The sequence below is a fragment of the Mesoplodon mirus genome, assembly GCF_964341445.2.
Source record: "Mesoplodon mirus genome assembly, chromosome: 8".
In the NCBI taxonomy this organism is placed as follows: Eukaryota; Metazoa; Chordata; class Mammalia; order Artiodactyla; family Ziphiidae; genus Mesoplodon; species Mesoplodon mirus.
In genome coordinates this window covers 89,272,481-89,416,659 of record NC_138984.1, presented here as the reverse complement: position 1 = coordinate 89,416,659, position 144,179 = coordinate 89,272,481, and the positions used below count along the sequence as shown (strand labels likewise).

The 144,179-nt window shown below is 37.8% G+C and overlaps 2 protein-coding genes across 5 annotated transcripts; both read left to right on the top strand.

Moving 5' to 3' along the window:
* The first annotated feature begins 38,743 nt into the window (after positions 1 to 38,743).
* On the top strand, positions 38,744 to 42,897 carry ATP5MC3 (ATP synthase membrane subunit c locus 3). The gene is made up of 5 exons (XM_082630003.1): positions 38,744 to 38,850; positions 39,038 to 39,149; positions 40,349 to 40,426; positions 41,532 to 41,725; positions 42,641 to 42,897. Exons 2-5 carry the CDS (start codon positions 39,111 to 39,113, stop codon positions 42,753 to 42,755), a joined length of 426 nt encoding a protein of 141 aa, XP_082486129.1. The 5' UTR covers positions 38,744 to 38,850; positions 39,038 to 39,110; the 3' UTR covers positions 42,756 to 42,897.
* A 13,504-nt stretch (positions 42,898 to 56,401) lies between these two features.
* On the top strand, positions 56,402 to 142,734 carry ATF2 (activating transcription factor 2). 4 transcript variants are annotated; one of them, XM_082630157.1, is made up of 14 exons: positions 56,402 to 56,563; positions 65,019 to 65,119; positions 72,403 to 72,477; positions 79,954 to 80,023; positions 92,618 to 92,714; positions 95,779 to 95,897; positions 96,037 to 96,165; positions 99,489 to 99,667; positions 101,219 to 101,333; positions 103,589 to 103,675; positions 121,772 to 121,921; positions 124,949 to 125,155; positions 135,605 to 135,710; positions 141,208 to 142,734. In XM_082630157.1, the coding sequence occupies exons 3-14, from the start codon at positions 72,446 to 72,448 to the stop codon at positions 141,285 to 141,287; spliced, it is 1,371 nt and encodes a 456-aa protein (XP_082486283.1). In that variant the 5' UTR covers positions 56,402 to 56,563; positions 65,019 to 65,119; positions 72,403 to 72,445; the 3' UTR covers positions 141,288 to 142,734. The 4 variants fall into 4 exon arrangements, with proteins under 4 accessions (XP_082486283.1, XP_082486281.1, XP_082486282.1 ...); XM_082630155.1 differs by lacking the exon at positions 141,208 to 142,734 and adding an exon at positions 140,137 to 140,698 and having other exon boundaries at positions 56,403 to 56,563; XM_082630156.1 differs by lacking the exons at positions 65,019 to 65,119; positions 141,208 to 142,734 and adding an exon at positions 140,137 to 140,698 and having other exon boundaries at positions 56,403 to 56,563.
* Positions 142,735 to 144,179: the final 1,445 nt, after the last annotated feature.

The window sequence follows — 144,179 nt, the reverse complement described above, 5'->3', positions numbered from 1 at the left end:
ATTAATTTCTTCTTATGATTTAGGAATGCTATTTGGTATTGTTGCTGAACATGGCTTAAAATGATGTCGCTTTTAAATAACATTTCAAATGCAGAAGGATTCTAAAATCCTCTACCAAAATGTCTATCTCAATCGTACTAACCACCTTGAAGAGTTAGGAAACTGTAAGTGTTCCACAACTTCTTGGTAATTTGGGAAGCATCCGATGACCACTATGCATTCTATAGCTGGTAGTATTTTAGAATGTGGACAAAAGATATCCCAACTAACTATTAATCAAGGAAAAAGTCAATGTTAATATTTGGCCAGCTTTGTAATTTGAGGCAAGAACCATAATCTCTCTGGACTTCTGGTTTTTTATCCATGAATTGATGCTGCGTGTTAAATCATGTCTAGCATCCCTTTAACACTTCTGTTCTATTGTTCATATTCTCCCCAGAGTGTAAGTGACCTCCTCCTCCCCCAGCCCCCTCCAAAACTAAGTTTCTAGGCTCTCATGGGAACCTAGTTAGTTCCAGTTTTTAAACATCCCCTGCAGGAAGATTTTAATTCTAAGCAACTTTAACCTGAATCTCAGGGGAGTGAAGGAGAAGTGATGCTCTGATATGAAGAGCATTAAGTTACTCTCATGCCAAATATCTTAACTATGAGTATAAAAATGGGAAACTTGGGGACTTCCCTAGCGATCCAGTGGTTAAGACTCTGTGCTTCCACTGCAGGGAGCACGGGTTCGATCCCTGGTAGGGGAACTAAGATCCCACACAGTGTGTGGCCAAAAATAAAAAATAAAAATAGTGGGAAACTTGTACCCTTGTGGACCTGAGGAAGTGTATCCAGGCAGAGGACAAATAAGGCATCAACTTTCCACAAAGATTTTGAATGGAGACTTAAGAAATTTAACTGATGACTTAAAAGATTCTTTTTATGTTAAAACAAGTAAAACCATGTTGTAGAGTAGCATGCAAAAATCAGCAAGAATTTTCAAAGTAAAATACAACCCTTCCAAGATATTTTGCTCATGAGGAAGGAGTTTTAGATTTTACACCCAGAACCCTTCTCTCACCTTGTCCCCTCACACAGAGAGCTTGGTCACTGGGGAACTGCAAAGGAGAAGTTGGAGAGGCATTGTCTTATGGAAAGTAAATGCTCATCTTCCAGTGTGAAGAAGAGTACTCATGCCTTTGAGTCACTGTACCAGAATTTATAATCAGACTGATTACTGGTCTCAAAACTTCTAACTAGCTCCGAGAAGTTTATTCCAACAATAATGTGCGTAAGTGAACATTCAGAGTGGCCCATAATTATAAATTCCCAGGAGTGTGTGTATCTTTTCCTGATGTTTCAATAAATTACTGTGGGCAGAATTCAAGCATCATACATCAACCAAATATCTCTAAGCTCCCTTCCAAGCAAGGGAGGCAGTGGTAGGAGGTGAGGAATGAAGTAGGAATAAACCAGGAGGCTCTGCCACTAACTCACAGTGTAAACTTAGCCAAGTACCATAACTTTGGGCTGTGGTTTCTTTCTCTTTTTTTAATTGAAGTATAGTTGATTTACAATGTTGTGTTTCTGGTGTACAACAAAGTGATTCAAATATACTATATATATTTTTTTTCTTTTTCAAATTCTCCTCCATTATAGGTTATTACAAGATACTGAACAAGATCTTATTACAAGATACTGTACCCTGTGCTATACAGTAAGTCCTTGTTGCTTATCTACTTTATATGTAGTAGTGTGTATCTGTTAAGCCCAAACTTCTAATTTATCCCTCCCCCTCCTTTCCCCTTTGGTAACCATAAGTTTGTTTTCTATGTCTGTAAGTCTGTTTCTGTTTTGTAAATAAATTCATTTGTATCATCTTTAGATTCCACATAAAACTGATATCATGATATTTATCTTTCTCTGTCTGACTTACTTTGTTTAGTATGATAATCTCTAGGTCCATCCATGTTGCTGCAAACAGCATTATTTCATTCCTTTTTATGTGGGCCGTGGTTTCTTTATCTGGGAATGAGAGGTTGGAACTAGAGGCAGGCCCACATGGGCCAGATATGAAATTCTTAGTAAATTATAACTGCTATGAAAATGTTGTTTGTATAATCTTCAATTCACTATCCTCTATCTGGCAGTTACAAAAACTTACAGTATTTTCTTTATTTCCTAAATAGGAGTGAAAATTACTATTATTTTATACTTACTCCTAATCCCTTAATTAATAAATATAGTAATAAACACCATGAGCAATGCAGGTACCAGAAAAATAATTTGGAACTAAGAAGTGAAAAAAAAAAGAGATGATTACACATCTAAAGGAGCTGTCATAATGAAACTCAACAACAAAAAGGCTTAAGAAATAAGGAAGTTGATTTCTCTCTCAGGTAACAGTCACAGGTGGGTGCACGGCTCTGTTTGGAGACTGTGGCTGATGACAGCTCTCCCTCTGCCACATGTGGCTGCCAAGGCCATATTAATTGTTGCCATTCCAGCCACCAGGAAGTCCAGAGCCAGGAATTTGTGAGGGGCAAGTTGCTCACCTCACTTCTGCCCACCTTCCATTGGCAAGAGTTTAGTCCCACACCCAGTGGCTGCAAGAGGGACTGGGAAATGGGAAGTCTCACCCTAGCCACAGCTACATTATTATGGAAGAAGAGGAAGACAGAGAACCCCTTAGGATCATTGGAATGAAAGGAGGCTGGGGCTTCCCTGGTGGCGCAGTGGTTGAGAGTCTGCCTGCCGATGCAGAGGACACGGGTTCGCGCCCTGGTCCGGGAAGATCCCACATCCCACAGAGCGGCTGGGCCCGTGAGCCATGGCTGCTGAGTCTGCGCATCAGAAGCCTGTGCTCCACAACTGGAGAGGCCACAACAGTGAGAGGCCTGCATACCGCAAAAAAAAAAAAAAAAAAAGAATGAAAGGAGGCTGAAGAGGCAGGCTAGTCAGTTACTCAATGTATAAAAGGTATATATTTATAGAATTTTAAAATATTTTAATATTTCATATTTGATATATGAAATACCTAGATGTGGATAAAAATTCTAACAATAAAACATATTAGTGATACTTACCCAAGCTTTAACAGCTCTTAGAATGTGTATAGCGGAAGACCTCCAAGTCTCTCTCCTCTATTACCAGGGGGGACACACTCCTGAATTTAGTGTGAAGTCTTCCCTTCTGTGTTTTTTTAAATTTTACTACATTTTTAAATCAGTAAAGAATATAAAGAATATTTCTGTGTTTCTTTAACTTTACATAGAGTGGTACCACACTGTATCCAACATAATACAGCTTGCTTTTTCCCTCCAAATTGTGTTCTTTAGATTTATCCATGTTGATAGTATAAATTCAATTCCTTCATTCTGACTGCTTTATGGTATTGTTTGTATGACTACAACTTGTTTCTGAATTTCTATTAATGCAAATACTGCTGTAATGTGTATCTTTGTGCACAAAGGCAAGCATTATGCTAGTTTTGCTGTTCAGTAAAGAGCCACTAGCCACTGTGTAATCATATGGATACTTAAATTTAAATTAATTGAATTAATTAGAATTAATCACATACAATTTAATTTTAATTCCACAGTCACACTAGCCACATTTCAAGTGCTGAGTAGCCACACGTGGCTAGTGGCTAGCATATTGGAGGGCACAGCCATCCTCGTAGAAATTTCTACTGGACAATGTTGCTCTAAAGTATATATGCAGCAGTGGAGTTGCTGAGTTGTAGGCTATACATAGCCTCGGTTTTAATAGACATCGCCAAATTGCTTTCCACATCAGTCAAGAGTCTTAGCTATAAGCAACAGAAAGCCATTATGGGTCATTTAAACAAGAAAAATAATTTTTAAAAGAATGTCAGTTAGCTTACAGAACCTCAGGAAGGGCTTGAGAACCAACCTGAAGATAACCTACCTAACATCACACCATGGAATTGATCTAATAAGGACAATGCTACTCTGCTTAAAGGCACAGGTCCTGCCCCTTTTATTTCCAAATGACACCTGCTCGATGCTTGTGCTATTTCTAGGACTGTACTCATTGCCGACTCCAGAAATTGTACAGAGGTGCTGTCTCTGCTGCCACCTTCATGACAGGGGTTCCGCTTGGTCCCTACTTTTTTTTTTTTTTTTGATTTTTTAAAAAAGCTTTATTGAAATATAATTCACCCTTTTTTTTTTTTTTGCGGTACGCGGGTCTCTCACTGTTGTGGCCTCTCCCGTTCCGGAGCACAGGCTCTGGAGGCGCAGGCTCAGCGGCCATGGCTCACGGGCTCAGCCGCTCCGCGGCATGTGGGATCTTCCTGGACCGGGGCACGAACCCACGTCCCCTGCATCGGCAGGCAGACTCTCAACCACTGTGCCACCAGGGAAGCCCACACCCCTTTTTTTTTTTTTTTTTAACATCCTTATTGGAGTATAATTGCTTTACAGTGGTGTGTTAGTTTCTGCTTTATAACAAAGTGAATCTGTTATTCATACACATATATCCCCATATCTCTTCCCTCTTGCGTCTCCCTCCCTCCCACCCTCCCTATCCCACACCTCTAGGGGGTCACAAAGCACTGAGCTGATCTCCCTGTGCTATGCGGCTGCTTCCCACTAGCTATCTATTTTACGTTTGGTAGTGTATATATGTCCATGCCACTCTCTCACTTTGTCCCAGCTTACCCTTCCCCCTCCCTGTATCCTCAAGTCCATTCTCTAGTAGGTCTGCGTCTTTATTCCTGTCTTACCCCTAGGTTCTTCAGAACCTTTTTTTTTTTTTTAGATTCCATATATATGTGTTAGCATACGGTATTTGTTTTCCTCTTTCTGACTTACTTCACTCTGTAGGACAGACTCTAGGCCCATCCACCTCCCTACAAATAACTCAATTTCATTTCTTTTTATGGCTGAGTAATATTCCATTGTATATATGTGCCACATCTTCTTTATCCATTCATCTGTTGATGGACACTTAGGTTGCTTCCATGTCCTGGCTATTGTAAATAGAGCTGCAATGAACATTGTGGTACATGACTCTTTTTTTTTTTTTTTTAAAGAAGATGTTGGAGGTAGGAGTTTATTAATTAATTTATTTATTTTGGCTGTGTTGGGTCTCCGTTTCTGTGCGAGGGCTTTCTCTAGTTGTGGCAAGCGGGGGCCTCTCACTATCGCAGCCTCTTGTTGCAGAGCACAGGCTCCAGACACTCAGGCTCAGTAGTTGTGGCTCACGGGCGTAGTTGCTCTGCAGCATGTGGGATCCTCCCAGACCAGGGCTCGAACCCATGTCCCCTGCTTTAGCAGGCAGATTCTTAACCACTGTGCCCCCAGGGAAGCCCACATGACTCTTTTTGAATTATGTTTTTTTCAGGGTATATGCCCAGTAGTGGGATTGCTGGGTCGTATGGTAGTTCTATTTTTAGTTTTTTAAGGAACCTCCGTACTGTTCTCCATAGCGGCTGTATCAATTTACATTCCCACCAACAGTGCAAGAGGGTTGCTTTTTCTCCACACCCTCTCCAGCATTTATCGTTAGTAGATTTTTTGATGATGGCCATTCTGTTGGTCCTTACTTTTTAACATCATTTTCAGATTCAAAGTTTGGAGCTGATGTATCTGTTTGGCAGACTGGGTCAAACACCTGCATCCCATCTTTACAGAAGGTGAAGAAGGCAAGTGTCTTGTAATTTTTCATTTCTGGGAGATGTGCAGATTTTCAGACTTGCTATTTACCTAGTTGGTCTCCAAAGTGGATATAAAAATTTTAATTCCTACCAAGTCAAGGGACAGTTCCCATTTCTCCACAAAGTTTCTGGCATGTGGTATCATCTAGCATTTTAATGTTTGCCAAACTAATAGTTGTGCAAAGATATCTCAATGTGATTTTAATTTTCATTCTCTTGATTAGTGGTAAAGCTGAGCATCTCTTAATGTGTTTTATAATCATTAGAGTTTGTTCTATAAACTGCCTATTCATATCCTTTGCCCAATTTTTAAGTTGGAATTTTGGCCTTTTTCTTATTGATATTAATAACTTCTTTTTATACATTTGTTTTTTTAAGTTCTAGGCATTAAATATCTCTTCCCAGGTGGTAGATTGTCTTTTCAATTAAAAACAAAGTCTTATTATGGAAATCTTCAAGCATATACAAAGTAGAGAGAATGATATAATGAATCCCAATGTACCCATCACTGAGCTCATCAATTTTGTTTCAGCTACATCACCACCCTGCACTCCCCACAGGTTATTTCGAGGAAAATTCTCAGATATCATATTACTTCCTGCATAGAATCTCTGAAGGAAATAACTCTTTGTAAAACCAGATTCATAATATCCTCATCAACCTAATAATATGTAAAAAACAATGTCCTAGTATCAAAATTCTCCAGTCAGTGTTCAAATTTCCCCAACTGCTTTATAAATGTTTCCAGTTTGTTTGGGTCAATTTCCAAATAACCAATTACAATCAATATCCAATAGTCAGTATTCAATAACTGTTACAATTGGTTGATATGTCTCAAGTACATTTTAATTTGTAGGTTACTCCTCCTTTCCATACTTCTCTCTTTCTCTTTCTCTCTCTCCCTCTCTCTTTCTGTCTCCCTCTCTTTCCCTCTCTCTCCCTCTCTCTTCTCCCCCCCACCTTTTGGAAATGTTTTTGTTGTTGTCGAAGAAGTCAGGTTTTGGTCATATAGGCTTCCTAAGGTTGGATTTTTGCTGTTTGAATGTCTGTGGTACAGTGTAACATATTCCTCTGTCCCTTATATTTTCTATAAATTGGTAGTTATAGTGAGACACTTGAATAGACTCAACTGTTTTGTGGCAAGATTACTTCATTGTTAATGTAGTCTAATTCCATCAAGAAGTACATAACATCTAGCTGTCTCTCTTTTTGAGATGCTAACAGCCATTGATGATCATTGCCCAGGTCCATTAATTCAAAACGGAATGGAAAATAGTGATATTCTAATGATACCAGTCCATCTTCTTTTGTTAGCTGAAATACTTCTATTGAAAAACGAAACACAGAACAGAAAAACTTCCCCTTATGAACTGCTGATATCTTGAGGTACAGTTCAAATGGAAAAGACAATATAAATGCTATTTTCCCTGTAACAGTTTTCAATATCATAAGTTAGTTCCCTAGAATCCTACAAAGGGGAAGAGGTTGTGGACTCCAAATATTGTTTTCCACTGAACAAACCAAAGATCCTTGGAGAAATAGCTGTCTCCTGATTGGAACAGGAAATGTACAGGATGAGTCTACATATCACAACTGAAAGTGAGGAAGCTATAGAGTTAGAGTTGCATCAACAGTTCTCGGGAGCCAACTTGAAAGGTTTCCACTGACCAAAGATAGGGTAATATGAGCATTCAGAAGAATAATCATTAAATGTTTAAAACACAACTTATATGTTAAAATTCACAAGCTCACAATGACACCAAACAAAACCCTCTTTTTATATTTCTAATGGCATTCTTTTTTGACCAGATTTTTTTAACCTGAATCTAGTCAGAATCATTTACATTTTTCTAATTATAACTTCCAGACTCCTGCCTGTTTAACTCCACCACTAGAGATGAATGAGGCTTCTCTTTCTAGATCCTATTTGAAATACCCCAGCCAAAGGCTCTGATTAGCCATGCTGAAGTATTATTCCCACTCTTCAAGCCAATCACAGTAGCCAAAGAGATGAAGAAATTATGATTGGTCAAGTTTTGGCAGGTGGAGTAAGGTAGGGGAAAGGCTGTTACCAGAGGGAAAGTAGAGAACAAAAAATAATAACAGAGGAAGAGGAGGAGGAGAAGAAGAGGAGGTCTGTTCTGAATGCACAGTTTACCTATAGCTCCATCCTTAAATAATGTGTTTAACTCACAGCCAATAATCTTATTCAAAGGTTCCTAACCAAAAACACTTGACCCTGAGTGATGATAGACTAGGCTCTAGTTCACAAGTCAACATACAGGTGCCCATCTTTAAATGAGTCTGGCCAGCTATCTCTTAACACAAACCTATTATAACTCTTGTGTTCCAGTGGGGACTATTCCTGTTGGGTAGTACAAGATACAAAAAGGTTACACAATTGCATGATTTTGTCTGACTTGATCGTGACATTTATGTGATTACTTCTTGACAATGACCAGGGCCAGAGTCCCTCCAATAAATTAATTTCCCTTTATACCATCCTTAATCATTCTCTTCAGAGGCTCATGTACTTCAGAATTTACTTGTATTAATTCACCTCCATAAATTTTTTTTTCTTTAGCTTCACATTCACTGTGCCTCTTAAAGTCAATTTTCTCATCAGAACTTCTGCATTTGCCAAAGTACAGAGATGAATGTCAGAATGTCAAGGGTGTTTTAATGAATTCTGACAAGACAGAAAAGGTCAAAGCAGATTTCTTCAACATGTTCAAATGTGGTCCTGATTATAAAGGTTTTTATGAGTATTTAGGCTATTCCTTAAAATGACTGCAGTGTTCTGCTATACTTGATGGGTTAAATTTTGCCTGGAACGGTCTTCTGTCTATGACCCCCACCTTCTGCCCTGATCACCTCCTCATCCTTCCGCTCTTGGATGAGATATTCTGTTGCAAGAAGTCTTTCCAGGACCCCCAAGATATAGCCAATTGCCACTTCTAATACCCTCTTCATGCTCAGAGTTTACCTCTATTATAGCACTGTACTGTAATTACACTATATTGTAATTACCTGTTAATTTGTACATCTCTGCTCCTCTTCACTGTAAGACCAGCTTCCTGGGGGCAAAGACTGAACCTAAACTGAATCACCCCAGAGACTAGCACAGCTCCTACAAAAAGTATCTGCTATGCATTTGTGAGATTAAGGGACATTCATCAAAACAATTGCCCTGTACTCTGTAAAAGTGTCAAGGTCATGAAAGACTGAGAAACTGTCCCAGATTGGAAGAGATTGAAAAGGCGTGACTCTGATCCTATATTGGATCCTGGACCAGAAAAGGAACATTAATGGGACAATTGGCAAAATTTGAATAAGGCCAGTAGGTTAGTGAATAGTATTTGATAAATATTGATTTCCTGGTTTTGATCACTGTACTGTGGTTTTGTAAGATAACATTTGAGAAGCTGGATGAAGGGCATATGAAAGTTTTTTGATGTTTGCAGTCTTTTTTGTAAGCCTGAAATTATTTCAAAATGGAGAGTTTTTAAAATTTTTAATAGGAAAAAACAAGCATATGTTGACTCAGGGATAAAATGGAAGGCAGGGAGGGAGGGAGGGAAAGAGAGAGTAGGAGAAAAGAAAGAATGAAAGCTTAAAAGCTAGCTGGCTTTTGGAAGTATAGCTAGGATAATAAAAGGATACATTTGAGAGCCTTTATAACCATAGGCACCTCAAACACCAAATTATTACCAAATTCTTAGCAGTTTAATTAGGAAATGCTGTTCATGACCACAACCTTTTGTAACCCTTTCTTTGCTATTTACTCTTGAGCTTTGTTCCATATGCTTTCAGATTATTAAGTTAGATTTAGCAAGCACTCCCTGAGTGCCTGCTATGTGCCAGGCACAGTTATGAGCACTGAGGGTAGATGCAAACGTGGTAAGATATGTTCCTCGTCCTCAGAGAGGAGCACAATCCACAGGCGAAACCAAAGCAAAAGGCAAACAAAGAATGGCGATACAGGGAGAAATGTGCAACTGTTCCCCAAATACCAAATTGAGGCAAGACTTTGAGGGCATCATGCTAAGTAAAATAAGTCAGATAAATACTGTATGAGCTCACTTATATATGGAATTAAAAAAAAACTTATAGATACTACAGAGAATAGATTGGTGGTTGCCAGAGTGCCAGAGGCAGGGGTGGGGGGTGGCGAAATCAGTGCATGGGGTCAAAAGGTACAAACTTCCAGTTATAAGATCAAGTCCTGGGGATGCAACGTACAGCATGGTAACTATAGCTAATAAGACTGTACTGTTTATTTGAAAGTTACTAAGAAAGTAGATGTAAAAAGTTCTCATTTTCTCATCTGTGTGTGGTGACAGATGTAACTAGATGTATTGTGAGCACTTCACAACATATACAAATATCAAAACATGTTGTACACCTGAAACTATTATAAAGTTATATGTCAATTATATCTCAATTAAAAAAAGATGTAGCCTGGAAAAGTGCTTACTTTCCTGGGAGGACTGAGGCTTCCCAGAAGTCCTGGGAGGACTGAGGCTTCCCAGAAGAGGGGATGTGCAAACTGGGTTTTGAGAATAAATCAGGATTTACCGGTAGCAAAACTGGGGAGAACATTCCAGGCACACTATGTATAAGATCTCAGAGGTGGGAAACAGCAACGGGAGTTCAGCACAGCTAAAATAAAAAGCATTCACAGAAGAATGGATTCCTTTTTAGCAGCTTTATTGGGATATAATTCACATCTCATAAAATTCACCCATTTAAAGGGTACACTTCAGTGGTTTTTAGTATAGTCACAAAGTTGTACAACCATCATCACTGTCTAATTTTAGGATATTTCATCAGCCCCCAAATGAAATACCATGTCCATTAGCAGTCACTCCCCATGCCCCACCCGCAGCCCTAAGCAACCACTAATCTATTTTCTGCCTCCACAGATTTGCCTGTTCTGGACATTTCATATTAAGGAATCATACAGTATATGGTCTTTTGTGATTCTTTCATTTAGCATAATGTGTTCAAGGTTCATCCATTTTGTGGCATGGGTCAGTACTTTATTCCTTTTCATTGCCAAATAATATTCCAGTGTGTGGATACATCTCATTTTGTTTATGGACATCTGGGTTGTTCCCACTTTTTGGCGTTATTAAGAACGCCGCTAGGGGCTTCCCTGGTGGCGCAGTAGTTGAGAGTCCGCCTGCCGATGGAGGGCACACGGGTTCGTGCCCCGGTCCGGGAGGAGCCCACATGCCACGGAGCGGCTGGGCCCGTGAGCCATGGCCACTTGGCCTGCGTGTCCGGAGCCTGTGCTCCGCAGCGGGAGAGGCCACAGCAGTGAGAGGCCCGCGTACTGCGCAAAAGAAAAAAAAAAAAAAAAGAATGCCGCTATAAGCACTAATATTTTTATCTGGGCATAAGTTTTCATTTCTCTTGGATATATATTTAGAAGTTGAATTGCTGGGTTTCATGGTAACTCTGTTTACCTTTTGAGGAATTGTCAAACTGACTTCCAAAGTGGCTGCACCATTTTACGTTCCCACCAGCAATATATGAGGGTTCCAATTTCTCCACAATTCCACACTTCTTACTGTCTATCTTTTTTATCATAACCATTCTAGTGGGAGTGAAGTGGTATATTAGCTTATTAGGGCTGCTATAACAAATTAGCACAAACTGGGTTCAGTAAGTCTCCTACGTATGGACGAGTTCCGTTCTGAGAACACATTCGTTAGTCCATTATTTGTTAAGTCCAACAAAGTTAGCTTAGGCGCCCAACAAACACAATCGGCTGTAATAGGTTTATAATACTTTTCATACAAATAATACATAAAAAACAAACACAAAAATAAAGAAAACATTTTTAATCTTACAGTACAGTACCTTGAAAAGTGCAGTAGTACAGTACAATAGCTGGCATACAGGGGCTGGCATCAAGTGAACAGGCAAGAAGACCTACTGACTGGAGGAGGGAGAGGAGGTGGGAGATGGTAGAGCAGAAGGGTCGTCAGCAATAGGAGATGGAGGGCAAGCTGCAATTTCACTCACGCTTGACATTCATGACACAGGTTCTGATTCCTTGCTGGAACCAGATGCACGTTCGCATCTTTGAAAGTTCCCAACGTGAAGGTTCATATGTAGGGCACTTACTATAATTTAAAACAGGAGAAATTTATTCTTTCACAGTTCTGAGGTGATAAGGAAAAGAATGAACAAACCAAAATTATATTCAGGAAGGAGTATCACTAAAGATGAGAATAATTAGCTAGAAGGAGGAAGTCTAAAATGACTCTTGGGATTCTTAGGTCAGTGAAACTGCTCTGTATGATACTATAATGGTGGATACATGCCATTATACATTTGTCCAAACCCATGGAATGTACACCACCAAGAATGAGCCCTGATGTGAACTATGGACTTTAGATGATAATGCAATGTAGTGTCAATGTAAGAAATTTGTACTTCGGTGCAGGATACTGGTAGTGAAGGAGGCTATGAGTGTGGGGGGGGGGAGAAGGGGAATGGGTAATATTGGAACTCTTAATTTTGCTATGAACACAAAACTGCTCCAAAAAATAAAGTTTATTTAAAATGAAGAAGCTGTTTAAATAATAATAATAAAATGACTCGTATTTGAGACTGGAGTGACTAGATACATGCTGTGACCCAATTTGGGCCAATCAGGGTCTTGGCTCCTGGAATTTGAACCTTGAAAAAACAGTGAGCAAAGCAGTGAGGGCTGACCTGCACTTCCACCATGCCTCAAAGAAACTGGCCTCCTACTTAGAACCCAGAGCTACCCCAGTTTTTCATCCAGACAGAGCCTGGGCCAGGATTAGGGTGAGGGGGTGAAGTAAGCGAGGCACTGACCTGGAGCACAAAATTTAAGAGGTGCTCCAAAAAACTCAGTAGTCAATGTAAATGATAATTTAATGCAATATTTTTAAAAAATCAAAATTCATGCAAACTTCCATGATGAACAAAATACCAAAATCTTAAAGATAAGATCAGTGTTACTGATTTTTTCTTTTGCCTCAGGCTCCAATATGGCTTGAAATGGCACTAAAGGGTCCTGGTTGTTCACATTTTCCTTTTTTTCCATAAGCCAATCCCTATCTTTCCAGTAATTCCTCCTTTCTCTAAGTTAACCAGAAAATGTCTCCTTTACTCACAACCCAAAACCCAACTGAGATGGACTCTGACATTATAAGTAAATGTGACTGCCTGCTAATTCCTTGGCTACACGGATTCCAACTTACAATTCCAATTGATTGGCCTTCTATTGGACAGATCCTATGTCATCCTAATGCAAAGCTAAATTTCACTTTACCTAAAGACTATTTGAAATCAGGGATAAAAAGCCACCAACTGAGAAAGAATCTCAAAATAATTATGCTGAGTGAAAGAATTCAGACAAAAATGAGTACACTCTGTTTGGTTCCATTTATATAAAACTCCAGAAAATACAAACTAATCAGTAGTGACAGAAAGCAGATCAGTGGTTGCTTGAGGGGAGGGGGTGAGGGTGGACAGGGAGGGATTACAAAGGACATCAAGGGAACTTTGGAGCATGATGGATGTGTTCACTGTCTTGAAGGTGGTGTTGCATTCAGGTGTATACATATGTCAAAACCTACCAGAGTATACACTTTAAATATCGGCAGTTTATTGTATGTCAATTATACCTCAGTAAAGATGTTTTCAGAAAGCCACCAATTGGCCTTTAGACTTTGCAACTTTACTATAAAATAATTTTTACCTTTTGAAATTTTAAAAGTTTTACTTGAATACTACATAAAATGTTTTAAATTGATGTTTCAGATGTTTGATATATTTGGCTTTTTCCATTTCTTCCTTTCTCTATACAGAAGTGGATTTATTCAGATAATTAGAAATTGTTCCAAGGGAATGTTTCCCTAAGGTTGCAGTGGAATAGTAATTTAGTCTATGAAGTGCATAACATCCCAACTGAGAGTGTGTGAAAAGTATACCGAATGTGCTGATTTCCTATTCAAAAACTCCTGTGTGGGCTTCCCTGGTGGCGCAGTGGTTGAGAGTCTGCCTGCCAATGCAGGGGACACGGGTTCGAGCCCTGGTCTGGGAGGATCCCACATGCCGCGGAGCGGCTAGGCCCGTGAGCCACAGCTGCTGAGCCTACGCGTCTGGAGCCTGTGCTCCGCAACGAGAGGCCATGACAGTGAGAGGCCCGCGCACCGTGATGAAGAGTGGCCCCCGCTTGCCACAGCTAGAGAAGGCCCGTGCACAGAAACGAAGACCCAGCACAGCAAAAATAAATTAATTAATTAATAAAAAAAAAAACTCCTACCCCCAACGTCTTTAAAAAAAAAAAAAGGGGGGGGAAAGAGGAACACACAGCTTTAAAAAAAAAAAAAAAACTCCTGTGTGCAGATGATTCTCAACTTTTGAACAGATTGTCTGCCCAAGATTTTTGCTCATTTCTAAGCTGTGTACTTCTCTCTTGGATCATACTTTCTCAAAGGAAAGATGTTGTACAAGCTAGATGCATCTGTAGGCACATTCCCCAAATCCTATTTGAGTTTAGCCACAAATCCAACCTTGAAAGTATAAAGGAATAAAAATTTTTTCTTGAAAAATAATTACTAGTGAAGAAGACAACATTTAATTATAATAAGGCTTTTTTTCCTTAATTTAACTTCAAAACTTGCCCTTGAAAGAAAGTTACTTGTATACAGAAGTTGGAGGGATGGTCAATGGAGACTTCAGTGGAAATTCTGAAGGAAATGTCTAGACCCTTCCAAGGGCTTTAGAGGCTAATAGGGGGCTATCATTTCTAAGTCCACTTTCCTCATTCAATCAGGTAGGAACAGTTGATAAAAATGATTTTCCAGAGTCACAATTCATTATTCTGTTTTGCTTTAGGTCTCATGGCCAGAGGTTCCTTTCCCTGGAATTTGGAGTACATAATGCTTCAGATTCTGACTGCTCTTTCTAGCCCACTTAATCAAATATAAAATCCAAACCATAGGGCTTCCCTGGTGGCGCAGTGGTTGAGAGTCCGCCTGCAGATGTAGGGGACACGGGTTCGTGCCCCAGTCCGGGAAGATCCCACGTGGCACGGAGCGACTAGACCCGTGAGCCATGGCTGCAGAGCCATGGCTGCAGAGCCTGAGCGTCCGGAGCCTGCGCTCTGCAACGGGAGAGGCCACAACAGTGAGGGACCCGTGTACCGCAAAAAAAAAAAAAAAAAAAAAAAAAAAAAAAAAAAAATCCAAACCATAGTAAAGAAAGAGGGCCGTCTCTTCTCATTTTTCCTTGCCCCTTCATTCTCCCAGCCCTAGTTTCCCTTGTACAATCCCAGCATAATCTGTATGATTTCTTAAAAGATTTTGCAGAAATCAGTGGGTTTCTTTCTTATAAATCAATGAATTTCTTTTTTCATTGTTTCACATTGTATTTATTTTAAAGTGCTCAAGGAATTCTTAATCTGAAAACTAATGTTTTAATCTAAAAATGTTCAAAGATCTCCTCAAAGCCCAGGTTTGATTATGGGACAAATGAAATAATAAATACACTTTGATTTATAATCAATGTAATCGATTTATAATGTAATTGGAATTCTGTAGCAGAAACTCCCCCACTCCCAGTCTAGCTTTTTAATAAGACATTTCCATATTTTAAAAGTCAAATCAGAGACTTCAGAAAACTGGTGATAAAAGGGAAAAAAGTCTAGCTTAGAAACAGAGTGAAAACCTTTATTTAAAAACAAAGAAAAAAGATAAATTTTAAGATAAAGAAAATTTTAAAGAAAGCAAAAAAAAAACCCAATGATGATATTTACAAACAAATACATGCAGTTCATCCAAATCTTGCCGTTTTCAAGCATTACATATGTAAAGTCCTTAGGAATGGCTTCCAGCTCACTGAAGAGAGAGTGCTTCTCTACATGCCAAATTACAATGCTAAGGCAGATTGAGGGAGAAATATAATCAACCATTTGTTGATTATTTTTTAATCATGTCCTCAAGCACCTACAGATGTAAGGAAGCATGTGGCCCCAGACTGGAGCTGTTTGCAAACAGCAGGATTGCCTGGCCCAAGAAACGGCGCTCGCTGTGTGCTGAAAACCATCCCTACACAACTGTGTTTGGTTAGCACCTATGCCCTGCTGAAATTGGCATAGCACATTCTCTGAGGGCATGCTGCCAGCCTAACAGATGGGCATGAATGTAGCCCTGCCAAAGAACCAGTGTGTGCAGTGAGCTCACAACTGTGGTTAGATTCCTTTCCGAGGATGTTGCATCTACTTAAGCTGCCCAGCAAAAAAATTTATGACTTACATGTCTTCAGATGGCATTAATGAATATGTAAATAATTCTCCAAATCAGTGGTTCTCAAAATGTGGTTCCCTGGACCAGCAGCATTGGCACCATTTGGAAGATGGCTAGATCTACAAATTCTCAGGCCCCACGCCAGACCTACTGAATCAGATACTCTGGGGGTGAGAACCAGCGAGCTGTGGTTTAACAAGCTCTCTAGGTGATCCTAATGCAGCTCAAGTTTGAAAACCACTGCTCTAAACAATGTTCTCAAATGTTCAGATTACTTGAGAAATTTTTTAAAAGACTGATGCCCATGTCTCAGGCCCAGAGATTCTGATTTAATTGGTATAGGGTACAGCCTGTGCCGCAAGAGTTTTAAAAATCTCCTCACTTGATTCTAAGGGACAGCAAGTTTGAGAAGCCCTGTTCTAACTACCTGGGATACATGGAGCAGGCTTTGAGGAGAAATACTTCAGACCTTCTCAAATGCAGATAAGTCTTTATTGAAAGAACATTTGTATAGATCTTTGCATAAATAATTCTTTGGTTGATTGCTTTCAGTTCTTGGATAAGGTAAAGTTTATGTAATCTGTGGATTTTTGCAAATTCCTATGTGCTCTGTGAGTCACTTACCTTCAAGATCACCCTCTCGCAGCACCATATTGAAGTTTACTTCCAGTTTCAGTGTGCTTTTTTTTTTTTAACATTTTAACCATTTTTTAAAATTGAAGTATAGTGAAATTACAATGTTGTGTTAGTTTCAGGTGTACAGCAAAGTGATTCAGTTATACATATATTCAGTTATATATTTTCAGATTCTTTTCCATTATAGGTTATTACAAGATGTTGAATATGGTTCTCTGTGCTTCCAGTAGGCCCTTGTTGTTTATCTATTTTACATGTAGTAGTGTGTATATGTTAATCCCAAACTCCTAATTTATCTCTCCCCCCACCTGTGTGCTCTTTTAATCTCAATGAACTCAACACCTTCTAATGTAATATCCCAAAACTCTATTCTACTGGTATCTCACTCCTCTGTGTCTCTTAAATACTGAAACCTTGCCTTCTTCCAAGCCAGGAAAAAATCTAATTTCAGAAAATTAAAACTTCAAATGGTCTAAATTGAGATAATAAAAAGAGGGAAAAAAGCCCCTTTAAGCTGCAAACTTACCCAGCACATTTAGTATTAAAGTATTCAGCCAAGAAGGCAAGAGCAAGAAAACTTGAAATACCCATTAATTTGCTATGCTTTCACTACCAGTGTCACATCAAGGCACCCGTAGGCATGATGATATTTGCACATTCCACTAGAGTGAATGGGAGAGGTTACTGCCAGCTGGCCAGTCTGAGGGCAAGAGATCAGGATCTCACGCAGACCAGCTTCACTGCTGGGAAGCTCTGAATCAATGAAAACTCAGCTTCAAGGATGAAATCAATATAATTCTTTGGAAAATGAGACTTATCCAACAAATATTTGGTTTCCCTTCCGTTTTTCAGCAACTAATCTGTTGTAAGATGATAGTGATGGCCCTTTGTACCACTCGGGACTCTGTTGAAGTCCATTTAACACTGAAAGGAAACAATATTAAGGGGAGAAGTTAAGTGATAGGACTTTGTTTCCTGTGGTGGAATCTCAGTTTGACCGCCTACTAGCGGTGTGACCTTGGGCAAGTAACTTAATTGTGTTTTACCTCAATTTCCCTACCTATAAAATGGAGGAACGATAGCATCTATCTCATAGGGTTGTTATGAAAATTAAGTGAGCTAATTAATGAATGGAAGCACATAGTAAGTCGTGATTAAGTGGTCACTATTATTATTAGCAATAGTTACATCTAACGATGCTGTTGTGTGGACCTATTCTTAGCCCTGGGCCTCATTTCCCTTGTCTCGGTCTCCCCTGGCCCCAACAGATGGACCTACTGAATGAGTGGCCATTCAACGATCCTAACGGATGAACAGAACAGGACACAGCAACAAACAGGGAATTGGTGAGGCATGCTCTGCCCTCGGACAACGAGGTTCCACTCTGCATTCAGCGCAAAGTCCGGCACCCTAGGAAGGTGTGCACACAGGGTGGTTTTCAATTAGAGTGGCACAGCAAGCTTGGGGGATTGGAAATATTTGGAAACATTTCTGGCTGCATGCAGCTGAGGAATGCTACTGGCATTTAGCCAGTGTTGCTGAATGTCCTCAAATTAATGGAAAGCAAATGGCAACAGCAACCGCATAGAGAACAAATCAGAACAGGACCAGCCCCCAGTGTGATGACTGGAGCATAAGACAAGTCACCAGTACAGGGACTTGAGAACAAGAACTAAGAATGAGCAGCAACATATAAACTGAGGCCCATGGCAAGGAGGTTTACAAAGGAATACCCTCAAGATGAGCACCTGCGGAAGGAAGGGGGCTATCTTAGTCTGTTCGGGCTGCTATAATAAAACACCACCAGAGGGGCTTCCCTGGTGGCGCAGTGGTTGAGAATCTGCCTGCTAATGCAGGGGACACGGGTTCAAGCCCTGGTCTGGGAGGATCCCACATGCCACAGAGCAACTAGGCCTGTGAGTCACAACTACTGAGCCTGCGCATCTGGAGCCTGTGCTCCACAACAAGAGAGGCTGCAATAGTGAGAGGCCCGTGCACGGCGATGAAGAGCGGCTCCCGCTCACCGCAACTAGAGAAAGCCCTTGCACAGAAACAAAGACCCAACACAGCCAAAATAAATAAATAAATACTTTCAACAATTTTCAGATTGTTACCTTAAAAAAAAAAAAAAAAAACACCACCAGATGGGTAGCTTATAAACAAAAGAAATTTATTTCTCACAGTTCTGGAGACTGGAATTCCAAGATCTAGGCACCAGCATGGTCACGTTTTCTGGTGAGGAGGCTCTTCCTGGTTCATAGCCGGAGCCTTCTTGCTGTGCCCTCACATGACAGAAGGGGCTAGGGAGCCCTGTGGAATCTCTCTATAAGAGCACCAGTCCCCTTCATGAGGGCTCCATCTTCATGATCTAGTTATCCCTCAAAGGCCCCACCTACTGATACTATCACCTTTGTGGTTAGGATTTCAACATATGAACTCTGGGGAGACACAAACATTCAGACCAGAGCAGGGACAGAAGTAAAACTGGGCAAAGGGAGAAATCAAGCTGCCTCACGTGACTCTGTGGGAAGTGCTGGAGCTAGAATAGCCCTTCAGAGTTGCCTCACATTGGGCCAAGATGTCAGTGTCTTTATATTCCCCATTGGTCAATCATTGGATATGGGCTGCCCCGGAAAGGGTGACCTCAGTCATGGCTATTTCTCCTTTGTTAGGTAATTCATGAAGGGGCTGGCAACTGAAGGCTATCTGCTGACAAGGCTCTTAACAGCTCGGTTAACAAGATCTACTAAAGGAGGATCTGAGTGCCATGTAACAGGGACGGACAAAGTATGCAGAATAACGTGGAATCCCAGTGGCCAGTGCCACAACACCATCTTCCAGGTCAGCTTTCAGCATAAATGCCTTGATCAAACACATTTGTTCTGTGTCCAGAGTTTGGTTGCTGGTCTACAAAGTAGGGAATTTGCACATTCTCAGGACAATGCCTGCTTAGCCTTACTTGGATGGTCTGAAAGAGGGGATCAATCAATAAAGCCATGGAACTCCTCTAGACTCCCCAGCAAGACGCTGATTGTCACACTCTCTGTTTTGTGTGCTCAAGCCCAGATATGGGCAGTTGACATGTTCAACCTTCTGGCTCAGTCCCACCCTCTCGTTATGCTAAAGAGAACCAAACATAGCTATAATTAGGTTCTGCTTCTCTCTCCTTTCATCAGTCTTACCTGGAAGGGATGAACAGCAGACTTCTACACGAATCCCTGTCATAGATATTCAGTTGGAAGGAAGGGGCTTTTGACACCAGTTCTGGTTTATTCACTGGTCCAGCGCTGCCTTGAATGTGTTTGTCTGGCTGGGACTCTATCAGTCTACCTAGTTCTGGTCAATCTATTTTTCCCAGGATTTGGACCATGTCCTGATCCCCCCCATGCTGTCTAGGATCCTGTTTTCATCAGAACCAAAATGACATCAGCCATTGAGTATCACCAGCATAGCTACTGCTCAGAGAATCTAGCTGCAGGATCCCAGCTCCCCTTATCTGATACCTTAATTTGCATTTTGTGATTTGGACTTCTGGGCCATATCTTCCTCAGAAACTTGTCAGGTCAGTCCCCCCAAACCCTCATTCCCTAAAAGCTTAAGCTTACCCTCATCTCCTCATAGACCCACACTGTTGAGGGTCCAGGACAACCACTGGCAAAATATATAGTCTATGACACCTTGAAGCCTCTTAGAAGGATGTCTCCAAAGTAGTCTTCAGGAATCAAATTGGTATAATCATTCTATTCTAGCCATATAGAGATGGCAGACTTTAACCCACAATTTCCTTGGCCTCCTTTCTTCCCAGAACTCAGTCTTTCCCTCCCAAGGAGGGTCATTTTACTTCAGACGTCAAGGAGTGTTCCTTGAAACATACCAACCCCTTTGCTAGAACATGGCTAAAGACATTGCTTAACATCCCAGACACTTTCCTGTGTGATTTGTATTCCTTATGCAGTTAATTGACTGCACACAATCAATAGTCTAAACATTCCAGGCTATTTGGGATAACTCCAGCTCCCCCAAAACTCTGGGCAGTGGTTTTGTCCAGATAAATAATAATATCTTAGCCATTTAAATAAAATAAATATCTTAACCATAAATAATACATATACATGTATTATTATAACAAATATATTAAATATATATATACTTAACCATTTAATACCAATAATATAAGTAATATCTTAATAATCTGATACCAATATTTTAAATCCTAACTAATGTAAATATAATTTATATAAATTATAAATAATAACCATTTACTACCAGTATTATTCATTCAAAAGGGACTCTGCACAAATTCATACAGACAGAGGTAGAATAGTAGTTGCCAGGGGCTGCATGAGGGGACAGGGGGAGTTATTGTTAAATGGGTACAGAGTTCAGGATGATGAACAAGCTTTGGAGGTGGACAGTGTTTATGGTTGCACAACAATGTGAATGTGCTTAATGCTTCTGAACCGTGTACTTAAAAATGATTAAAGGGGTAAATTTTATGTATATTTTACCACACTTTTTCAAAAAGGACTCTGGAAGCAGTAATATTTTTCTCTCACATTACTCCTATTCTGGTTAGTTTGGTTAGAGAGAGACAGATATTCACTCAAGTTTGCACAATTAATGGCTGTTTATTATAAGACTCAGGATGGAGCCAGGATCTCATGGCAGTCAAAGAACAGGGACCAAACTGTTCCCAAGGACCCTCGGGAACAAGAGCCATAACTCTCCTCTAAAGTGCTCCATTTCCACATGGCTCAGCCTCTCCCTGTCTCTGCTTCTCCTCAAACTTCTTGCTACTCCTCCCGCAAAAGACTGGATTTCTCTTCTCTATCTTCTCCTTCTCACAGCTTCCACTTAACTTTTCTCACCTTTTTCACAGCTTAGCTTCCTCATACTTGGCTTTGCTCTTGGCCTCTATCCTACACTGTACCCCCCTCTATACTCCTTCCACATCAGTTCCTACTGTTGCCCACTTCGTGTTCAGTTTCCCAAATCAGATTCCCACAAGCGAGCACATGATTGGTCCAGTTTGTCCCTCTTTGAGTAGTGCTTTTTGAGCCAGATCACCCTGCAAGCTGCTCTCCAGTCGATATTTTGGCCCCCTCTGGTGCAAGGCAGATTTATATGGTACAAAACATAGCCACCTTCATCTGCCTCTTTAGCAGAGGCGGTGGGTATAAAAGACACTGTGATAGCCACGTCCAGTAGAATCTCATTTTCCATATCTTCTCTCCTTATGTTCTAGAATAATAACCCCTTTCTAGGCAGTCTCAGCAACTACATCTGGGTCAATGACATCTTTGACAGTATATTTCAGAAGCATCTCTACTATCTGATACAGCTGAAGACCAAATGACTGACCTAGAGATTATATTAGCAGTAACACCTGTAGAAGCCCTCCATGCTCTAGGGATCACCAGACAGCATGCCTCAGGTGAACACACATGCAAAATCAGTTTGAAACATTTAGCTTGATTGTAGGACACATTTTTACCCCTGCTGTTTATGTTTACCCCTGTTAATTATTATGTGCCTAATGTTGGCATAGCACAAATCCAAAAACCCCTTTGGACAAATATATCATTTTTAATCAGCAAATTATTTTTAGGTCTTGGTCGTTAAATCCTAATAATGTATCTAGTACATTTGGCCTGTAGCAAATGCACTAATTATTAATGTTTTAAATAACACATAACAATTTATTGTTCAGGCAACAGGCTAAGGAAGATATTCTCCCCACTTGGAGATACAGGAGGTGCTTCCTTGAGACATTAGATCCTGCTGTCTGAGTCCTGTAGAGCAGCCTGAGCTCATCAGCTGGCTCAACTCCAGCTCTGCAGGGCTTAAAGCTTCTGGGCAGGAGAACAGGCAGAAAAGCTGCATTGTGGGTGCCCCCAAGTGGGTACATTTTGATGTGCACGCTGAGGATTTTCTGGCCAGTAACTCTAGCATTAGGTCATGTCTGTGAAGCATTTTTAAAGATGGAAAAAAGCTATACAAAAGTGTGAATGTTTTTCAGCATGTACCTCTTATTATATAATATCTACTGAAACAATATTTAATATTTCAGGTTATCACAGATCATTTATTTTCTAGAAAATATCTTACGGGAAAATGTTCAAGTAATGCTGCCATATAAAACTGTGGAACTGAAGAGGGCTGGACTTTAGTGTCAGACACAACTTGACTTTGAACACTCAGCCCCATATTAGTTGTGTGACCTTGGGCAAGCCACTTAGCCTCCCTAATCCACAATCGTCTCATTTTCAAAATGGGACTCAGGAGTATTTGAAGGAGTATCTTATAGGGTCATGTTTTGGATAAGACAATACTTATAGTGTAATAGGGACAGTGGCACATTAGAAGTGCTCAATAAATATCACTTTTTTTGTGTGTAAACAATATGGTTTGATATATATATATATATGCAAAATAAAATGATTTATTGAGATATGTCAAGGAGCTCCCCAATGCCTTTTTAATAGATTCCTTTCCTGCTCAGTCAGCCATAGGCAATTTCTGTTATTTATGATGAGAACTGAGTAATGTATATGGTTATGGCAGGGAAAAATGAATGAAATTGACCTGGATTCCTCAAAAATGTCAGTGTCATGACAGACCAAGAAAGGCTAAGGAAGTGTTCTAGATGATAACAGATTAAGAGGCACAGTGACTAAATGCAGTAAGTGACTTTGGACTGGATCCTGTATTAGAGGGGAAAAAATTATCTCTAAAGGACCTAATTGGGACAACTGATGAAATTGAAATGTGGGCTGTAGATTGAATAAAAATATTTTATTAATGATAGATTTTCTGAATTGATAACTGAACTGTGATTATGTAAGAGAATCTTCTTGTTCTTAGGAAATATGCACAGAAATATTAAGGACCATGAGGCATGAAACCTACCCTCAAATGGTTTAGGAAAAATAAATAAGATATATAACACCTGTGTACATATGTGGATAGAGAGATATAGACATATCTATGTATAAAGACAACACCATACATACACATACACCATACATGTGCGTGTGTGTGTGTATACAAACAGAGGGAATAAGAGAGAATATGAAAAAGTGTAGAAAATGATAGAATTGGTGAGTCAGGGTAAAGGGCAAACAGTAGTTCTCTCCACTCTCCTTGCAATTTTTCCTTGTTTAATATTTAAAGTTAAAAAATATAGCTTAAATTTTTTACATAAAAAATTTTAAAGATAATGAAGTAGTCCCCCCAAAAATATTAGCTAACTCTCCAGTACTTTGAGATAAACCCACAAAATTATTGCCAATTATTTGGCAAATAAATTATGCTATATGTTAAAGGAATGTCTTACACTCTAAAGAACATTAGAATATATTAACTAATTCTTTCCAAAATTAAGAAATAAAGCATAAATGTTTTTCACGAATAAGAAAAATTTTGAGCTCAAACGGACCTTACAGGTCACCTAGAACAGGCTTCTTTCAAAGACAGAAATCATCCAAATTTCCTTAAAGATATATCCCCCACTCTAAATCCATGGGCTAAATCACTCTTGTACTCATTTCCTGATGGTTTAAAATTACCTATGACTCATTATTCTGAAAACTGTAATAAAGGGAAAGAATCAACAATTTCTTCTGCCTTTTCTGTCCTAACTAACACAAGATAATAAAAATAGTTGATGTGGGGGGCTTCCCTGGTGGCGCAGTGGTTGAGAGTCCGCCTGCCGATGCAGGGGACACGGGTTCGTGCCCCGGTCCGGGAAGATCCCACATGCCGCGGAGCAGCTGGGCCCGTGAGCCATGGCCGCTGAGCCTGCGCGTCCGGAGCCTGTGCTCTGCAACGGGAGAGGCCACAACAGTGAGAGGCCCGCGTAACGCAAAAAAAAAAAAAAAAAAAAAAAAAAAAAAATAGTTGATGTGGGAAAGTTTTTCTTTGTAGAATAATTCCAGCTAAGTGAAGAAGAAATAATAGAAAAAGAATATCGCCATATTTCAATCCTAATGAAATAATGGACATATGAAATAATCATCAATGAGCACTAAACTTGTTAAGTAGGAAGCTGATGGGGAGCTTTATAATGGATAAATCAAGCTGAACTCATTGATCGATTTTAATATCAGAAAAAAGACAACCAGACATCGTGTGCCTCCAAAATGGTGCACATAGGAAGTACACAACACAACCTACAAAAGCTATTTTAAGAAGGAAAACAAAAATGATCAAGCCTCTAGGTCTATCTACCAATTTTCAGGAAACACAGAGTTCAAATGAACATGTTCAATGACACCATGAGGATAAAATTAGCAAAATCCATATTATGGGAAACACTACATAACAAACAACTGAGTTTCTTCAGCTAATAAAGGTGAAAGAAGAGTGATGGAGAGTCTATAGATGAAAAACGACTTAAAAGACATAACTAATTACAATGTGTAGAACTTGTACAGATTCTTAATTTCAACAAACCAACTAAAAATATTATAATACAATCAGGCATATCTGAACACTGACTGCATATTTGTTGAGATTAAGGAATTATTATTAAACATTTTAGGTGTGATAATGATATTGTGGTTATGTTTTTCAGTAAAGAGTCCTTATACAGATTCATACTTAAACATTCATAATTTAAATATTATGACTTCTGGAATTTGTTTCAAAATAACATGAGGTAGAGCAGATAGAGGAGAAAAGGAGTAGCTGAGAGGGAGAACAGAAGAAACGAGACTAACCACGCGTTGATAACCATTCAAGCTGGGTGATGGGTGGGAATTTAGTATACTGTTCCCTTTGCTTTTTAATATGTTTGAATTTTCCATTATAAATTTTAAAAATTTATTTACATATTTATTTTTGGCTGCGTTGGGTCTTCGTTGCTGCGCGTGGGCTTTCTCTAGTTGTGGTGAGTGGGGGCTACTCTTCGTTGCAGTGCGCGGGCTTCTTATTGCGGTGGGTTCTCTTGTTGCGGAGCACGGGCTCTCGGCATGTGGGCTTCAGTAGTTCTGGCACGTGGGCTCAGTAGTTGTGGCACTCGGGCTGTAGAGCGCAGGCTCAGTAGTTGTGGCTTGCAGGCTCTAGAGCATAGGCTCAGTAGATGTGGCGCACGGGCTTAGTTGCTCCGTGGCATGTGGGGTCTTCCCAGACCAGGGCTTGAACCCATGTCCCCTGCATTGGCAGGCGGATTCTTAAGCACTGCACCACCAGGGAAGTCCCTCCATTATAAAATTTTAAACACTATTTTTAAAAGATTGAGGTAGCTGTGTGTTCACTGAAATTGAAATAATACTAACAGGTATTTGTTCAAAAAGCAAGGTATAATTTGGGGGTGTTGTTTTATTATATTTATCATTATATATTATACTTATTTATTTAGTTAAAATGTACATAATATAAATTTTTATATACAAATTTATATTTAAAATTATTTCATATTAAAGTGTGCAGTTCAATGGCATTAAGTACATTCACATTTTGTACAACAATCACCACTATCCATTTCCAGAACTTTTTCAGCATCCTAAAGAGAAACTCTGTGCCCATTAAACAATAACTCTCTATTTCCCTTCCCTTCAGTCTGGTATCCTCTATCCTACTTTCTGTCTCTATGAATTTGCCTATTCTATGTATATCATATAAGAGGAATCATATGATATTCATCCTTTTGCATCTGGCTCATTTTAATGTTTTCAAATGTCATGCATGTTGTAGCATGTATCAAAAAAATGTTTTGCTGAGATACAATATTTTTGTCATAATTTTTGTTTTATTAAAAGCTCACTTTTCCAAAGCCTGTTTCTTTTTTTTTTTTTGTAATTGAGTATAGTTGATTTACAGTGTTTCAGGTGTACCTCAAAGTGATTCAGTTTTATTTATATACATATACATATATTCTTTTTCAGATTCTTTTCCATTATAGGTTATTACAAAATATTGAATATAGTTTCCTATGCTATACAATAGGTCCTTATTGTTCATCCATTTTATATATAGTAGTGTGTATCTGTTAATCCCAAATTCCCAATTTATCTCTCCCTCCCCCTTTCCCCTTTGGTAATCATAAGTTTGTTTCCTATGTCTAAGAGTCTGCTTCTGTTTTGGGGGTTTTTTGTTTGTTTTAATTTATTTATTTTTGGCTCTGTTGGGTCTTCATTACTGCACGCGGGCTTTCTCTAGTTGATGTGAGCAGGGGCTACTCTTCTTTGCGGCGCGCAGGCTTCTCATTGCGTTGGCTTCTTTTGTTGCAGAGCACGGGCTCTAGGTGCACGGGCTGCAGTAGTTGTGGCACGTGGGTTTAGTAGTTGTGGTTTGCAGGCTCTAGAGCTCAGGCTCAGTAGTTATGGTGCTCAGGCTTAGTTGCTCCGCAGCATGTGGGATCTTCCCGGACAAGGGCTTGAACCCATATCCCCTGCCTTGGCAGGCGGATTCTTAACCACTGAGCCACCAGGGAAGCCCCCTGCTTCTGTTTTGTAAATAAGTTCATTTGTATCATTTTTTGGATTCCACGTATAAGTGATATCATATGGTATTTGCCTTTCTCTGTCTGACTTAATTCCACATATAAGTGATATCATATGATATTTGCTTTTGTGTGTCTGACTTAGTTCACTAGTATGATAATCCCTGGGTCCAACCATGTTACTGCAAATGGTACTATTTCATTCTTTTTTATGTCTGAGTAATATTCTAGTGTGTGTGTGTGTGTGTGTGTGTGTGTGTGTGTGTGTACCACATCTTCTTTATCCATTCATCTGTTGATGGACACTTAGGTGGCTTCCATGTCTTGGATATTGTAAACAGTGATGCTATGAATATTGGGGTGCATGTATATTTTCGAATCAGAGTTTTCTCCAGATGTCTGCCCAGGAGTGGGATTGCTGGATCAAATGGTAACGCTAGTGTTAGTTTTTTAAGGAACCTTCATACTGTTTTCCATAGTAGCTGCACCAATTTACATTCCCACCAACAATGTAGGAGGGTTCCCTTTTCTCCACACCCTCTCCAGCATTTATTATTTATAGACTTTTTGATTATGGCCATTTTGACCAGTGTGAGATGATACTTCATTGCAGTTTTGATCTGCATTTCTTTAATAATTAAGCGATGTTGAGCATATTTTCATGTGCCTGTTGGCCATCTGTATGTCTTCTTTGGAGAAATGTCTGTTCAGGTGTTCTGCCCGTTTTTTTATTGGGTTTTTTTTTTTTATATTGAGCTATATAAGCTGTTTGTGTATTTTGGAAATTAATCCCTTGTCAGTTGCATCATTTACAAATATTTTCTCTCATTCTGTGGGTTGTCTTTTCATTTTGTTTATGGTTTCCTTTGCTGTGCAAGAGCTTTTAAGTTTAACTAGGTCCCATTTGTTTATTTTTGCTTTTGTTCCCATTATCTAGGAAACGGGACAAAAAAAACTATTGAAGCAATTTATGTCAAAGAGTGTTCTGCCTATATTTTCCTCTAGGAGTTTTATAGTATCTGATCTTACATTTAGGTCTTTAATCTGTTTTGAGTTTACTTCTGTATATGGTGTTAGAGAAGTTCTAATTTCATTGTAGTGTGTATTTTGTTGTAGCATGTATTAAAATAATATTCATTATTTTTAAGGCTGAATAATATTCCATTGTATGTATATACCACTCTTTGCTTATCCATTCATTTGTTGATGGACATTTGTGTTGGTTCCATCTTTTGGCTATTGTGAATAATGCTTCTATGAACACTGGTGTGAAAGTATCTGTTTGAGTCCCCGCTTTCAATTGTTTTGAGTATGTATACCTAGAAGTGGAATTGTTGGATCATATGGTAATTCTGTATTTAACTTTTTGAAGAGCCATCACATTGTTTTCAACAGCAGCTATACCATTTTACATTCCAACTATCGGTGCAATTTCCTTACATCCTCACCAACAATTTTTTCCATTTTTGGATAATAGTCATTCTAATAGGTATGAAGTGGTATCTTGTGGTTTTGATTTCCATTTCCCTAGTGACTAGTGATGTTGTACATTTTTTTATGTGCTTATTGCCCATTTGTATACCTTGTTTGGAGAAATGTCTATTGAATTCATTTTTTCATTTTTGGATTGGGTTGTTTGGGGGGGTTGTTGTTTAGTTGTAGGAGTTCTTTACATATTCTGAATATTAATCCCTTATCATCAGATATATGATTTGTAATATTTTCTCCCATTCTGTGGGTTGTCTTTCACTCTCTTGATGGTGTCCTTTGACGCATACAATGTTTAATGCTGATGAAGTCTAGTTAATCTATTTCTTGTTTTGTTGCCTGTGCTTTTGGTGTCATATCTAAGAAATCATCATCAAATCCTTTGTCATGAAGATTTTCTCCTATGTTTTCTCCTAAGAGTTTTACAGTTTTAGATCTTACACTTAGGTGTTTGATCCATTTTGAATTAATTTTTGTATATGGCATAAGGTAAGGGTCCCACTATTTTGCACATATATATCCAGTTTTCCCAGCACTATTCATTGAAAAGAAGATATAAATTTTTATTTAAGAAAATTTAAAACTATATTCATAAATTTGTATACTACTATGTAAAAATACAGTGAAAGATTTAGAAAGGTACACACTATGCAGTTAATAATGGTTACTTCTGAGAAGGAAAACAATATTGGGGAGGAGGATATATAAGAGCTATAGTTTTTATTGTCTATAATTTTATACTGTTTAGATTTTTACAAGCCTGTAGTCATATATTACTTATATAATTTTAGAAGGATAGTTTTGGTGGGGTTTTTTTTTCCTTTTTGTTTTTAAGAGAAAATTGGTTGGATGTCAAAGCATGGGATGTGTAAGCCAAGGGTCTATATTCTGGCATGCTAGAGGTCCAAATTAAATAAGAACTCCAAGGCAGGAGAACTGTAATGTGGCAAGGAATTAGCACATCTCAGGGGAAATGCTGTTTGTCCAGATAATCTTGGAGCAACAATAGCAAATAGAGACAGTTAAGAACACTTGGTCCTAATTCTTAACATTCCACCTAGCCTGCCCCCTATTTATTTTGTTTTTAACCTTTACTTGTATTTGTATAGCATATGTTTTGTTGATATATGTAAGAGGTAACTGAAGAGGTCCCTGTGAGCTTTGCCAAAGCAAAGCAGCCAGAGTTACAAAGAGGCTCTTATGCAATGGCTGTTTGGAGGATGGTTGTTTGGCCAGACCAGAGGATTTTAATAGCAGACTGACTAGCAGCGTTCCAGAAAAACATGAAAGCTTTTAATTTTACATTAATTACTATATATTTTATTCTAGAATTCTCAGCAAAGAAAATATCTATGGAAAGGAGTCTCACAATTATACATAATAAATAAATAAAATGCTTGTTGAACAAATGAATGAATAACACTTGTATCTGAAGGACCAGAAATGAAGACAAGTAGACTAAGGAAGAGTAATATGGGAGTTCCCTGGTGGTCTAGTGGTTAGGATTCGGCGCTTTCACTGCTGTGACCTGGGTTCAATCCCCGGTTGAGGAACTGAGATCCCTCAAGCCATGCAGCCAAAAAAAAGTAGAGTAGTACTAATGAGATATTGGCCTAAATAGGGTAGTCTCAGTGGGGGAAGAAAAGAAAGGAATGTGTCTAGACTTAGTTCATAGTACCACCTAGATCAGACCTCAGAATAGTCAAAAAGTATGAATTAGGAAGTCTGTGACTTTTACTGTGCAATAAGCTATCAGTGACACTGACTCATCATTGAATTGACACTGGCCCACGCTTCCTGACCCTCCCTCTATTCCCTTTCTGGCCAACAGCCTATCATTAGTGACTCTCCTTTAGCTGCCCTCTTCCTGCAGGTTTTCTACCCTAAGAGCAATTTGGAGGCCAACCTGGAAAGATATTTCTAGTTCTTCTAGAAGTCACTGTGGTTCAGAAAGTATACTTTGTTGCTTTATGCTCAAGAGCATTTTAGCAGCACTGTTATATACCAGCTTCCTATATCTGCCTGCCTAGAGATATCAGTCTTCTCTTTTGATATACTTCTGTCCAGTTTCTTGGGTACCTGGCTTTTTTTCTGTCCTCCAAATTTTGGGTGCCCAGGATAGCCAGTAAGCTGGCTAGTATACCTACTATGCTCTTGGAGATCATGTCCTCTTCTGTCAGAGCACACCACTGCTACTCATCTCCCAGGCCTTGTACTAAACTAAGATCCATAATGAATGGCCTATGCCACATAACACTGGGCACCTTGGCTGCCTGGTTCCAAAGTCAAGACCCCATCCCATCTCCTTGATTTGACCCATGCCTGGAATCACCAAAATTTGACCTCTGTATTAGTTTTCTACTGCTGCTATAACAAATTACCACAAACTGGGTACCTTAAAAAAAACCCACAAATTTATTATTTTACAGTTTTGGAGGACAGAATTTTGAAATGGGTCTCACTGGCCTAAAATCAAGGTATTGGGAGGGCTGCATTCCTTCTGGAAGCTCTGGGAGAGAATCCATTACTTTGCCTTTCCAGATTTTGGAGGCTGCCTGAATTCCTTGGCTGGTGGCCTTCTTCCATTTCCTCAAAGCCAGTAACAGCCAGAGTCTTTCTCATGCTGTATCACTCTGACTCTGCTTCTAGGGTCATATCTCCTTCTCTGACTATCCAGCCTCCCTGTTTCACTTATAAGGACCCTTGTGATTACATTGTGCCTACCCAGATAATCCAGGATAATCTCTTCATCTCAGAACCCTTAACTTAATCACATCTTCAAAGTCCCTTTCACCATCTAAGGTAACATATTCACAGATTCTGGGGATTAGGACATGGACATCTTTGGGGAAGGGCATTCTGCCTACCAAAAGCACCCTCCAAATTTATCTGAAAAAGTCACAACCTTTGTATGGGGGAAGAAGTTACCACTTCTGACCCTGAGTTTAACCTGAACTCCTTATACCTGGTCCCTCCCTTCCAGTTCATTCCTCAGAGCTCTCAACATGCTGTCATGCTGTTGATCAGATGGGGTTAACTGATCTGATCAGACGTAGGACGTAATGTAAAAAACACTAAGAAATTTTGCCAAGAGGTTGAAAGATAGTGAGGAAACAGTGTAGTGGAAGGGTTTGATTAAAGTTAACTCTTGAGAAGTTAAAATTGTTAGGATCTTAATAAAAGGATTATATACAATTTGCCAGTTTAGTAAGTTTTCAGAAAGGTGGACTATCTACCTGGTGTATAATACATACCATATTGTTGTGTATTAATGTACTCTCTATTAATGTACCCATGGCCTGTGGCCATGGGTTGAGCAGACCAGAAAGAGGAAGGTCTGACAATAAATCCTTCCTCCTAAAGCTGAGGTCCTTGCAATCTTGAAGTAGGCAATGGTTGGGTAAGAAGTGAGCAAAACCATGCTTTCCTAGCACGACCTATCTCCTGGTACATCAGTTTCACTGAAGAACAGTAAAGGGGAGAATTAAGTAATTTAATTGGTAATTTAAAGCATTTTAAATTATCTCAATTTCTACAATAGAGTATCATATAAACATTGCAGGATTTTTTTAAGGTAAAATAGAACAGGGCCTTTTGAAAAGTTTCCCTGATCCTTTAAGGCTGTACTCCTATAGGGGGTCTGCTTGTATTCCTCAGCTGGTAGGAGTTCTCTGGTAGAACAAGCTGAGAGAACTCCCTTAAATGGTCAAGAAAGGCAGGTGGAATCTCACCAAAGAACAACCTGGAGCAACTGGTAGAATCTGCAGTTCAATAACCTGTGTCTACCATGAATATATGGCCATTCTCCTGAATGATTGACCAGCCCCATAATACTGTATAAGACTGAGCAAAAATATGACCAGATAAAAGAAGTGCTTTTCCACATGTGACTTTCCAAACTGGAATGTTCTCATCACAATGAGGGAATAGAACCCTCTAAATTAAAGAGTTTATCTATTACGAACTTTGCTTTTCCTATAGTTATTGACCACTGGTGTTTTTCTGGCCATGTTTTCAAGTTCAAATACAAGTTGCTATATTTAAAACTTACACATTTTGCTTATGCTCTCCTCTAGTTCAAATCAAGAAAGGTAATTTCAGCAAGCACTCTAACTTAATCCTTGAGGCTTAAATGAACCTTAAAGTTTATAGACCCCATTTTGTGAAATGTGTCTCCTTGATATTTTGCCTCTGAAAACCATGCTTCCCTTAAAATTAATACAGAGCCATCACTACTTTAAGCCAAGTTCCCTGGCTTGGGCACATGACACAGGAAACTAACCTTGGTAGTAAAGCCCATAGATCAGAAATTCTTAGATAGGTGAGATTGGTAAGGAAAAGTCTGAGACTATTTGTCTGAACAAACTGGGATAACTGACTAAATTAATGGAATAACTGACTAAAATCAGTGATGTAAGAGGTGGCCAAGGAGAGTGACTCGTGCCGTGTAACCATATTATTCTTACACAGAGCCACGATAATCCACAAGTGGAAAGAAAACAAAGCATTACTCAGCATGGGGCACTTGTACCACATGGAAACCCTGTAATTTCCTAAATTGATGTAAGACCTTCATTTATCACATAGCACTAGGACTAGAAGTATGACCCTTAAAGACCTCACTGAGGCTAGAGTAGCCAAAAAATTGATAAGCAAAAGTCCTGTCAAACATTTTGTTAGTGTTGTGAAATCTCTTATCTCTTAACAGTAAGTTCAATATCTGGGTCCATTGATTATGAATGGATTTAATTTCTCGAAGGAGAATAAGGACTTACATTTGCAATTGGTTGTCTTAAAATATAGCCGAGGGAATTCCCTTGCGGTCCAATGGGTAGGACTCAGTGCTTCCACTGCTGTGGGCCCGGGTTAAATCCCTGATCAGGTAACTAAGATCCCACATGCCATGCATCGCAGCCAGAAAAAAAAAATTATACACACACACACACACAGCTGAAACTGACAATATACTTTCCTATCACATACAAGAAACTCCAGCCAATATATAGATAAGAAGGTATACACACCCACACCCACACCCATGTGATGCTTTAAAACAGGAATAGCCTTACCATGGAGAGGTTAGAGTTTGAATATAAAAGTACACCGAAGCCCATCACCAAAAACTGAAATTCAGCATTTAATAATGCTTCCCTTTGGTTTCATTAATGCAAGTGCCATAGAAGGGATAATATAATACATTTATCAATTATTATGAAGTATTAAAACTTTCCTAACATATTGGTTTTTTACATTTTAAAGTAATTATTGCTTGTGGTAACATATCAAATAATACAGAGGTATGTGAAGAAAATTTAATAGTTCCTTCCAACCTCATTGCTCAAAAATGTACTGAGTACCTGTTAGTGGGCCAAGCAAGTTCTAGGCTATGTGAATACAGCAATAAATGAAACAAAGTCACTGTCCTCATACCCTTAGAGTCTAATGTGAGCTACAAACAAACAAGCAGTAAATAATGCCAGGTAGCAATAACTGCTATGGAGAAATATAAGGTTAGGTAAGGGATCCAGGAAGGCCTCTCTTAAGAAGTGACTTGAGCAAAGACTTGAATGAAGTGGAGGTTAAGCCGTAAACATAAGGTGTTCCAAACTAAAGGAATGAAAAGTACAGTTCTATCAGGGGAATATGGTTGGCATGTTGCAGGAATAACAAAGAGGCTGGCGTGCATAAAGCAGATGACCTAGGAGTTGCTTGTCTTTTTATCCATTTGTAGACTCTTTGTACTTACAAAAAGTAAATGTGTGGTTATGTTACCGACTAGATACAGTTAAATTCATTTGTTTCATTTACTTTCAATTTGTAGGGATTTAAAATTTTTTTTACTTCTATAAATGGTTTGCATGGTTCCAAATTCAAATCCAGAAAGCAAAGCATATTCAAAGAGGTTTAGCTTCTATTCTTGTTCTCTCTAATCTATTCCTTCCACCATAGGTAACCATTGATGAACCTTCTATTTTTTAAACACAGGAAATGCATTTGTTATTCTCTCCCTTTCTTAGATGAATTCACATCCCTCCCCACCTGTGAGGGAAATGGTAGCAAATTATTAAAACATGGAATACGTGATAAATTTGAGTGTCATCCTTGCACAGGTGTCATGTTAGTCTTCTTTGTATCATTATAATTTTGGTATATGCACTGCTGAAGCAAGCAATAAGTTGGATTTTACATGGATAAGAGTTCAGAAGCTGGACACTGCCTGGAAAGAGATGGCTTCAGTAGGTGCCACCATGGAGAGCCTAACATAGCCAGGAGGCACCAGGAAGGTACGAGGTGCCGGCAGAGAAAGTAAGTTGCTGAAGGATGGACCAAAGGCATTGAGAAAAGAAGTGAAAGGTTAACCACAGACAGACCTTGCCTACCTCACAACCCAGCCCAGGGCCCATTCTTCTTCAGCTGATGTCCCATTCCTGCCAATATTCTATTGTATCATAGAACAGGTCAATAGAGGGCTTTATTGTTTTGTTTTTTTAATGAATTCTTTAGGCACATGAGAATATAAACACAGAATCCTTCTTAGGCACAGAAAAAATGTTTGTTTGAACAAAGTCATGCCACAAAGCAAAAATATGTTCCTCAAGTTCTCTAAGTTTGAATTTTGCAGTATAAGCAAGAAAAAGAAATTCTAGAGGTCATTCTAATTTGTCCCAACGGCCTAAAATTTTAGTTAAAAGAGAAGAATAATAAAGTTTCTGCAAATTACTTCGAACATACTAATACCCTATTTATTACTGAGCAAACTTTACTGAGTGACTACTATGTTTAATACTCTACATTAGGTGCTGTGGAAGACATAAATACAAATTAGACCTAATCCCTGCCCTTGAGAATCTTACCATCTGTGCTAGTTAGTAATTTATGACTTTTCCACTAGAAATCCATCCTTCTATGCCTTGTTTCTATTCTACAACTGGACCCAGTAGGCATTTCTGCTATGACAACTGGCAAAATGTTAGGCTTGGCCAATAGAGGGCACTGGAAAGACACTGTGAGGCCAGAAGAGGAGGAAGGACTTTCCTTTCTTCTTCAGGTGGATTGGCTTGCAGCAGAGGCCTGGTTGTGTTCACCTCAGCAATCCTCATGGTTCACTTGTGGCCTGTGCCTTCAGCAAGTTTCTTCACCACAAGTGAACTGCAAGTTCCTGTGACAGCCAGGTCCTCTCCTCTAAATTTCTATGTTTTTCGTTACTATTCACTCTTCCTCAGCCAAAGGTAGTAGCTATTCCTATAGTTCCTATGGTTTATCTCTAGGCTTTCTATCCTGTGCCATTGATCTATATTTCTGTTTTTGTGCCAGTACCATACTGTCTTGATTACTGTAGCTTTGTAGTATAGTCTGAATTCTGGGAGCCTGATTCCTCCAGCTCTGTTTTTCTTTCTCAAGATTGCTTTGGCTATTCACGGTCTTTTGTGTTTCCATACAAATTGTGAAATTTTTTGTTCTAGTTCTGTGAAAAATGCCAGTGGTAGTTTGCTAGGGATTGCATTGAATCTGCAGATTGCTTTGGGTAGTATAGTCATTTTCACAATGTTGATTCTTCCAATCCAAGAACATGGTATATCTCTCCATCTGTTTGTGTCATCTTTAATTTCTTTCATCAGTGTCTTACAGTTTTCTGCATACAGGTCTTTTGTCTCCTTAGGTAGGTTTATTCCTAGATATTTTATTCTTTTTGTTGCAGTGGTAAATGGGAGTATTTCCTTAATTTCTCTTTCAGATTTTTCATCATTAGTGTATAGGAATGCAAGAGATTTCTGTGCATTAATTTTGTATCCTGCTACTTTACCAAATTCATTGACTAGCTCTAGTAGTTTTCTGGTAGCAACTTTAAGATTCTCTATGTATAGTATCATGTCATCTGCAAACAGTGACAGCTTTACTTCTTCTTTTCCAATTTGTATTCCTTTTATTTCTTTTTCTTCTCTGATTGCTGTGGCTAGGACTTCAAAACTATGTTGAATAATAGTGGTGAGAGTGGACATCCTTGTCTTATTCCTGATCTTAGAGGAAGTGCTTTCAGTTTTTTACTGTTGAGGATGATGTTTGCTGTGGGTTTGTCGTATATTGCCTTTATTATGTTGAGGCAGGTTCCCTCTATGCCCACTTTCTGGAGAGTTTTTATCATAAATGGGTGTTGAATTTTGTCAAAAGCTGTTTCTGCATCTATTGAGATGATCATATGGTTTTTATTCTTCAATTTGTTAATATGGTGTATCACATTGATTGACTTGCATATATTGAAGAATCCTTGCATTCCTGGGATAAACCCCACTTGATCATGGTGTATGATCCTTTTAAGGTACTGTTGGATTCTGTTTGCTGGTATTTTGTTGAGGATTTTTGCATCTATGTTCATCAGAGATATTGGCCTGTAGTTTTCCTTTTTTGTGACATCTTTGTCTGGCTTTGGTATGGGACATTCCATCTTATCTTCTCAGACTGGGATTTATATCATTGGCCTCCTTGGTTCTCAGGCCTTCAGATTCCAGTTGAATTATACCACCAGCTTTCCTGAGTCTCCAGCTTGGAGATATCAGCTCATGGGACTTCTCAGCTTCTATAACCACATAAGCCCATTCCTCATGGTCATCCTGTCAGTCTGTCTGTCTCTCTCTATATATATAAACAATAGTGCTCTGTACTACTCAGGGTCCACAGACATAGAACCCATAGGATCCTACTGAGGGAGGTCAGTGTTTCTTCCAGCTGGTTCTGTTTCTCTGGAGAACTCTGACTAATACAGAGCATTATTGTTTATTCTGCTTTAAGCATCACAGGACATCTTACCACATACTTAAGGCAAGAACTGAGTACTTGAGGAAATATACTAATAATTTCTCTTTGAACTGCACGTATGCATTATCTCTATTTTATGGGCTAAAGATTGAACCTGGGGACTTCCCTGGTGGTCCAGTGGTTAAGAATCCGCCTTCCAATGCAGGGGATATGGGTTTAATCTCCGGTCCGGGAAGATCCCACATGCCACAGGGCAACTAAGCCCATGCGCCTCAACTAGAGAGCCAGCGCGCTGCAACTGGAGAGAAGCCTGCATGCTGCAACGAAGATCCCGCGTGCTGCAACTAAGACCCGACACAGCCAAAAATAAAAATTAAATTAATTTTTAAAAAGAGATTGAAACTAAAATGATTAGCTCACGTGTGATTTTGAAGCATTTGCCTGTGAAGTTAGATCAGTGCCAAAGTCTTATTCATTCTTCAAATTTCAGTTCTGAGGGCTTCTCCCCAGGATTACTGCTAGATGATACTGCACCTTTGTGCCAACTAGAAAAAGAAGTGATCCTCTGGGTCCATGTTGTACCAGGGCTCTAGGGCAAGTGGGTGGGATTTCAGTCCCCAGCCATCCCATCAGCTGGGCATACTAGATATTTATTCTTTGATGTTGACTTGTATCACCTCTGATAGCCACTTGTTAGAACTGTTAAGTCAGATTTACAGAATTCAAGGACTTAACAGAAGTCCAGAAAGAGCCATTTTTCTGAGACATTTCTGTATTCATCTGAAGTCCACAGTTACCAAAAACAAGTGTTAAAGTTGGGTCAGTTTTGAAAATACTCAGACTTTCTTCAGTCCCTGGCCCTACATGAAAAAACATTTACAATCCCTTAATTCTCCCAACCATGGGGCTGGGAGAAAAACCGACCTGCCTCACGTTACCAAGAGGCAATTTTGTGCTCAAGTCATGAAGCTCTTAGATCTATTCATTTGCTTATTCCTTTGTCCCAGTAGGTCAGGCCCACTTTCACCCAAAAGATTATTCCAGACTCTGGAACCTTTTCCATATTCCTTTAAAGAAATGTATTTTCACTTTGCTGGGAACCCTAATTGCTTCTGCCAAGCAGAGAATGAACCGTTTCCCCACACAGAGTCCCATTTCACAGAGGAGAATGACCAGGAAGGGAGCTCCTCTATGAAAGAGACCTAGCAACTGATAAAAGGCCAAATCTCATCAACTGAAAGACAAAGTCCCACTATCCTCCGACCAGCCTAGATCAAAGGCGAAACAACTTGTTCGGTTCTCTCTGCCTGGGCTGGTCTTTATTTCTTCTTTTTGTCTCTCCGCCACCCTCTGCTCCTCAGTCCGTCTCTGGGCGGCCGTCGCTGCCTTTCCCGACTGGTTACCAATAAAGTTGTTACACAGTGACCTTGAGCGTCTTCCCAGCTGTACCCGATTCCCCGCCTTCTGCATCCGGGTGCCCCGGCGCGGATAAGAGCCGGACCGCGCCTGCGCGCTCAGCCCCATTTCTTCGACCTCTGCTGACTCGGCCGCCGCCACCTCCCGGGAAGGTAAGCGGAGGGCGCGGGAGCCGGACCTGGCCGAAGTGGAACCGCGCCCAGGAGGGACCCATTCATTCTACTGTCGCCTCGCTTGGCGCGGGACCCGAGCTGACCGTGTGCATGGGAGCCCGCGGGACCTGGGTGGAAGGACGGGCCCTCGGAGGGCACTTGACCTTAAGCCTCTTTGCCTCCGCAGAGAGGAAGCGGGAGAGGAGCCCTAGTCGCTTGTCACCCAAGTCCTCCAGCCGCGTCGCCCCGAAGAGTGCAAGATGTTCGCCTGCGCCAAGCTCGCCTGCACCCCAGCTCTGGTGCGTAGCCCAGGCTGGGCCGGGGGCTCGAGGCCCCCACCACTTGGCCCGGGCGTCCACGTTGTTGAACGGGTCACCTCGGGGCAGGACACACCGCCCTCTCGGGACAGCTCTCCCTAGCCCCTTAACCTCTGTGACCTTTTCTCCCTTTCCTCCTCTTCCTGGGGCTTCTCACTCCGCTCCTCCCCTGCACTCGGGGGGTGGAGAGCCGCCGAGGCCTAGCTGTCTGGCCCAGCTCGGTGTAGGTCAAACCCTCCTTGCCCCTCGTTCCGGAGCGGCCCCCCACCCCACCTCCTCGGACACCCTGTTGGATCGCGGCCACGCGAGGGTTGGGGTGCAGTGGAGGGTGGAGGGGGCCTCCGAGGCCTAGCGTCGCGGCTGCACTCTCACTTGCTGATCTGTAGGTCAGTCTCGCTGCTGCAGAGGGAGGGACTTTGCCTCACCCTGTGTGGGCGGAGGCGGCTGGTGCAGGACCCGAAAATCTCTCCTCCTGCTTCTGGGATGTTATTTCCAAAACCATTTTGGACACTTTTGGTGAAGTGAAGATCTCGGGGGTTTGTCTTAGAGAATCAAGTCTTGGTTCTGAAGGGATTTTCTGTGACCTTAATTTAGTGCACACTCAAGGGCGGAGAAGGTGGACTGGAACGTGTCCTTATGGTCAGAGTATTTCAACGATTGTTCTTCCACTGATGTGGAATTGCTTAAGCTGCTTTTTAATTCTATGATTAATGGACATATAGGAATATCCTGGAAGTAGCGGGAGCTCATGTTAACTAATGGGCTATTTAAAATGACACGCTGTTCATAGTGCTGTTGTACCTACTTGTTGATCCACTTAAACTTAACCAAAGAATGTGGGGTCTTTATTGCTGGTTTTCTGATCTGAATTGTGGCGCTACAATAATTGAAATTTTAAAAGCAATACTTAATTCTTTTTAACTAATTGTTCTTAGAAGTTTTGTTCAGAATATCACAAATACATTATGAAGCAAGCTTTAAAATTGCATTAACAACTTTATTAAAATTGCTTCGTGCCTTGAAAAATGACCAAACAGACAAGATAAGAATCAATAGAGAAAAGTCATAAGTTTTCTTACTCATTTTTGCAGCTTGCCTTTCTAGAATTCATGCTGCAAGAAGGGTCATTGAAGCTTTATCTGTATTTTTACTTAATACATGGAATCTTTTTTCATTAACAGATCCGAGCTGGATCCAGAGTTGCATACAGACCAATTTCTGCATCAGTGTTATCTCGACCAGAGGCTAGGACTGGAGAGGTAAATGTAGTAATAATAGAAATTAAGTAACACTACCAAGTAAGCCTTATGGTTTCGATTAAAGTAAAGGGGAAAAACCTCATTAATGAGTGGTCTGAGGGAGTCCTTTCCACCCTTTCATCCAAAAAATTGGCAGAGAATGAGCCAATGAAAGAAACTCTTGTATCCAAAACTTATCCACCTGAATTGGCTAAGAAATATAGTCAGTCTATATACTTAAGTATATGTTTTTTTTGTTTTTTGGGGTTTTTTTTTGCGGTACGCGGGCCTCTCACTGCTGTGGCCTCTCCCGTTGCGGAGCACAGGCTCCGGACGCGTAGGCTCAGTGGCCATGGCTCACGGGCCCAGCCGCTCCACGGCCTGTGGGATCTTCCCGGACCAGGGCACGAACCTGTGTCCCCCGCATCGGCAGGCGGACTCTCAATCACTGCGCCACCAGGGAAGCCCCAAGTATATGGTTTTGAGTTGCCTGTATTTAAGATTATGACAGCAACAGTTACTGAACAGCCTACTCTATTAAAAAGCATATGCAGGGCTTCCCTGGTGGCACAGTGGTTAAGAATCCGCCTGCCAATGCAGGGGACACAGGTTCGAGCCGTGGTCCGGGAAGATCCCACATGCCGTGGAGCAACTAAGCCCGTGCACCACAACTGCTGAGCCTGCGCGCCATAACTACTGAGCCCAGGTGCCACAACTACTGAAGCCCGCGCACCTAGAGCCCGTGCTCTGCAGCAAGAGAAGCCACTGCAATGAGAAGCCCGCTCACTGCAACGAAGAGTAGCGCCTGCTTGCCGCAACTAGAGAAAGCCCGTGCGCAGCAGTGAAGACCCAATGCAGCCAAAAATAAATAAATTAATTTAAAATAAAAAGCATATGCACGTACACCGTTTCTTAATTTTCAAAAACCTTATGCGGTGTAGATATTGCTGTTCCTATTCTGCAAGATGGGAATTATTCTAAGCCCCAGACTTTTCTGGTGTGCCACACCATCTATTCAAACTCAGCTACAAAAATAGAGAAGTGGTTATCATTTTGACAGTACGGTAATTAAAAGAGCTAACTGTGATTGCTGATTTGACCTCTGCCTTTATTTCCTGTTCTCTAGGGCTCTACGGTATTTAATGGGGCCCAGAATGGTGTGTCTCAGTTAATCCAGAGGGAGTTCCAGACCAGTGCAGTCAGCAGAGACATTGATACTGCAGCCAAATTTATAGGTGCAGGTGCTGCAACAGTAGGAGTAGCTGGTTCCGGTGCTGGTATTGGCACAGTCTTTGGCAGCCTCATCATTGGTTACGCCAGGTAATTCCTGTTGCCGAATAAACTAGTTTAAGAACATGCTTGAAATAATTGGAAACTTAGAAAACTAGTGAAATCATCATAGCTACTTTGTATTAAGTGCCTGTCTGTGTCTTGCATTATATTTTGAGGTCTTTGCATGCAGTTATCTGACTGCTCCCAACACGCCTTGGAGAAACACTGGTTTACCTGTGAAGGACTAGGGACACAGAGGTTATACGGCTTGCCCAAAGTCAAAGCCAGTGTCAGAAAATAATTTTTTTTTTTTTTTTTTTTTGCGGTATGTGGGCCTCTCACTGTTGTGGCCTCTCCCGTTGTGGAGCACAGGCTCCGGACGTGCAGGCTCAGCGGCCATGGCTCACGGGCCCAGCCGCTCTGCGGCATGTGGGATCTTCCCGGACCGGGGCACGAACCCGTGTCCCCTGCATTGGCAGGCAGACTCTCAACCACTGCACCACCAGGGAAGCCCAGAAAATAATTTTTAACTCACTTTGACTTCAGAGTCTGCACTCTTTAATTTTTAAGTTGTAGTGGGAATATAATTAAGAGAGCTCATGCTTTAAAAATATCAGCTTCCATTTTATTATTTAAGACATTATTTTTAAACTAGCAAATCTTAAGAAGTATAGAACATACTTTCACGGGGATAAGAAGAATGTCAGAATCCCTCAAAATGGATGAAGACTAACCATTTATATTGATATAGAGAGACAGTACCTCCCTTTCCCCATATGATTAGGAATGAGGAGAAAGGAATGTCAAAGGCAGAACCAAAAGAGATCTAGGCAAAACACTGTTCCGGTACTTTCCAATTTACAAAGATTCTCACGCTAGTAATCTGGTTCTTTAGCATTTACCAACCATGTTAAAATTCAAATAATATTTCAAAGTAACAATGATATGTGTTGTCTCTTTTAGAAACCCTTCGCTGAAACAGCAGCTGTTCTCATATGCTATCCTGGGATTTGCCTTGTCTGAAGCTATGGGTCTCTTTTGTTTGATGGTTGCTTTCTTGATTTTGTTTGCCATGTAACAAATTACTGCTTGAAAAATGTTGGCACTCATCTTAATTACGGATGTAATTCTGTGTATCTTACTGTGACTCCAAAAACTGTAGCATTGGTGTCATGAAAATGTACGTTATTTCCAAAGTTATTAAAGATGAAAACTTTTAATTTTTGCTGTGATTTGTACTTACCTAATTTAAATTTAGATCATCACAAAGAAGAGCATGTATTCCGGCAGAGGCTGTACAAGTCAAAGGAAACTACTGCAGTTGCCCTGGTGATGGAAAAGATCCTAATGTAATTTTTATGGGAATTCTTTTATATAGTATTCTGAACATTGTAAATTATAGGGCTTTTGTTTATTCATGTAAAGGGGAAATGTTTGAGTGCTTTGAGCTTCTATGAAATATTAATTAAATCAAGATTAATTGCTCAAGATGGTTTTGTGTTTTTAAGGGCTAACGTGAATTACAATACTTGGAAGCAGAATCACCTTCCAGGACTAACCTGGCTGGTCTTAACACAGCTGGATCTAAAAATAAATCATGTTGGGTTTTTAGGAATTGAAGCCTTATTAAATGGATGTTGGGATCAGGGAGGTGATTTTTACTTTTCAGTAGGTCTCACGTTAAGCAGTTGTGTGTCTGTAGTGAATCTTATCTGTCTTCTAAGAAGAAACTCGATCTAACTAGCAGCTAGTTTCTTGCTTAAACAAGGCTCTCATTAAAAACCAAATATCAAAAAGTAAACAATTTAAATTTAAAGCCCAAAGTTGCTAAAGCATTGCTTATCTTTGATACCAACAAATGTTTATAATTGGAGTCTTGGGAATGACAATTGGTTCAATAGTATTCTGTTTCTAATACTACGTATTGCTTAATGGTCAAATTTTGCCTATTAAAATGAAGAAAGGGGTGCTACTATAGAAAGACTGAGTTTTCCCCCTAGCAAATATATTGTACCATTACATTATTTGTCATCACAGTTTCAGGGTTTCTATAAAAGGTTAGGATGACAGTTGGAAAACGTCATTTTATTCCTTTAATCCCTTCTACCTAATTTGATTTCAGTTAAAAGCCATCAGCTACAAGGGTTTGTCAAAGTGCAGTGGGAAGACCCATCTCCATCAGAATCACCCAGGATGTCTAAAGTACAAATCCCTAGGCTCCAGACCTACTGAATTAGAGTCTTTGGCCTTGAAACTCAGCGATCTGCATTTTTAAAAAGGTTTCTCAGGTAATTTTTGTGCACATTATTTGAGGATCACTAACTTATCTGTATCCTTCCCACTCTCTATAAAGTGTCAAAAACACTAAAGAGCTAGAGAGAGCTACTACCACTTTCTGCTTGGTTAATCACCTAGTCTATGTTACATAATTTCCTGGAACCTTCACTATCTTCTTAAATAGTACTACTCAGTATTTGAATTTAGCAATGTAAAGAAATATTACATGTATTATATGACCCAGCAGTTCCACAGCTTGGTATATACCCAAAAGAATTACAGGCATTCAAACAAAAACTATATACAGATGTTCATAGCAGCACTATTCACAATAGCCAAAAGGTAGAGACAACCAAATTGATGTTTGGATAAACTGATGATAAAATGTAGTATATCCAGGGCCTCCCTGGTGGCGCAGTGGTTGAGAGTCCGCCTGCCGATGCAGGGGATACGGGTTCGTGCCCCGGTCTGGGAGGATCCCATATGCCGCGGAGCGGCTGGGCCCGTGAGCCATGGCCGCTGGGCCTGCGCATCCGGAGCCTGTGCTCCGCAACGGGGGAGGCCACAACAGTGAGAGGCCCGCATACCGCAAAAAAAAAAAAAAAAAAAAAAAAAAAAAAAATGTAGTATATCCATATAATGGAATATTATTCAGCCATAGAAAAGAATGAGGTACTGATGAGCATTACAACATGAGTGAACCTTGAAAACATGAAAGTGAAAGTGCTTTCACTTGGCTAAGTGAAAGAAGCCAAGCACAAAAGGCTGAATGTTTACATGAAATATTCAGAATACGCAAATCTGTAGAGACGGGAATTCCTTGGTGGTCCAGTGGTTAGGACTCTGCGCTCTCACCACCGAGGACCCAGGTTCAATCCCTGGTTGGGAAACTAAAATCCCACAAGCTACGCAGTGCCACCAAAAAAAAAAAAAATCCATAGAGACAGTAGATTAGTGGTTATTAAAGGCTAGTGGGAGTAGAGATTGGGAAGTAACTGCTTAATAGGTGTGGGAGGTCCTTTTGGGGTAACCGGTGTTCTGGTGATGGTTGTACAACATTGTGAATGTACTGAACGCCACTGAATTGGTTAAAAGAAAATACATATCTTACTACAATTTACGAAGAAGGACTGTACAATTAACACAAAGTCCATAGTGTAAAATCATATGAAATTTTTTAAGTCCTAGGGAAATAGTTAGATTAACCAGTCCTCTGTTACAAGTTCATTTTAGGCCAAACAAACAAAAAACCTCTTACTGCTGGTTTGGTGTTTAAAGAGGCCTGAAACATTGATTCTGGAACAGGTTTCTTATAAGACATGCCCTTAGCTGAGGAAATCCCCTGAGAATGAAAAGGAAATTGTGCTGTGGCTGCCTGGCTTCCAAGTTACTGAGGAAAAAAAAATTCTTTAGAAAATCAGTATAACTTAGAAGTATAACCACAGGCGATTTTACCTTACTTGGAGTAACAAATTTCTTGACATTGAAAGTATATCACTAGAATACATCTATTTGACAGCAGAAGTGTTTATTGTATGCCATTTTTGCAGCAAGTACTACCAGCCTTATAAGCAAATATCAATGGTGTGTGCTTTTCAATAACTTCTTGGTTTCTGAACAGAGGCCAATAAAGACGTTTTTGCATTGAAGACCAAATGAGTTTTCCATGTTGATAAGTTTGGCCTGTTTAAAAACTCCAAGAGACAAGAGCACCCAAGAGTGGTAGAGTGCTAATTCATCTGTATTTATTTAGTATACCTAAAGGTATTTCAGATTTCCAGGCATACTTCATATTTTGTAACATGTTGTTACCTTTCTTCATTGCAGGAATGTGGTATTTTTAATGCCTTTGGGATTAACCCAAAATACAGATTTGAGTATGAAGTGTATGTTTGAACTAAAGAAAAACTTGTCATCTAGACATGTATGGAAAACACTAGACATGTATGGAAATAACTAAAACTCAAAGTAGAATGGTGAGTTCCAGAAGAGTGGCAGGAAGTACTAAGATGCTCAGGGGAGTAGAAAAGAGTTTTCTAACGGTGGAATCACATGAAGAAGAGTTATTTTTCTACAAATTAATATAAACCTAGAACTGGTGGAATGAAGAAAGGCCAGATTAAGAGGGTATCTTAGCTAGTGAAAGCATGTGTTAAGGTTCGTGAGAAACAAAGAGCTGCCTGGGTATGGAAGGGAAATAGTGTAAGATAAGGCTGCAAAGGTAAACGGGGGCCAAATTATGTAATTTGTCAGATGTAAAAGTGTGGGTTTATTCATTTGACCACAGCCAGCCATTGAAGGTCTAGAGCCCAGAACGTTTCATACCAGAACAGTGTCGGATAGACGGGAGCCAGTAATGGTCAGTGGTTGCTGTAGTAGCTTTGCTGAGAGGCAACGAGGGTCCGGTCTAGGATGGTGGCAATGAATATTTTTTTAAAAAGTCTACAAAAGTCGTACCAGTAGGCTTTGATGGGAACCAGTTGGAGGAGGAGAGGGTATGTGCATCAAATAAGTGCCATTCCCTATCCTAGGGACTTCATATACTATGTCATTTAACTTTCATGACAACCATGCAAAATTGGGATTGGTTTCCAAGATGCAGAGTAAAAAGGCTCAGAGGAGTTAAACAGTTCCCCAAATTACATAGCCATTAAGTGGCAAAGTCAGGATCCAAATTCAGGTCATCTTTGATTCCAAAGCCCATGCTTTGATTTTTAGTATGATTATCTTAGGGATGACAAGGAAAAAGTTGATTTGGGGGAAGTTGGTATGTTGTTTTGTTATAGAATTCTAATACAAGATTGAAGCATACTCCTGAAGAGAGACTTGTGGGCTTGAAAAGGGGAAAGGTATGGTATATGATATGGAGTACATGTGAATAAAAGAAGTGCAGAGCAGGAGTAAGGACAGTGACCACTCGTGCCCAAGGGAAGTCATGGACTCAGAAAAGACCTGAGAAGACCTTATGTTTACACATCAGGTTGATCCTTGGCACAGAGACAACCTACAACAATTAATAAAAAGCGCAAATCTTGGGGAAGGAGGAGAATCTGATTTCCAGACATCCCACATTATTACATTCAAATGTCCAGTTTTCAACAAAAAAATCACAAAATATTCAAAGAAACAGGAAAATGTGGTTCATTAAAAGGAAAAAAAGATCAACAGAATCTGCCCCTGAAAAAGACCTGATGGCAGATCTACTAGGCAAAGACTTTTAAACAACTGTCTTAAAGATGATCAAAGAGGGCTTCCCTGGTGGCGCAGTGGTTGGGAGTCAGCCTGCCGATGCGGGGGACGCGGGTTCGTGCCCCGGTCCGGGAGGATCCCATGTGCCGTGGAGTGGCTGGGCCCGTGAGCCATGGCCGCTGGGCCTGCGTGTCCGGAGCCTGTGCTCCGCAATGGGAGAGGCCACAACAGTGAGAGGCCCGTGTAATGCAAAAAAAAAAAGATGATCGAAGAACTAAAGGAAGATGTGGAGAAAGTCAAAAAAAGAAAAATATGAACTTTCTGATTTCAAAACTTACAAAAGCTACAGTAATCAAAACTGTGTGGTGCTGGCATAAAGATAGACATAATAGACCAATGGAATGGAATAGAGAGCCCAGAAATAAACCCTTGCATATATGGCCAAATATTTTTTTTACTCTTTTTTTTTTTGGTATAGGATAGTTGATTTACAATATTGTGTTAGTTTCAGGTGTATGGCAAAGTGATTCAATTGTTTTTTTCAGATTATATTCCATTATAGGTTATTACAAGGTACTGAATATAATTCCATGTGCTATACAGTAAATCCTTGTTGCTTATCTGTTTTATGTTCAGTAATTTGTATCTGTTAATCCCATACTCCTAATTTGTCCCTTCTTCCCTCCCTCTCCCCTTTGGTAACCATAAGTTTGTTTTCTATGTGAGTCTGTTTCTGTTTTGTATGTAGATTCATTTGTATTGTTTTTTAGATCCCACACATAAGTGATATCATATAGTATTTGTCTTTCTTTGTCTGACTTCACTACGTATAATATTCTCTAGGTCCATCAATGTTGCTACAAAAGGCAATATTTCATGCTTTTTTATGGCTGAGTAATATTTTTTTGTAAAATAATTTTTGACAAAAATGCTAAGACCATTCAATGGAGAAAGGACAGTCTTTTCAGCAAATGATACTGGGAAAACTGGCTATCCACATGGAAAAGAAAAAAGCTGGACCCTTATTTAACACTGTATACAAAAATTAACTCAAAGTGGATTAAAGACTTAAATGTAAGACCTAAAATTATAAAACTCTTGGAAGAAAACAGGGCACAGTTTGCAGGACATTGGATTTGGCAATGATTTCTTGAATATGACACCAAAGGCACAGGCAACAAAAGAAAAAAATAGATAAATTGGACATCATGAAAATTTTAAAAAATTTGTGCAATAAGAGAACCATCAGCAGAGTAAAAAGGCAATCCACAGAATGGGAGAAAATATTTGTAAATCATATATCTGATAAGGGATTAATATCCAGGCATATAGAGTACTCCTAAAACTCAACAACAAAAAACAACCCAATTTAAAAATGACCAAAGGACTTGAATAGACATTTCTCCAGAAAAAGATAGTCAAATGGCTAACAAGCACATGAAAAGATGCTCAACATCGCTAATCATTAGGGAAATGCAAATCAAAACTACAATGAGATACCACCAAGCACCCACTAGAATAGCTACTATCAAAGAAAAATGGAAAATAACAAATGTTGGCATTGATATGGAGAAAATGGAACCCTTGTGCACAGTAAGTAGGAATGTAAAATGGTATGGCTGCTGTAGAAAACAGTATGGTGTTCCTCAAAAAATTAGAAATAGAATTACCATATGACCCAGCAATTGCACTTCTGGGTATATACTCAAAAGAATCTAAAGCAAGGTCTTGAGATATTTGTACACCCATAGTCATAGCAACATTGTTCACAATAGCTAAAATGGCAACCCAAGTGTCATCAATGGATGAATGGATAAACAACATGTGGTATATACATATAGTAGAATATTTTTCAGCCTTAAAAAGAAGGAAATTCTGACATGCTGTACTGTGGATGAACCCTGAGGACATTACGCTAAGTGAAATAAGCCTGTCACAAAAAGACAAACACTGTATGTTTTCACTTATATGAGGTACTTAGAGTAGTCAAAATCATGGAGACAAAAGGTAGAATTGTGGTTGCTAGGGGCTGAGATGAGGGAAATGAGGGGGATGGGCAGCTATAGTTTAATGGGTATAGAGTTTTAGTTTACTAGATGAGAAGAGTTATGGAGATGGATGGTGGTGATGGTTGCACAGCATTATGAATATATTTATTATAATATGACTGAAATGTACACTTAAAGTGGTTAAGATGGTAAATTTTGTGTGTATTTTATCAAATTTTTTTTTAAAAGGGGGGGATCAAGGACTCAGAGGTTGCAATAAGGTTGAAGATCCATTTCAGTAAGCCCCAAAAGCTAGACAAGAAATTTTTTAAATTTCAGAGTTCAGATCTTAGAAGTAAGGTAGGTCCAAGGAATGACCAAATTTTGTGGTCAGGTTGTTAAGCGGCTAAAGTTGGGTACAAATTAATGTCCTTGAAGTTAAGTTTAAGGAAAGATTGTAGAGTAATGGGAAATAACATTTAATAACCAAATAAACTATCTCATGCTTCTACTGCAAGTTTTAAATTCTGTTTGATAGGCTTCCCTGGTGGTGCAGTGGTTGAGAGTCCACCTGCCAATGCAAGGGACACGGGTTCGTGCCCCGGTCCGGGAAGATCCCACATGCCGCGGAGTGGCTAGGCCCGTGAGCCATGGCCGCTGAGCCTGCACGTCCGGAGCCTGTGCTCTGCAACGGGAGAGGCCGCAACAGTGAGGCCCGCGTACTGCAAAATTCTGTTTGATAATTTTAGCCAATATGGTTTGTTTTGCATGTTAAGTAAGGAAAAGTTTGTATTGTTGCAGTACTATCCTCTGCAAAGCCTTTTAAAATATGATTTCTACACATGAAATTATAAATGAGTTGTTGAATTCTCTACATGCTGAGCATATATAAATTGCATAATTTCATGCTGTTGCTCTACTGCTAATACTATGGACTTAAGACTAACACATAGTCCATCAATTACTTGCCCAATCCTTTACATTATTAGGGGCAAAACTTATTTTTTTTCAGATTTAATACCATTCTCCTCTGCCTCAACAAACATAGCAACATTATGCCTTAGTTTGCTTTGCTGGTTGACAAGTAGTAGTGAAAATTTGTCATAGTATAGGATTTATAAAAAACAATAGCATCTTTTAAATAGTTTTTTAAAAAGTATTGGTAGATAGCATGCATTTATTTATACTTCTCTCTTTCCTCCACCTATCCCTATCCTACACTTCCTTCACACAACACACACACACACACACATGCAAGCTTACTTGTGCATTCTCCTATAGGTTTTCTGGTGATGTGTATATCATAATTTACTAGAGCATTGCTACTCAAAGTGATGTCCATGGATCAGCACCATTGGCATCACCTGGGAGCTTGTTAGAACTATAGGTTCTGTAGCCTTGCATCAGATCTTTTGAATCAGAATCTGAATTTTAACAAGGAACCCAGATGATCTGTGTATACATAAAACTCAAAGTTTACAGTGCTTCTCGAAGAAGCACTACCAGAATACTATGATTCCCAGCATGTCATGACTCAGACTCCTTATCTTTCAAAAAGCTGTCAACTGGTTCATTGGAAGACTTGTTTCCTCCTCTCTGTTGCAATGCCCTGCTAATCCAGTGATTCTTAAAGTGTGGTCTGAGAATTCTGAGGGCCCCAAGAGCCTTTCAGGGAGTTCATGAGGTCCTCCCTTTTCCATTTACATAGCTCTGTGAGGCTAGATTTTCATCATACACTTCAACCAAAACAACATATTGCAGCAGATCAAATGCAGAAACAGATACAATAATGCAACTATCTTCTACTAAGCCATGACATAATTTGCAAAAATGAAAACAATGTCGTTCTTCTATTTTTGTTTTAGAAAATATAATTATTTTTCCCCAAAGTGTTATTTATGTTAAGATGTTGTTATCAGGTGTAGGGTCCCAAAGTCAAAAAGTTTGAGAACCACTGGTCTAATCTGTCAGTGAGAAAACAGGCTGCAATACACATCTCACTTACAAATCTATAGAAATGTCAATTTTGTAAATTGAGAGTAACCTGTCTCCCTAGGTCATATCCTTTCAGGTATCAGTCTGTTTATAATCTCTAAAAATTGGCCCAGGTTCCTGGCAAGAATCTGTACTTCTTTCTCCCAAATGATGTAAGTACTCTATCTCCTCTTATATGTTTTGTAATTTAGAGCTTCTTTCTCAAAGGAGCTTAAATTTTGAAGAGAGGAATTGACCTAAGATCAACAGGGACTTGTAAATCCAAGGGCTCCTGATCGTTCCGCCTATTAACATGAGTTAGCATCCTACAACTGATCTTGGCAGAAACTCCTAAGAGGACTCATGGTTGTTGTCAGTGGCTGCTTTTTTAAAAAGTCATTTAGTCAGCACTTCCCAGCCCTGGAAATTCCAGGATCTGCTCCTCTTCTATAAGAGTCCCAGGATTTGCTTCCTCAAAGCATAGGCTGCATAGGTTGGCTGAGTCTCTCAGATGCTGGACAGCTCAGTATTATTCCCTTAAGACTTGTCTCTAAAGGGCAGTTCAAAGCATTTACCTACTTCTCTAGAGATATCTAAAATGTCTGTAGCCCTCAAGTCCTCTAAAGTTGTATCAAAGGAGTACGCTTATAATACTGCATGTTATCACACTCCTCTATTTTCTCCATAGCACTTATCACTATTTAAATTATCTTAGTATTTATATATGTATTGTGTCACGCCCTCCTCCCACCATGAGGGTCTCCTTAGAGGACTTTGTCTTTATTGTTGTAGTTACAGGACCAGGAACAGTGCCTGGCATGTTCATGCTCGATAAATACTGACACTATGAATAATAAACTATAGAGACAGAGCATTTGGTTGACAGTTAACCTGTGAGGCTGTGTCCAAGGTAAGAAGGTAACTGGAAAGAGCTAGGTATTAGTCTAAGGGCCCGGGAGGGTCCATATGACTAGACATTCCTTCGTTTCTGGCAAATAAGGAATTCATGGCTTTGGTATTATTTGGGCCTTAGGTTGACAGATAAACTAGTTGTGGGGAGTCATGAAGGGTAGACACAAATGACAGATAAAAGTCTATTCTGGGAGTGGTTCTATCTACTTTTACTGATAAGTTTATAGTAAATGATGACAGACTAGAATGATGACAAGCCCTCTTTATAAGGAGTGGGATGAGAGAGATAAGAGAAGACATTGAGATGAGGCACAAAAACAAGGCCCTTAAATTCCATTCTCTCTCTTTGGGCTGGTGTCATTGTAGCTGGCATAAGCTTACTGGTGTAATTTGAAGATAAATACAGACCTCTAATTTTTCTCCACAATGCCACACACATTTAATTATAAATTCTTTTGAGAAACCAAAGATTGGGGGTAGGAGGTGGACAGTGGTCTTCCTTGCACTTGACATGTTCAGAATGGAAATTTCCATATTGAGGACAGGTACTGAGAAGTAACTTATTACAGGTCATTTCATCAATATGCAAGAAAACCCTGGCTGTCATAGGGAGGGAGAGAAGATCTGCCATGAAATAGAAGCTACCAAAAAGTCAACTAAAATGTCTGGGGCCATGCTGTCCTCATCTCAGATACCAGGTGGGTGGATAATCATGTCCTGCTTCCTCCACACCTTTCACACCACACAGACACACATACACACACCCTTCCTGTCCCACTGGCAAAATCCTAGCTAAACCACTGTACTGAGCTGCATCTTGAGGATACCTGTGAAAATGTAGTCCAAGGCAGACATAAGGGAGGCCCTGGACTATGCTATGTTTTGTTTAGCTACAGACAAACAGAAACTATGTTTTATAAATTAAATCTTCCCTTTTCACTCTCTCTCTCTCTCTCTCTCTATATATATATATATATATTTAGCAGAGTTTTAGTAGCATCCTTATGAGCAATAACAGATTGATTAACAACCAGATAATACTTGTAAACAAGGTGGAAATACCCCATTCTGTGGCATTGGGAAGGTTTTGAGAGCATTTAGAGACCACCATTGTTTCTTGTGGTATTTAGTAATGGACATTTAGTATTTATTTTTGGCTGCGTTGGGTCTTCATTGCTGCACGTGGGCTTTCTCTCTAGTTGCGGCGAACCAGGGCTTCTCTTCAACGTGGTGCGCGGCCTTCTTATTGTGGTGGCTTCTCTTTGTTGCAAAGCATGGGCTTCAGTAGCTGTGGCACGCAGGCTCAGTAGCTGTGGTGTACGGGCTTAGTTGCTCTGCAGCATGTGGGATCTTCCCGGACCAGGACTCAAACCCGTGTCCCCTGCATTGGCAGGCGGATTCCCAACCACTGCACCACGAGGGAAGTCCTGAGTTATCTTAAAATAGCCTCGCCTTGTATCTAAGGAATACCAGTTTTATTCAGAAATCATGATGAGTTCTAAAAGATGGTTCACCAGATCCTCGCTAATTTTCTTTGGAGTAAGTTGGGTAGATACATGTGTGGAACAATAAGACAGGCAAGAAGCAGTCCAGAATTTGCTTGCATTTGTAAAAAGAAGATTGTAGACAACTTTAGGACTGTTGGGGATATGGAGGAATGAGGAAGTGAGAAAAAAATTGAAAAGCAAAGCATTTTATGAGGATATGCGTAAACAGTGAGCTTATAATTATGTTCACAGGATCAGAACTGAAAATATTGACTACATTCATTTTGTCTACACTGAATGTTTTCTCTATTAGTAGAAGAAAAGCTATAGTGAAGGAACTGTTGTGGAACTAGAAGTATGTAGATAAAGTGAGTCACTTTGCTATGCCAGGCTGCCTACATGTATATATAACAGATTTTCATCCATTTCACCTATTTTTCCCTCTGAGCTCATTTATATTTTTTCATTCTTGGTATACTTTCTCTTTAGAAAATTAGCAAAACTATATTCTCACAACCGATCAGAGTACTATTTGTATTACTAAATGATTGTTCTCTTGTCTAAAAGGACTCCCAAAAGACTTTTTTTTTAAATAACATGTTCTAGCTCATTATGTAGATGATTATCTGCTTGGCCATGGACTAGAGAAGTAGGGATGAGGAAGAGAAATTTAAAACCAAACCTACTGCCAATTGAAAATCAAACTGGAGAAGAGAATTTCAATTTTTTGATATAAGTGAATGGAAAATAATTGTTTTAAAAAGTCTATCTAGGGCTTCCCTGGTGGTGCAGTGGTTGAGAGTCTGCCTGCCGATGCAGGGGACACGGGTTCGTGCCCCGGTCCGGGAAGATCCCACATGCCGCGGAGCGGCTGGGCCCGTGAGCCATGGCCGCTGAGCCTGCGCGTCTGGAGCCTGTGCTCCGCAACGGGGGAGGCCACAACAGTGAGAGGCCCGCGTACCGCAAAAAAAAAAAAAAAGTCTGTCTACTTTGAAATGCCATAACATTTATAACTCATTTGCTCACATTAGACATTTTGGGGGACGGAGAGAAGTGTCATTTTAGTGAATATATTCTAGACCTAACAATTTGTGATCTATCAGTCACACATTTTGTCCATCACCATGTTCATCACCAGTAATCTGAACTGCTGAGGTTTTAATGATCAGTGCTACACTACTCTAACACTACTACAGTGTTACTAATGTTAACTTGAGACATAAACAGTGTCAATTTGGCTTCTTTCAGGTCTCTTGAGTAATGAAATTAGTTTTAAAAGAGGGGTGAGTTGGCTCACATACGTGTATAGAGGCCAGAAACCTGCTAAAAGGTCCAGTGCCATTACAGTGTCTGTCACTTTTATGGCAGATACCATTATTGAACTGCAGGTTCATTAACTCTCAAATACTATGCCCCACAATCTTCCAACAATTTCAGTTTCATTTGAGTTTGGAGATAATGTTTGAGTGCATTTAATGTTCATATGTAAACTTAATACATAATTTTGCTATAGACTAGAAATCATCACTTAATAAGTGGAAAACAAGGCACTGAAAAAAACGTGATTTAAAAAAAAATAATTAATGCAAATTTTCGCAGGGTCCCCATCATACTTTTCAAGGGTGCTAGGGTGTATTTATTGAACAATCAATATCCCTACCTTTAACATTCGAAACATTTAAGTTGTAAAGAGAATCATAGAGCAACATTAATATTTTCAGTACTTCTCTTTGTAGGAATGTATCTGTGTCAACTGAAGAGCAGTAAATACGGTCGTTTTTTGTCCTTTATGTTAATCAAATGATTACCTCCTCCCCCCTTCTTTTTAAACAGCTACTTTCAAAGCTTGACGGATATTTCCTAGGCATTGCATCGGCCTGTTAAGCAGTAGGACAGTATTATGGAGAGTGCTATTTCTACGCCGTATTAATTTGGTGTCCTTTGGTCCTCTCAAGTGTTAGTACGGAGTTGTTGATGTTTTAAAGGTTTGGAATTATCTCTACTAAAATTGATATATTTTTATCTATAACTGCTAAGTAAAGGAAAATTGATAAAATAGGATACACCATAATATGGAGGATTTTCCTCTTGCACTGTTTTGTTAGGGAGATATAGTGGAAGGCACTGTATTTCCTTTTAGTAAGTTACTTAGAACATAATTATATGCTAACATCATACACTGTACTGGGCGCTAAGAGCCGGAGGAATCAGTTCCAGCTACAGCTTAGTAAAATTCGAACAAACGCTATTCATGGTAAAGGCTTTTTCATTTATTTCGGAACTGACATCTTGCTTCCCCGTTTCAGGCGCGTAGGGGGCTTAGGGGGTAATTTCCAGCAAACTCCGCGTCTTCTAAACCGAAGCTCTCCTCAGGCTTCAGTGCAGCCGGAAGGTGGGTTTCGGTGCGCGCCTCCCTACGCTTTACCCTTCTTCCTACCAAGGGCCGGGAAGTGACAGCAACGGAAATACCAGGTTTCCGGAGCTGGGCTCAGAGGATTCCTCCTGCTTTCTCTCCTGCCACCGGCAGCCTTCCCAGAGTTCACCTTTCCTCCCTGCACACCATCAACCTCCTCACGCGACCTCAACATCCACCTGCTCCAGCGCCCTACACTCGCGCCCACCTCCAGCCGGCTGCCAATCAGCCTTCCGCAGCTTCCGGTTGCAGAGACACCACTCTTCAACTCCCTGGTCCCGCCCCCTCCAGAACTGCTTCCCGCCCTTCGGGTTCTGTATCCAATAACCAGCGCCCGAGTATTCTTTGGTTCCCGCCCCCTTCCTTAAGCCTGACTGAACCACCTGATCCGGAGGCGCTCTGTCAGAAGGAAGACAAGAAGGGGCGTGTGCGTGGAGAGGAGGGGCGCGAGAAGAAAGGAGGGATGCCGGGAGTGGGGCGGAGAGAAGGGTTGTCAGTCCGATCTCGCGAGAGAGGACGGAAGCCTGTGGGAGCCCGTGGCCTTTAAAGTGCGGTTCAGTCCTTTCCTCCAGGGGTGGTTTGTAAACACCGCTGAGCTCGGGTCTCCCCAGCGACCGAAAGAAGCATGAACTAGTGACCTGGAAAGGTGAGTAGTGATGAGGAGAGGGCCGCAGGACTGGAGACTGTAGGGATACGGAGAAAGAAGGCACTAACATGGCGACGTCGCTCACCATAGTCCCCACCCCCCGCTTCCCATCACCTCGGGCGCTCCTGCCCGTGCCTAGCCCTCGGGGCGGCTGTGGCTGTGCTGCAGCTTTAGCGGCTCGCGCGGCGTCGGCTTCGGGAGCCCGGCCGAACAGGCCGGACCGTTAGGTAACTGGCATTTGTTGTTCCGGCCCCTCCCCGCTCGCGCGCTTTCCTGACGAGGAGGAAAAAGGAATAACGGCTCCTCTTAGACCCCTCCCCCTGCTATGTCGTCCCCTTGTCTGGTCAGTTTGGAGATCTCTGGGGCACACGTCGGATTTGCCGAGGGTGCAGGGAGAGCCCCCTTCAGTCCTTGGGTTGAGCAGGAAGAGGGCCGGCTCTGGTCTCCCCACTCAGTGGTTGGGGACTGTGTGTGGTGGTGGCGAGGGGGAGGATCAGGAGGCGCGGCCGAAAACAGGGTCAGGGTCTCTGGCTGCGGTGGGAGCTGATGGAACAAATGGTATGCAGAACCTGGGAGCTGGAAGTCTCGGCCTTTTCTGTCCTTTCTGCCCCTTCACACTCCCGCCACCCCCCGCTTTTTCCAGATGGGGCGGGGCTGAGGTGCGGGTGCAGATTGATTCTGGTATTTTACTCCCCCCCCTTTTTTTTTATAACCTTCCTGGGTGGACTGCAAACGTTCTGTAGGGAAATCACCTGTGCTTTTTTTTTTTTAATTGATGTCTGAGGACCAGGGCCGAGAGTGTGTTTTCTGTGTTCGCTGGTTGAACTGACGCTAGAAGGAGGCAGAGGACGGAAGAGATGGGAACTATTTTTGTGCCTTTAAGTGGTATAAAATTGTCTTTGTTTAATGAAGAGTTTTAAAACTGGTCAGGCCAAGAGCAAAACTATTGTGAGTATTTTGGAGTAAAAGGGGTTACTCCTGATGGACCTTAGGCCTGTTGACTAATCCGTAAATTATTATGTGAAAGTTACAATTTCTTAGGAATTTAAAATTTTGGAGACAGTAACAGTAAATAAATTTAATGTATATATTTGAAATCAGAACAAAAACTGTTCCTCTGAGCACGTTTTTTGTCCTATCTGAAGAAATTTATAACCATTGTCAGTAATAGTCTTTCTAGGCATAATCGGAAAGCCTATATCCTTGGTCTGTTGTACCAAAACTGTGAAGGTGAGAAGCTTGTTAAAAAGTCATCCGAGTAGAGTTAAGTGCCCTGAAAGACAAATGCAATAGCAGTGATATTTTGTAATTAAAATTAAATTTGTTACAGTGACTTGAAAAATCCACTATAAACACTGTTTTCAAAACTAAAGGAACATCATTGTAAAGTGCGTTCAAAAATAGAGATGCCCTTCTTCAGATCAAGAAACAAAAAAGTTCATGGGTCTTTAAGGTCATTGATGATTGAATCCTAATCTTTGTAAAATAATTTGTAAGAATATTCCAGATTTACAGTGCTGTGTATGCTCTCTCCTAAGACGTGTTTAATCTTGTTCTGAGAGGATGCTACTGCCATTAAGTTTTTAATTATTTAAACTATAATATTGTAATTTAGAACATAGGTGTTTGTTTTTTATTGATTTGTTTATTTATTTATTTATTTTTGGCTGCGTTGGGTCTTAATGCTGCACGCGGGCTTTCTCTAGTTGCTGAGAGCGGGCGCTACTCTGCGGGGCGCGGGCTTCTCATTGCAGTGACTTCTCTTGTTGCAGAGGACGGGCTCTAGGCACGCGGGCTTCAGTAGTTGTGGCACGTGGGCTCAGTAGTTGTGTCGCATGGAATTAGTTGGTCCCCGGCATGTGAGATCTTCTCAGACCAGGGCTTGAACCCGTGTCCCCTGCATTGGCAGGCAGATTCTTAACCACTGCGCCACCAGCCAAGTCCCTAAAATTGCCTCAATTTTAAAGGTCCAACAGGAAAATAACTTTCAGTTTCTGCCTGTTTTAACATTGAATTAAGCATCTCTGTGCATAAATCTTTTATTTTGAATTGTTTCTGTAGATACCAATCTCAAATGAGATTCTAGGTCAAAGGATATAAATGTTTCTACAGTTGCCAAATTTTTGCCTCACCAAAGAGTTGAGCAAGTTTACACTGTCATCAGAATGTTACTGCATCAACTTTGTCATAATTTTACCAACTTTGGAGTTGTGCTTATTAAAAAAAGTAGGATTACTTAACTAGGAATTATTAATGTAAGTGACATAAAACTTCTGAAGAAGTTTCATTTAGTTGACTATATCAGTGTGTAGTTATTTGTCTGCCAGTGATCTGTGTGCTGGGACAGATATGTATATTTCATATTTTCTGTCATTTCACTGATTTTATTTCTCTTAAAGATTACTGAAACTTTTGACATCCTAGTAGCAATAATCCTTAAATTTTCTGCAGTTTTACATAGTTTACACATTGGATGTCTTATGCTAGTTCGTTTTAATATAAGAGCTTCTTTCTGAACTATACATTTGTGAATTATTAAACTTCATAGTGACATTCCATATAGGTAACCCTTCAAATAAAGAATGTGTATGTTACAGCCAAATTGACTGTGTTTTTGTTTCCTCGGTATTATCTTCTGGCTCATTGTAAGTATATAATCAATGTCTTAGGGTAGTTACTAATCAGGTTGTCATGAGCCTACCACTTATTATCTGTGTCACCTTGGGCAAATGTAACTTCTTTGTGCCTCAGTTTCCTTATCTTTAAAGATAATACTTAACTCATAGCCTTGTTGTGAACATTCAAATATTTAATGTATATACAATGCTTGAAACAGTGTCAGGAACTTAATGAGTACTCAGTATATGGTATGGTAAGTATAATTGTTAAAGTTCATTAAAAAATAATAATAATCCATCACAACCCCAACAGGCATGCATGTGGTGTGGCTTGAAGACAGTACAGCAGTCATCTATTTGGTAGCTTTCGCAATAATGTTGAGTTTTCCCTAGGAACTTACAATTTGTGGTGGAACTTATAATACTACCTTAGAATTTTCATAAATCCATGTGAGAGAATAGCTTGTATTTTTTGTTCCATATACATCCCTTCTTCCCAAGTGAGACTTTGTCTATATAAAACTCGTGCAGTATAGCATATGCACATTTTGAGATGGTAAAGTCATGATACTGTGATTTGCATGCAATCCAGTTGTCATTTTCTTCTGCTCCACCAATCCCACTATAACCATTTCTGTGAGACCTTTCATTTCTTCCTCTCTAGAGTGGAAGAGATGACTAAGTTAAAACATCACACTTCTAATGTTCTTTTGATTTCTTTGCTAATTATTTAGTATAAGTGTAGCATCATTTCTCAGTCACGGTGTTGAGAGTCACTAGTATCTTTTATCGTTGTGCGGTAGGTTTTAATGATTGTTGAAGTGTGGATGTTGGATTGACGGTTACTTCTGAGGTAATATCTCTTTCATTTACCGGAACTTTGATGTCCTTTGCATGGTGTGGGGGGAGGTAAGCTTAGTAGTGTTGTAATGGGAATTGTACATAATCTGTATCTTATTTGTGCTCTCTTCATAATGAGAAATTATTGATGTACTCCTAAGCGGTGATTATGAATTATTGTAATTCTTGGTGAGCTGTGAGTTTCTATTTTACTTTTACAAAGACAAGTTTTTAGTGAGGAAAAGCAATGATCATTAGGTACATTTTATACATCTACCTTGGGCAAAATTAATGCTATGGACATTATTTTGTATAGCTGATATGATTACCAAATCTAAGATGATGTTATTAGTAAAAACTTTCATTAGCAGTATTCATATTCATAACCATTAATCTGTAAATTCTTTGTATTTATATATTTCTAATGTCTGTTGTAATTTTAAACTATAAAACAAGAACTTGCTTACCTTAATTCACCTAGGAATTAAAGGTCTGGGAATAATCAAGACTCACTTGAAAAAATGAAGTTTGACTTAAAAATTGGACTACTGATATTATTAAATAATATTTTGAGATATTGGGCTGATTTCACTATTCACATACAGTCATCCCTTGGTATCTGTGGGGTTCGGTTCCAGGATCCACTGCAGATACCAAAATCTGTTGATGCTCAAGTCCCTTATATAAAATGGCATTGTATTTGCATATAACCTAAGTACATCCTCCCGTATTCTTTAAATCGTCTCTACATTACTTATGTTACCTAATACAATGTAAATGCTTTGTAAATAGTTGCCAGGCAGGAGGCAAATACAAGATTTGCGTTTTGGAACTTTCTGGAATTTCTTCCCTCCCAAATTTTTTTTTTTTTTTTTTTTTTTTTTTTGTGGTACGCGGGCCTCTCACCGCTGCGGCCTCTCCCGCTGCAGAGCACAGGCTCCGGACGCACAGGCTCAGCGGCCATGGCTCACGGGCCCAGCCGCTCCGCGGCATGTGGGATCTTCCCGGACCGGGGCACGAACCCGTGCCCCCTGCATCGGCAGGCGGACTCTCAACCACTGCGCCACCAGGGAAGCCCCCCGCCCCCAAATATTTTTGATCTGAGGTTTGTTGAATCCGGAGGGCCAACTGCACTCATAATGTACTTTCATGAATACAGTATTGAGAAAAGTCTGTGATGCTCTTCATGTATCCCATCAACTTTGAGGAATTTCATCAAAACTTTGGTATATTCTTGGGAGTTGTGATATGTATGAAGAACATCTGTCGTGTCTCCTATGAGTAGTAAACAATTAAAAACTGCTGCTTTCCTCATTAAAGCGGAACTTATATTTTTCTCACTTCGTTACATTGATGAAGTAAAACATTATGTACCAAATAACCTTATGGGATAACATCAAATTCATGGGTTAAAGATTAATTTAAAAATCTTCTGTCTAAAAGTTAAACTATGTAGTTCTCAGCTTCTGGCTTTAAAAATAAAGAAGGTAGTAAGATTTAGATTAATTAAGTATTAGGAAAATGTACACTTAAAGTCAAAATACAGTAAAACTTCTAATAAACTGAATAGATAGTATATGAGTACCATGCACTGTACTTGATATATTTTACATATACAGTATTGTTTTCTATTATTATTTTTTAATTATTACTTTTTGTGTGTGGTGTACGCGGGCCTCCCACTGCTGTGGCCTCTCCCGTTGCGGAGCACAGGCTCCGGACGCGCAGGCTCAGCGGCCATGGCTCACGGGCCCAGCTGCTCCGCGGCATGTGGGATCTTCCCGGACCGGGGCACGAACCCGTGCCCCCTGCATCGGCAGGCGGACTCTCAACCACTGCGCCACCAGGGAAGCCCTCAATTATTATTTTTGACAATCCTGACTGCGCCACCAGGGAAGCCCTCAATTATTATTTTTGACAATCCTGAAACTAGTATATTTTTTCTTCCTGGAGAGGATAGGAGTGAAATCATACCATTAAAATTTTTCCTAATTTAGAAACTCAAAGGGGAATGAATTCCTACTAGCTTATAGCTACAGGTTTTCAACTTCTTAGGTTTAAGTTCGTTATTATGACCATATTGCTGTTCCTAGTGTGAGCTCTAGGATCATTTCTTGGCATTTTGTGACACTTACCAAGATATGAGACGGAAATTAGAGCACAGAGAAAACTCTGAATCTGTGTGGTTCCTTGGGCTACAAGCCTGTCCTCCTGAGTACATTAGCATTTTTGCTTACTTTATTTTCTATTCCTGTTTCACAAATCACTACATACTTTGCATCATAAAACAACCCAAATTTATCTCATAGTTTTTGTTTGTCAGAAGTCCAGGTGGGCTCAGCTGGGCCCACTACATAGGGTCTTACAAAGCCAAAATCAGTATGTTAGCAGAGCTGCATTCTTTTTTTCTATTTGGAGTCTCTGAGGAAGAATCCATTTCCCAGTTCATTTAGATTGTTGACTGCATACAGTTTTAAGACTGAGGTCCCTCTTTACTTGCTGTCAGCCAGGGCTAGTCTTCACTCATAGAAGCTGAAATGCTTTCACTGCTGCTCCCTCCAGTAATGGCAGGTAAAGTCTCTCTCATGCTTATCTCTGACTTCTGCTACTGCCAAAATCTCTCTGACAGAGAAAGTTCTTCACTCTTAATGGCTCATGTGATTAGACTGGGCCATCTGGATAACCCAGGATAATCTTCCTATTTTAGAATCTGTAATGATTTTTACATATGCAAAGTCCATTTTGCTATGTAACATAACCTATTTGTAAGTTCCAGGGATTGGGGTATGGACATCTTTGGGGCGCCATTCTGCCTAATACACTCATATATGTACTCCTGAAAAGAAATTTGATAAACTGTGTACTCTTGCACATTTCTAAGTTGATTCCTAAAATATTTCTTCATAAGTTTAGATAGTTGAAAAAAATATAATTTCTGGCTTTTCAAGATATTGACACCATTCTTTTATAAGTACAGTTGATCCTTGAACAGCACGGGTTTGAACTGCATGGATCCACTTATATGTGGATTATTTTCAGTAATAAGTACAATTATCCCACAGAGCCATTTGTCCTTTGAATTGCTGCTCCATTCATAGTCCCAAATTTACATTTGTCTAGCTAAATATCCTGTTCTGGTCCCTTTTCCTTTAAGGAACAGTCTGTATATAAAACAATTTCGTTGCTGATTTTGAAATGAGAGTCCTTATAGCTTTTGGTATTTGCATCAAAAGTTTTAAACATATTAAGGCTGTTTTGGCCAACCTTATTCAAGGTAAAGTGCAACCCTTCTTTTCAACAGTCTGTGCAATAAGGAAATCTCCAAGTTCATACTTGGCCCTCATGCATGGGAGCTCAGCCCTCAGGTAAGGGAAGGTCAACTTTCACTTTAACATCTTGCTCCTGGGATCGCTGCCTTTTCCTAATGCAATTGGTAACTGAACTTTCTGCCAAGTTCTTACCCAGTCTCACCTTAGGCACTCCATTACTTACCTAACGGTCCCATGTAATCATTCCTAAGTTTTGTGGACTGCCTAGTGAGTTTATCCTCCTAAACTACAACTATTTAGGTTGTTGCTTTACTCTTATATTGTTACTCTGGTCTTCAGATAGTTTTCCTTCTTACTCTGTCACCTACAGATTGGTCTTGCATATTTAGAGAAGTCCTTATTAACATTGGTCATGCTCCTTGGCCACTGGCAGAAGTTTCTACCTTTGAAAGCTCCCTTCAGTGGACTGATAAGACATCTCTACAAGGTATCCAATCATCTTACGTTTTAGAATGAGCTGCATATGATGACAGAAACAACTAATTGTCCACCAATATTCATTCTCTTCTTTTTCCATATTGTAGATGCTCCAGGTTTTTTTTTCTAAGCATGTGGTGAAATACATCATCTTCCTTGCTAGCTATGGCCATGTGATTTAAGTTCTGGCCAGAATAGAAGTTTCCTGTAAGATTTCTGAAGTGTCCTTAAAGGGAGGCTATCTCTCATCTCACCATTTTCCTTCCTGCTATTGATGTGATGGCTAGACCTTGAGCAGTTATTTTAAACCGTGAAGGGGACGCCACATGTTGAGGATGGCAGAACAACGAAACAGAAGGAACCTGGTTTTCCAGTGATCACGGTTCTGGACTGCCTGTGTTCTTGTGAGAGAAATAAACTTCTGACTCATTTAAGCCATTATTATTTTGAGTTTTCTCACTCACAGCTGAACCTAATCCTAACTGATACAGGCATAAAAAAGTCACTTCCAAATAAGAAGCACATAAACACTTGTGTGAAGCACACTGGCACAAGAAGAACCATTAGCCTCCACTCTTAAGAATTTTGATGCTCAAGATTCAGCACTGCTGTTTCACGGATCAGCTGTGACTACCTCTTCCTTCTGTTATATTAAAAAGTTTTATTTTTCTCTTTTCACCAAGATTCCATTGCCATGCTTCCATCTTTGAAACTGTTACACATCTGATAGGTGGCAGTGTGCCAGGAGTTATGGGAGGCCACAAGGTAAACATCTTCCTGGAGCATTAAAGATTTTGCAAGGAACCTTAATTTTTTTATACTAAAAATAATGGTATAGAAGGCAAAATACACATACATTTTAAAATATAAAATAAACATTTACAAATTTTTGTAGTGGAGTTATTTATTTACTTATTTTTGGCTGTGTTGGGTCTTCGTTGCTGCGCCTGGGCTTTCTCTGGTTGCGTTCATTGCAGTGCGTGGACTTCTCATTGCCATGGCTTCTCTCGTTGCAGAGCACGGGCTCTAGGCGTGTGGGTTTCAGTAGTTGCGGCAGGCGGGCTCAGTAGTTGTGGCACCCGGGCTTCGTTGCTCCACTGCATGTGGGATCTTCCCGGACCAGGGATCAAACCCGTGTCCCCTGCATTGGCTGGCGTATTCTTAACCACTGCGCCACCAGGGAAGTTCCTGGAGTTATTTAGATTTTGCAGAGTAATGAGTTTGCTCTTTTCTGCCTCTCCTTTGCCCTAGGGATACTTAGATGGAAACTTGAGAAGCACCGCTTACTTGATTAGAGTTGAGGGATTCCTGGCAGAAGAGTTAATAAAGCTCATGGCCCACCAGCTAGAAAGGTAAGAAATTTTAAGCTTTTGCTGCAAAAGTGGTCTTTTATTTTGTGATTGTCTCTCAAATATTATTAAGTTCAAGAGGTGTTTCCAGACGGTAGTCCTCAGAATGCTAGTTGTCCTACCATATTGATAGTGTTTAGTAAAAAAAATTCCTAAGGTTCAGCGAATTTGGAAATATCCTTTTGGAGCTACAGTGCATATCAGCATGTAAAATCACACTGAAGACTTTACGTAAAAGTATGTAATTTTGTTTAACCCAGAGGGTCCTAAACTTGTCTGACTAGGGAGCCCTCTGTAGCAAAGAGTTACAATATGAAAGTCCCAACTCTCCTAGGATTTTGTAAGGATAGTAACAGGAGTTAATCCTACCCTCTTGCGTGTGCTCGATAAATATTTATTGACTGAATAAGTAAATGAGACATCCGAATTTCAGGGTAGGGGGATAGTGGATGGAGGAAGATCAGAGGTGAGTGGTATTAACTAAAAAAGGAATAGATGAGTGGGAAGTAAGAGCACTCTAGGCTGAGAGAGGGAGCTGCCTAACTACAGTCAAGGGGATCAAGGGATCATTAAGACTGGGGTGGGTGGCAGAGGTGAGTCCACGCAAGGGTCTGCAGACAGTGTTAAGGATTAGAGACCTTATCATAAGAACATTTTTTTCCATAACTTGTCCTTTCCTCTCATTTTGACTGGCACTGCTTGAGTATAAACCATCATTCTCTTTCCTGAATCTGGTAGTAACGTGTACTGGTTTTCTTATGCCTAGTGTTACTCTCACCAATCCATCCTCCACACTTCCATTAGAGATGTTGCAAAAATGCCCCTTTGATGATCTAATTCACCTATTTAAAATCTTTCCATTTTTTACAGCAGGATTAAGCAAACTTTTTCTTTAAAGAGGCAGATAAGAAGATTTTTAGGCTTTATGGGGGTCACATATAGTCTCTGTTGCTTCTTCTTCCCTACCCACTGACCATTTAAAAAATGGAAAAACTTTCTTAGCTCAACATTTTGGTGCAGGACCATAGTTTATAACCTCAGGGTGCGGGTGGGATGGGGGAGTGAGGTTGGACTCCAGACTCCTTACTGGGGTATTAAAGGCCCTTTGAGATATGCTTCCTTCTCTGGCCTCACCTCTCTTCCCGTCAATCATATATCCCATGCTTTAGCCGTCAGAAGTTCTTAGAGGTCCTTCAGTGTACTCTGCTTTACTGTGCTTCTACATGCTGTCTCCTCTGCCCAAAACATCATCTCTTATTTCTTTGAGAAGACTAAGCCCAGGCATTACTTCCTTCAGTACCCTTCACAGACCCTCTCTTCAGGGTTGGCTAGGTACTAGTCTTAGTTAGGGGGTAGAAAATCAGATAAATTCAACCTAAAAAAAAAGCTCATAATCAGGATACAGAAGATTCTCACATGACCCAATCACAGAAAGCATAGTCAGGCATTGCAGAAACTTCTTTCCTTCATCTTAGCTACATGGTTTCTCGTCCCTGTTTTTCTGTGCCTACTCCATTCTGGCTTTCATTAATTTTTTTAAAAATTAATTAATGTATTTACTTTTGGCTGCATTGGGTCTTCGTTGCTGGGCGCGGGCTTTCTTTAGTTGTGTCGAGCAGGGGCTACTCTTCGTTGCGGTGCGCAGGCTTCTCATTGCGGTGGCTTCTCTTATTGTGGAGCATGGGCTCTAGGTTTGCAGGCTTCAGTAGTTGTGGCTCACGGGCTCTAGAGTGCAGGCTCAGTAGATGTGGTGCACGGGCTTAGTTGCTCCGCGGCAGTGGGATCTTCCTGGACCAGGGATCGAACCCACGTCCCCTGCATTGGCAGGCAGATTTTTAACCACTGCACCACCAGCGAAGTCCCTCATTAATTTATCATATGAACATGGCAGAAAATGTCTACCAGTCCTGAGTATGATTTTGAATGTCTAGTGTATACCTCTGTTTGGCTGATTTATTATTATTTTTTTTCTTTTTACACATTTCCTGAAGAGGTAATCTGATTGGCTTGACTGTTCAGGTGTCTCCTCTGGTTCACCTGTAACAGGTATGTCAGGCCATGGAAATACAGGATTGCCCTTTGCTGGCAGTCTGGCTCTAAGAGGGGATTATGGGTGCAGAGGAGAGATGACCAGCTCCAGTATACCCTTTATTCCCCTATGTTCCCATAGCGCTTGTGTATATCTATTATTATATGTATATCACTGAATTAGTATTACTATTTTCACTTATTTGTTTTCCTTACTAATCTGATTTTGAGGTCAGGGACCATCTTATCCTTAATGTAGTATCGGGTACAAAATAGTCAAATGTCTTCCAAATAAATTTCATAAAATAAATTATTTGTATTAGAAATGTTTGGGAATTCTGTACATTGTGTGTAACATTTAGTAAAATCCATATTTTAGAAATCTGCTTTGAAACTTAAGTACATGCTTTAAATGTAAGAGGTTACAGCATTTGTAGTTCTATAACTAACTAGAAGATCAAATTCACATTTTAGACTCTAGTGATTTCTGAAATTAGTCACCAGAAATTGTTTCATTTCCCCCCACCCCTATTTTCAAAGATTCATTTACTCACACTATTTTCTTTTTTTTGGTGGATGGGGGGATTAAAATACCAGCTGTAATATATTGTTAAATGAAAAAGCAAAATTCATAACAGCATGTATAGTATGCCACAATTTGTATAAAAGTGTGATATACACTTATATAACATACTTTAAATACATGGATTATCTCTGGAAAAATACATAGTAACTGGTAAGAGAGGTTATCTTTGGAAATTGGGACTGAGGTCAGGGGTGGGAAAAAAAAAGGAGACTTACTTTATACTGTATATCCTTTTGTACTGTTTGATTTTTACCAGGGGCGTGTGCTTTTGTCCAAAAATGATTTATATGTTAAAAATTTTAAAAGAATAAAAATAGATACCAGCTTTATTGCTGATAGGTCTGGACTGGAGAACATGTTTTGGACCTAAGCCTGAAATGAACTTTTACCCCAAGTGTAAAGACAGTGGATGCCCCACCCCAGAGGGTTAGGGAGGTCTACAGATTAGATGTTTACCCAGCCATGTAGTGAAGGACTGTAGTCTTTCCCTTACCTCTCTGTGAGAAATGAACTCAGGAGCCAAGAGGGCCCTAAGTTACATATCCATAATAACCCTTTTCTCAAGTTCACCAGGTTATTTCTCCTCCTATTTGGGAGACTGAATGAGTGGATAGTGGAGATGGGCAGAAATTTTCTTCCAAATATTTTTGAGAGTCACAAGTCCTTCGTTTCTTGGTCAGGAACATGGAGAGAGGCAGAGGATAGATCCTATCATACCTTTGGACATTTTTGTCCACATTGTCAACACCCAAGACAGACAGGGCTTGGCTGTCCCCTTCGGGGGAGACCAGCAGTATCTTAGGAATGTCCTGCTCCCACTTGACTCACACTATTTTCTGTGAAGTGAATTGGTTTCCTTCTTACTTGTTTTTGATGAGATGTAAGAAAAGCAGATATTTTAATCAGCTGCATCATTTGAATGATACAATTCAAAATGGCATGGGAATAGTGATACTACAGCCTAAAGGATTGTCTATTTTGCTTAATAGGTTTAACTCACATTTCAGATTTTAAACAAGGGAGTTACCTATAGGACAAATAATTGTCTAACACTACCCTTTGAGTCTTTATTCCGATACAGAAATTGTTCTACTAAGTTTGCTCTTAACTTTTCAGTACAGAACATAGTTTTTCTGTTGACATCTCTCTCTCTCTCTCTTTTTTTTTTTTTTTGGCCACGTGGTGAGGTATACAGGATCCTAGTTCCCCGACCAGGGATTGAACCCGTGCCCCCTGCATTGGGAGCACAGAGTCTTAACCACTGGATCACCAGGGAAGTCCCTGTTCTTTGACATCTCATAACATGAAGGTTATAAACTGGAAGCAAGCAGAGAATTGTTAGAGAATCTGTGTATTTTAGTATTTTTCTCAAAACTACTGCTGAAAACTACATGATACTAATCATGTAATGGTTATATATTGAATTATTACAGTGCATGTTATTTATATATAATTTAAATTCCTTCTGTAAGTTTTTTTTTAATTAATTTATTTTTTGGCTGCATTGGGTCTTCGTCGCGCGCAGGCTTTCTCTAGTTGTGGCGAGCGGGGCTACTCTTCGTTGTGGTGCACAGGCTCTAGGCACGTGGGCTTCAGTAGTTGTGGCGCACGGGCTTAGTTGCTCCGTGGCATGTGGGATCTTCCCAGACCAGGGCTCGAACCCGTGTTCCCTGCATTGGCAGGTGGATTCTTAACCACTGTGCCACCAGCGAAGTCCCTCCTTCTGTAAGTTTTTCCTTTTTTATTTTTAAGTTTTTTAGTCCAGAACCTTTTTAAGAGTAAGTTGCTAGCGTGATGTCCCATTCGCCCAAATACTTTACTTTCTACAATAAGACACTCTCCTCCAAACCCATAATACAACCATGAAAATCAAGAAATTAACTTTAGGGGCTTCCCTGGTGGCGCAGTGGTTGGGAGTCCGCCTGCTGATGCAGGGGACACGGGTTTGTGCCCCCGTCCGGGAGGATCCCACGTGCCGTGGAGCGGCTGGGCCCATGAGCCATGGCCGCTGGGCCTGCGCGTCCGGAGCCTGTGCTCCGCAGCGGGGGAGGCCACAGCAGTGGGAGGCCCGCGTATCGCAAAAAAAAAAAAAAAAAGAAATTAACTTTGAAATATTGCTACCATCTAATCTGCAGATTACATTTAAGTTTTGCCAGTTATTCCAATAATGTCTGTCCTTTATCGCAAAAGGATTCAGTCTAGAATCTCATGTTGCAGTTAGTTATCATGTCTCATTGGTCTTGTTCAGTCTGAAGCAGTTCCTCGATCTTTCCTTGACTTTGATGACTTGGACACTTTTGAAGATTATGGCCCAGTTATTTGAGGAGTTTACCTCAATTTGGTGTTGTGTAATATTTCTTCATGATTAGACTCAGGTTATGTATCTTTGGCATGACTGTTATGAAAGTGATGCTGTGTCCTCCTCATTGCAACCGAAGGGTTGCAGTGATACTGATATTGATTTTCCTTATGTTTAGTGTTGTTAACTTGGATCACTTGAGTAAAGTGATATTTGCCAGGCTTTTGTACTGTATATTACTCTTTTGCCTTTAGTAATTAAAATGTATTTTATAGGGAGATACTTTGAGAGGATGTAAACATCTTGTCTTATCAAATTTTCATTTCTACATTGGTATGTATCTTTTATATCAGCTTAATGGAATCCTATTTTATTCACAGTATGATCTGTTACTATCATTTATTTTGGATCTCAAATTGTCTGAGATTTGGCCACTTTCTGGCTAAATCCATAAGTCCTTCTTTACTTTCTTTGACTTATATTTACAGACCTCAGCTAGGTATTAGGAAATAGTATAAGGAATGGGAATTTTTATTGGTTGGCTAGGAAATAGTCTAGTTCCTAAACTGTAGGAAAGGAACTATAGAAGTTCCTTACTGCAGGTAAGGAACACCTTTTGTAGAAGAATGGGACAATAGTAGTCAGGGGGATGTGGAAAAGATCAGAGAGGAGGATACGAAGGGTTAATTCCCTCAAAGCTCTTCTAGAACTATCGGATTGGTCCCTGCACTACCTGTATATTTTTATTTATTTATTTATTTATATTTTTGTTGATTGATTGATTGATTGTGGTACTCATGCCTCCCACCGTTGTGGCCTCTCCCGTTGCAGAGCACAGGCTCCGGGCACGCAGGCTCAGCGGCCATGGCTCACGGGCCCAGCCGCTCCACGGCATGTGGGATCTTCCTGGACCAGGGCACACACCCCACCCATGTCCCCTGCATCAGTAGGCAGACTCTCAACCACTGTGCCACTAGGGAAGCCCCTACCTGTATATTTTTAATATTTTAACTGTTATTCTTACCAAATTGAATTGAAATTATATTTCTGTATTCTTTCCTCTGCTTGACTGAAAGTTTCTCAAAGTGGAGGAACTGTTTGTTTTGGTTTGGTTTGGTTTTGGACTGTTTGTTTTTTCACCTTTGTGTCTTGCCATGAGTTTGGTGTTTAAATGTTTCTTGAACTTAACTGAGTTTAAATATTGCTTTGATTTTTCAAAGCAATATGAACTGCATTTATTAGTTTTAGACGTTTTTTGAGTTAGATAACTTAAACTAAATTTATCTGACTTTTTCATATCATACGGCTGTTTATTCGTTCTTTAATATTTAATGAGTAAATGCTACTATAAGCTAGGCACTGTTTCAGGTAGTTAACCCAAAGATAAGTTTCTTGTCTTCATTGAGTTCACATTCTACTGGTAATGACTGAAGCATAACTCTTATAGGTTTCCTTTGGATTATTCTAGTGTTTTTTCCCCTCTTCTCACAGGCAACATGGTAAAGTTGAATGTGAATGATGAAATGTAACCTTACCAGATAAATAGAAGTTTTGCCTGGGACCAGGAAAAGAACTTTCTTCTTCCTTTCTCCTATATCAGACCATCTTTGACTCCAGGACTCAGAACTGTAGCTATTTACACATTTCCCCATAGGAATTACCCAATTTTCCTGAGCAGGACATTCTTGACACCACATTTATAAGCAAAATTATGTAAAATAAAAATTTTCTATGTGTACCATTGGCTTATTTGGATAAGCATATAGTTAACTCTGTTTGCCACTACATGGGGTTTCAGTGAATGTAATGCAGGAGTAGCAGAGTTTAAAGATGAGCCACTGACCCTCATAGTTTAAACATAGTTTAAGTATGTTGTACTTGTCCTTAAGCTAATGTCAAATAAGTAAGCTATAAAGTTAGGGAAGAGGGAACTTCTTATAAAGATCAACTATCATTACATTTTGGGACAAATAGTGATGAATTAGGCTGAGAACCAGACCATCACTGACTACATTTTTTAAAACTTAAAGCTTTCTGAATAGATATTTTGAAATACTAGATCTCATCTTTTCATCAGACGTCAAAAGTCAGAATTTTCACTCTTTTGATTACTGCTCTTCAACCACAGCCCTAAAGGCGAAGTTAAATGTTTCTCTTTTACCCTCTTTGTGGTGGAGTTGTTTAAGGCATTTATATGGGTGTTCATATTTTAGGAGCAGTGCTCTATTCTAAAGATTCTTAATAGTGAGTGGGTTTGGGGATGACAGTGGTGTTACAAAGAGTGTAATTATTTGAGTGCTTTTATTGTTTTACTGTGTTTCAAGAAATGTTTCAAAGCTATATTTAACAGTGTGAAACCACTTCATTTTTCAGTATCCTTGCCATGAAAAAGAGGACGTGATAAGTTGTACAACTTATGAAATTCAAGTTACATGTGAATTCTGCCAGGTGTGTATGCAATATTTGCTATTTTGTGCTTTTTTCATATTTTAGATTATAAAAATTCTCATAGGTTATTTCTAGATAAATATTTCAAGTGTTTTTCATAAATAAGAAAATACTTATTTAGTATATAGTTTAGCTACTACTTCTATTGTATTTTAAAATTATCAAATAGAGCATCAAAATACACTTAACTATGACAAGCATAAGCATATTTTAGGGTTTTGATTTCTCCTAAAATGAGTTCCAAATAATACTAGTCCCATGAGATGTTCTGTGAAAAAGGTTCAAATAGAAAATGGATGTGGCAAAAATGCTGTATTCTAGGTGCTCTTCTTTCTGGTCATTTCTCTTGAACATATAAAGTCTGAAAAGTCCTGCCCCCAAAAAACAGTATTCTAGCCTTTCCCAAATTTGGCCATAATAGTGATTGTCATCTCTGTTCCTGAAGAGAAACTTATTTCCGAAAGGTTAACAAACTAGTGTTGAAAAAGAAACAATGTTACAGAATTTTTAGTTGTCAAGTATAGTTGTTATATGTAATTTCTATGAAGAAAGCAAAAACAAAAACCTACAAGTTATCGGAAGGAATAATTGGAAACTTTAAGTCTATATCAAAAAGTAGGAAAATAATCTTGACTCAAAAATGTCTTTTTGTAGTTGTTTGGTTCAAATCAGGATCCAAGAAAGTCCCCATGTTGCATTTTGTTTAGTATGTTTATTAGACCTCTTTTAATCTAAAACAGTTCCCCTCTACCTCCTCTTTTCTTTAGTTCCCCATGACGTTTGTTTCTTGAAGAAACCAGGTCTTTTGTCCTGTAGAATTTGGCTAATTCCAGCTTGGTGATGTTGTTTGACATGTTTTTCTTTTTTTTTTTTTAGGTTAGAAGATTCTTTTTAAATTTTATTTATTTATTTTTTATACAGCAGGTTCTTATTAGTTATCTGTTTTATACATATTACTGTATACATGTCAATCCCGGTCTCCCAATTCATCCCACCCCCACCCCCACTTTCCCCTCTTGGTGTCCATACGTTTGTTCTGTACATCTGTGTCTCTGTTTTTGCCTTACAACCCAGTTCATCTGTACCATTTTTTCTGGATTCCACATATAATATGCGTTAATATACGGTATTTGTTTTTCTCTTTCTGACTTACTTCACTCTGTATGACAGTCTCTAGGTCTGTCCACATCTCTACAAATGACCCAATTTTGTTACTTTTTATGGCTAAGTAGTACTCCATCGTATATATGTACCACGTCTTCTTTATCCATTTGTCTGTCGATGGGCATTTAGGTTGCTTCCATGACCTGGCTATTGTAAATAGTGCTGCAGTGAACATTGGGGTGCATGTGTCTTTTTTTTTTTTTTTTTTTTTGCAATACTCGGTCTCTCACTGCTGTGGCCTCTCCCGTTGCGGAGCACAGGCTCTGGATGCGCAGGCCCAGTGGCCATGGCTCACGGGCCCAGCTGCTCCGCAGCATGTGGGATCCTCCCAGACCAGGGCACGAACCCGTGTCCCCTGCATCAGCAGGTGGACTCTCAACCACTGCGCCACCTGGGAAGCCCGCATGTGTCTTTTTTTTTTTTTTTTTTTTTTTTGCAGTACGCTGGCCTCTCACTGCTGTGGCCTCTCCCATTGCGGAGCACAGGCTCTGGATGCACAGGCTCAGCGGCCATGGCTCACGGGCCTAGCCGCTCCGCGGCATGTGGGATCTTCCCGGACCGGGGCACGAACCCGTGTCCCCTGCATCGGCAGGTGGACTCTCAACCACTGTGCCACCAGGGAAGCCCCCGCATGTGTCTTTTTGAATTGCAGTTTTCTCTGGTTATATGCCCAGTACTGGGATTACTGGGTCATATGGTAATTCTATTTTTAGTTTTTTAAGGAATCTCCATACTGTTCTTCATAGTGGCTGTATCAATTTACATTCCCACCAGCAGTGCAAGAGGGTTCCCTTTTCTCCACACCCTCTCCAGCATTTGTTGTTTGTAGATTTCCTGATGATGCCCATTCTGACTGGTGTGAGGTGATACCTCATTGTAGTTTTGATTTGCATTTCTCTAATAATTAGTAATGTTGAGCAGCTTTTCATGCGCCTCTTGGCTATCTGTATTTCTTCTTTGGAGAGATGTCTATTTAGGTCTTCTGCCCATTTTTTGATTGGGCTGTTTGTTTTTTTAATATTGAGCTGCATGAGCTGTTTATATATTTTGGAGATTAATCCTTTGTCCATTGATTCGTTTGCAAATATTTTTCCCATTCTGAGGGTTGTCTTTTCGTTTTGTTTATAGTCTCCTTTGCTGTGCAAAAGCTCTTAAGTTTCATTAGGTCCCATTTGTTTATTTTTGTTGTTATTTCCATTACTGTAGGAGGTGGATCAAAAAAGATCTTGCTGTGATTTATGTCAAAGAGTGTTCTTCCTATGTTTTCCTCTAAGAGTTTTATAGTGTCCGGTCTTACATTTAGGTCTTGAATCCAATTTGAGTTTATTTTGGTGTATGGTGTTAGGGAGTGTTCTAATTTCATTCTTTTACATGTACCTGTCCAGTTTTCCCAGCACCACTTGTTGAAGAGACTGTCTTTTCTCTATTGTATATCCTTACCTCCTTTGTTGTAGATTAGTTGATCATAGGTGCGTGGGTTTATCTCTGGGCTTTCTATCCTGTTCCGTTGATGTATATTTCTCTTTTTGTGCCAGTACCATATTGTCTTCATTACTGTAGCTTTGTGGTATAGTCTGAAGTCAGGAAGTCTGATTCCTCCAGCTCTGTTTTTTTCCCTCAAGACTGCTTTGGCTATTCAGGGTCTTTTGTGTTTGCACACAAATTTTAAGATTTTTTGTTCTAATTCTGTAAAAAAAAAAAAAAATGCCACTGGTAATTTGATAGGGATTGCATTGAATCTGTAGATTGCTTTGGGTAGTATAGTCATTTTCACAATATTGATTCTTCCAATCCAAGAACATGGTATATCTCTCCATCTGTTTGTGTCGTCTTTAATTTCTTTCATCAGTGTCTTACAGTTTTCTGCATACAGGTCTTTTGTCTCCTTAGGTAGGTTTATTCCTAGGTATTTTATTCTGTTTGTTGCAATGGTAAATGGGAGTGTTTCCTTAATTTCTCTTTCAGATTCTTCATCATTAGTGTATAGGAATGCAAGAGATTTCTGTGCATTAATTTTGTATCCTGCTACTTTACCAGATTCATTGATTAGCTCTAGGGGTTTTCTGGTGTCATCTTTAGGATTCTCTATGTATAGTATCATGTCATCTTCAAACAGTGACAGTTTTACTTCTTCTTTTCCAATTTGTATTCCTTTTATTTCTTTTTCTTCTCTGATTGCCTTGGCTAAAACTTCCAAAGCTATGTTGAATAATAGTGGTGAGAGTGGACATTGTTGTCTTGTTCCTGACCTTAGAGGAAATGCTTTCATGTTTAAACCATTGAGAATGATGTTTGCTGTGGGTTTGTCATATATTGCCTTTATTATGTTGAGGTACGTTCCCTCTATGCCCACTTTCTGGAGAGTTTTTATCATAAATGGGTGTTGAATTTTGTCAAAAGCTCTTGGGGCCTCCCTGGTGGCGCAGTGGTTGAGAGTCCGCCTGCCGATGCAGGGGATACGGGTTCGTGCCCCGGTCTGGGAGGATCCCATATGCCACGGAGCGGCTGGGCCCGTGAGCCATGGCCGCTGGGCCTGCGCATCCGGAGCCTGTGCTCCGCAACGGGAGAGGCCACAACAGTGAGAGGCCCGCATACCGCAAAAAGAAAAAAAAAAAAAAAAAAAAAGCTCTTTCTGCGTCTATTGAGATGATCATTTGGTTTTTATTCTTCAATTTGTTAATATGGCATATCACACATATTAATTGACTTGCATTATATTGAAGAATCCTTGCATCCCTGGGATAAATCCTGCTTGATCTTGGTGTATGGTCCTTTTAATGTGTTGCTGGATTCTGTTTCCTAGTATTTTTTTTTTTTTTTTTTTTTTTTTTTTTGCGGTACGCGGGCCTATCCTTGTTGTGGCCTCTCCCGCTGCGGAACACAGGCTCCGGACGCGCAGGCTCAGCGGCCATGGCTCACGTGCCCAGCCGCTCCGCGGCATGTGGGATCCTCCCGGACCGGGGCACGGACCCGTGTCCCCTGCATCGGCAGGAGGACTCTCAACCACTGCGCCACCAGGGAAGCCCCTGTTGCCTAGTATTTTATTGAGGGTTTTTGCACCTATATTCATAGGTGATATTGGTCTGTAATTTTCTTTTTGTGTAGTATCTTTGTCTGGTTTGGGTATCAGGGTGATGGTGGCCTCTTAGAATTAGTTGAGAGTGTTCCTTTCTCTGCAAGTTTTTGGAAGAGTTTGAGAAGGATGGGTGTTAGCTCTTCTCTAAATGTTTGACAGAATTCACCTGTGAAGCCATCTGGTCCTGGACTTTTGTTTTTTGGAAGATTTTTAATCACAGTTTCAGTTTTATTACTTGTGATTAGTCTGTTCATATTCTATTTCTTCCGGGTTCAGTCTTGGAAGATTATACCTTTCTAAGAACTTGTCCATTTCTTCCAGGTTGTCCATTTTATTGGCATAGAGTTGCTTGTAGTAGTCTCTTAGGATGCTTTGTATTTCTGCGGTGTCCGTTGTAACTTCTCCTTTTTCATTTCTAATTTTATTGATTTGAGTCCTCTCCCTCTTTTTCTGGATGAGTCTGGCTAAAGGTTTATCAATTTTGTTTAACTTCTCAATGAACCAGCTTTTAGTTTTATTGATCTTTGCTGTTGTTTTCTTTGTTTCTATTTCATTTATTTCTGCTCTGATCTTTATGATTTCCTTCCTTCTGCTAACTTTCGGGGTTTTTTGTTCTTCTTTCTCTAGTTCCTTTAGGTGTAAGGTTAGATTGTTTATTTGAGATTTTTCTTGTTTCTTGAGGTAGGCTTGTATCGCTATAAACTTCCATCTTAGAACTGCTTTTGCTGCATCCCATAGGTTTTGGATTATCGTGTTTTCATTGTCATTTGTCTCTAGGTATTTTTTGATTTCCTCTTTCATTTCTTCAGTGATCTCTTGGTTATTTAGTAACGTATTGTTTAGCCTCCATGTGTTTGTGTTTCTTACGTTTTTTTCCCCTGTAACTGATTTCTAATTTCATAGCAGTGTGGTCAGAAAAGATGCTTGATATGATTTCAGTTTTCTTAAATTTACTGAGGCTTGATTTGTGACCCAAGATGTGATCTATCCTGGAGAATGTTCCATGCGCACTTGAGAAGAAAGTGTAATCTGCTGTTTTTGGATGGAATGTCCTGTAGATGTCATTTAAATCTATCTGGTCTAAAGATAAAGCTTGTGTTTCCTTATCAGTTTTCTCTCTGGATGATCTATTAGTGTAAGTGAGGTGTTAAAGTCCCCCACTATTACTGTGTTACTGTCGATGTCCTCTTTTATAGCTGTTAGCAGTTGCCTTATGTACTGAGGTACTCCTATGTTGGGTGCATATATATTTATAATTGTTGTATCTTCTTCTTAGATTGATCCCTTGATCATTATGTAGTGTCCTTCCTTGTCTCTTATAACATTCTTTATTTTAAAGTCTATTTTATCTGACATGAGTATTGCTATTCCAGCTTTCTTTTGATTTCCATTTGCATGGAATATCTTTTTCCATCCCCTCAGTTTCAGTCTGTATGTGTCCCTAGGTCTGAAGTGGGTCTCTTGTAGACAGCATATACATGGGTCTTATTTTTGTATCCATTCAGTGAGCCTGTGTCTTCTGCTTGGGGCATTTAATACATTCACGTTTAAGGTAATTATCAGTATCTATGTTCCTATTACCATTTTCTTAATTGTTATGGGTTTTTTTCCTAGGCCCTTTTCTTTTGTGTTTCCCTCTTAGAGAAGTTCCTTTAACATTTGTTGTGGAGCTGGTTTGGTGGTGCTGAATTCTCTTAGCTTTTGCTTGTCTGTAAAGCTTTTGATTTCTCCGTTGAATCTGAATGAGATCCTGCTGGGTAGAGTAATCTTGGTTGTAGGTTCTTCCCTTTCATCACTGTAAATATATCTTGCCACTCCCTTCTGCCTTGTAGAGTTTCTGCTGAAAAATCAGCTGTTAACCTTATGGGAGTTCCCGTGTATGTTATTTGTCATTTTTCCCTTGTTGCTTTCCATAATTTTTCTTTGTCTTTAATTTTTGTCAATTTGATTACTATGTGTCTCGGCATGTTTCTCCTTGGGTTTATCCTGCCTGGACTCTCTGTGCTTCCTGGACTTGGGTGGCTGTTTCGTTTCCCACGTTAGGGAAGTTTTCAACTATAATCTCTTCAGATATTTTCTCGGGTCCTTTCTCTCTCTCTTCTCCTTCTGGGACCCGTATAATGTGAATGTTGGTGTGTTTAATGTTGTTCCAGAGGTCTCTTAGGCTGTCCTCATTTCTTTTCATTCTTTTTTATTTATTCTGTTCCACAGCAGTGAATTCCACCATTCTGTCTTCCAGGTCATTTATCCTTTCTTCTGCCTCAGTTATTCTGCTATTGATTCCTTCTAGTGTACTTCTCAGTTATTGTATTGTTCATCTCTGTTTGTTTGTTCTTTAATTCTTCTAGGTGTTTGTTCTTTAATTCTTCTAGGTCTTTGTTCAACATTTCTTGCACCTTCTTCATCTTTGCCTCCTTTCTTCTTCCAAGGTCCTGGATCATCTTCACTATCATTATTCTGAATTCTTTTTCTGGGAGGTTGCCTGTCTCCACTTCATTTAATTGTTTTTCTGGGTTTTTATCTTGTTCCTTCATCTGGTACATAGTCCTCTGCCTTTTCATTTTGTCTGTCTCTGTGAATGTGGTTTTTGATCCACAGGCTGCAGAATTGTAGTTCTTCTTGCTTCTGCTGTCTCCCCTTTTGACATGTTTTTCTATCTCCTATATTTCCTGTAGTTGGATCTAGACAGGCTTGATTAGATTCAGGCTTGACTTTTTTTCCCCCCAAGAATCCTTTGTGTGCTTTCTGTTGCATCATATCAGGGGGCACATAATGTTTGTCTCACTTTTAGTGATATTAATTTAAGACTGACCTGTGAGTTCAGATGCTGTCAACCTGACCCAGCCATTATCAAGTTCCCGTCACCTTTGTTCCTGATTGTTTTATCAGACATGGATGATAGTTACCTAGTCCATGATTTCATTGGGGTTTAAAGTGGTTATCTTCTAATTATTTCATTCTTTCTGCACTTATGCTACTGAACAGGAAAGATTTAGCCTGATAGATCAGGGTTCCTAATATTTTTTTCTGTAGTATAAAATCTGCATGTTACATGTCTCTGTTCATAATAAGAAAATGGAAGGTGGGGTTAAAATGTCAGTAAAAGTGTTTTGCTTCACATTCAGATAGAAGGTGATAAGCTTAGTGAAAATCAAATAATATTACATTTTAAGTTGTTCTTTATTTAAAAATCTGTACTGTGAAACATTTAGCCATTTCTTAATGTTTTATTATAGGCAATACAAGGACCTGTGGAATATGAGTGATGACAAACCCTTTCTATGTACTGCCCCTGGATGTGGCCAGGTAATATATAAATTGTTTTGTATATTCATATTTAGTAAAACACTTATGACAATATATGTTGTCATTAAAAGGATTCTTTTACAGTGTTTTGTATAATTTTGGAGTTAGAATGAAAATAACCCAGAAAAATTGGGGGAAGAAATTAATTTTCCTCAATAGCACATCTGAGTTTTAAAAAATACAATCTAATATGGAAAAAAAATTAAGTCTTGTAAGGGAAAGATGGAAAACCTGGAGAAAATCCAAGATTTAAAAGTATATTCATTTGACCATTATTGGTTGAAAATCATTGTGAATTGCCTAATTGGAAATCAGATATACATTATCTTTTATGAAAATTAGTTTACTTGCTGAACTCTTGTGAAAATAACTAATGTTTACCTCTGAGCATATCACTAATATATTAATGTTCTTAAGTATAACACTTTTAATATAGAGCATGTATGGAAGCATTTTTAGAAAATAATATTTTAGTGTTATTACAGAAAATAATATTTCAGTGTTTTTTAATAGGCCATTAAATTATTAATCTATTACTGTTATAATAATCTTAAAATAACTATAGACACTAAGGAATGAAAGAATAAATTTAATGTGTAGTAAAATTACAGAGTACTTAAATATACAAACTATAAATCATAAATAGGTATTAAAGTGTTTCTTTGGTTCTCATTGTTTTCTTTAGCTGATATTTTAAATGGAGGTATAATTTATATACAATAAACTTCACATACTTATAGTGTACAGTTTGATACATTTTAACATGTGTATGTATCCATAAAACCATCACCACAATTAAGATAGTGAATATATTCATCATCCCGAAAAGTTTCCTCATGCTTATTTGTTATACCTCCCTCCCATCCCTCTCAACCATTGATCTGCCTTCTGTCACTATAGGTTAGTTTGTATTTCCCAGAATTTTATATAAATGGAATCGTACAGTATGTACTTTTGACTGGATTCTTTCCTTCCACATAATTAATTTACAATTTCTGCATGTTATGTGATTAGTAGTTAATTCCTTTTCATTGAGGAACAGTATTTCCTTATTTCACCACTAGTTTATTTATTCACTTGTTTATGGACATTTGTCTTATTTCCAGTTTTTAGTTGTTGCAGATAAAGCTGTTGTGAATATTTATGTATAAGTCTTTGAATGAATGCATGCTTTCTTTTCTCTTGGGTGAGTACCTAGGAGAGTAGTGGTGGGATCATATGTAATATATAATAGGAAATTGCCAAACTGCTTTCCAAAACAGAGGTGTCACTTTGCATTTCCACCAACAGTCTATGAGAGGTCCTGTTGTATCATATCTTTGCCAACATTTGGTGTCAATCTTTTAATTTTAGCCATTTTCATTGTGTGTATACTGATATATAAAGTGTTACTTTGCATTTCTTTGTTGACTGATGAAAAAATGAGCACTATTTCATGTGCTTATTGGCCATTCGTATACTTTACTTTTTGTGAAATATCTTTTCAAATCTTCTACTTGTTTTTAAAAATTAGGTTGCCTGTCTTTTAATTATTGAGTTGTATGAGTTCTTTAAATATCCTGGGTACCAGTCTATCATCAGATATTTCTCCAGGTCTGTGGTTTCCAACATGATTTTCATAATAGTATCTTTTGATGAACAGATGTTTCTAATTTTAATGAAGTCTAATGTATTAATTTTTTCTCTTCTTTTGTTGTTGTTTTTTGTGACTTATCCAAGAAACTTTTGCTTAACCTTAAGTCACAAAGATATTCTCCATTGCTTTCCTCTGAAAGCTTGGTTTTTCATTTCGGTCTCTTGCACCTTGAATTAATTTTTGTGTATAGTGTGAGGTAGGAGTTGAAGCTCACTTTTTTTTCCATATGGTTTCTCAGATATTCCAGTGTCGTTTGTTGAAAAGATTTTCCTTTCTCCATTAAATTGCTTCATCCCCTTTATTGAAAATCAAATGATTTGTGTAAGTGTGGATCTATTTCTTAGCTTTCTATTCTGTTCCTTTCATCAATCTGTGAACTTTTATGCCAGTACCATACTGTCTTGATTGCTTTAGCTTTACAGTAAGCCTTCCAGTCAGGTAGGGTAAATTCTCCAATTTAGTTCTTTTTCAGGATTGTTTTAGATAGTATTTTAATTTTAATCATTCTGGTGAGGGTATAGTGGTATCTAAAGATTTTAATTTACATGGTGTCCAATGATGTTGAGCAGGGTAAAGGTAGGAGTTACCAGGGTTGGTGATATTTTAGATAGGTTGGTCAGGGAATGCCTCTGTAATAAGGTGACATTTGAATACAGATGTGGGAGCAAACCCTGCACATACCTGGGGGAAGAGTTTTCCAGACTGAAGGAACAGCAAATATAAAGGCTGGTAGGGAAGAAATGGATTTGGTGTGTTTAAAACAGAAAGATGACTGTTGCGGCTGGAGCATATAGTGATTAATGAGGATAAGGGTAGGAGATGATGTCAGAAAGGTAGGGGAATAAAAAGAGACCATAACCTGTAGGGCTTTTGTTGACTGTGAGAAGGTATTTGGATTTTATTCAGAGAGCAATGAAAAGCCATTGCTGAGCTAATAGTGAAAGTAGAGACTGGCAGCAGTCAGAGAGATAGTGGTGGCTTTGACTAGGTGGTAATAATGGACAAACAGAGAAATAGACTGATTTGACATATATTTTGGGGATGTATTTTGTATACATTTTTCTATAAATTCAGGAAAGCTAAAAATTGCCATTTCTAAAATCCTTTTCAGCTAGAATTCTGAGTATGATTTTAGGTTCCACCAACCAGATTTACTCATTCTGGTAAATTACATTTACTCCTTGGATTTGGGACCAAGTTGAATGGAAAGGTGGTATTACTCAAGTCCTCCATTTTGCTGGAATGGATTGGACAGACACAGCATGATTCTTTAATCCCTGGACTACAGCTAATACAATATGTTTCTAGAGCCAGCCTTTGGACCATGACCAGTTTTGCTGTGTTCTAGGAATCATTCGTGGAAACTCAGTCTCAAACCAGTCCCTAATTCCTTGTCCTATCCTTTTCTGCTTAAAATAGTTGGAATTGTTATTTTGTGATTGAGTCTTTAGTAATATACACACCATTTTAAATAAAAAGAATTACATTTAAATTTACTTAAGAGAGCTTCCAAATGAAGCCAACAAAAGATCGGGGGGGATTTGATTTCAGGATGAACCCAAGAAGTCGAATTAGTACCATCCAACCTTCCCTGTTTTTGGTGCCTCTGCGCCAAAACTATCCCTTCCATCTTCTGCCTCCACTCCAACTCCCAAGGCCAGGCTGTCATTTCTCCCTATCTGGGAGATAGAACCAGTGAAAGAATGACTCAGTAAAATTAGGGGAAATAAGGCAAATGGAAATGAGATAGTCTTCAGGTCAAGAAGATATTTTAAAATTGCTGAGAAAAATTACACAATCTGTTCAAGCATATCCAGACTGTTTATAGACACTATTAAAGGTTTGCTTCCTTAGCTGATGGGGTGAGGCAAATGGAACATTACACAGCACATCCCTGGGGTAAAGTAAGAGTTTATTCACCTCAAAACCAGATGCAGAAAGTCTGGGAACTTTTTAATATTCATTGTTTAAGTTCTCACAGCAGACTGCCTTGCACATGCCCAGTCTGTGTCCATGGCACAAATGGCCAAGAGACTGAGAGGTAGACTACCTCTTAGCCTGCCAAGAAGAGACCCTTCGTAGGGCTAAGGTCTTCTATGAACATAACAAGGGTGTTCCAGCACTTTATCAGGCCCAAAAGTCATCCATTGTTCTTCCTCATAATATATATCAGCAACATTTCCATCTAATGATCCTGCCTATAAGTCAGTCTATGATTATTTTGACATTTTCTACCATAAGAATGTTTATACTTTTGGCAAAGCAGCAACCATTTTACTTCAGTGATATTAAAAGTACTCTTGCACTCTCATTCATTGCTGGTAAAAGTGCAAGATGGCACACCCCCTAGAGGGAGTTTGGCAATATCTAGCAAAATTACACATGCATTTACCCTTTGACCCAACAATCCTACTTCTGGGATTCTATCCCAAAGATGCACTGTCAAAACTATGAAAAGACATATGCCCAAGGTTATTAGATATATGTTCAATATATTTTGTTACCTGTCAGTCTCTGGACAGTAGTATTCCAGGAGAATAGAAGCAAAAGCTATAAAGCTTCTTGAAGCTTCAGTTTGGAAGTGACAGGTCATCACTTCTGCAGCATTCTGTTGATCAGTGCAAGTCACCAGACCAGCCCAGACTCAAGGGGTGGGGAAATAGATACGCTCCTCTGGATGGGAGAACCAGCCTTACCACATTGCAAAGGAAGAAGGGTACATATCATAATGGAAGGAATTTGTGGCCATATTTTACAATCTGTCACAGACAAATACTGAAATACTTACAGGTAAAATAATTTCTGGGGTTGGCCTCAAAAAAATCCATTGGGTGAATGGTGAGTAGAGATGAAATGAGATGGATCATAGGTTGATAACTGCTAAAGCTGGGTGAATGTGCAAAGGGGTTTATTACACTATTTCTTTTTAATTTACTAAAATGCAGCAGAAGAAAAAGAAACCTGTTGCTGAATGTAAGAACATATGTATGTATGTGTATCAGAGATTGTTTAAAAGACCTAATGTTTTTTAAAAATATGAAAAACGTTAAGAAGTTAGAATTGTTTTTTAGACTCCCTGTTACGAAAGGAGTTAACATTCATTTTTCCTCTTACTTCTTCCCTCTCCCTTGATGTCTGATAATAATTTTTCAATTGTCAGGGTTTGTAATACATTTTGTCTGATAATCTATAATCCCCATATTTCTTTAGTTTTACTTCTGTATTTAAATAGTATAGATAGAGAGGAAGGGTGAGAACTAAGCTTTAAGGCACTCCAGTGTTCAGAAGTCAGAAAGAGGGGGAAGCTGTAGCAGAGGAGACTGAGAAGCAAGCAGACAATGAAGAGAATTGTGTTCTGGAAGTCAAGTAGAAAAAGGATTTCAAAGTGTGGGGGAACAATGTAGTCATATAGTTGATAGAGTAAGGTGAGAATTCAGTATTTGTTATCGGATTTAGAAAAATGGGGATTATTAAGACACCTTGCTAAGAGTAGCTTCAGTGAAGCAGCAGTGACAACAGTGAGATTGGAGTTAGCCTGACGAGTAAATGTGGAGAACCAGAAGTAGAGACATTATAAGATACCTTTTTCTTGGAATTTAGCTTAAAGGGAACAGTAAAATAACTGCTGGAGGAGAACTGAAGATGGAGTTTTTTTGCTTGTTTTGAATTTTAAGGTGGGACTATCACAGCATATTTGACACTGCAGAGAGAGGGACTATTGCAGGAATGGGGTCCTTAAAAGAGGATGGGATCCGGTGTTCAAATGAAGGGACTGGCCTTAGAAAGGACCATAGGCAATTTATCCATAGTAACTGAAAGTGAAAAGGCGGGAAGAGGTGTGGAAGGTTTGAATAGAGAAAAGGAAGCATATCAAAACTTAGACATACAAACATTTCTTCGATATGGTCACCATAAAAAAACTACATTTCTGTTCATTCCATTACACAAAAGAAATCACTTTTAGAAGCTATGGCACATTGTTTTAAAGAGACTTGTATTACTTAGGATGCTGGCTGAAACAAAGACTCAACCTTAATAGATTGAGCAGTTTGTTCTTTATGTAATAACTGGGAAGTAGGAGTCCCAGGGCTGGCTGGTTCTATAACCCTCAACATGCTACTTCCATTTTTAGCTCCAAGATGGCTGTTCCAGCTCCTGACTCAAGTCCATATTCCAGCAATAAGGGAGGGAGAAGGGGAAGCAAAACACAGCATGTATACACCCATCATTTTAGGAGCATTAACTGGAAGTAATGCATATAATTTTCACTCATTCTTTTGGTCCCAGCCCAATCATATGCCCACCTAACTGCAAAGAAAGCTAGAAAATGTGGTCTTTGTCCTGGGCAGCCAAGTGCTCACCTAAAATTCAGAAGTTCTTTTGTTGAAGGAAAAAGAGTAATAGATATTGAGGGACAGCTGGCTGTCCTTGTCATAGTTTTCAGAGATGATTTTGCATTTGGTAACCTAACAAAAAGTCATTTGGAGCCTGAGTCTGGTTAAGCTGGGTAATACTGAAATTACCAAAGTCTTGAGTTTAGTTAATAGTAATATATCGGGCCTCCCTGGTGGCGCAGTGGTTGAGAGTCCGCCTGCCGATGCAGGGGATACGGGTTCGTGCCCCGGTCTGGGAGGATCCCACGTGCCGCGGAGCGGCTGGGCCCGTGAGCCGTGGCCGCTGGGCCTGCGCGTCCGGAGCCTGTGCTCCGCAGCGGGAGAGGCCACAGCAGTGAGAGGCCCGCATACCGCAAAAAAAAAAAATAGTAATATATCAATGTTGGTTTCTTAGTTTTGACAAACGTACCACAGTAATGTAAGATGAGAACATTGGGGAAACAAACTGAGTAATGAGTATGTGAGAACTCTCTGTACTGTTATTGCAACTTTTCTGTAAACTTAAAGGTTTTCCAAAATAAAAAGTTTATTCAAAACAATAACAACAAAAAGCTCTACCTGAGAAACACAAAAAGGTTGCTTATGAACCACAGAATAGAGCTTTCAGATATTTATCAAGTGTATATATACCATGTCTATTATTTGTGCTCCAACTTGTTTCCAAAAGGATTTGAGGAATTAAAGTTTCATATAATAGTTGTCATAGTAATAAAAACAGTTATAACAGTAGTAACATTTTTTAACTTAGCCAGTCACTGTGCTAAGAAGCTTATGTGCGTTATGTCATTTAATCCTGCAACACCCCTATAAAATGGGTGCTACTGGCCTTATTTTACAAGTGAGCAGTCGAACTTAAATATTTATTACTGAATGTCTCTCAGTCACAGAACCTGCAAATATTGAAGATAAGTTTGAACCCAAGCCTACTCTTGTGTTAACATTTATAATGAAACATCCCTAAATAGAATGTTCAGGCTTCAAGGTATATTTGAATACAGGTCTTTGTATATGTATTTTTTATCAATTAACATTAAAGGTTTTTATTTTCTCATAATTACAAAAGCATCACTGAAAATGTTGACAAAAGGAAAAAATAAAATCCAGAGAGGACTAATGTTAACATTTGGTGTATTTCCTATATCCTTCCCTCCTTTTATTTATTCAAACAAAATTGGGATCATACTGCACATATAGTTTTATATTCTGTTTGTATGCAGATGACACTATATGTATTATGGGCATTTTGTGTGTTAATTGAAAACATGGGTTTGAGTTCCTGTGTAGTATTCTATTGCCAGAATGTGTCCCATAATCTATTTACCCATTCCTCTTTTATGACCTAAAAATTAATTATTATGGCCTTAAAAAATCACAACATTGTGGTGAGTATTCTTCTGTATTACCCTTTATATGCATCTTTAATTAATTCCTCAAAATACATTTTTAGAAATCAAATTATTGGGTGAAAATGTATACACATTTTTAAGGTTCTTCATACATTTTGCATATTGTTTTTAAAAGCTAAAACAATTTATTTTCACTAGTAATTTATCTAAGCACCGTTCTCATCATGAACACTCCAATCCTAGGTATTATTAACTATTTTTTGGCCTATATTTGTTCCCTAAGATACTTAAAATAGTCTAATCTCTGTGTTATAATAATACCCTGTAACTGTTACTGGCCAAAATGATAATCCGGCTAAGGTCAACATCATCCATTTGTTAAATCTTGCTTAGAACAGAAATGGTATAGTCTCTCTCTAGATTCAAATAGTATTTCCTAGGAAATCAGGAATTCTAATAAGAATTGATTTTAGAAACACCAATTTATTGGTGGTATTACAAATTACTTTTTGTCACTAGTAGGTGATAACATTATTCCAAATTTGAATTTCAGCCTTAAAAAACTTAATGGACTTAAATTTTCAAATAGGTCTTAAAATTTTTTAATACATTTTGTTGATAATGTCATCTCAGAGAGAGAGACTTATAGAATTCAATGCAGAGGATTTTAACTTTTGACTCTTTATATTACAATTTTTTTCATATGCTCACTCAGTCACTGTTAGGTATTTCACAAAAAGAGTCCTATTCATTTCATTTGTTTTAACATGATGTTCCATTGAATTCAGTAAAAGAGACAGAGTTGAGATAATTTAGTGAAAGATTCATTTAACATTGAAACTCATTTTATTGATAGTATCTTTGCTTTTGGTGATACTCTTATTGAAAATTCTTTCTTTGGTAGAATGTTAATACGTTATAAGCTGTTTTACAAAGGAGATAATCATTTTATTTAATCTAAAGTTTCAGTGAAGGTGTGAGAGTGGGAGTGTGTATGTGTGTGTGTTTAATTAGTAACTTCCTGATGTTGAATAAAATAATTCAGCTAGGGCTTCCCTGGTGGCGCAGTGGTTGAGAGTCCGCCTGCCAATGCAGGGGACATGGGTTTGTGCCCCGGTCCGGGAAGATCCCACATGCCGCGGAGCGCCTGGGCCCGTGAGCCATGGCCACTGAGCCTGCGCGTCCGGAGCCTGTGCTCCGCAACGGGAGAGGCCACAACAGTGAGAGGCCCACATACCGCAAAAAAAAATAATAATAATAATAATTCAGCTAGTTAAAGAAGTAGTAAAATGGGCTATTGGCCTGATGGCTTTATAACTTAGTACCTATTTAATCTATTTTAAATAGGAATAATAATCTATATCATGGATATGAATGCATGTATTAAATGCAGAATGACTGATTTCTTAGGAAGTTAATTCTGGTAAGAGTGTTCAAGCCTTGGAAACACAGATTTCTCAGATACCAGAGCTTAAATTAATTTATTATGGAAGCAGCTATTTCACCTCCCTCCTATCTGTCAGGTTACCCATCCTTTTTAACCTTTTAAGAGAGATGATTGGCCTATCCTACCTTTCTTGACTGCTTTTCCCATTGTTTATTCAGCTATATGCTCAAAGTCTTCTTTAACAGAACACTTACACATCAATAACATTTTGCATTGGAGTTGTACTATCAATTGCCTGGAAGAAAGAAATTGTATGAATTCAATATGTTATCACTAACAGTATCATTATAATTTTTCTACGAAGCTTATTTTTAGAATAAAATTCTTAATTTGTCTGGAAAAGCAGTTCAAAGAGATTCTGCAAAAATGTTAGCTTGTAATAGCTACTTCATGTGTTTGTTGAAGAAAGAATGTGTTTTACAATATATATGTTCCTGGTGACTGCCTTTTTTAAGTTTCTTGTTAGAGATAAATAAGTTTTCTCAGGTGATAGCCAAGGTTAAACTCACCTGTATCAAGTATCAATTTCAGTGTATTTTACCCGTGTATATAAATAATATCATTATATGATCAACAATTCCTTTATAAATAGCATTCAGGTAAATTTGATCTGTACATTCTCCATGAGTCTTTGTAAATTCATATTCCTCGCATTTCTCCTCTTACTATTCATATGATCCTAAATGTTTTTTAGGACCCTTTTAGCTGTTTCTTTTCACTTAGAATCAATCTCGGTGCCGTTTTCACATGTTCTGTATAAAGCATAATGTTATTTATTCTATATGTAGTTGCTGTTTGATTTGGATATTTGTGTTCAAACCAGAATCCAAGCAGAGGATACTGTTAGGATAAAAAATTCTTAGTACATAACTATCTCTTAATTATGCTGACTGCTGTTTTAAAATCTAAGACCTCTTCCAAAATGCATTCATTTGCAAATGTTTAATGATTGCCCTCAATGGAGAAAGCCACGTTAGGTTCTTTGGAACATAAAGTGAATCTTGCTTTAAGATACCTGTAAGACATTCAAGCAAAAAAAAAAAAAAAAAAGATACTTGTAAGACATTCAAAACTGTAATGAAAAGGAAAAAACAATGAAGTAACACAAGTAAATGCTATAGCTATGTTCATTCTCCAAGAGCTTTGTTATTCGATCTATCAAAGGATGACTATTTCTTTTTTTTTTTTTTTTAAGTAAATTTGTTTTTTTATTTTTGGCTGTGTTGGGTCTTCATTGCTGCATGCGGGCTTCTCATTGCAGTGGCTTCTCCTGATGCGGAGCACGGGCTCTAGAGCGCAGGCTCAGTAGTTGTGACGCACGGGTTTAGTTGCTCCATGGCATGTGGGATCTTCCTGGACCAGGGCTCAAATCTGTGTCCCCTGCATTGGCAGGTGGATTCTTAACCACTGCGCCACCAGGGAAGCCTTTATTTCTCCAATTTGGAAAGGATTCTTACAATGATGAAGCAATAGGAAAATAGCACTTGAGTGGGGAGGAGCTGGATTATGATCCCAGTGCCTATAGTTGGTACTCAATAAATGTTTGAAGAGTAAATGAATAAGTCAAGGGATAGAGGTACTGTTTGCATCTGGACACTCACCTACAATGGGAATACAAGCAGGTTTTGAAGAGGGGTCATATAATAATAATTTTCCACCAGTGTACAGTAACTTAAAGACTTAGTGGTAAGCATACTTACATGAGAGCACTATACAGCCAAATTAAATTAAAGGCTTAATTCATCTTAAGGAGCAGTCTGTGGTTTGGTGGTTTTTTGTTTTTCCTTTAGACTGGGCTTGAAGATTCAATTCTTTAATTGTAAGGAGTTCTTTCTTTCAGTTGGCATTTATTGACTACTTACTATATGCTAAATTTGGGGGAGCTCAAATAGTAGGAGCTCAGCCTACTTAAAAGGAAATACAAAGGGCCTCCCTGGTGGCGCAGTGGTTGAGAGTCCGCCTGCCGATGCAGGGGATACGGGTTCGTGCCCCGGTCTGGGAGGATCCCATATGCCGTGGAGCGGCTGGGCCCGTGAGCCATGGCCGCTGGGCCTGCGCATCCGGAGCCTGTGCTCCACAACGGGAGAGGCCACAACAGTGAGAGGCCCGCATACTGCAAAAAAAAAAAAAAAAAAGGAAATACAAAAATATCAATATCATATTGATAGGTGCTATAACCAGGCACTGTGCAGAGCAAGATGGGATATAAATGAGAGGGATTAACTTTTACAGTGGGCTTGTGGGCTGGCCTAAGTATGATATAGGTCATACTTTTAATATTTAGAATAAAAAACATAATGGAAAGAAATATTTCATCCTTTTACATTGTTTTAAGGTTACCCTAAAGCTATTATCATTTGTTGCATGAAAGGATGTAGTGAGTTGGATAGTGGGGTGGTGAGACCAAAGAGAAAGAATCCATTTTCGGTGGTTCAGAGGAACCAAGTTCAAATATATATAATTTTACATCCCATTTGTAAGGATATAGACTAGAGAGTGAGTTTAGATCTCTTAATTTGGCATTTTATAATTCTTGCTCTGAAATAACAAAAAGTAAGTGCTCTCTATTTTCAGTTATAAATGTTGCTAAAGATAAGGAAGCATCTTTATAAAGATTGATGTCCAGACACAGTCAGGAGGTATTTAAACAATGTATTTATTATATTGTAATCATAAATGTCACCTTTGGCAGGCAGGACGTATCCAAGTTAAGTATAGTTTTAAAAATATTTTTTTATATAAGAATGCAATAAAAAAATGAAAAATCACTTTATTCTAAGTTAAAATTTTAATTTTATTTTATTTTACTTTTAAAAAATTTATTTATTTACTTTTGGCTACGTTGGGTCTTCCTTGCTGCGTGCAGGCTTCCTCTAGTTGCAGCCGGGGGGGGGGCTACTCTTCGTTGCGGTGCATGGGCTTCTCATTGCAGAGCATGGGCTTCTCATTGCAGAGCATGGGCTCTAGGTGCATGGGCTTCAATAGTTGCAGCGCGTGGGCTCAGTAATTGCAGTGTGCGGGCTTCAGTAGTTGTGGCTCTTGGGCTCTAGAGCACAGGCTCAGTAGTTGTGGCGCACGGGCTTAGGCTTAGTTGCTCTGCGGAATGTGGGATCTTCCCGGACCAGGGCTAGAACCCATTTCCCCTGCATTGGCAGGTGGAATCTTAACCACTGCGCCACCAGGGAAATCCTTAATTTTATTTTAAAATGATTAATTGCTTTATTATTGTACTGGCCACTATTTCTCTGCTGGATTATAATCGAGGCATTCTTTTTTTTATGTGATAACATAAAGAACCTGATTTACCTCTTAATTTGTCTAGGAGTAATATTTTTATAGGAAAGTTTTCGTTTTAAAAGTGGTAAGTAACCTGAAATCTAAGTAAAATACAATGCTTTCTTCAAAAGTCATTATACCATGGAGTATATATTTCTACTATGATATGGCAAAAATTAATAGTGGTCTATTTTTAGTGTCCAAATGAAATTTATATAAAGTTTCTTTGCCTCAGGTTTTGTTTTTAAATGCTCTAAAATAAATTATGTGACCTAGTATTATATCAGAATTGCTTGTTCTTGGGTAATGTGTTTCTCTATGATTGTTTGAGATCTAGTATGTTTATCTATACTAACAGTAGGTTCTTTATAGTTAACAAACTGCTATTTCTTTTTTAATGGTGGTTTTACATGTTGTGGAAATGAATTTCCTTATCATTTAACTTATTTGATCAAATTGAAAATCTTAACTATATTTTAAAACTTTTTGCCACAGCGTTTTACCAACGAGGATCATTTGGCTGTCCATAAACATAAACATGAGATGACACTGAAATTTGGTCCAGCACGTAATGACAGTGTCATTGTGGCTGGTTAGTATATGCTTTTATTAATAGCTTATATACATATTTCACCTGGAATGTGCACAATTTTTGTGTATTCTCTGTAAATAATATAGTCTGGTGATATTCCAATGACTTCATTTACAATAAATGTTGGCAACATGTATTTTACCCATTACATTTTTATGTTTCCTTCTGACCATTCATTTCACTCTTTTTGTGTGGTTTTCAAATGTAGATTTTAATGTCATTTTTTGTGGAAGTTAATTAGAAACCTGGGAACCTTCATACCATTTCCAAAATTTACATTTAACTGGTAGTTGAACTAATGTGATGTTTAGTCAATGTTTCTTTTAGCTGTTTACACCTGCTTTACAATGCTATGCGAAGCTAGAAGATGATCAGGCTCTTCCTGTTGGAGAAAGAGCAATTAGCAGACTTGTTCATTAGGATTTTGTTTATGTTTCTTTTTGGACTAAACATCTGTGTTAGTAAAATACTCTCAATAAAGGGGGCTTAAATTCAGTCAGTGCTTTTATTTTTGTATGTTGCTCCTATGAACATGCAGTATCACCTAAGCAGATGATTATCTTACAGTATGCAAAAAGAGAAACCCAATTCATGCATTGGTTTATTGTCCTTCCATGCTATATCAGCTACCCCTTTAAATATATATATGTACATATCTCTGTATATGTACACACACATAACATTTAATTTCATTGCATTTTGTATATTTTATAAGTGTGGTAAGAAAACAGTTTTATATAAAATTTAATATACTTATATAAATTTCAGTCCTTTTTGTGTCATAACCACAGATTCACATAAATATTCAAATTAACTTAATTTTTTTCTCTTGTAAAGCTTAGGTTATACTATTTGTAAATCTAGAATTATATACCTGTATACTGAATATTATTAATACTTTTAAATTATTGCCCAACATAGAGATCAAATTGTCATATGCAATGCTTTGGAGAGATAATGAGGAAAAAAGACGGTTCTTGTCATTCGGTATCAAGATTTTTGCATTGAAAACACTGGAGGTAAAAATGTTGATAATTTACCAAAAAACAATTTGTTTAGGAAAAATGTAGGGTAACATTCAACATATCTTCATTTCTATAAGTAGAAGGAAGCAGACAAGAGTGAGGTATGCATTTCTTTAAAACACTATACATCAGATACTAGGAGAGAGAACCAAAACACAAACAAGATAACAACAGCCTGAAGGTTCACTCTCCTAGGCACGAAGGTCTTTGCTTCTCTAGAATTTCTTGCCTTAGAGCCATATCTCTCTCTGTAACATTTAACTCAAAAATATTTTGAGATTGGTTTCTAGAACTTACTGTCCTATCTGTTTACATTTAATGCAGTAGAAAAGTAGAACACATTCAAACATAGCACTTGACCATTTTTTTACTAATATATATTGAGATGAGTAGTTTAGCATTACTGTATAAATATAATGCATGATGTATGTGGTATATATTTGATGATCAATAGCCATAAGCCATGTGCATGTTTAAACAATTGTGCCTGTGTTGACTTTTCTCTTTTCAAGCCTGATCATTATAGTAATCACTGATAAAAATGATTTTTCCATATGTATTTTATTTTTAAGACTTCTCTCCCTTTAATACAAAATAGCCTTCTCTTGGGCTTAGATAGACAAACCCTTTGGGCATGAACAGAAGAGTCATATTTATGTTCAGTTTACTAATTCAGTCATGATGGACCTAGGTTGATACAAGTATGCTGGGCCCTTACTATAATACCATTTTGAAGTCTTTTTGGGGGTAGAGATTATATATGTTGCGGACTAACTATTAGGTAAAATGAAGACAAAAGAAAAGTCCTTCAGTAATTTTGATAATACTAATAGTGTCTGAGGTAGGCCTCCAGTATATCTAATGTGTATGACAAGTAGGTCACTGTAGTGCTAAATATATTTATATGTAGTAAACATATTAATGCTCTGGGAGTATGTTGGGGCGAGGGTGAAGGTAAAACAGTAAGTAATGCCCACTCTGGGGACCCAATAGTTAACAGAAATATATGAATTTTAATTTCACAGAAGGTTTTATGAATACTTTATCTTAAACCAGGAGTTATCCTTATACTTTTATTTAGTTTAAGCTTGATTCCTGATATAACCTATAAAACTGATGCCCTAAAATATATAAAATGTGAATAGAATTTGAATGTGCTACCAACTCTAATCAATCTGAGTAAATAGCCTTGAAAATAATAAGACTAAACAGGCAAAATTCATAAATTTGCTCTTTTTCAATTCAACGTGGATCTTAAGTGGCATTTGTTCTGTAACTAATACATGCTCACATGTACATTCAGTACATGTTTTAATGCACCTAGTGTGAGTACATATTCAAATGTAGTTAAAATGTTTCAAGTTTCAAGAAAGCAGAGTTTGACTAATTCTCTGCTGCCTAGGAATTAAGCTAGAACATGAGACATATAACTCTTACATAGCCCCTCATACGAAGCTTGAAAAATGCTTTAAAATAGAAAATTAGCTTTTAAAAGGAGGGTTTTGTTTTAGTTTTCGTTTGCGGGGGGCTCTTGTTTTAACCTTCTTTTTGTTGTAGCATTTTGATCTACCTACTAAAGACTGTTTTTTCTTAAGCTTGCTTTCATAATAGATTATGAACACTAGTAGAAGGGCCAAGTTAAAGCAAATATACATGCTGTTGTCCAAGTTTTCCCCAAATTGCATGTATTTTATGCATTTGTAAGTTTTAGTAGTGTAAATTTCTTTAAAATTTTGTGTTAGATAACGACAGTAGTTGATCTCTGAGTAGCGGATGTTTATGTCACTCAGAGAGAACGTGTGGACTAAGGAACAAGAGGTACTTCTTTTCATACTTTTATGGTTCATAAAGTTGGAGGAAATACCTTAAACTGCAACAAAAACTTAACCAGATTTTGTTTGCTTTAAAGGAAGAGGTCTTTCCAAAGAGAATTAACAGCTGACTGAACCAGTCCTGCTAATTTGTTAATTTACTAGCTATATTTTAGGGTCCTGTATGATATTTAAATCTATGTGTTTACTTCTTGACATTTATTTCAGATCAGACCCCAACACCAACAAGATTCTTAAAAAACTGTGAAGAAGTGGGTTTGTTTAATGAGTTGGCAAGTCCATTTGAGAATGAATTCAAGAAAGCCTCAGAAGACGACATTAAAAAAGTATGTTGTTAACCATGAAATTAAAACAGTGCTTCTGACAGAACAGTAATCATAGTTTTCACTCCCTGCTTTCTTAGTTTAGATACACTGATTGGCTATTTTTAAACTCCTAACATTTTCTTTAATGTTTGTGTTTTAGATGCCTCTAGATTTATCTCCTCTTGCAACACCCATCGTAAGAAGCAAAATTGAGGAGCCCTCTGTTGTAGAAACAACTCACCAGGATAGTCCTTTACCTCACCCAGAGTCTACTACCAGTGATGAGAAGGTTAGAAATTTGTATTTATGGTAGAAACACAAACTAAGTGGAAAAAAATCAGCTTTCTAAGTGAAGTCTAATGTTTGATCTACATAAAATGTTAACGTAATAAATTATACATAAATCAGTGTCAGGTTGTAATAGTCTTATTATATGTGAAAGCCTTTGAATACTCAGAAATTTCAGGGAAAGAAGACTGTACCTTTATAGATAATTCATTTTTTGTTACACACGGAAAAATTACGGGGGAGAATAGAATAGCCATGGCAGAGGAGCTAGAAGTAAGGCAGAAAAAGTGACTATTTACCTAGGAATAAATGCTTTGACCTTAGGTGTTTTGTGTTTTTTTCATTTCCTTGTTATAAAAGTACACTCTCGTTATAAAAAGTTTAAGAATATAGAAAAATACAAGAAAAATAAAAACTACCTTTTAGCCCATAATTGAGTGATAAGAATTACTAGTATTTTGAAACATTTTTCCTAGATATATGCATGCATTTATACATAAAAATATACATATATAAGTGAATAGTTACAGGATACAAACAGGAATCTTAGTTTACTTTTTTTTTTTTTGGCTGCTTTGGGTCTTCCTTGCTGCATGCGGGCTTTCTCTAGTTGTGGTGAGCGGGGGCTACTCTTCATTGCGGTGCACAGGCTTCTCATTGCATAGGCTCTAGGCACGCGTGCTTCAGTAGTTACAGTGCGTGGGCTCAGTAGTTGTGACTTTCAGACTCTAGAGCGCAGGCTTAGTAGTTGTGTGCATGGGCTTAGTTGCTCCGCGGCATGAGGGATCTTCCCAGATCAGGGATTGAACCTGTGTCCCCTGCATTGGCAGGTGGATTCTTAACCACTGTGCCACCAGGGAAGTCCCAGTTTACTTTTTTATATCATTATATACATTATGTGTATATATATATATATACACACACACACACATGTATGTATATATATGTACATAATGTATATATATATATAGAATGTGTATATATAAACGTTTATATCATATATCATTATATATATTATACATTATATCATTATATACATTACATATATACATATATTATATGTAATATACATATATTATACATTATATACATTAATGTACATTTTCCCATGTCATTAGAAAATTTTCCAAAGTCATAATTTTTAATGGTTGCACTTTATTTTATCATTACCTTAATGTATTTACTTGTCTTGTTCTTGTTGGACATAAAGGTTGTTTCCACATTATCACAATTATAAGAAATGCTGTTAAATCTTTGATATAAATATCTTTTTCCTAGAAAGTATCTCAGTCCCTTCACACTCAGCAGTTTTTTCCTGTTGATTGCTGCTGTAGCCTCTTTTAGGGGTATTTCTTCTTCCTGCATTCCTCAGTCATTAGTTCCCCCTGGGCACAGCATAGTCATTCCAAGTTGTAAAAAGTAAGTTCTGGGCCCCCTTCTCTTTTCTTTCTCAATTTTTTTCTTAAGTGCTCTCATCCAGACTCATAACTTTAAAAACCATCTATGTGGTTTTCAAATTTATATCAACCCAGATATTTCCCAGATTTCCACATTCATATCCAACTCCATCTTGACATTTCCTTTTCTGTGTCTAATGGACATCTTAAACATAGTATGTCTAAATTAGAGCCCTTGATTTTTTCCCACAGTTTTCCCTGTCTCGGTAAAACAGGGAAAACTTCTTTCCATCCATCTAGTTGCTCAGGCCAAGAATAAAGAATACTTAATTCCCTCTTTTCCTTCACACCGAAACCAGTAACAAATCTTACTAGACCTACTTCCTGAATATATCCTTAATTTATCTCTTTTATCTTCAGTGTCACCACTTTAGTCCAATCCATCATCATCTTTTACTTGGATTGTTAACGATTACCTTCTAATAATTGTTAACAATTATTATTTGTTAATATACAAATAATATTAATATAATTTTAATATAGTTAATATATTAATAATGTTAATATAATTTTTAACAATTACCTGGACTTTCTACTTCAATCTCCAACCTATTTTCCATAGGCTATTTTATTTTTAATACATTATGTCACTTCCCTGCTTAAAATCCTTCAATGGTTTGCCATTGCATTTAAGGTAACACACTCCTTCTATAAGCCCTCATTAATCTGGACTTACCTACCCATCCGACCTCACCTCATGCCATTCTCTGGTGTGTTCATCAGGTATTCTAAGCTTTTTCCTACCTCAAAGACATTGCTCTTGATATTGATTCCTTTTCCCTAGAATGCTCTACTCCTTATCTTTTCAGTACCTGTTCGAATGCTGTTTTGCAAAGAAGCTCACCTTACCTCACTATGCTATCAAAGGAGCCAACTCCAACCTTCCCTCAGTTAATCTTTCATGATTTCTTATGTTTTGCTGTTAGTCTGTAACACATTACAGTCTGAAATATTCTTGTTTGTTTTACTTGTTTATTGTCTCTCTTCCCAGTAGTCCTTGAGGGCATGTTGTAAATCCTCAAACTTGTCAAATAAATGTAGTCCCAGTAGTACTAGTTTATCTTTCTTCCTGTATAGCTTAATAAGATTTTGATAATAAATGGCAGTATAAAGGCCAATTCAAAGAACATAGTGGACCCCATTTTTACAGTAACTAGTTACAGAGTCCTGGATAATCTCTGCTTTCTAATCTGTAAAATTGTGGAAAAGACCATCTATAAGGTTCTGTGTTTTCCTTTACTTTGGAAAGATGTTACTCCAATAGTTATTTATTTTTACATTCAAGGTATCAATATTACTCGGCCTTTTGATACTGAGAAATTATTGATAATGTAGAGATAGTTACCTGAAATTAGCAAATATTTGTATTACTTAAAAAAATTTTTAACATTTTTTGGCCCTTACTATAATACCATTTTGTAAGTATTCTACTATTGAATTTGTATCAACTATAAAACAGTCTCCTGGACCTATTTCTTCTTTATATAGTATAATGATGGAGTAGGACTAGGCAATCCCTTCTGGATTTTAAATTCTGTGCTTCCATGAGAATGGAATTGTATTTCTGTTTTTTAACTTAAATTCTCATGGAGTTATATAGCCAAGTTGCCCAGCCTAACTTATTTCTAGATTGATGGTAAAACAAATTGTACTGAAAAAACCACTCAAGATGTTTTTAAATTAAAATATGAACATTGCATCTGAAACTTTACAGTGGCTTCTACAATTTTCTTTTAATTAACTTTAAATATTAATATACTCTGGGGGTATATTAAGTATTATGTTTGTGGTTGTTTTTAAAAATGTGTTATATTCTGTTGACTTGCATTTTTAAATTTCATTCTTTCTCTATCTCATTATTAAATAGGAAGTACCATTGACACAAACTGCACAGCCCACATCAGCTATCGTTCGTCCAGCATCATTACAGGTTCCCAATGTGCTGCTTACAAGTTCTGACTCAAGTGTAATTATTCAGCAGGCAGTACCTTCACCAACCTCAAGTACTGTAATCACACAGGCACCGTCCTCCAACAGGCCAATCGTGTAAGTGATTTGGGCCAATCATTGAATTATATGAATTGTTAAGTTTTTCTTGTTATGATTTGTCCTAAGATACTTAATTATTCTAATTGTGGCCTTAGTTTGTGTGTGTGTGTGTGTGTGTGTGTGTGTGTGTGTGTGTGTGAATATTTTGCATGCTTTGATTTTCGGAAAAAATGCTTGGGTAGTCTTTTTTTAATAAATATAAATAGTATCTAATAAATTAGAAGATAAATATCTAAAACTTAATTTGAAAAACAAATCAACATAGAATGTGATTTTAAGATGGTTTCTTATTTTCATGCTGTTTCACACAAAACACATAAAATTATTTTTATCACTAGGTGACATTTCTTTCAGTTCTTACAGGTAGTTGATAAGAATTTTTCTCAACTAACATGTTGGAGATTGTCCTAAGTAAATTCATAACTTTTTCCATTTTTTTCCTCTTTTTTTCCACACTGCTTACATATATTGTGCATTTAAGATGCAATTAAAAACAATTAAATTTTACGATGTGCTTTGCAGTGATTGGAAGATTTTTGTTTTGTTTTTAATTACTTGAGTGGTGTATATATACCATGTATGATTTTTTGTGGGTGTTTTATTCATGTTATGAGAAAGATGGTATCAAGTTTCCATCTGTCACATAGGCATTTTCTTGGGCTGGAGCTGCAGTCCTTTTTTCTTTTTTTCCCAGTTTTATTGAGATACACAGTGGACCCTTGAACAATACCAGTTTGAACTGCGTGAGTCCAGTTACACACAGATATTTTTCAACAAATACATACTACCACACTACACAATCCACAGTTGGTTGAATCTGCAGATACAGAGGCCGACCATAAGCTACACTGGGATTTTCGACTCTGCATAGTGTCAGTGCATCTAACCCTCTTGTTGTTCAAGGGTTAACTGCAATTGACATACAGCACTGTATACATTTAAGGTGTATAGCATAATGATTTGACTTACATACATCATGAAATGATTACCACAGTAAGTGTGGTGAACATCCATCATCTTGTACAGATACAAAATAAAATATTTTTTCCTTGTGATGAGAACTCTTAGGATTTACTCTGGTAACAGCTTTCATATGTAACATACAACAGTGTTAACTATATTAATCACGTTGTACATTACATCCCTAGTACTTATTTATCTTATAACTGTAAGTTTGTACCTTTTGACCACCTTTGTTACTGTACAAAGATATAACATTATTAATGACTGTATTCATCACACTGTTAATTTCATCCCTGTGACTCCTTTATTTTGTAACTGGAAGTTTGTACCTCTTAATTTCTCTCATCCCTCCAACACCCTTCCCTCTGGAAACCACCTGTCTGTTCTCCGTTTCTGTTTTGTTATGTTTGTTCGTCTGTTTTGTTTTTTAGATTCCACATATAAGTGAAATCATACAGTGTTTATCTTTCTCTGGAAAATTTATTTTTAAATGATATAATAGTAGGAGTAAAAATACTCTGGTATTTTTCGAGATTATTGATAGGGATTTCTTTTCTCTAATTGCCCTTCTTTTGTTTTCCTTAGTCCTGTACCAGGCCCATTTCCTCTTCTGTTACATCTTCCTAATGGACAAACCATGCCTGTTGCTATTCCTGCATCAATTACAAGTTCGAATGTGCATGTTCCAGCTGCAGTCCCAGTAAGTTTGAAATTTAGACTATTAAAAATATTTCTTTATAGTAAAACCGATCTTTGTAATCAGAAAATACAGCCCAAGGGGGGCTGCTTGATTAGTTTATGAAACTGAATTCAACAAAATACTTAGTGGTGAGCAATATTTACTCACTGATATTTATTGTGATAGCGTTTACCTTTCAAGGCAAACATAATTGGATAGAAAACATTTTTCCATCCTCAAAATCTTGTTTTCTTTTTATTTTTAGTATTAAGAACTTTATTCCATATTCAACCCATTTCAATTTTCTAGATTTGTAGAATTCAAATATTAACATAGGTTTCTATTCTTTAAGAAGACATTTATACTGGAACATTTATCAGGTAACTCCATGTTATTTTGATTACTATAGAAATTGTTTCTAAAAGCACTCTCTGTGAAATATTATGGTCAGGTTGGGTTTACAAAATTCCTTTGCTGTCCCAAGCGTGTGAAAATCTAAATGGTCTAGTAGAATGGGCAATAGATAGTCCCCACCTTCCTAATGAGAAGATCCATAAGAAAAGTTTTTTGAGGGCATGTTAAATATATAAAAATTGAAAGACATAGACAGTAATTAAATAACTACTTATAATATTTAATAACAGTCGATATTTAGAAGCACATTCTTTGGAATAATATGTTAGAAATAATCCTTTTTTCCTGTTCTCACATTTCATGAAATAAGTTTATTCAGACTCTTCAAATGTGTCTTCAACATTCAAGTTTTCATCGTTAGAACCACTTTTTAAGAAATCTCACACAATTTTCCAAAACACATTGTTTTCATCCTCACCCAAGTAGTTTCAATATAACACTTTTTGAATCTATTATTGTAATACTGAGAATCTTACACCAAGTCCTAATATTCATTCATGTAATAAAAAGACAGTTTCTTCTTTTACCTTGTAGATAGTTGTTTCTGATCAGTACAATATAATCACTTATTGTATAGCTTTTAAAAATTAGTTTTAAAAGCCTCCTTACAGTAACATCTAACACTTTGGTGAGATTACATCCTCAGAAATAATACTAAAATTAATGTTAAATATTTACTTTTTTTATTAACTAGTTCTTCCAAAGTGACCTTTCTAAGTATCCAAAATTAGCATTGATTGAAATAATTTCAAGATAATATGTTGTCTTCAAACAGAACTTTGCTGTTCAGAATGAGAGATTTTATAAGGACTCAAATATAAGGTGACTACGTCCTCTTTTCTGAGGATATTTTCAAGGGGGAAACATCCTTGTCCTGTATCTGGGATTGTATGGTTATCCTGTTAAATGTAACTGTGATGAGAGAAACTGAAATGAAAAAGAGATATACTTTAGGTACATAATAATCATTCGGTGTTGATATTAGGTTTTTTAAAAAAGGCAAAAACCAGAAAAATCTGTTATATATTATTATTATTAGAGGAATTATTAGAGGTAATCAGGTTCTTTGTCATGCTTTATATTAATACATCAAAGAACTTTCATTGTATATTTTAGAAATTTTATATGTATATATTTTAGAAAAGCAAAATTCATTGTTGAAATTACTTTTTATGCCTAGTTATACAAGTTTTAACATTCTTTCCTTTCACATTCAAAATGGAAGTGTGACAGATCTGTGAGAAATTTTGCATCAATCACTTTAAATATTATTTTCTATAAGAAGGAATCATTTAAAAAAAGGAATTACAAAAATTGAAGATTAGGGAAGTGAGTGTCTCAGAACAATTGACAACTTTTTTTTTTTTTTTTTTTTTTTTTTTGCGGTACGCAGGCCTCTCACTGTTGTGGCCTCTCCCGTTGCGGAGCACAGGCTCCAGACGCGCAGGCTCAGCGGCCATGGCTCACGGGCCCAGCCGCTCCGCGGCATGTGGGATCTTCCCGGACTGGGGCACAAACCCGTGTCCCCTGCATCGGCAGGCGGACTCTCAACCACTGTGCCACCAGGGAAGCCCCAATTGACAACTTTTGAAGGATAAATCAGGATTAAGATCAATAAGGGTTCAGACAGAGATACAGTTTTCTAATTCTGAAGTCTCAATTATACCAATTATATTTATATTAATAATATAAATATTAATATACATTTTCTATTAATGTATAATATATTGTCATGTAAATATTAATGCATTATATATTGATCATAATATGTAAATTATTATAGCAGCCATTGTGCAAATAAAAGTACAAATCTCATTTTGAATATATTCTCTAGCAATTATTTTTCAATATCTTCTGCATAGCTTGTTCGACCAGTCACCATGGTGCCTAGTGTTCCGGGAATTCCAGGTCCTTCCTCTCCTCAACCAGTACAGTCAGAAGCAAAAATGGTAAGCAGGATTTTATTTGTTCTATACATTTCTTGAGCCTGTTTCAAATTAGTTTTTTCCATTAAAGCCCACTTCAAATGCACAATTTAGATCAAATTTTATAAAATCGTGGACTGTATTACATTACAGATGAACCAGAAAATTTGGAAAAGGAAAGCTTTCATTAGCATAGTGACAAGTTACTGATACTTTAAAGCAAATGAATGGATTGGGAGTAAAGTTGTAGTTCTTGTCATTGGTTTGTTTGATTTTTGGTGTGGCTTTTTAGATAAATTCTCCTCCTGCTGGGGGCTAGAGATATTGCAGCTGAAACTAGAAGTAACCATCTGAAGGCAGTGCTGGTATAATGAGTGGTTGTAAACAGTCATACAAATGAGTAGAACAGAATTAACTAGAATTCTGGGGCCTCCCTGGTGGCGCAGTGGTTGAGAGTCCGCCTGCCGATGCAGGGGATACGGGTTCGTGCCCCCGTCTGGGAGGATCCCATATGCCGCGGAGTGGCTGGGCCCGTGAGCCATGGCCGCTGAGCCTGTGCATCCGGAGCCTGTGCTCCGCGACGGGAGAGGCCATAACAGTGAGAGGCCCGCGTACCGCAAAAAAAAAAAAAAAAAAAAAAAAAGAATTAACTAGAATTCTGAAATAGTATACGAGTTAGTAAACATTACACATAATATATAAACGAAAACCATATTTTTGAGTTATGTTTCAGACACTAAGAAATTGGTGGTAAGGGATGAACTATAGAGTAGGAATCAAGAGACGTATTTTCATTTTAATCCTGATTCTGCTATTCAGTACCCCTAATCAAGCCACTTTAACTTTTCTGAGACTCATTTTCCTCATCTGTGAAATAAAGGGGTTAAACTTTGATTTCTGGGGTCTCTCTTAGCCCCAAATCCTACTAACTTGCTAATTTTCTTGGTAGAAGATTTGAAGCTGCTGCTGTGGGATGGGGAGTGTGGGGGGTTGGTTTTTTTCAAATAAGTGTAATTCTCCCTTCTATAGTCTAACACACTTAAAAGCTAATTCTTCTTAACTACAACCAATGAATCGATAGATAGTTTTTAGACACCTATTATTTGTTTCACTTCTATGCTAGGCACTATACTAATAATATAAATCTGTACAGATGAAAGCCATTATGTATCAATATATCGCAAGGCTTTAAATTTTTTACTGCTATTCTCCATTAGTACAAATAATCAATCTGAAATTGGCATGGGATAACTTTTTTTTTTAATAGTAAAACTTATATACCATCTGAATGAATAATAGTTGGTTGAAGAGTATTAAAATTAGCTGGTTATTGATTGTGGTGAGGGAACTTGAAAACCCAGGAGGGGAATTTTTCACATAACAGCATGTTTAGGTCAAAGGCATGGAAATAATAACTAAGATGAATCTTTTCCACTTGATAGCAGAAGAGCTTCACTGGGAATGTGTTTTACACTTCCTACTTTAAACATAACTGTTCTAATGAAAAATTCAATTAGTGAAACTGAGTAGAGTAGAAATAGAAGTTAAAGAGATCCTGTTGTTGTACACTATACCTAAAAATATTTTTACATATTCAGTGGACTTTTCTTTCCCACAAATTAATTCCAATGGAACAAATCAGATTTAAAGAAATACTTTTGGCTATAAGAGATTAAGCCATATTTGTAGAAACTTAGTAAACTTCCCTGAATAACTTTTTCTTTTAATCACTAAGAAATTTAATAAGAATAAAAGTGTTTTGTATGCTTGTATATTAAAAAATACCGAAGCTACATTTCACAAATTTATATATGAAAAACAGTTATTGGTTGAAAGCCCCAAAATAGCATGGGGAGTCACAGATTGCCCCACTTAAATTTAACAGTCCAATTAAATTTCTTATTAGAATATTGTTAACATATAAAATAGCCATATTTAGGTGATTGCCTACTTTAATTGGGATAGTAAATAAGATTGTCCTGTTTTTAATTTAAAAAGACTCAGAAATTAGTCCATTTCCTTTTTTTTTTTTAAGCTTTTTGTTACGGAAGAATTCAAACACATACAAAATAAATAGGTTTCTATAATGAACCCCCATATACCCATCATCCAGCTTCAATTATTAGTGATATAACTGCCATTCTTGTTTTATCTGTACCTCAGACCACTCCCTACCCTCACTCAATTATTTTTTAATAAGGCTTTCTTAATGTAAAATTGACATAGATTGAAATGGACCGATTTTATCTGTACAGTTTAAGTGCATTCATGTAACTCACACCCTTATTATGGTATAGAACATTAACATCTACCCATCAAGTTTCTTTATTTCCCTTCCCAATCAGTCCACCTCCCCCAACTGTTCTTATATTTGTCACCAGCAATGTAAATGGAATCAATATATACTCTTGTGTTCAGCTAAGCATATGTCTATGAGATTTATCCATGTTGTTGCGTGTATCAAAGTTTGTTTCTTTTTATAGCTGAGTAGTTTTCCATTGTGTGAGTATACCACAATTTCTATATCCATTCTCCTGTTGGTGGACACTTGAGTGGTTTTTATTATTTAGCTGTTGTGAATAAAACTCATATGCACATTCTTGTATAACTCTCTTTGTGGATGTATACTTTCATTTAGTTTATCTACCTAAGAGTGGAATTGCTGAGTCAGAGAGTAGGTATACATATAACTTTATAATAAATTGCCAGACCTTTTGCCAAAGTTTACATTCCTACCAGCAGTGTATGGGAATTCCAGTTGTTCCCACATTTTTGTGGACATTTGGTTTTGTCTATTGTTTTCATTGTAGACATTCTAGGAGATTGTGGCAGCACCTCTTGGTTTCAATTTACATTTCCAATCAGCCAGACATTATTTGTGATATTGTTTGCTCATTCTTTAAATTTGGTTACTTGTCTTTTACTATTGTGTTATAGGAATTCTTTATATATATTCTAGATACAAGTTTATATATAGATATGTATATATATGTATCTCACGAATATTTTCTCAGTCTGTAGCTTGCCTTTATTTTTCTTAATGGTATACTGTATTACCACTGATTGCTGCTTTTATCTTTAATATTTTCTTTGTCTACTTAATTGGGTTTAATTTGCTTATCTTTTTTTAGCTTCTTAAAGTAGAAGCTTAGATTATTGATTTAAATCTTTTTACCTTTCTCATATAGGCATTTAACACTATAACTTTGTGCACAAATTTTGATATGTTGTATCTTTATAATAATTTATTTTCTAATTTCCCTTGTGATTTCTTCCTTGAACTGTGGGTTATTTAAAAGTGTAGTGTATAATTTCCAAATATTTCAGGGCTTTTTATCTGTTTCTTATTGATTTCTGTATTAATTAAATTACATTGTGGTTTGGTAACGTACCACCTTTAGTATATTTGATTGTCCAGTGAATCAGTTTGATTGAAGAATTTTCAGTGCTTGAATTTCATTATCATCATTATCAAGTATACTTATATATTGGTATACAAAACAAATCTACCAACCTTTGGGAATAACCCGGAAATAGTTTGGGTTTTGTAGTTTAATTCATGTTCATTTATTTTGTGTCAGCCTCATTTAACAGTTATTTCTAATGATTGTTATTTATTTAACAAACATTTCTTGGGTACTAAGAAATTCAGCAGATGTGATCTTAAGTTTTGAGATTTTTCTTGCAAATGTGTCCAATGATCATCAAGAGAGTAAAAAAAATAAGTCTTATCTTTTTAATATGCCACTGATTTTTTTTTCCAACAGGTATGGCAGTTAGGATTATATTGTATCAATGAGGTGTTTGGCTCTTGTTTTCAGTTTTTTGATACCCTTAATGGTGACTTTTGTGCACAAAAACCATTATTGAGAGTCTCCTTTTTAAAAATAAAGTTACAAATTTAAAAACTTATTTCTTCCCTAAGTTCTCAAGGCCAATTTATAAATCCAGTTGTACAGCGATCACTTTTAAAGGGCTTAAAATAAAATTAAACATGCTAAATTTCATTTTAAACTTAATATATCCTGTTTTCTCTATAGGTACTTCATTGTCTAACAAACTTTCCCAAGTACTTCAATAACTTAAATAACTAAATTATAGATATAATGAAGGTTGGTCCTCTTAAATATTCTTGTATTATTAAGAGGCTTAGTAAGATTATCTTAGTTCTTCCAACTAAAATCACAGGACTAAATCAATCTCAAACATTTAAAACTGAAATCCAAGGGCAGTCTCTTACTCTATGTGGCAAGTTATTTTAGATACATTTGTAACATAAAATACAAAACAGTTACAGATTGTTTCTAAATTTAGACTAAAATGTCAGTGTCATTGATTACTTATTTTATTAAGCATCAAAGGGCTAAAAAAAAAAGATTTACTAAATAAATAAATAATTGTATAATTCTAACTGGAGAAAGTTGAGACTAGGTTCATATCCCATCATTAAGAAACAGAGGTTTCTTAGTGATCAGATAAACGATCATGGGACTTAATTCTTTCTCTATCAGTGATAGAATTCCAGTTCCATGCTCTCCAAATGAGTGGTCCCCAGCTCACATCCCCTAGATTCACATTACACATTAAATAATTTTTCTGACTGTTTACCAGTCTGTAGCACCCCAGCAAAACTTATAATTTCTTCTTTCAATGCTTCAATTGGATTTTGCTTTGTTGTTTTCAACACTTTGAAAATATTTTAAATATCCTCCCTGCTTGATTCTGCATCTCTGTTAAGGATTTGTTTGACCTTTGTGGTCACAATCTGTTAATGACATGCTAAATAGTGCAGCAATGGTGATTGTGCTAAAATGTGGTTAAAAAATAATGTTTGAGAAATGGCAGCATTGGAAAACATAAGAATGAGTAGCACACTACAGCTGAAGAGAAACTTATTTGTATCCTAAGATAGCCGAGGATGCTTTTGTGTGCCCTGATTTTCAGATGCCCAGTGCTTACAGGAAGATTTATATGCGTTGTGTTTGTGTCTACTATAAATATTTAAATAAGATCCTTCTTTTTTGCCAAAGAAATTTCTTCAGGACAAGTTGTGTTTGTTATGTTTTGTTTTTTTTTAAACTTTAAGTCTTTGGAAAAGTAAGCATGTAGTTTTAAAATATATATATATGTGGGGGTCCACAAATACAAGATTACCTAGTATTTTTTAATACTCTAGGAAAATTCCTGTTATCTACTATTTTCACAAAATTTCACTGGATGTCACCAGATTTAGGTTTAGGGGTTTTTTTGGTCATTAAGCACATTAAACCACAGATATTTGCTATCTGTGTTACTCTTCTAATAAAACATATTTCCTATGTAATATTTGTAATCAAAAAGTAACTTCTGGGGCTTCCCTGGTGGCGCAGTGGTTGAGAGTCTGCCTGCCGGTGCAGGGGACACGGGTTTGTGCCCTGGTCCGGTAGGATCCCACATGCCGCGGAGCGGCTGGGCCCGTGAGCCATGGCCACTGGGCCTGCGTGTCCGGAGCCTGTGCTCTGCAACAGGAGAGGCCACAACAGTGAGAGGCCCGCGTACCGCAAAAAAAAAAAAAGTAACTTCTAAATAAGAAAATGTTAACCATCCAGGAGTTATGTTTAAGAAGATTTAGTAAAGTATTTGAGTAGAATCATTCCTTTAAGACTTGTGTGACAAACTGAGAGAATATCTTTGCACACAGCGGGTAGCCAGTCGGGTTTCTGCAGGGGGTTTCTACTGAGAGCTGACAGAGGGCATCTTGGCAAACGTTCAGAAACCTACATTAACTTAGTTGGGCCCTGCATGGAACCTCATGTTCAGCAGAATTCTTCTGACCTGCCTCTGCACGCCAAGCTAATCAGCAAACACCTAACGAGCCCACTCCAAAGAAACAGACTCTCTCCCAACGTACTTCATTTTCATATGTTCTCTGGGGGTGGGGAGACAAGATTTCACGAGGACTGATGATGCTGCAAAGACTACAATAATGATAATTAACTTGCTGAATTTAGAAGATTATGCTGTTAATTAGTTGCAAAATAAAGATAAGTAATAGAGCAGCAGATGGTAGGATAACACCCTGGAGAAGGAGGGTTATTACTCTGATGAGCTTTTGTGGCACATATGAAATATGGATCTGACTTTTTCATAAATTGTTTCTAGAGAACATTGTGTTTTTTCTTTGAACTATGATAGAGTAGTTTCTTCCTACCAAGTTCTGACAGATGTGATAACATTTGTTTTCAGGGGTACAACATATAACATAGAATTTGAATAACAAATTATTTTTAGCAGATTACCTCTTAACATGAATGTCAGATTGGTCAGCACAACACACTATTTACTCTTTTTTTTTTAAGTTTTTTTTTTTTAACATCTTTATTGGAGTATAATTGCTTTACACTGGTGTGTTAGTTTCTGCTTTATAACAAAGTGAATCAGTTATACATATACATATGTTCCCATATCTACTCCCTCTGGTGTCTCCCTCCCTCCCACCCTCCCTATCCCACCCATCCAGGTGGTCACAAAGCACCGAGCTGATCTCCCTGTGCTATGCGGCTGCTTCCCACTAGCTATCTATTTTACATTTGGTAGTGTGTATATGTCCATGCCACTTTCTCACTTTGTCACAGCTTACCCTTCTTCCTCCCCATATCCTCAAGTCCATTCTCTAGTAGGTCTGAGTCTTTATTCCCGTCTTACCCCTAGGTTCTTCATATTTTTTTTTCTTAGATTCCATATATATGTGTTAGCATACGGTATTTGTCTTTCTCTTTCTGACTTACTTCACTCTGTATGACAGATTCTAGGTCCATCCACCTCACTACAAATAACTCAATTTCGTTTCTTTTTATGGCTGAATAATATTCCATTGTATATATGTGCCACATCTTCTTTGTCCATTCATCCAGTGATGGACACTTAGGTTGTTTCCATCTCCTGGCTATTGTAAATAGAGCTGCAATGAACATTTTGGTACATGACTCTCTTTTTTTTTTTTTGCATTACGTGGGCTTCTTACTGCTGTGGCCTCTCTCGTTGCAGAGCACAGGCTCTGGACGTGCAGGCCCAGCGGCCATGGCTCACGGGCCTAGCCGCTCCATGGCATGTGGGATCCTCCCAGACCGGGGCACGAACCCGTGTCCCCTGCATCGGCAGGCGGACTCTCAACCGCTGCGCCACCAGGGAAGCCCCATGACTCTTTTTGAATTATGGTTTTCTCAGGGTATATGCCCAGTAGTGGGATGGCTGGGTCATATGGTAGTTCTATTTGTAGTTTTTTAAGGAACCTCCATAGTGTTCTCCATAGTGGCTGTACCAGTTCATATTCCCACCAGCAGTGCAAGAGTGTTCCCTTTTCTCCACACCCTCTCCAGCATTTATTGTTTCTAGATTTTTTGATGATGGCCATTCTGACTGGTGTGAGCTGATATCTCATTGTAGTTTTGATTTGAATTTCTCTAATGATTAATGATATTGAGCATTCTTTCATGTGTTTGTTGGCAACCTATATATCTTCTTTAGAGAAATGTCTATTTAGGTTTTCTGCCCATTTTTGGATTGGGTTGTTTGTTTTTTTGTTATTGAGCTGCATGAGCTGCTTATAAATTTTGGAGATTAATCCTTTGTCAGTTGCTTCATTTGCAAATATTTTCTCCCATTCTGAGTGTTGTCTTTTGGTCTTGTTTATGGTTTCCTTTACTGTGCAAAAGCTTTGAAGTTTCATTAGGTCCCATTTGTTTATTTTTGTTTTTATTGCCATTTCTCTAGGAGGTGGGTCAGAAAGGATCTTGCTGTGATTTATGTCATAGACTGTTCTGCCTATGTTTTCCTCTAAGAGTTTGATAGTGTCTGGCCTTACATTTAGGTCTTTAATCCATTTTGAGCTTATTTTTGTGTATGGTGTTAGGGAGTGATCTAATCTCATACTTTTACATGTCCCTGTCCAGTTTTCCCAGCACCACTTATTGTGTAAGAGGCTGTCCTTTCTCCACTGTACATTCCTGCCTCCTTTATCCAAGATAAGGTGACGATATGTGCGTGGGTTTATCTCTGGGCTTCCTATTCTGTTCCATTGATCTATATTTCTGTTTTTGTGCCAGTACCATACTGTCTTGATTACTGTAGCTTTGTAGTATAGTCTGAAGTCAGGGAGCCTGATTCCTCCAGCTCCGTTTTTCGTTCTCAAGATTGCTTTGGCTGTTCGGGGTCTTTTGTGTTTCCATACAAATTGTGAAATGTTTTGTTCTAGTTCTGTGAAAAATGCCAGTGGTAGTTTGATAGGCATTGCATTGAATGTGTAGATTGCTTTGGGTAGTATAGTCATTTTCACAATGTTCATTCTTCCAATCCAAGAACATGGTATATCTCTCCATCTATTTGTATCATCTTTAATTTCTTTCATCAGTGTCTAATAATTTTCTGCATAGAGGTCTTTTGTCTCCTTAGGTAGGTTTATTCCTAGATATTTTATTCTTTTTGTTACAGTGGTAAATGGGAGTGTTTTCTTGATTTCACTTTCAGATTTTTCATCATTAGTGCATAGGAGTGCCAGAGATTTCTGTGCATTAATTTTGTATCCTGCTACTTTACCAAATTCATTGATTAGCTCTAGTAGTTTTCTGGTAGCATCTTTAGGATTCTCTATGTATAGTATCATGTCATCTGCAAACAGTGACAGCTTTACTTCTTCTTTTCCGATTTGGATTCCTTTTATTTCCTTTCCTTTTAGCTGTGGCTAAAACTTCCAAAACTATTGATGAGAGTGGGCAACCTTGTCTTGTTCCTAATCTTAGTGGAAATGGTTTCAGTTTTTCACCATTGAGGACAATGTTGGCTGTGGGTTTGTCATATATGGCCTTTATTATGTTGAGGAAAGTTCCCTCTTTTGCCTACTTTCTGCAGGGTTTTTATCATAAATGGGTGTTGAATTTTGTCGAAAGCTATTTCTGCATCTATTGAGATGATCATATGGTTTTTCTCCTTTAATTTGTTAATATGGTGTATCACGTTGATTGATTTGCATATATTGAGGAATCCTTGAATTCCTGGAATAAACCCCACTTGATCGTGGTGTATGATCCTTTTAATGTGCTGTTGGATTCTGTTTGCTAGTATTTTGTTGAGGATTTTTGCATCTATGTTCATCAGTGATATTGGCCTGTAGTTTTCTTTCTTTGTGACATCCTTGTCTGGTTTTGGTATCAGGGTGATGGTGGCCTCGTAGAATGAGTTTGGGAGTGTTCCTCCCTCTGCTATATTTTGGAAGAGTTTGAGAAGGATAGGTGTTAGCTCTTGTCTAAATGTTTGATAGAATTCGCCTGTGAAGCCATCTGGTCCTGGGCTTTTGTTTGTTGGAAGATTTTTAATCACAGTTTCAATTTCAGTGCTTGTGATTGGTCTGTTCATATTTTCTATTTCTTCCTGATTCAGTCTTGGCAGGTTGTGCATTTCTAAGAATTTGTCCATTTCTTCCAGGTTGTCCATTTTATTGGCATAGAGTTGCTTGTAGTAATCTCTCATCATCTTTTGTATTTCTGCAGTGTCAGTTGTTACTTCTACTTTTTCATTTCTAATTCTATTGATTTGAGTCTTCTCCTTTCTTTTCTTGATGAATCTGGTTAATGGTTTATCAATTTTGTTTATCTTCTCAAAGAACCAGCTTTTAGTTTTATTGATCTTTGCTATTGTTTCCTTCATTTCTTTTTCATTTACTTCTGATGTAATCTTTATGATTTCTTTCCTTCTGCTAACTTTGGGGGTTTTTTGTTCTTCTTTCTCTAATTGCTTTAGGTGCAAGGTTAGGTTGTTTATTCGAGATGTTTCCTGTTTCTTAAGGTAGGATTGTATTGCTATAAACTTCCCTCTTAGAACTGCTTTTGCTGCATCCCATAGGTTTTGGGTCGTTGTGTCTCCATTGTCATTTGTTTCTAGGTATTTTTTGATTTCCTCTTTGATTTCTTCAGTGATCACTTCGTTATTAAGTAGTGTATTGTTTAGCCTCCATGTGTTTGTATTTTTTACAGATCTTTTCCTGTAATTGATTGATATCTAGTCTCATAGCATTGTGGTCGGAAAAGATACTTGATACAATTTCAATTTTCTTAAATTTACCAAGGCTAGATTTGTGACCCAAGATATGATCTATCCTGGAGAATGTTCCATGAGCACTTGAGAAAAATATGTATTCTGTTGTTTTTGGATGGAATGTCCTATAAATATCAATCACGTCCATCTTGTTTAATGTATCATTTAAAGCTTGTGTTTCCTTATTTATTTTCATTTTGGATGATCTGTCCATTGGTGAAAGTGGGGTGTTAAAGTCCTCTACTATGAATGTGTTACTGTCGATTTCTCCTTTTATGGCTGTTAGTATTTGCCTTTTGTATTGAGGTGCTCCTATGTTGTGTGCATACATATTTACAATTGTTATATGTTCTTCTTGGATCGATCCCTTGATCATTATGTAGTGTCCTTCTTTGTCTCTTCTAATAGTCTTTATTTTAAAGTCTATTTTGTCTGATATGAGAATTGCTACTCCAGCTTTCTTTTGGTTTCCATTTGCATGGAATATCTTTTTCCGTCCTCTTGCCTTCAGTCTGTATGTGTCTCTAGGTCTGAAGTGGGTCTCTTTTAGACAGCATATATATGGGTCTTGTTCTTGTATCCATTCAGCCAGTCTGTGTCTTTTGGTGGGAGCATTTAATCCATTTACATTTAAGGTAATTATCGATATGTATGTTCCTATTCCCATTTTCTTAATTGTTTTGGGTTTGTTATTGTAGGTCTTTTCCTTCTCTTGTGTTTCTTGCCTAGAGAAGTTCCTTTAGCATTTGTTGTAAAGCTGGTTTGGTGGTGCTGAACTCTCTCAGCTTTTGCTTGTCTGTAAAGGTTTTAATTTCTCCATCAAATCTGAATGAGATCCTTGCTGGGTAGAGTAATCTTGGTTGTAGGTTTTTCTCCTTCATCATTTTAAATATGTCCTGCCAGTCCCTTCTGGCTTGCAGAGTTTCTGCTGAAAGATCAGCTGTTAACCTTATGGGGATTCCCTTGTGTGTTATTTGTTGTTTTTCCCTTGCTGCTTTTAATGTTTTCTTTGTATTTAATTTTTGACAGTTTGATTAATACGTGTCTTGGCATGTTTCTCCTTGGATTTATCCTGTATGGGACTCTCTGTACTTCCTGGACTTGATTAACTATTTCCTTTCCCATATTAGGGAAGTTTTCTACTATAATTGCTTCAAATATTTTCTCAGTCCCTTTCTTTTTCTCTTCTTCTTCTGGAACCCCTATAATTCGAATGTTGGTGCGTTTAATGTTGCCCCAGAGGTCTCTGAGACTGTCCTCAGTTCTTTTCATTCTTTTTTATTTATTCTGCTCTGCAGTAGTTATTTCTATTATTTTTTTTTTTCTTTTTTTTTTTTTTTTTTTTGCAGTATGCGGGCCTCTCACTGTTGTGGCCTCCCCCGTTGCGGAGCACAGGCTCCGGACGCACAGGCCCAGCGGCCATGGCTCACGGGCCCAGCCGCTCCGCGGCATATGGGATCCTCCCAGACCGGGGCACGAACCCGCATCCCCTGCATCAGCAGGCGGACTCTCAACCACTGCGCCACCAGGGAGGCCCTATTTCTATTATTTTATCTTCCAGGACACTTACCCGTTCTTCTGCCTCAGTTATTCTGCTATTGATCCCATCTAGAGTATTTTTAAATTCATTTATTGTGTTGTTCATCGTTGCTTGTTTCATCTTCAGTTCTTCTAGGTCCTTGTTAAATGTTTCTTGCCTTTTGTCTATTCTATTTCCAAGATTTTGGATCATCTTTACTATCATTATTCTGAATTCTTTTTCAGGTAGACTGCCTATTTCCTCTTCATTTGTTAGGTCTGGTGGGTTTTTATCTTGCTCCTTCACCTGCTGTGTGTTTTTCTGTCTTCTAATTGTGCTTATCTTACTGTGTTTGGGGTCTCCTTTTTGCAGGCTGCAGGTTCGTAGTTCCCGTTGTTTTTGGTGTCTGTCCCCAGTGGCTAAAGTTGGTTCAGTGGGTTGTGTAGGCTTTCTGGTGGAGGGTACTAGTGCCTGTGTTCTGGTGGATGAGGCCGGATCTTGTCTTCTTGGTGGGCAGGTCCACGTCTGGTGGTGTGTTTTGGGGTGTCTGTGGACTTATGATTTTAGGCAGCCTCTCTGCTAATGGGTGGGATTGTGTTCCTGTCTTGCTAGTTGTTTGGCATAGGGTGTCCAGCACTGTAGCTTGCTGGCTGTTGAGTGAAGCTGGGTATTGACGTTGAGATGGAGATCTCTGGGAGATTTTTGCCGTTTGATATTATGTGGAGCTGGGAGGTCTCTTGTGGACCAGTGTCCTGAAGTTGGCTCTCCCACCTCAGAGGCACAGCACTGACTCCTGGCTGCAGCACCAAGAGCCTTTTGGGAGGTCTCAGGTCTTCTGCCAGAGTTTAGTAGGTGTTCTGTAGGAGTTGTTCCACATGTAGATGTATTTCTGGTGTATCTGTGGAGAGGAAGGTGATCTCCGCGTCTTACTCTTCCACCATCTTCCTAGGAGCCTGTTTACTCTTTAACTGACACGATCTCTAAGAAAAAAGTTTTCAACATAGTAGTTGAATTTTACAACACTAAAATTTAACTCTAAACATTAAAGCACTAAGTCTGCTTAGAAATATAGTAATAAAGATTTTAGTTTTCTTTCAGTGTATACCTTTAGTTTAAAATTAAAATTATGCGTAGCTTTTATTGTACATGTTAGAGAATATAGACTTGTTAAATCTTATTTACTTTCTCTGAGTATTCAGTCTTTATTAAACTTAACTAGATGTCTCTATTGATAGAAATTTTGATCTTAGTAATGGACTGACCAGTGTCTGATAGTCTTCTTAATGATTACTAAAATATACTTACAATACTTAATATTAGACAAAAGCTCTAGTTTGGAAAAACTTTTATTTAAAATATGTTTGTTCAGTGAAGTAAGAGTCAATAGACAGAATTTCTGGTCCTAGCTCTGTTTCTCTTATAACTCCCTCTGTGATTCTGGGAAGTAGCTTCACTCTTTGGGCCTTAGTTTCTTTATCTGTAAGATGGTAATTGGACTAATTGATTAGCTCCAAATTTCTACTGTAAAATAAATATTTTTATATGTTTTCATTAATTTGGGGGGGGGGACCAAATAGTTGCCATTCTTTAAAATATCTCTAACATATATGTGGGTGGATTGTAGATATCCTTATATTAGTTGTAAAATGTATATGAATAATGACAACTTTCTTCACCTAACCCACTGTAATTTCTTTTAGTGTATGTGTGTTTTCGTTGCTGTTTAAAAAAAAAATCTGCAGTTCAGAGCAGTGTTAATTAACCCTTGAAAATCTTTTTCTTACATTTTGTACCCAGTGGCACACTTTTCCAAGTTAGACCCATCGTAATCAGTGTAACAGCATGGAGTAAACATTAGAGCTTCCTCCCTGGATGAGTACTCTATACCCTAGGGCAGTCAAGAGAGGATAATGAATGCTGCTTTTAATTGCTCTATAAGGTAGTAACTTGCCCTACTAAAGATTATTCAAGAGAGTGATGTTTATGTACTTTAGACTCCCCTATGTGCAGTTACTGTATTTCATTAATTCTAAGAGTTAAGCTCTTAACTATAAAACTTTAAATGCTCTTCTTTGTTTTCTACCTAAGGACTTAAAAATGTTTACCAACACATAATTTACCAAGCTTCACATCTGAACCAATATGTATATTTATGTACATTTTATATCCAGAAATGTAAGCCCTAACCTAACGCTATAGATTGGTGTTTTGTTTGTTTGTTTGTTTGTTTGTTTTTCCGGTACACGGGCCTCTCACTGTTGTGGCCTCTCCTGTTGCGGAGCACAGGCTCCAGACGCGCAGGCTCAGCGGCCATGGCTCACAGGCCCAGCCGCTCCGCGGCATGTGGGACCTTCCCAGACCAGGGCACGAACCCATGTCCCCTGCATCGGCAGGCAGACTCTCAGCCACTGCGCCACCAGGGAAGCCCCATATAGATTGGTTTTTAAAAGATATAAGTATGCACACTCAGATCCTCCTCCTTCTGTTTATATGACCCATACCTTCAGACTCCTGTCTTTTTACTTTCAGTTCTTTGACCATTTAGCCTAAGTATTCCTACCTGATTACAGCCAACTACTGCTTTGGTCACCTACCTAATTAATTTTAATCCATCCACTTCCACATTAGCCCATCAGTTATGAGTGTCCCAATTTCCTGGATCTTAGCTGCTAATGTGGTCATTTCTGCTTGTTTAAAAAAGAAGGAAGAAAAAAAGGAACCAGGAATCTGACTTGGATTCTGAAAGATGCAGTGTATCACATGGTCTTGAGAATATATTTTCCATAATAAAATATGTCTGAAGCTAAAACAGTCCTTAAGATGAACCCCTAAGTACTTTTTTCCCCTCTAAGTATATTTTGAAAATACAAAAGTATAGGAACTTTCCTGATTCTTTGGTGTCCTCACCCTGACAACTGTGCTAAAAAAATAGAGGCCTCAATAGCTGTTTTTGAAAAAAAGTAAGGAAGGGACTTCCCTGGTGGTCCAGTGGTAAAGAATCCGCCTTACAATGCAGGGGACGCGGGTTCGATCCCTGGTCAGGGAACTAAGATCCCACATCATGCCTCAGGGCAACTAAGCCGTCACGCCACAACTACTGAGCTCGCGTGCCTCAAACTGCAGAGCCCACGCACTCTGGAACCCACACACCACTACAGAGCCCACGCATCCTGGAGCCTGTGTGCCACAACCAGAGAAGAGAAAACCCACATGCCACAACTAGAGAGAAGCCTGCACACAACAACAAAAGATCCTGTGTGCCTCAACAAAGACCCAGTTCAGCCAAAAATAAATAAAATAAATAAATTTTAAAAAAGAAAAAAGTAAGGAAGTTGATACTTAAGAAATCCTTTTATGAATCAGGTAATTTTGCATATTATATTTAATCTTTTACCTCAGCCCTGCAAGGAAATTATCATTGTTCCCAGTTTTACAAACAAGGAAACACAGACTCAGAGATTGAAATGATTTGTTCAGAGTCACACAGATTGTTTGAGGCAGAGTTAAATTCTAAACAATAAAGTGTCTTCTCAGCTGTATACATTATGTATGCTAATATGTATATGGTATATGTTACATATACTAACCTATTGTGGTGCTATTTGCAATTCATAAAGAAGTATTCAGTCAGAAAAGATGGAAAAAACATACCTGATCCTGGAGTGACAGGACTTTAGCAGTTGCAGTATCAGACTTGGCATTCCTAATCCTTTGTGGTTGTGTTTCATGCCGTGTGGCTTGCGAGATCTTAGTTCCCCGACCAGGGATTGAACCCGGGCCCATGGCAGTGAAAGCGTGGAGTCCTAGCCACTGGACTGCCAGGGAATTCCCTTGTGGTTGTCTTCTGAATCATCAAGCCATCCAGCCTTAATTTCCTTATCTTCCTTAATTTTTATCTTCCTTATCTTCCTTAATTTTTTCCTTTTTCTTTTTTCTTTATTGATTTTTCCTTTTTTCCTTTTTCCTTTTTTTTTGGTAGGATAACATACGTAACATGATGCCATGGAAAAACTGTGCACTTTAAAATTAAGGAGATCCACGTTCAAATCTAGGATTTTAACTAGCTTAATGGCTGTGTGACCTTGGGCAAATGATCTCTAGTGTCCTAATCTGTAAAATTGGAATGCTGTTTATTAGAAACTTGTTGAAAAACTACTGATAATGCAACAACAGGGATGGATCTCAAGTGCATTATGCTAAAGGAAAGAAGCCAGATTCAAAAGGCTATACACTGTATGATTCCATTTATATGATATTCTGGAAAAGGCAAAACTTTGGGGATCAAAAAACAGACTAGTGGTTTCCAGGGGCTGTGGGTGGGAGGAGAGTGTGACAGGAAAGAAGCATGAGGAAAGTTTGGGGGGGTAATAGAACTGTTCTGTATCCTGATTGTAGGGGGTGGTTGCACAACTGTATGTGCTTGTTGAAACTCACAGAACTGTACACTAAAAACAGTTCATTTTATTTTATGTAACTTATACCTCAACAAAACATTTTTTACACTACTTTGTTTTCAAAATCATACCTAGAATCTACAATGATTAGCAGTAGAAAATGTCTATTAACACTTGTCTAGTTAGAATTACTGCTTCAGTGGAAATTTTGATCTTTTCATATATGCTTGTTTTTTTTTAATTATTATTTTTTGGCTGTGTTGGGTCTTAATTGCTGCACGCCGCTTTCTCTATTTGCAGCAAGCGGGGCTTCACTTGTTGCGGAGCACAGGCTCTAGGCACGTGGGCTTCAGTGGTTGCAGCACGTGGGCTCAGTAGTTGCGGTGCAAGGGCTCTAGGGCACGTGGGCTTCGATAGTTGTGGCTTGTGAGCTCAGTAGTTGTGGCTTGCGGGTTCTAGAGCACAGGCTCAGTAGTTGTGGTGCACAGGCTTAGTTGCTCTGCAGCATGTGGGATCTTCCCGGACCAGGGATTGAACCCATGTCCCCTGCACTGGCAGGTGGATTCTTAACCACTGTGCCACCAGGGAAGTCCTGTGCTTCAGTTTTTAAGGCATCTGGATCAATTATAGATGGTAAGAAGATATATACAGGTGAAAATAAAGAAATTACAAATTTTCTAAATTGTTCTTAGTTGGAATAAATGAAAACAATTGTATTAGAATCATTTGGGAGACTTTTTCTAAAGCTCTTCTCTATTATCTACCCCTTTATGCTATTTCCAGGGAAAGAAGAGAGGAAAGGTTGCCAAGAATCTGTTTTTAGCATGTGATACCAAGGCAGTTAATTGACTTCTAGGAAGTGTGGGGAGCACTGGGTAGACTGCAGCATAGTTCTTATATCAGTATTTGTAACCTCCCTCCCCACCACATGTGCACCTGAGTGTGGATCTTAGGAAAATGTAATGACATATCTCTTCACCAGATTTTGTTATAAAACTGTATTTTGAGCTCAAGGGCTACTTCTGAGTTATTAAGAACAATATCATCAATAATAGTCCCAGGTCTCTCAGATCCCTGATATCCCTTTCATTGCTAAGATACTATAATATACTATTTTGTGCTAATTATTTCATATTTATAGATCATAACAATAAAACCACCCCAAAGATCCCATGTGCCATTTTCAAAGAAACCAATTTCTCTGTCCATTAGCAAATATATTTGTTGTCCATCTGTGTAGCAAATCAATGTACCAGTTGCTAAAAGGGATGCAAAGAAATAAAAGGCAATCTCTGCTCTTAAAGAGCTTACTGTCTGTTTGGGGAGATAAGATACTCATATATTTTTGCTGATAGAATAATAAGCTTTACTCAAATGGTGGTTTTTTTTGTTTTGCTTTAAAGAAGTAGCCATAAATGTCTAGAGCTTCATTATAACGCTAGATCTGCCATACTCTTGACAGTGAGTTGGGTACAGTTCACTGGCAAAATGGAACATAGTAGAAGGGATAGACTTGGAGCTAGGTCTGCTTACTGGTGACAGGGAAGACCTAAGGGAGGCAAACCCGGCTGTGGGTTCTAGGAGAAGGTTCAGTCTGACAGTCAGTGCAGTGGCCTAAAAAATGCAACATCAGGTCATTGTCCAAGTAAGCAGTGACATCAGACCTGCAAGCAGAGATCAAATGGACTCAATTCTGAAAAAGAAGATATTTAGGTCTAAGAATCTAGGCAGAGCCTGAAAAGACTGGGATATGGGATATAGGAATGGGGTAGGAGAAAATAGGTGAAACATACATAATTAACTTGTTTTGCTTATTTTAGTCGAACAAATCTAGTTATTTTCAGTCAACAGTGTTTTTAGTTTTCACTCTTTTCTCAAAATTGATTAGGAATAGCAAAGTATAGAACCCTCTAGTAGTACTAGACAAAAAAGATTCAGGCAAACTTTCCAAAGGTCCTGTTTGTCTTACTGATATTTAGGAATGCAGTGGAATATGATAAATCAAAACTAATATTAAAGCCGAATGTATTTATGTATTCCTTAAAAAATAATTTCTTTTGGTTAACCAAAGAGTATGCTGGGAGTTGGATTTGGGTGGAAAGCAGGAAACGTTTTTTTTAATTGGTGTTTGCATTTCAGAGATTAAAAGCTGCTTTGACCCAGCAACATCCTCCAGTTACCAATGGCGATACTGTCAAAGGTCATGGTAGCGGACTGGTTAGGACTCAATCAGAGGAATCTCGACCACAGTCATTACAACAGCCAGCCACATCCACTACAGAAACTCCGGTATGTGTGTTGTTTTTATCATTCAGTGCTCAGTTATCCTTAAAAAAAACCAAACAAACACAGTGTAACTTAAATGACTATATGCTTTGAAAAATTTTTTCTGGTAAAATTTTATTCCAAAAGTGTATAAAAAGCCTTAGGAAAAGGTAGTTCAATGTAAAAGTATTGATACAAAAAATAATTTAAAATAATCAAGCAATTGTTACTGCTCATGGCACCCTGTAAATGTTTCTGTGAGTGTATGTTGGTTTGACATGGCATAATGTCCATCAATACTTCTTTTTTTTGTTTTTAATTTATTTTGTGTGTGTGTGTGTGTGTGTGTGGTACGCGGGCCTCTCACTGTTGTGGCCTCTCCCGCTGCGGAGCACAGGCTCCGGACGCGCAGGCTCAGCGGCCATGGCTCACGGGCCCAGCCGCTCCGCGGCATGTGGGATCCTCCCAGACGGGGGCACGAACCCGTGTCCCCTGCATCGGCAGGCGGACTCTCAACCACTGCGCCACCAGGGAAGCCCTCCATCAATATTTTTTTGTGTGTGTGTGGTACGCGGGCCTCTCACTGTTGTGGCCTCTCCCGTTGCGGAGCACAGTCTCCGGATGCGCAGGCTCAGTGGCCATGGCTCACGGGCCCAGCCTCTCCGCGGCATGTGGGATCCTCCCGGACCGGGGCACGAACCCATGTCCCCTGCATCGGCAGGCGGACTCTCAACCACTGCGCCACCAGGGAAGCCCCCATCAATACTTTTTAAAGAAAACTTTTTTTTTTCTGTTGATTGTATTCAACAAGTAATGTATATAGGTATTATATTACTAATATAAGTCAAACGATTCTTGAATTAACATTTGTGAAATACAGCAAAGGAGCAGATAGGCTTAATGGCAGCTATTTATACAGAGGCCCTTTTCACTTATCTTTAATTTGTTACCACCCATTAGATGATTGATATTTCTATAAGTCTGCAGTATATTTCTACAGTAAGCATTACTATATTTCTGTTAAATGTTCCAGAGCTCTATTTAGACCTTTTATCTTCTCTACTTAAAGAATATTCACATTTAAAAGTATAACTTTCCAATTAAAGAAACACAGTTACACAGCAAGTTTTAGACTGCCTACTAAGCATAGGTATTTAGATTACTGTATTTTATCTTTGTGAAACTTAAGATAAAGTGGAATGTAGCTGTGGTTGTCATCCACTAAGCAGCTTTACTTAGGGGCCAAGAGAGGGGAAAAGTGAATAGGTTCTCATGTCATAATTCAGGGGTTAGCAAACTAGCTCATGAGCCGAATGCAGCTTATGGCTATTTCTTTGTACGGCCTGTAAGCTTAGTATGGCTTTTACATCTTTAAAAGTTTATTTAAAAGAAAATAAATGAATATAATTTATTTTCTTATACTAACTGTAGTTTCCCTGGATCTAGTTTTCATTTATAGCTTTATATTTTATTGTATTGGAATGAAGCTCCATGAGGGCAGGACTTTTATGTTTGTTCACTGCTGTATCACTAGCATAGCTCCTGTATTTTTTTTGAATGAAGTGGAATGAATGAATCACTGGAAGGAGAGAGAAGAGGAGGAATATATGCTTCTAAGTAGCCTCAAATCCTTGTTAGGGGTAATGATATACAAATATAACTCTGTAATAGTTTCTGCTTACAATACTTGTGATTAGCCTTTGCTGTAGTAACCAAGTTGTCAATTAAAAACAAAAAACAAAAACTGTTCTCTCCTATTCAGTAAAATTTTAAAACCTGCTATTATCAGTAAGTTAAGAGGATAAAGAAAAGAATATATTTCAAAGTTACCATTCTTGAAGCCAGCCATAGAAAGATTTTTCTAAAAGATTAAATTGCAATTATGTAGGTAAAAGAATGATTTAATACTTGATCTTAATTACAGTTAAAATACAGTATAAACGAAATAACCCTCACAATATTTAACGCTAGCTACTTGGAAAAGGAATGATAACTTTGATTTTTTGGAGTTTGTAGAGTGAGAACTAATTCAGGTTATTTCCCTGCAGAACTTATCTTAAGTTTTTAAGATTTTTGCTTATTGTATAGATTAAGAGAAGATAGAAGTTTTTGTTCACATCATTTTAAAATACCATTAAGTAGAGGTTTTTCAGGCTGCTTCTTTGGATCATGTGTCTGTGGCCACAAAGTGCTGTTTCTTTTGCACTATTTCTAAGAGTTCATATACTGTCTCCTGTATTTAAGTGTTGTGTGGCACAATTTTGGGATTTGTGAGAAGCTTGAAGATGTTATTCTGTAGTCCTAAACACTGGACTGTATCACTAGTGACTGAAGATTCCTGTCTCTGGCTGATCTGGCAGGGCAGGGGGACCAATTAAAATGAAAATCTAGACTCTGTGGGATTCTACCCACCAGGAAAATGAGCATTAATAATTATATGAACCTGACCCTTAGAAAAAGACTGACCCCAAATGTCAAAAACTGAAGAAGAGCTGAATACACTAAAATATGTATGTACTTTCAACTCCTTAATTTTAGAGAAACCAATTTTTAAAGAAAATTTACAGATTTAATGCTATTTTTTATTTCAAAAATAGCTTAGAAAACATGGTTTCTCATAATGAATTTAAATAGGAAGTTATTTTTATTTTAGTACCTTAATAATTATCAAAGGATTGAATAATACCACAATGTTTGCTTAAAAGTACACTTGGAAAAATACAAGATGGAAAACTACAAGATCTGTACATGATCATTTGTATTGCATTTTTAATTTCTTTGTATTCTATAAAAATGAAAATACTATACAAACTTTAAAGAATACATTCACTGTGATAGTTAATTAGTGAGAATCTTGTTTTAGCAATGCTCATTTATTTCAAGGAATTTGTTAAACCACAGGGTGATTTTCACATTGCTCCACAATATTGATGTATACAATGAGACTTAGAAAATAAAATTAGTGGCTCTCACCTTTGCCACCCTTTACTGCCTGTGTTAATTTAATCACTAGGTACAAATATAAAAAACTTTCATTTGTGTCTATTATAGGCTTCTCCAGCTCACACAACTCCACAGACCCAAAATACAACTGGTCGTCGAAGAAGAGCAGCTAATGAAGATCCTGATGAAAAAAGAAGGAAGTTTCTGGAAAGAAATAGAGCAGCAGCTTCAAGATGCAGACAAAAAAGAAAAGTCTGGGTTCAATCTTTAGAAAAGAAAGCAGAAGACTTGAGTTCATTAAATGGTCAACTGCAGGTATGGTGCATATATGTAAATTGTTTTTATTTTTAATAATTATGAACACACATTTTCCCTATTTTTTCCTAGTTAGCCATACAGACATTTTAGGACACAATATTGGGTGTGTATGGAATCTATAGTAAAGTGCAGTTTTATAAACCTATTTGAATACCGAGATGAAGTAATATAAAACTTTCAACACTGATACAGTGAAGAAATTTTTAAATATAAGTGTTTACTTATATAGTACAAAAGTACCTAAACTATCTGGCTTAAACTTTATAAAGTTGTGAAATAGAGTTCAAACAAAGAATCTCAAAATGTAAGATATTACTGGTATTTTACTTATTTGTTGGTTTATATCACAACTATAAAGTTGCTGCAATTTGTAGTTTGTTTTTAGTTCTTTTGTTCTTTGAATTATAAATTTTGTTTTGTTTTGTTTGTTTTATTTAAAGTGAATATAGTGCTCGTGAAAGGTACCAGATTGACAGCTTTGGAAACTGAAGGACTCTAATTATCCACAGAACAGGTACAATATGGCCAGTGGCAGTAAACATCATTTCATACTGCCCTGCCAGTGTGCCTCAGATACATTTCTTAGGAACCTTATGGGGTATAAAGGTTTAAGGCTCCTTCCTGTTCAGTCTTCGGTAAGATTTGCAATGATGGTATTGGGCAGCACTAAGTCTGTTTCCTTCCTTCTGTTTTTTCTTCCTTTTTTATTGTTATTGTTAATGTTGTGAATATTCTCAAGTAAAAACTTCTAAAATACCAACTGATGAGCATCAACTAGAAAATTGATGTTAATGAATTGTAGTTGTTATTGGTCAACCTTCTGAGCTATCCATTCCTAGTTAAAAATGAATCTTCTGTGTAATCAGAATTGATGATGAGACCTGCTCTCTTCTTATATCTTTAAAAATGTCACCCATATGAGTGTCTTGTTAAATGTTTATTTTAGGAAGAAGCTTTTTAGCACCAGGCATAGCATTTAATCTAATGTAAATTTTATAACAAAATTTTTTCATACGTGAGGCTGACATCTTTTAAACTCTATGTTGGGGGCTTCCCTGGTGGTGCAGTGGTTGAGAACCTGCCTGCTAATGCAGGGGACACGGGTTCGAGTCCTGGTCTGGGAGGATCCCACATGCCGCGGAGCACCTAGGCCCGTGAGCCACAACTACTGAGCCTGCGCATGTGGAGCCTGTGCTCCTCAACGAGAGGCCACAATAGTGAGAGGCCTGCGCACCGCGATGAAGAGTGGCCCCCGCTTGCCACAACTAGAGAAAGCCCTCGCACAGAAACGAGGACCCAACACAGCAAAAATAAATTAATTAATAAAAAATTTTAAAAAAATATGTACTTGTATACCAGGATATGTTAAGAAATAATATATTATCTGACAAATGAATTCTTATTCAAGAACTATTTTCATAATGTTTAAGAAAAAAACTTGAATTTTTTCTTCTTAAAGTGAAACAGATTATAGATACCAGTTTATTTATATACTATAAATATGTCTATTATTTACCAGATTTCTCTGTTAGAATATTAACTATCATCATTTAAAGTTTTAAATGTTCATATTACATTAACAAAGTGATTTAGGAGGACCTATTTTTTTCTTTTCTGTTGTTAACAAAATCATTCTTCTGAATGACTCAGCTATTTTACAGTTATATGATATTAAAGATATCTTTGTTAGCCTCACTTATCTTATCCATAGAATAGGATAATAATACTTGCTGGTCCTACTGCTGTGGGTTGTTACATACATCAGTCGAATTAGAATGTTTGCAGATATTTTAAAATATATTAATTTTAATAGGATTAATTTATCAATATTTTTCTTTGTAATTTGGCTTATTGTGCCTTTTTAAGAAGTAAAAATGTTTGAAAACTATAAAGTGGTATATAAGTATATGGTATTATTTTCATGGTACTGGACTTTATTTAGGTTGGGCCAGTTTCCTGTTTTGACCCAAGGCATAGCAGTGTTAACAGCTTTTAATGAGACATTGCTATTTCTTTAATTATACTGCAGCACTGGTCACCATTATGAATAGCAGCAGTGCTTTATTATTTCAGAAAACCTTGGAAAATTCAGCATTCAAAATAAATGTAAAATTTACTTCATTGACCTCTTGCTTTTTCTACCATCCAAACTGATTAAAATATCATTAGTAAATTGTGTTACATTTTTATATTTCCTAATTTGGGTAGAAATTTCTTGATTAGAGGAATAAAGGCAAGATTTATCACCTAGGTAAAAGTTACCTAACACTTTAGTTTTGAAGCAAGTGTGAAACTTCTACTTTTTTTTTTTTTTAAAGACGTTATTTATTTATTTATTTATTTGGCTGTGTCGGGTCTTAGTTGTGGTATGTGGGATCTTCGTTGCGGTATGCAGGGTCTTTCCTTGCGGCACACGGGCTTTTCTAGTCGTGGCATGTGGGCTCCAGAGCATGCAGGCTCAGTAGTTGCAGCACACGGGCTCTCTAGTTGTGGCGTGCAGGCTCTAGAGCTTAGTTGCCCCATGGCATGTGGGATTTTAGTTACCTGAACAGGGATTGAACTTGCATCCCCTGCACTGGAAGGCGGATTCTTAACCACTGGACCACCAGGGAAGTCCCAAAACTTTTAAATGGAAGTCAAATTCAAGAAGTCACTAAGTTAAACTCTGCAGTTGAACATAAACTCTACAGTTGAACATAACTTTAGTTAATACCTCAAATTACAAACAGAACCAGTAAAGTCAGTATATTTTTTAAATTGAGGTATAGTTGATGTATAATATACACTTATATAAGTTTTGGTGTACACATCGTGATTCATAATTGTTAAAGGTTATACTCCATTTACACTTATATAAAATATTGGCTATATTCCTTGTGCTGTACAATATATCCTTGTAGCTTATTTATTTTATATATAGTCGTTTTTACCTCTCAGTCCCCTACCCCTATCTCGCCCCTCCCCTCTTTTCTCTCCCCACTGGTAAGCTCTGTTTTTCTCAATATCTGTTTCTTTTTTGTTATATTTACTAGTTTTGTTTTTTAGATTCCAGATATAGGTGATATCGTACAGTATTGGTCTTTCTCTCATTTATGTCACTAAGCATAAAAATCAGTATTTTAAATCATTAATAATTGAGTGATGATGGCATCATGGTTAGATAAGAAAGTGTTCTTAGTTTTAGAGATGCATACCAAAATATGAAGATAGGTGAAATGATGTGTTATCAGGGATTTTTTTAAAAAATACTTTTGCAAAAAAGAAAGAGAATAAGGTCCTTCTGCATGTATTAACCTGGGAAAATGTCTGTAATATATTATTATGGGCAAAAAGAAAGTTGCTGGAAACCAACCATCCAGTGTCCATCAATAGATAAATTGTGGCATATACATCCAATGGAATATTTTTCAGCCATAAAAAGGAGTGAAAGTACATGCTACAATGTGGATGAACCTCAAAACATTATGCTTAAGTGAAAGAAGCCACACACGAAGTCATGAATTATATGACTCCATTTATATGAAATATCTAGAACAAATGAATCCATAGAGACAAAATGCAAATGTAGTTTCCAGGGACTGGGGGGGAGGAGGAAATAGGCAGAAACTGGTTAATGGATAAGGGGTTTTACTTTGAATGGACAGATAGGGGGTGGTGGTAACCGAACATGGCAGATGTACTGAACGCTACTGAACTGCTCACTTTAAAATGGTTAATTCTATATTATGGAAATTTCACCTCAATAAATTAAAGTTGCATACTAAAATGTGTAACATAATTCTTTTTCATTAATGAAAGGTTTATAGTTAGATGGATAAATGTGTAGGTATGGAAGTCAGTATAGAAATGATTCTTTAAATAGAAGTAAAATTTTAAGAATGACATGTACCAGCTTGTAACAGTGATGAAGAGGGGGTTGGAAAGCATGGATGGTTTGGGAAGAAAGGGTTCCTCAATTATGACTTTATTGTTTCAAGTGGATATATGATGTTTTGGTTGTTTTTTAGTTATTTGTCATATAAAATAAAAACAGTTCTTAAAGAGTAAGTGACACATTCTAGTTTTCAGGGTATGAAGAGTTAATGTGCTTATAATAGATTCTGGAGAAAAATTTCATTCGGTCTGCCAACAGCAAAACCGTTAACTGTGAAGAACAGAATGACTTGTAAAGAAAATTGAATGTCAAAGAAATAATTAAACTCTATGTGAAAACATTCATCAATTCTACATTTCCTTAATAATCCTTCACGTGACGTACAGGCTTAGCTGTAGTGTAGTGGGCAGTAATGACCCATGGTTGCTTATATATTATATATAATAAAAGGTTTAATGAGTGTTGAGGTGTGACTCTTCATATTTTTACCAAATATATATTAGGTTTCAAAGAAAATACTAATTATTCAACCTTATTGCCCCACTCACTGAATTTAATTATATTTTAGCTTTCTAGAGTCATTGCTTTAAAAGAGCAATTTTACCAAATTGTGTTAGATACATTTATGGTCATCTAGACCAAGAATTGGATACTGTTGGTTATAAACTATTATATTTTTAAAGGTAATATATGATTTTTGTCTTTTACTTGAAATGGTTTTAACCTCGTTATGTCTTTGTCTTTCAGCTATACTCATCGTGGGGGTTAGTTTTCAGTTTAGAATTTCAGCGTTTCTTTTATGAACAAAAGGCTGACTCTTCTCTTTATTAATAGGAGCTCCTTAACAATCTGTGGATAAAACCTGGAGAGTTTGTTGTGGATTTTGCTTTTAAAACTTAGGTATTGCAAAATGTGTGTGGAGTGGAAGCTCAGTAAATTAATGGAAGCATTCTTTGATAGCAGGATATGTGAGGAGTTTTCACTCATAAGATAATAATATGGAAAAGGTTTTGCTTATTGGTCCATTGACTTAAGGGGAATGGGATCAAATCTTTTATTCCTGGTACCTAAATGATATTTTACTTTAGTATTTATCACCTGAAATAGAAAGGAATGGCAGCAGTTGGGAGATGGTATACAATATCTGTTTAATTCCTGAAAAAAAATAGAACTGTTTTCCTTTTCCCCCCTGAGTTTTTCACTGTATTCTAGAGGGGGAAAGGATAATAGTGATGCCACCTCTACCTCATGCATTTTATTCTGAGTACTTCTTTTTACTAGCCTTTACTAAAATCTTCCCAAGACTTTACTTCCCCATCTGTCAAACTCACAGAATAAGTACTATTTTGAAGATCAAATGAGAGAGGTAATAGAAAAGTATGTTGTAACTACACTGTGAAAATGCTAATTATTTATTATTCATTCTGTCATTAAGCATCTATTGTGTGCAGGGCATGTTATTAGACACGGGATAGAACAGTGAAAAAAGACGTTGTCCTTAACACTTGCAAAATTTGTGGTCTGGCAGAGAAGACGGATGTGAAACAAGTAATTAAAGTATGAGAATAGGAAAAGAGTCATTCCCATTCATTTTGCAGAATATTTGCAAAATATTAGGAACCCTGTCATCTTTTTTTCTATTGTTGAAGATAAAAATTAAAGAACTATTTTGTTTTCAAGTATAAGGTTTTGCATCCATGACAACCCTTAAAACTTGTGGTGGGAAGTTAAGATACTTAATCATTGATTTTTGTGAAGACTGGCTTATCTTTAGCAATGAGAAATTCCCCAAAGAAGAAACTGTCCAATATTATTTCTTTAATTTGGGGGGTAGTCGCTGAACTAGAAAGTCAAAGATCATGAATTTATGGAGTACATGGTCATCAATCTGTGGTCAGATATCAGTGAAAATTTTTGACTGATGAATCGATTGGCTATCCTGTCATTATTTCATCAGGCTGATCTGCTTCAGACAGACTGTTAAAAAACTATATTATTTGTTCATCGGTATGTAATTAACCTTTGAATAGATACAGATAGAGTAGAGCGATGGTGTAGACAGTGCCAGAATAAGTACATTGTCCTTTAGGCCATAAGAATGATCTTCTCCAGCATCTACTTTAGCTTACCAGATACACTTTACTTTGACAAAAATATCAGTAATTGCTCACATTTGAATGGGACTTTAATGTTTTCCAAATGTTTCCATGTCTCTTATTTCACTTCATCTTCAGAATGATCCAGGAAGACAGTTAACATATTCTGCAAATATACTAAATAACAAACTAACCAGAAAGGCTTTGGAGGCTAAATCCAATTATAATCCAATCTAAAATAATCCTCAGATAGCAGAGGTATAAATATTTCTTTTTTCATTTAATATTAAATCTGTTTATGGCTTAACATGTATCCCCTCCAGATTCACTTTGGCTTAAGCAAACTGGTTTTATATATTTATATAAATACAAATATAGATAGATAGATAGATAGATAGATAGATGTGGTCTATTATGGCTTTCTTTTTTTTTCATTCTGAGGTCTCTCCATAGGATCTTCAGGACTCTTCTCATTATAGTATAGAGGCTTTTGTCTCTGATTCTACCTGTCTTCCGATATTTCTTTGTCAAAATATTTCAGAGTTAAAGTCATGATTTATGCAACTACCTTATCTAAATATTGTCTATCTTTTTTTTTTTTTTTTTTTTTTTTTGCGGTACGCGGGCCTCTCACCGCTGCGGCCTCTCCCGCCGTGGAGCACAGGCTCCGGACGCGCAGGCCCAGTGGCCATGGCTCACGGGCCCAGCTGCTCCGCGGCACGTGGGATCCTCCCGGACCAGGGCACGAACCCGCGTCCCCTGCATCGGCAGGCGGACTCCCAACCACTGCGCCACCAGGGAAGCCCAATATTGTCTATCTTTATGTTTAAGTCCTTTCCTTTATACATATGGGTATGACTAATTCTTGAATGTTTGGATTATTTTGTTGAATTTTGCTACATTTTACCAAACGATTTTAAAAATGCTGGCCGGGCTTTGGCAAACTCTTATAATTCTGCCTAATGTAAAGGTTATATACCATAATGAGCCTCCTATTTTCAACCTCTGCTTGACCTGATCTTGACCACAAGCTTATGCTCACACTTAGGGCTCTACAGCTCAACTAAATCCACTTCCTTCAAGGTTTGGCCTTCTCTTATTCCTAATCAGAACTCCACCTGTGTGCTTTGCAGTATTTCTCACAGTCCCAATTCTTTGCTAGCAACCATGTCCCATTTGCTGCTTTCAGTCTAGTGCTTGATACCAGTTTTTAAAGAAATTGAATATTAGGATACAATAATAATACAAACTATTGATTTAATTTAACCTTTCAATCAAAAATCACTTGAGCTTCAGGATTACCATTAGGAAAATCTCTTACCATTGTAAAACATTTTAGATCAGGATGATGTAAAAAATTAGACTAAATTTGTATTGAGCATAGCTTGAGTTTGTTGGGGGGGGGTTCTTACAATTTCTGTCATTTAAAAGGTGTAGGGGGAAAATTGGGTTATTTGAATTTTGGATGAAGAATAGCATATTTGTGTACTGTTATCACTTAGGTATATATAAGTTATAATGTTCAAACGGTTTTATTTTTAATTTCCTCCTCTCTTCCAGTTTTTTTCTTTCCCCAAGTTGTTTGCTCTGTTAAGTGTGACTCCAGTTAAATTCAGTTAACACAAATATAAGTAAGTTGTTGCAACAGGAATCAAATACCTTACCTCTGAAGTCCTTAATGTTCATTACCCATTGTTAGCTAGTGGCATCTTTAGTTTCTTCACTTGTCAATGGACCAGGTAGTCTAATTAGAGGAACAACCAAAACACCACCAACTGTTAAGTTTGAATATAGAAACTGATATTCCATCCATCAGTTTCAAACCTGTCATTTAAAGCGAGATTTTGAATATATATATTTAATTTTGAGTGCATAGGAATATATTTATTGGTTAATCCCCAGAATTATTTAAATTAACTATTTTGTATCAGTTAGATTATCAACTTGTAACTGCTCAGGAATTTTATCTAATACAGCATTTTGTTTCATAATATGGTTTATAATGAATGTCCTTATAGAGTATTTAGTTGAGAAGGCATTTGTGATTTTTAAAATTCTGTAATTGAGGTGATGCTATTAAACACGCCACTTTTCATTTTCAGACTGAGAAAATTAACAGTGTGACTACGTTGGTGAGGTTGTTGGCAATAAATAATGAAATTAGGACCCCTGACCAGTTTTATATTATTTAAGCTATTTCATTTCACCTTCTTTGGTGTTTTTTACCCCCTGGAAATAGATTTTAGAGAAGACCATGGTAATTCTGTGTACTCAGTCTATGCCAAGCTGTGGGCTATGCTCTGGGGATACAAAAAGCAAGATAATCCCTGCCCTTGAGAAACCTCAATCTGGCAGAGGTGGCAAATAAGTAAACTAAAAATTACAATCCAGTGTGATAAGTACTATGTAAATACACACATACAAACACACACACACACATACATACATACATACATACATGTATATATGGCTGTGGGAGCACAGAAATTGACACCTAACTTTTCCTATGCATATTTATATAGTACTGAGTTGACGCTTAAAGATGAGTGAAATAATTAGCAAGGCAAAAAGGTTTTCTAGATGGAAGCAACAGTATATATTTAGTTAGCATTATGAAATTTCTATTTTTATAGGTCAAAATGATTAAATATTGATTATTTAACAGGTTCAAACTAATGAGAAGGGTGGTCACAGTTACCAGATTATAAAAGATTGTGTATTCTTGACTAAAGATACATATCCAGCCCTATTTCATATTATAAAAATTAACGAGAGAAACTTGTAGACGTGAGTCTCAAAATCAAGCTGACACAGCAGAGAGAGAGAGAAACCATTTTTTGGACAATATATGTTGGATTATTCTTAATATGGGTTCCCATAAATAGTGTCATTAATAAAGAGCTATAATTAGCGATATTGACACTAATGACGACTTCAGTATTCCATAGAAATTAGTTTTCTAAATAACAGCTTGTTTTTTAAAGCAAACTTTTAACCTTATCTTTTTGTACTTTAATCACTATACATCCATTTTTTTCTCAAATACAATATTCTAAACATAATTTAACCTTTCTATGAATGGTTCAGAGTTCTTGTAAGCATCAAGAACAAGCATTTGTTCTGTGCTTTAATACAGTGTAACAGTTTATTGTTATTGGGGTGTGAGGAACTATTTGACCCGACAGACTTGCCTTTGGATTGCTTAACTTTTATTCTTTTGATTTGTATGTTTCTGTCATTGATCACTTAAGGAGGCATAATGAGTCTAATCTACTAAAGTATTTTACCTTCAGCTTTATGGTTAAGAGACTGAGGGATGGAAAAAGAAGTGCTTGAGCTTTTATGTACACCTTTTTTTGCTGTATTTCTTCATTTAGTTTTGGGTTCATGGATAAAATGTGAATGGTTAATGTAAGTCCAAATAAGTAGAGGTGTTTGTAAGTTAAGATTTCTTAATGTTACCAATTTATTAAATTCATATTATTTCTAACTCTTGAGTATTGGTAATTATCACTAATTTATGAGTTAATATTTGGGGGTGACCCAAAGGAATTAATTGGACTCTCTCAGTTTGGAACTTTTACATAGAATGTCAGATTAATGCATCCAAAACAGACTGGACTGCTCATTCTGTAATAAGGAGTAGGACAGATCACCGTTGATTTATCAGATTTAAATTTCGATGTGTACAAACGGCCTAGGTCAAAGGCAGTTAAGCCATTTCAACATTACATCTGCTTTCACTGGTTCTGTGTCCAACACAATGCCTTGCGATGCATTTTATGTATCCATGATTCTTTGGTTATTTGTGTTTTCCCCTATGGAGCTTTTCCTAGTTTCTAGAAAACTGCTTAATTTAGTTTCCAGGACAAAATTTTTACTTCCAAGTGAATAGAGTCAGTGAAATTTTATCCTGACTCCCCTGATACTTCTAATTGTTCAAATAATCAAAAAGAGCATGTGGGCTTCCCTGGTGGCACAGTGGTTGAGATTCCACCTGCTGATGCAGGGGACACAGGTTCATGCCCCGGTCTGGGAAGATCCCACATGCTGCGGAGCGGCTGGGCCCGTGAGCCATGGCCGCTGAGCCTGTGCTCCGCAACGGGAGAGGCCACAACAGTGAGGGGCCCGCGTAATGCAAAAAAAAAAAAAAAAAGAGCAGGTAAAAAATACCTTTGATAGGTAACCTGTAGTATATAAGCAGTCACAAGGCAAATGATAATGTAAAAAATAACTTTGAAATATCCTATCTAGTTGTGGTGTTATTTAAATTTTTATGTAAGTTGCAGGTTCTATATAAATACTAAAATATAAAAGCTAATGTGTAATGATTAAACATTTAAGCAGCATATTTTGTTTATTCCTTGGTGTTCTTTTAAAGATGTCCGATTTTCATATCTTAATCTTCACTTGTTTTAAACAGTAAAAAATGTTTAGTCTGATGCTGGTAAGGTACATAAGTTGTTTCTTCCCCAGAGTGAAGTCACCCTGCTGAGAAATGAAGTGGCACAGCTGAAACAGCTTCTTCTGGCTCATAAAGATTGCCCTGTAACCGCCATGCAGAAGAAATCTGGCTATCATAGTGAGTAATGTTCCATTACCTATAGCCTTAGGCTACATCAGTGAAATACTGCCAGAGTGAACCAAGCTACCGTTAAAAAAGTGGAGACTGCAGTTCTGATATTTAATGTTAAATATCAGAAGTTCTGCAAGTTTATTATAGAATGGGGGATATACTTCTTAGAATCTAGAGTTTTTTAATTTTCCTACTTCTAGCTTTTTTCTAGAGATTACTATAAATAAAATGGGTTGGTTAATAATTTAAAGTATAGTGTAAGTACTGATGATATTTTGTTTATAGTCTCAGAGTAATACTTTTCTTGGACTGACATAGTGAAACACTACTTCTTTTCTAGCCTCCGTTTAGTAATTTTTTTTGTCTTCACTTAATCTGTAGCAGATCCTATTGTTACGTATGAGATCCTATTGTTCTTTCTTAGATATCAGCATTGTGCAATTTTATTGTTCTGAATCTTTAGATTGAGTCTTCTAGTTAGTCATAAAAATGCTAGAACAGTATTTAAATTATCTGCTTTTAAGTTTCCTTTTAAATATTTACCTTCAAAATGAGATTCTTCTGTTTTCAGCATTTTAGAAGTTAATTGTGCTTTTCCTTCTTGTAATGTCCTTTTTTGATAAGGTGCACAATGTTGGAACCAGCTGTTACTCTTGAATAAATGGCCAATTCTGTCCATCGTACACAAATTTGTAACAAATAACAGAGCTGGGAATGCATTAAGCAACATTCATAATATATAACCCACAGCTTTCATTTTTATGATTTAGTGATATTTCAGGATATTTGTAAATGTAAAAATTGTTTCAACCATATGTATCCACTTCGTTTTAATTTGCCAGTGTCAGTAATTCAAAAGAAAGAAACATTTTGTATTGGATGCAAACAGTTCCTCAGGTGCTCACGATAAAACTTAATGGCCACCATCTTTACTTGTAGTCATTGTAAGCAGTTTCATCAGAATGGGCAATATTTTTTAATTTAAAAGATGCAGTAGATTTAGCAACTCTCTGTTGCCATATATATTTAGAACATTGATTTTTGTCAGTTTTGAGCAAATAAATCTCAGTCCTTTGATATCTAGTCATTTTGACAGGATTGTGAAACACATTGTGGAGTAAATTGGAATCATATAGAAATATGTTTGGGGTTTGTATTAACAATGATTGCTGCAGGGATGAGGCCATTATGGCTCCCATCTGACTTAACATAATTTCCTTTAGAAGTTACTGAGTTCAGCATTATGCATACATGATTTTCTTAACAAGACAGCTCTCTTGAATTTTGATAGTTCAGAAAGAAATATACAAGTGATTCTATAAAATTAGAAGGAAAATTAACTCTTAAATTGCATTCAGTTCAAAATTATCTTCAATTTTTTAATCTTAGTTAATTTATTGGATAACCCCAAGAGTTTTATCCCTGTTATCCAGGCAGTATATGCTCAGCAAATGCAAGCCAATTTTTTATTTTAAGCAATTAAGATATTTTTAAGTGTATATATATATGGTTTTATATGCTATATCCTCAAACTGAAAATCTAGATTAATAAGTTTTTAGTGAAGGTATACGAGGTTGTGAAAATGTAAGAAATGAATAAGACATTTTTGGGTTTGGGAACAGTTCCTATCTTTTATCCTGTCCAGTTATCTAGATAATCAAATTGACTGAGGTAAGTATAGTTCTTGCATAAAATTAGTTCTCTTCAGCTCTTGGGAGATAATTGGATTTTGTAGAAATTTCAAAATTTTTATTTTCAAATTTGAAGTCTTTGGGAAAAATCTGACTTCTCTGTTGTTTAATAGTCAAGGTAAATATAAAGATTGTTTAAGTAAATGTTTAAATCTTGGAGAAAATGTGGAGAAATTCACAAATACCTCACACTATTCATCCATCACATTGTAGCACATAGCAGTTGCTAATAGTGGTGAGCTATAATGCTAGTTAACTCAAAACATTGTATATAGAAAACTAAGGTTTAGTAGAAGTTAAGGAATATTACAATATCTTGCTGGTAAAGGTGACAGTTATAAAGTCACACATTCATAGGGTCTCTTTTTTAACACTGGGAAGTCCCACATCCTAGGAAACCCCTCAGTCATGGGAAAACCGTGACAGTTGTTGATCTTAAGGGCCAAGTAGTATATAAAATGAGAATGAAAATATGAAAACATTTTTAATGTTTGGGTTCCTTGAAGAGTAGAACATAAGAGTAATCTTATTGCCATTAATTCATATTCTGTAGATCTCTGGGCATAATTAACATTGTATGATAGTTGTTGCTGTAATCCTAAGTGGGAAGAAAAGCTTATTGGGCCCTGAATTGTGAGCTTATATTTTCATTAATGAAAATATGTAGAAACATGGGTGGAACTTCAGAGAGAGTGAATTGTCAAACAGCCGGTTTCTTTTAAGTAGGGCCAAAAATGGCTCTGTGACTGCAGTAAGATCTCTTGTATCTTTCTAGAGCTTGTGATTATATTAGTAATTTTTCTCCCCTTACCATCTAGAACTGGACATAGGTGCAGCTGTATCACACTATAAAGATATTTTATACATAAAATTTATAATTACAGAATTTATAAGTGAGTACCTGCTTCTTTGTACAGCCTAAAGATTTGTTTTACCAAATTCTGAAGGCCTGGAGGTAGATAAGCACTTGTCCCTTACAACTTACTGTTTCATTTTGAGTCATCACCTCCACAACATATTTACATTTCCTTATACCACTCATCACAGATCAGCCTCTTTATTTCTGAAAGCTGTTATATCCCTAGAACGTAACATTGAGAGAAAGGACATTTTGTTGTCATGTTGAATAGTGGTGAAATAGAGGGCTTTTTACTGTTCTCTCTAGTTAAACTGTCATTTGGCAGTGTTTTCTGTGAATGCATAACAATTGTATTGGCTATATAACTGAACTGTAAATATTTTATAACATTCATTATTGCTTGATCAGAACAGTATCCCTTCTGCTTTATATAATTTTAAAAAGGATTACTGATTGTGCTTTTTTTTTTTAACTGCATCTTGAGATCAGATTTTTATCCAGTGGTGTAGTTTTGCATTTAAAGCAGATTTATAGAGAGGGTGAGATTCTATCACATTAAAATTCTGTAAGAGCTACTATAGTTCAGAAAACCCTCAAAATGAAGAATTTTATTTGAACTAAAGTTGTACTTGCCAGATTCCTCCCCCGCTGTCTTCTACATTACAAATCATGGGGTAAGTCCTACTTCGTGGGGTCCACAGTCTTTTAATAATTGACTTTCAGAATGAGCACCTGGCCATCAGTAAGCAGGCCAGTATGTATTGTCAGATTTGATAGAAAGCCAGCTTATTATCACTCTAAACAATAAAAATTATTTTAGAGTGTTCAGAAAGAAACAAAGCTAAACAGTACTGTTTAGGGATATATACCTATTTGGTAGAACTTCAAAGAAAAAACAAGGGAATGGTAAAAGAAATACGTATCAGAATGGTGATTGCCTTTGGTGAAAGAGGAGCCTCCAAGAAGCACGAGTGTTACTAGCAATTTTCTCTTTAAGTTGGAGGCTGGGTTCACAGGCATTCATGCTATCATTGTGTCTCATAACTTGCATACACTATAGTTATTGGTGTGTGTTGTACTTATCAGATTTTTCACTAAATGAAATTATTGGATTCTCTTCCATTAAAATAAGAACGTTGAAGATTTGTTGTTAAAGCCTAAAAAATGGTAGATACATTTTCATAAATATTTAGAATGCCCTTTCCTGAATATCTTTTCAATTACAGTATCTTGAGTTTTATATGGATTTTATTTGAATCTCAATTAATTCATGCAACTATAACAGCTGGTGGCATTTAGATTCTAAATATTGCTTATTCTCATGTGTATGCATCATTAGAATCAGGTGTTATAATCATCCATTGCTGCCTTAGATGGAAAGTCAGCCAGAATAAAAATAGTTCTGCAGAGGGAATTATTTGAAGATATAATTTGTATGTTAGAATTCATTTTGTTTATGCATGTGGTTATAAATTTTTTAATCTTTTAATAAGAATGGCATGTAGGCAAGCAGACTGGTTTTGTTAAATGTGTTGCTGGGGTAAGTGTTTGATTATATCTATAAGAGACCTATCTCCCAAATTCCTACCCAATTTTCTTTCTTAACACTATTTAGCAAATAATTCTGCAGCTCTCTTTTATGTGGCACTGGGCATTGAGGTGTTTCCATGTGCATGCTTGTGCCTTGTTTAGTCTGTTACAGGCAAAATTGCCTACTTCATGACTTCTAGCCACCTTTCAATTACTCAATTCCAGTCATACCAACTTCTCTAAACTGATTTTGTAAAATGCCATCTAACTTTTTATTCTGTGCATTGACTCAACCTGATAAATTCTTACAACTGTTTTAAGAAACTGAGTAGTTTCCTTTTTTCCACTCAGCTGCTGATAAAGATGATAGTTCAGAAGACCTGTCAGTGCCGAGTAGTCCACATACTGAAGCTATACAGCATAGTTCTGTCAGCACATCCAATGGAGTCAGTTCAACTTCCAAGGCAGAAGCTGTAGCCACTTCAGTCCTCACGCAGATGGCGGACCAGAGTACAGAGCCTGCGCTTTCACAGATTGTCATGGCTCCTTCCTCCCAGTCACAGCCCTCAGGAAGTTGATTAAAAACCTCAGTGCAGCAGTTTTAGATACTCATTAGTGACTTCAAAGGGAAATCAAGGAAAGACCAATTTCCATTTATGCGAAGTCTGTGGCTGTAAATTTTTTTTTTTACTTGAAATGAAATTGGGCTCTAAAGTTGGTGTAGCAGCAGTTGATGATCAGACTGAACAACAACAGTTTTTAGTCTCTGGAAAAAGACTGATTTTGCTTTTTTTATAAATATTGTTAGATTTATTCATTTTTCTGTGCTCAATGTGTAAATTGTATTATAATTCATTGTGGTTTATTTCACTTTTAATTTTGTGGTGTTTTAATAAATGGGGGTGTTACTGAATCTCTCTTCCCACTTCCATTTCTTTTGACCACCTCTTAACCCTCAACTGTGATGGTAGTATTGTTATATCATTTATACCAAAGTTCTGCATAGTCCCTATTGACTTTGTAGTGTTAACAAGGTCATAAAGCACTAGCAAGAGAAATATAGAAATTTGCTTTTAATCTTTTTGCCTTTTATTTTGCACATTATGCAAAAGGAAGAACATTATCAAACACTTTTTAAGTGAGTGAAACATGGTAAAAGACATACAGTGCTTTTATGCACACTTAAACTAAATGAAGATCAGTAACAGTGCGTTTTCTTTTTTTTTAAGATTTTAAGTAGGCATGAATTTTGGAATCCTTTATCATTTCAAAAATGACTATTTTTAAGGCTTAAATTCAGTATTTTAAACCCTGTTTTGAGACTAACAAAATATGAAATTATATAATGTACAATACAGGGTTATCAGATATCTAATAATTTTTTGAAATTCGTTTTTGGTTTTGTTTTGTTTTGTTTTGCAGATTTCAGGTTTCAAACTGAGAAGTTTATGCATAATCAAGTAAGGTATGGTTGCCAGAAAAGCCTAAAAATTACTACTTAGAAAATTTAAGACTGTTTACCCCCGTTGTCTTGTACTTGCAAGCTAACTTGTACTTATTCTTGTGAAAGCACTGTCATCTTTTAGTAGCAAATTTTGATAACGTTTCTCGTGGGAAAAAAATCAGTATCTATCTTTAGAACAATGTAATTATAATATGGGAAACGAGTGCGTGAGAGTGAGAGAGAGTGTGTGTGTGTGTGTGTGTGTGTGGTGTGTGTCTGTGTGTGTGTGCGTGTGCGTGTCTTTCAATAGTTCATGCCAGCAGTCTTTGCTTGAATGTTTAACGATGCCTTCAGTGTGATGCTGGCCAATAGATGATTGCAATTTAAGATGTCATTACTGTGCAGGCTTGGATAACTAACATTCCATGATGTAGTTTGTTTCTGATGAGATGATTGTAGGTACACTTTTCTCATTATCCAGTCATCTGTGGGATACTGAGTTTTCTAATGTGCCATTATCTATTTTTATTCTGCAGTTATGTTCAAAATACAGTACAATATTTTAAAATAGACAAAATTGTTAAAAAATAAAAATGTAGTAGACGTGTGTAAGAAAACTTTGTAAAATAGTTATGAGTCCTCCCCAGTAGCAACTTCTGGCATTCGAGCAGGATTCCATTATGTAAATATCTGTAATGCATTTCTAATAAGTTGTGTAGTTCGTTCTGCATCCATACTACATTGTTTGCTAAAGTCTCAGTGCCATCTCCTAATGAGACTGACATTTTAAAAACTGGTATGGAATATCCTTGGTAATTCAAGGAAATATTCCACCTGCCTAAGTTCCAAACTGGGAAACATTCAGATTATACAAATGACATTTCAGGACTTTTAAGTATGAAGATAATAGGAATTTTATTGTTTGGCTTATTAAAAATACCATTTTTGGTTGATAATTCTACTTCTAAAATTTTTTTATTTTTAACTGATTTTATAATTTTCCAGTAATCAATTTCTAATCATGATTTTGCCATAGTTATGCTAAGGAGTTGATCTCAAAGGCACAAAATATGAATTCTGCAAGAAGGCTGTTCTTTATTGTAGTTTGGATGGATTAGGAAAAGCCTCCATTTTTCAATCTCCTGGGTCATTCAGTGCATTTTTCTTAAATTTTATTATTTATGCAAGTTAAAAGTTCTTTGGTAACAGGAATTCTTGCAATTGTAAAATAAAACTACATAGATGTAAGAAGTCATGTAAACAGTTAATGAGCTTATTACCAAGGTTAGCAAAACTTTCATTGTAAATCAGTCTGTACTCAGCAAATAAAAATCATTATTAATTGTATAAACACAAATTCCATTTTGACTTTCAGGATGTCACACTACTTCTGTACCTAGCATTTTGAGTCCTTATATTTGCAATGTTACACAAACTGTACTATTTTCTTTTATGTGCAGTTTGCATGAGTAAACCATCAGAGAATAAATTTTATCTTTAAATTATGTTCATAATTTGCTTGTTCTTACCTATCCTTCATAAGGTAACATCACCTGCTAATGTTTTTCTCCTTCAGGGTGTTTATTACCTGAGCAGAACCTGATACTCCTTCTATTTCTGTGATAAAATTCATTCCTTCTCAAAGAAGACCTTTCAGCTGCAAGGGTGTTCAGGCCTCTTTCCTCTTCTCTGAATTCACTTTAAGCCTCGTTCATACAAAATGAACCTTTAATCTATGTCTCCAGCCCAGAATATTGCCTGAGCCACACACGGATGCACCAGCCTTTGGCTTATCTTAGTGACTGCCTGACAAAACATAAACAGAGTATCTTCAATACTGAACTCTAATCTTCCCTCACCCTACCTTCAAACACACTGCTCCCATAATGTTTCATAAATCAGTTGATTACAACTCTATCCTTCCAGTTGCTTAAATCAGAACAACCTTGATTCCTCTCTTTTCTCACAACCCGCATCCAGGACGTCGGGAAATACTGTTTGCTTTACCTTCAGAGTAATACAGAATTCAACCACTCCCCACCATTTCCAGTGCTGTCACCCTGATCTGTGCCCTCATCGTTCCTCACCCAGATCCGTCTCCTTCCTTCCACCCTGCCTACTACAGCCCATCCTCAACACAGCAGCTAGAGTGGAGCTTTTCAAACACGTATCAGGTTATGGCACTCCTCCGCTCCGAGTGCTAGAGTGGCTCCTCATTACACTCAGAGCTGGAGTCATTACAGTGGCCTACAAGATGATCTGTTCCCCCATCCACATCTCTGACCTCATCTTCTATCAATCACGTTGTTTATTCAGCGAATATTTGAGCACTACTAGGTGTCAGTGTTTGTTCTACGCACTTGGAATACACCAATAGCCAAAACACAAAAACCCCTGCCTTTGTGAATCTTACATTCTAAGTGGGGAAGGGGGGGTGCTGGGAAACACAATTAACACAGTAAGTAAGTACATCTTACTATGTTAGAAACGATAAGAAGTGCTAAGTAAAGAAACAGACATACCAGTTGTGCTGGAGAGCACTGGAGTGACGTTTCAGTCTTCTCTCTCAGATAGAACCAAACTGAAAAGATGTAAAGAATCACATGGCTATTTTTTATTTTAAGGTATACATTTCAACAAATGTGCTTACTCTAACTTACATGATATTAGGTAAAAGATTTCATGAAGACAAACTGATGTGTTTCTGTAACACAGTTTGACTAATGATACACTGAAAGACCACATCTGCTTTGACTTATTGCAGAGGACAGGAAAGATAAACTCTTGTCTATGGCATGTACTTACTGTTAAGTGTAGTTTTGCTAGTTCTCCATCTCTGAAACTGTAAAGTTTGATGCTTGACATTAATAATTTATTTGTGAGACTCTAATTACGGGAGAATCCTATTAACTGCTGGGACTTCATCTTATAAAAATATACACATGTACAA

Excerpts from the sequence above, each read along its gene's own strand:
- ATP5MC3 (XM_082630003.1), top strand. The coding sequence starts at position 39,111 with ATGTTCGCCTGCGCCAAGCTCGCCTGCACCCCAGCTCTG. Across the intron at positions 39,150-40,348 it reads TCGCCTGCACCCCAGCTCTG|ATCCGAGCTGGATCCAGAGT; the intron begins GTGCGTAGCCCA and ends TTTCATTAACAG. Across the intron at positions 41,726-42,640 it reads CTCATCATTGGTTACGCCAG|AAACCCTTCGCTGAAACAGC; the intron begins GTAATTCCTGTT and ends TGTCTCTTTTAG.
- ATF2 (XM_082630156.1), top strand. The coding sequence starts at position 72,446 with ATGAAATTCAAGTTACATGTGAATTCTGCCAG. Across the intron at positions 96,166-99,488 it reads CTACTACCAGTGATGAGAAG|GAAGTACCATTGACACAAAC; the intron begins GTTAGAAATTTG and ends ATTATTAAATAG. Across the intron at positions 103,676-121,771 it reads TACAGTCAGAAGCAAAAATG|AGATTAAAAGCTGCTTTGAC; the intron begins GTAAGCAGGATT and ends TTTGCATTTCAG.